General features: G+C 42.6%; 4 protein-coding genes and 1 non-coding gene across 7 annotated transcripts; 4 read left to right on the top strand and 1 right to left on the bottom strand.

Annotated features, from left to right (window-relative positions):
* Positions 1-863: 863 nt before the first annotated feature.
* Positions 864-4,528, bottom strand: IFI6 (interferon alpha inducible protein 6). 2 transcript variants are annotated; one of them, XM_027519091.1, is made up of 6 exons: positions 4,418-4,454; positions 4,058-4,145; positions 2,909-3,012; positions 2,473-2,547; positions 2,237-2,386; positions 864-1,115 (listed from the first exon to the last, which is right to left on the bottom strand). In XM_027519091.1, exons 3-6 carry the CDS (start codon positions 2,979-2,981, stop codon positions 1,009-1,011), a joined length of 405 nt encoding a protein of 134 aa, XP_027374892.1. In that variant the 5' UTR covers positions 2,982-3,012; positions 4,058-4,145; positions 4,418-4,454; the 3' UTR covers positions 864-1,008. The 2 variants fall into 2 exon arrangements, with proteins under 2 accessions (XP_027374892.1, XP_027374883.1); XM_027519082.1 differs by lacking the exon at positions 4,058-4,145 and having other exon boundaries at positions 4,418-4,528.
* A 26,770-nt stretch (positions 4,529-31,298) lies between these two features.
* Positions 31,299-64,001, top strand: FAM76A (family with sequence similarity 76 member A). Of its 2 annotated transcripts, XM_027519060.1 has the most exons (9): positions 31,299-31,617; positions 32,900-32,964; positions 36,170-36,224; positions 36,954-37,106; positions 43,765-43,922; positions 49,881-49,967; positions 57,522-57,657; positions 60,478-60,579; positions 61,725-64,001. In XM_027519060.1, exons 1-9 carry the CDS (start codon positions 31,537-31,539, stop codon positions 61,809-61,811), a joined length of 924 nt encoding a protein of 307 aa, XP_027374861.1. In that variant the 5' UTR covers positions 31,299-31,536; the 3' UTR covers positions 61,812-64,001. The 2 variants fall into 2 exon arrangements, with proteins under 2 accessions (XP_027374861.1, XP_027374871.1); XM_027519070.1 differs by lacking the exon at positions 49,881-49,967 and having other exon boundaries at positions 31,331-31,617.
* Positions 64,002-80,750: 16,749 nt separating this feature from the next.
* STX12 (syntaxin 12) lies at positions 80,751-116,645 on the top strand. The gene is made up of 9 exons (XM_027519052.1): positions 80,751-80,989; positions 95,645-95,714; positions 97,402-97,501; positions 104,596-104,733; positions 106,857-106,900; positions 108,511-108,616; positions 112,955-113,027; positions 113,719-113,801; positions 115,116-116,645. The coding sequence occupies exons 1-9, from the start codon at positions 80,872-80,874 to the stop codon at positions 115,206-115,208; spliced, it is 825 nt and encodes a 274-aa protein (XP_027374853.1). The 5' UTR covers positions 80,751-80,871; the 3' UTR covers positions 115,209-116,645.
* Positions 116,646-121,460: 4,815 nt separating this feature from the next.
* Positions 121,461-139,531, top strand: PPP1R8 (protein phosphatase 1 regulatory subunit 8). Its single transcript, XM_027519042.1, has 7 exons — positions 121,461-121,567; positions 123,496-123,556; positions 128,612-128,765; positions 130,155-130,375; positions 131,910-132,054; positions 136,791-136,855; positions 138,086-139,531. Exons 1-7 carry the CDS (start codon positions 121,512-121,514, stop codon positions 138,437-138,439), a joined length of 1,056 nt encoding a protein of 351 aa, XP_027374843.1. The 5' UTR covers positions 121,461-121,511; the 3' UTR covers positions 138,440-139,531.
* On the top strand, positions 125,084-125,249 carry LOC113881740. The gene has a single exon (XR_003508137.1).
* Positions 139,532-143,615: the final 4,084 nt, after the last annotated feature.

Below are 143,615 nucleotides of genomic sequence, written 5' to 3'. Positions count from 1 at the left end.
GAAGTGGGGTGGGGTGGGGGAGGCCTGAGAACAGCTGGCTGGGCCCTTTAGTGACCGGCGTTTGTGGTTCACACATGGCCACTTCCCCGGGGGTGCGGATCTCTCTAGAAGGCTGGTCTGGAATCGCGGCTGGCACGCCCACTCAGGCCGGAACCAGAGCTCGAGTCTGTCTCTCTCTCCATTAGTGCCAGAACCACCCCGAGCTTTACTGAAGAGTGGTTTCCGGGGCCTCTTTGCCCTTCTCCCCTCAGCCGAGGTCCTGGCACTCTGGTTCCCTGGACAGGCCTCCCGAACCTCAGATCTTCCCAAGGGCTGGGCCTCCCCTTCCCCCTCAGAAGGCGTGTGGGCTCCAGCTGCAAACTCCCCACCCTGTCCCCAGAGCTCTCTAAAGGAAGGGAGGCCTCGCTGACCACCCCCACCCCCCAAAAGCTGCTCTTAAACCGTTTCCCCATGACAAAGGGAGACCCGTCTAGCGCTTCTTTGGGGACTAGAGATCTGGCTTCTCCATCTCTACCTGATCAGGGACATAGCTGGAAGCTTCGCTCACTGAGAACAGATCTGCGTCCCCAGGCACCCTGTGAAATGGAGCCTGGGCGCCCAGGCTGTGACAGGGGTAGCAGGAAGGCTCTGCCAGGAAGGAGTCCCGGAGGACGAGGTATGTCTGAGGTGGGTTGTGAGCTTCAGAAGCACGTCCTAGGCCGAGAGACCAGAACACACCAAGGCTCAGAGGCAAAACCAGCTGGTTGTGCTCCAGGAGCTGTGATGGGCTCTGGGGAGGGAAATGGGGGTGGGGTGTGTGGATGAGGCAGACCAGAGCCAGATCTTGTTGGGCTTCTCATAGCAACCACGACTCACAGCAGGACTGAGTGTTTTCTGAGAGACGTTTATTCTGTGTGTGTGTGTGTGTTTTTTTTACCTCGGTCATTGCCAAGTGTGACAGAGGAAGCTCTGGACTGCAGCTGGAAAAGGAAGACAAGGAGGAAGGCGGGGCTTCCAGGCAGCTGCCGGCTACTTCTTCTCCTTGCTCTCTTTCTGTCTGCTTTCGACTTGCTTGTGGACAGTATAGCCCAGAAAGGCCCCGATCTTGGCCATGAGGGCACTGCCACCGCTAGCGCCTGTAATGCAAATGACAGCCCGGTCCCTTGGAGCCCAGGCACCAGGCCCGGGAATCCAAATGTCGGGAAGCAGCGGGTCAAGTGTACCCTTTTTATTTCCAGCTAGAGGAACAGAGGCCCAGAGGGGACAGGACTTCTGCAAAGGGACTCCCATCGCCACCCTCCCAACTTGCCATCTCAAATCCGAGATGAAAATGACAAAAATAAGAGCGCATTCTCTTCATGTCTGCAGTGGACACACTGTACTATTAGTAACGCTAACCGCCTCCTTGGTGGAGGCCTCAGTGGGTGCTGGTGGTTTGCAAGTGAGATATGTCAAGCTTCCCCCGCCATGTGTGACAGGACAACCTGTCACAATCCTGTGACATGTGAGAGGACGGCCATCTCACAGCACAGCACTGCTGCTCGGCTTGCCCACACCCTTCCTCTCCCACCGCTGGGGGTATGGCTCAGGCTGTCTTCCCGCTGCCCCTGCCGAGAAGGGCCCTGTCTTCTTGAGCCGCTTCTTTGGGCTTTTGTCATCCAGAACTTAGGGAAGATGGAGGGGAAGGCAGAGGGGCAGTCTGTCAGGGGTGGTTTTTCTGAAGGATGTGGGAGGCCTCAGAGAGAGGGAGAGAGGGAAAAAGAAAAGACAGGGCTGGGCAGGGAGACAGAGAGAGAAGTGAAAGCATGTTTTCCAGAAGCACCACTCTGTGCTCTGTATCTGTCCCCGTAATGATGCTCAAGAAATGCAAGACCAGGCTGAGCATGAGATTGAATTGGGTCACTTCTCCCCGGTTCGTTGCCACTCTGATTTTCCGGGATGGATGAGATTCATAAAGTGTTAAACTGAGGATGCTTATCCTGGTTAACGGGGAAACTGAGACTTGTGACTTGGCCAGAGCATCAGTGAGGCCTCTGGCTTTACAGGCTGAAAGCAAGAAGGCCTACTGACTGGGCTTGAATACTGGCGGTGGTACTAACTATATGGGAGAATTTGAGTCAATTCCTTAATCCCCAGGTGGGTGCCTCAGTTTTCCCACGGTGTGTAGAGCCGAGTTAGGCTGTGGAAAGGGCTCAGGACAGTAAAGGAGGCCCCTGGCCTGGGTGTTCCCTCCTCCAGGAACCCCGCCAGGACTCACCCAGGCTCTGCAGCGTGGCCACCAGCCCCCCGGCCGGCACTCCGCCTCCGTTCGCCACGGCCGACCAGCTCATCAGTGAGGAGGCCAACGAGTTGGCGGCGATGCCGGTGCTCGCGAAGCCCAGCATGGGCAGTGCCGCGGCCATGAGTCCTGGAGGAAGAGGAGGGAGGTGGGTGAGGGACGCCGGCTGCAGGGCCCGCCCGCGTCTTCCCGCGCTCCCCACCCTGCAGACCTACCGCCTCCGACGGCCATGTAGGTCACCATGCCCCAGAAGCTCGAGTCGCTGTTTTCCTCTGAGTATCTTTTTTCGTCTGGAAGGAGAATGGACAAAGCCCAGTGGGGAGCAAGGTCCCTTATTCTGTGCCAGAAGCTCCAGACCACCCGGACAGGTAGGACCACCATCCTCCCATTTTGGAGCTCCTCAGTGAAGGATAGCGGCTTTTCCCAGGTCACTGGGCCTGGCACAGAACTGGCTTGAATACATTTCGAGAGAATGGACCAACGGACAGAGAAGGGATTAGAACCTGGGACTCTGGCTACAGGGAGCCCCCGACCCCCACCCCGCGCTGTCCATTGGAATAGCTCCTCTCATTCAGAGGCATGCCTGAGTCTCTAAACGAGGGATCCTGAAACTCTCCGCTTCTTTATCCTTAGATGCCCCAAGATCCTTACCTTCCTCCTCGCAGCAGCCGCAGGTGTAGAGTAGCAGGTAGCATAGGAAGAGCGATACCGCCTTCTGCCGCATGGTGGCGCAGCTCAAGGCTTTGTCACCGTATCTGGGTTAGGGGCAGAGGAAAGAGACGGTCCCCTTATTGGAACCACGCCCGTTCGGTGGTAATTCCCTTTCGATTCGAGGATGAGTCCACAAAAAGCAGCAAGATGCTCTGAATCGAGCCCAGGACCCCCTCTAAGGAGCCGCAGGCTTTTCGTTTCCTCGCTGCACCAGCGGCGCTGATGTTTCTGCCACTCTATTGGTCGTGAGAATTACAGGAGAGAATCCCCTTCTGGTACTATGCCTGGCATGTACTTCACCAGAAGTCAGCTAGTATCCTTACTGTGGTTTTTGTACTTGGCTTTTTTCTGGATGTGTGACCTTAAGCAGGATGCCTGGGACTTCTTTGAGCCTCAGTTTCTTTAACCCTAAAGTGGGGATGTTAATAGAGCCTCTTTTAGGGGGCGGCTGTGGGTTTTTGCAACTGTGCACCCCTGGATCCCTAGCATTTAGAACAGTACCTGTCACATAGGATTTTCTAAACAATGGTTGTTGATAGATTTATTCTTCCAATGCATTGAATATGTACAGGCACCAAATACTGCCTCAGATTAACTTCATTTTTCAGAAAGCAGAAAGGGGTAAAGGAACTTGCCCAAGGTCACACCCAAATCCTGCAGCCTAGACACACACTCAAGACCGTCAGAATCCAAAACCTATGCTCTTTCCATTATACCACAAAATAGAAACACAGTTCCCTGCCCCCACCACAGTTTACCTTTAATGTGATCTTTGTCTATTCAATGCGTTTTCCTTGAAATAAAAACAAACAAGCAGAAATCCCCCAAAACTTCCCCTGGACTGAGCACTTACTCAGCACTTTATGGCACAAGGTTAATTATACCTATAACAACCTCATGAGGTAGGTGCCATTGTTCTCAACCACATGTTATAAATAAGGAAACTGAAGCTCAGAAAAGGGATACTTCTGAACCTACCCAGCTAGGAAGAAGCAGAGTCAAGATTTAAAGCCACAGATAACTGATGCCACACCCACACTTTGAACATCTGCTTCCAATCACTACATCTATCCTCAAAGATAAACTCACCATCACTTTAGAGCCTATAATAAAGGGGTTTCAGAAATCATCCAGTCCTTTGGGCAGGTGGAGTAGCTTGATCCTCATGTTTACAGAACTGAAGCCCAGAGAAATGAAGTGACAGGGTTAAGGCCATAGACCGCTGACATGGCACCTATAAGCTAAATCTCACGACTCTTTGGGTTTTGCAACCCAAGCCCCTAAAAGCCCACCAACCCATCCCTTCAGACCAGTCTTAGTCCAAGGCAGTCAGGAATGTAGCCTCCCTGAGGAATGGGCATTCTAGCTCTTATGGAATGAGGCTCCCAGGCAGGCAGCCTGGCAGAGGTTGGCAGCTTGACACCCACACCTTATAGCTTCTGGGTTTACCTTGGAGGAGAGCAGAGAAAGAATCTTCCTGCCTGGATGGAGCCTGCTGCTGGAAGGGAGCAGCAGTGAAGTAACAGTCCTCAGGCTGGTTTTTTATAGCCCTTTCAGATTGCCTCTAAGTGGCCAATCAGCATCAGAGTTTCTAGTTTCAGTTTCCTGTTTCAGTTTCTCGCGCCCTGCAGCATCTTTTCTCCTCCCTTCCAGTTCTGCTCAGGGACAGCATCTCTGCTGAGCTGCTGCTGCTGCCAAGTCGCTTCAGTCGTGTCCGACTCTGTGCGACCCCATGGACTGCAGCCTACCAGGCTTCTCCGTCCATGGGATTCTCCAGGCAAGAACACTAGAGTGGGTTGCCATTTCCTTCTCCAATGCATGAAAGTGGAAAGTGAAAGTGAAGTCACTCAGTCGTGTCTGACTCTTAGCGACCCCATGGACTGCAGCCTACCAGGCTCCTCCATCCATGGGATTTTCCAGGCAACAGTACTGGAGTGGGGTGCCATTGTCTTCTCCCTTTGCTGAGCTGCCTAGTAGCTAAAAGATGTAATTCAAGCTGGAGACTTTCTGAACAGCTCAAAGTATTCAAAGCAGGTCAAACTAGACTGGGATCCACAGTCCTACTGGGCTTAGTGAAGCCAGACCACCAGTTCCTCCTAAGGCAGAAAGTCTCTCACAATTTAATTGAATTAATAATAATGCCTACCATTTATTGAAGAGCTTCCCTGGTGGCTCAGAGGTAAAGAATCCACCTGCAATGCAGGAGACTTGGGTTTGATCCCTGGGTCGGGAAGATTGCCTGGAGAAGGAAATCACAACCCACTCCAGTATTCTGGGAATACTGGGAAATCCCATGGACAGAGGAGACTGGTGAGCTACAGTCCATGGGATCACAAAGGAGTCAAGTATGACTTGCATGCGTGTGTGCTCAGTCGCTTCAGTTGTTTCCGATTCTTTGAGACCCCACGGACAGTAGTCCACCAGGTTCCTCAGTCTATGGAATTCTCCAGACAAGGATACTGGAGTGGGTTACCATGCCCTCCTCCAGGGGATCTTCTGACCCAGGGATTGAACTTGCATATCCTGCATCTGCTGGATTGCAAGCAGATTCTTTACTACTGAGTCACTGGGGAAGACCCAGACACGACTTAGTGACTAAACAAGTCATATATTGAGCACTTGCTGCACACAAGGTCCAGGAAAGATATCCAATCTCACAACAGTCTTGAGAAGTACTGTCACTATTTATAATCGTGTTTTGCAGATGAGATTAAAGCTTGTGGAAATGAAATCATTCCATTGTTCTCTCAACCTGGCTGCTTCTGGCTGATGGGTATGTAGTAACACCAGTGAAGCCCATGTTCATGAGGCCATTGTCTCAGATCCTTTGCCATAAAGTGGGTCTTCCGGCCCTAGGTATTGGATTGAGCATTCTTTCAACCTTTGGATGGTGATGATTGAAGAACTAGAACGCAACCCATATTTGGAGTAAATAATTCCAGGTTTTTTTCCAGTATATTTTTGGGCTCCAAAATCACTGCAAATGAAATTAAATCACTGCAGCCATGAAATTAAAAGACGCTTGCTCCTTGGAAGAAAAGCTATGACCAACCCAGACAGCATATTAAAAAGCAGAGACATTACTTTGCCAACAAAGGTCTGTCTAGTCAAAGCTATGGTTTTTCCAGTAGTCACGTATGGATGTGAGAGTTGGACTATAAAGAAAGCTGAGTGCGGAAGAGTTGATGCTTTTGAACTGTGGTGTTGGAGAAGACTCTTGAGAGTCCCTTGAGCTACAAGGAGATCCAACCAGTCCATCCTAAATGAAATCAGTCCTGAATATTCGTTGGAAGGACTGATGCTGCAGCTGAAACTCCAATACTTTGGCCACCTGATGTGAAGAACTGACTCATTGGAAAAGACCCTGATGTTGGGAAAGATTGAAGGTGGGAGGAGAAGGGGACGACAGAGGATGAGATGGTTGGATGGCATCACCGACTCAATAAACATGAATTTGAGTAAACTCATGAGTTGGTGATGGACAGGGAGGCCTGGTGTGCTGCAGTCCATGGGGTCACAGAGAGTCGGACACGACTGAGCGACTGAACTGAACTGAACAATTCCAGTAAGGATGAATCATTGCCTCTCCAAGCTGGAAGGGGGTTGATGTAACTGACCTGTGCCCAGGTGACTGGCTGCTCTCCCTAACCAACTTTTCTGTGCAGCTGCCTGCTGCTGCCTGGTTGGCTAGTTGTTGGCTGTTGTTAGGCCAGCCTTGATGAAAGGGAGCCCAAGTTGTCAGGTGTATTCATAGCCTCCATCCTTGCCACTGGGGCTATCCTTTTATGGGTCTTTTGCAAAACAGCAGGGTGGCTAAGTTTAGAGGATGGCTGACATCCACAGATGGGACATCTGACCCTCTGGCTGGAGAGCCTTGATGGTCTTTGGTGAGTGTTAGTGCGAGACAGAGATCTGCATGCCTTGCACCCACTCCCATAAGTCCATCTAATATGCCCCTTATCCCCACCTGCTTATCTCTGAAATCCCACCCTTTCTCTTCTGTGCTCTTGACCAACTAGCCAAGCCATTTGCTAGTCAGTAGGAGTTAGTGTCACTCTTGCCTGGAAAATCCTATGGATGGAGGGGCCTGGTGGGCTGAAGTCCATGGGGTCACTAGGAGTCGGACACGACTGAGCGACTTCACTTTATTTTTTCACTTTCATGCATTGGAGAAGGAAATGGCAACCCACTCCAGTGTTCTTGCCTGGAGAATCCCAGGGACGCGGGAGCTTGGTGGGCTGCCGTCTATGGAGTCGCACAGAGTCGGACACGACTGAAGTGACTTAGCAGCAGCAGCAGCAGGAGTTAGTGTATCTGTGCTTCAGCCCATCGCTTCCTTCACACAAAGGGAATGACAAAGTATACTGCTTGGAATTTTGCTCCCAGGGGGGATTGACTGCTGTCCTTGGGGGCTGCCCCTACCTGGGGTTGTAATAGAGTGGTCCATTTCCAGCTGGTGCCTATTCTGTCGCTGTTGTTCAGTCACTAAGTCATGTCCAACTCTTTTTGACCCTCATGGACTGCAGCACTCCAGGCTTTCCTGTCCTTCACTATCTCCCAGAGTTTGTTCAAGTTCATGTCCATTGAGTTGGTGATGCTATCTAACCATCTCATTCTCTGTCACCCTCTTCTCCTTTGGCCTTCAATCTTTCCCAGCATCGGGGTCTTTTCCAATGAGACTGCTGTTCACGTCGGGTGGCCTAAGTACTGGAGCTTCAGCTTTAGCTTCAGTCCTTCCAGTGAATATTCAGGGTTGATTTCCTTTAGGATTAACTGGTTTGATTTCCTTGCCGTCCAGGGACTCTCATGAGTCTTCTCCAGCACCACAATTCAAAAACCTCAATTCTTCGGCCCTTAGCCTTCTTTATGGTCCAACTCTCACATCTGTACATGACTACTGGAAAAACCATAGCTTTGACTAGGCAGACCTTTGTCAGCAAAGTGATGTCTTTGCTTTTTAATACCCTGACTAGGTTTGTCATAGCTTTCCTTCCAAGGAGCAAGCATCTTCTGCCTACGATGATCTATCTGTAAAATGTATTCTACTCTCTTCCTCCTTCATCAGTTGGTTATAGGGAATCCTCCATGAGGCCATAGGTATGAGTTAAAGAAGTGTCAGATCCATAGAGGTAGATGTCATGGGAGTCTGAGATGTCTGTTCATTTGATTTACTCATGCCTCTGGATCCTTTGAGCATAGCCCTGAATGTACCACTTCCATCATGTTGGATTGCTGCTGTGCCCAACTGATAACATCTAGCTTTAGATATATAGCCACCTGACCTCTGGTGGTCACATGCTCAGTCACTACTGGGACCCAGAGACACAGAAGAACCTTTTTGTTCAAATGGACCATGGTAATTATGGCCTTGCTCCAGAATCCTAGGGGTCCTCACTGTAGCCCTTCTATCTGAGCTTTCAGAGACTCCCCACAGAAACTATATCCACCACAGATTCCTCCAGCAACATTGTCTCTGCAGGATCATATAATCCAAAGTGGCATTGGCTGTTTTATGATCTGAACCTGCTATAAACCCCTCTCTTGGTCTGGGTGCCACTCAAAATTGGCAGCTTTCCAGGTCACCTAATAAAGGGTTGGAGAAGTACTTCTAAGGGTATATATTCTGACTCCAAAATCCAAAGAGCTCTCTACTGCTCTGGCCAAAAACTGCATTTTTCTAAGAGATGTGTGGGGTTAGATAACTGGCCCTGACATGCCTCAAAAAATACTGAACCCCTAAAAATATTCCCAGTTGTAGCAAGACCGTGAATCTTCGTGCAATTTATCTTCCACTCTCTGGCGAACATGCTGCTTTCCATTTCCTGTTCATATCCAGTGAGTGAGCGTGATGTCATCCATATAGTGGACTAATATGATGTTCTGTGGGATCTCAAGGTGATCAAAGTTCCTGAAGACTATAGATAACAGAGAGCTGGTAAGCTAACAAAGCCCTTAGGGGAGAGAGTAAAGGTGCTCATTGTACTATCTGATGTAAAGGCAAACTAACTGCCTTTGATCATTTCTTCTCATGGGTTTTGAAATGAAAGCTTTTGCTAAATCAACAACCACACACACACGTGCTGGAGTTGTGCTGATATGCTCCAGTAAAGGTACCACATCCTGAAGAGCAGCTCTGATGGGGGCTCTCACAAGATTAAATTCACAGCAGTCTGTTCATCATCTACCAGGATCCATCTGTTTTCCTGGAGGCCAGACAGGTGAATTGAATGGGGATATGATGGGGAATCCAAACTCAGCCAAAGTATTAGATCAGAAATAATACTGCACAAATCATCTGTAGGGCAGAGTGTGGTTAATTTTATGTGTCAACTTGGCTAGGCCACAGTACCCAGATATTTGGTCAAACGCTGCTCTAGGTGTTGCTGTGAAGGTAGTTTTTACATGAGATTTACATTTAATCAGTACACTTTGAGTAAAGCAGATTGTCTTCTATAATGTGGGTGAGCCTCATTCAATCAGTTAAAAGCCTTAGGAGGAACAAAAAGACTGACTCCTCCTTGGAAGAGGGAATTCTGCCAGCAGTCTGCCTTTGGGCCCAGCTGTAACATCAATTCTTTCCTGGCTCTCCGGGTGGCTAGTCTATCCTGCAGCTTGTGGACGTGCCAGCCTCCACAATTGCATGAGCTAATTCCTTAAAATAAATCACTCCCTTTCTATATATGTACACTCCCTATTGGTTCTGTTTCTTTGGAGAACTCTGACTAAAGCAGGGAGTTTCAGGAGCTTCTGCTTGACTCTTCCTGTCATAATAGCCATTACTCCGTAGATCATGGAACCAACGACAGGATTCTGTCAGCTTCTACGGGACCCACTGGACTTAGACCAAACTCCATCTGTATCACTTGGCCTCCTTTACTCCCCACTGTAGCCAGAGAACTGTGATGGTGTTTTGTGTCAACTTAGACTCCATTTCTTTAACAATCTTTTAAAATTCTGAATATTGTCCTTTTTCCAACACACAGTTATCCTGGAAAATGGCACCAGATTCCTTTGGGGAGGGAGTGGAGGAATATTTACTATATATAATTATGGCCTCATTGTAGAGTTGTTTCTGAAGGGAAATGGCCTCTCCTGTAGCCAAGGGGTTCTGGCTCTGTGAATTTAGATCTAGAATCTAGATGATGGACTGTGTGGTGGTTTTCTATTGTAGCAGCTGATGTCACTCTTCTGCTTACCAGCTCTTGCTAAAAAAAAAAGCAAAAAAGCAAAAATAGAGGATCATCCATTGAGCTATCCACCCATCCCATCCCCATAATCAACTTGCCATAGATTCCTGCAGATTGAGGCATCCTTACTGTCACTCTGGTCTCATTGCCCTTGACAGCAGTTATATTCACCTGATCTTGGATGCCACCTCTGCCATTCTGGAATCCCAACATTACTATTGACGTTAGTGATCCCAATTCTACAGCAGCATCTCTTACTCTTGATCCTAGGGTACCCAAAACAGTCACCACTGAGCTACTCAGAATGCTGGTGTCCCCTTTATCATGAACCCCTTCCTGACTTAGTGAAGAGTGTCCTGTGGGCCCTCCTAGAGAATGTTGGTGCTGAGTTCTTAGATCTTACATTCCCACCTCCCTAAACTTTCTGACCTCTTCCTACATATTCTACCAAGGACGTTCTAGCATCTTGACCTCATTTATTGTAGGTCATCACCCTGTTTTAACCAAGCATACTTGCAACCTATTAAGATCAGATTTCAATCATCTATTGCTGAATAACAAACCACCCAAAACTTAAAGGCTTAAAACAACAACAATTTATTATTTCTGACAATTCTGCAGTCTGGGTTAGGCTCAGGTGAGTGTTCAGATGCTTCATCTGTTGTTTGCAGGTGTCGCAGGAGGTAAAATGTTCAGGATGCCCTTTTCATTCACATAAATGGCAGCCCAGCTGGAATGGATGGAACATCTTGGCTGGTTAGGCATCTCTCTTTCTCAGTATGGTGTCTCCGCATGGCTAGCTCATACTCAGTGTGACTGTCTCCGTGTGGTTGGATTTCTTACATGGCAGCTGGCATTCAAGAGGGAGGACATGAAAGCTGCCCGTCTTCTCAAAGGCCAGGTCTGAAGCTGGATCAGTGCCACTTCTGCCATATTCTGTGGGTTATGGCAGGTCATAAGGCCAGTCCAAATTCAAGGAGGCAGAGAAATAAATGCCATTTTCTCATGTGAGGGGTGGCGTGTACATAAAGGGAGGGAAGGAATTGATGATGACTGCCTTTGTTGGATTTTTAAAACATTTATTTATTGATTGATTTGGCTGGGCCAGGTCTTAGTTGTGGCATATGGAATCTAGTTCCCTGACCAAGAATCCAATCCCAGCCTCCCTCACTGGAAGTATGGAGTCTTATCCACTGGACCACCAGGGAAGTCCCAATGGTTACCAGCTTTGGAAACTACCAGAGACCAGCTCAGGCATCCTTGCATGCATATTAAAGCCTGATTTACTTGAGACTGGTCCATGATGAGGGCTTCCCAGATGGCGCTAGTGGTAAAGAACCCACCTGCCAATATAGGAGATGTAAGAGATGGGGTTTGATCTCTGGATCGGGAAGATTCGCTGAAGGAGAGCATGGCAACCCACTCCAGTATTCTTGCTTGGAGAATCCCCATGGACAGAGGAGCCTGGTGGGCTGCAGTCCATGGGGTCGCACAGAGTCAGACACACTGAAGCGACTTAGCAGTGTGCATAGTGCTACAGTCCATGGGGTCACAAAGAGTCAGACGTGACTGGGCGAGTGAACAACATGGTCCGTGATGATGGATTCCCCATTAGCCAGTCTGATATTCTGCTATGCCTGCCTCCTACTGCCATGTCTAAAACTTCCAAGGCCACTCCCATATGTTTTTGCTAGACCTTTCGATTCCTTTGATTTGTAGCTTATTTTTCCTGGGTCAGCACTTAAATCTCCCCACTTAGGAGTTGCTAGGAACTGACCCCAGTTATTTGAGTGTGTGATGGGAATGACGTTTGTATTGAAGAGAACAAATATCTTATGAGGGAGCTGCTTCATGTGAGATTATTGTATAGTCTCAAGATAAGGAGAAGCTGTTATTCCTTAGCAAGAGAGCAGGAGCTGCTTCTGCCACCCAGGAGAACTTATGAGGCAAAGCGTTTTAGGTTTGCCTACCCTGATGTTCCTAACCCAGGTCTCAGGGCCTTACTTTTTCCCTATCAGGACTGTGACACTGATATAGGACATCTACTGACACTGTACTGTAGAGACCTTTGCAACTCTGCCACTTAAAACGTGATTGGGTGTGCTTTTTCCCCATGTAGCTTTCCTTTCACCACAAGTGAAAGCTTTACTAATTGTGATGCCAACTGAAGGGCAAAGTTATTATCACTCCACTTGCTACCAGCAATGAGATCCCTCTTGCTTTCACATGTGTGAGAAATTCAACTACAAAATCACACCCAAAGGTCTGTTTTCTAGAACCTCTTCTGGCACTAAATATCAGCCTGCATTCCTTAGAAAATGGAGCCTGAATCAAAGATTGTATGTTAATACTTCCTTGGGGTTTGTAATCCCAAGGAAACAAAAGCGAGGGGGGAAAAGAGAACTAAAACAGAGAAGGAAGGAAAGAAATACAAGCTAAGTGCTTTACTTAGCTAGCCAGAGCTCCACAAAAATCAAGGTCAGTTGCTCAGTCACATGGAATCTCTTCAGTGAGGTCACATGAAACCAGTATGTCTTGGAATAGTCCATAGTAAGGAAGAAGTGTGAGGAATTTATATGTCAGCAATTTTTCATTGTCTAGTCTCATGCTTGCCAACAGGGTCTTAACAGTCTGCACTTTGGAATTGTGTTAACTCCTTCCACTGGCCCATTGCTGGGAAAACCAGAGCCTTCATAAGTCCAGCTGGGTCAGTCGTGAGTGCCAAAGCTTCTGGTGTTCCTACTGTAGCAGGCTCAACTGAGTTCATGCCAAAGGCTAGCGCTTGCCTCCTGATGATGCTGAGGCAGCCCATCAAGTTTGGAGATGAGGCAAGGATACAGACGGCTGGAACACATCTAAACTGAATCTGTGCTGCTACAGGAAAGACTTTGGTGTTTACTTAGAGATGGGGAGCTATTGGAGGGATTTGAGCAGAGAAGAGACACGTCTGAAAAGTTTTAATAGGATCCCTCTGGCTGCCCAGGAGGGCAGGGACAGACTCGAGGGGACCAGTTAGGAGTCAGTTGCAATAATCCAGATGTATCCATCAGAGTTCCATCAGAGAAGCAGAACAATTAGGAATGATAAGAAGAAGGCATTTGTTAGAGGTATTTGACCAATTATGCAATTATGGGTGCTGGTTACACAGTTGACATACAGCTGTTGCTTGCGTATCTGATCGTGGGCTAGGAGTTAGCAGATAAGTCCTAAATGATGGGTGTTCTGAAAAGTGGACATAAAATGGTGGAGGGCAAGGTCAAACTGGCACCATGAAGATGAATGGAATCTGTAGACCCTCCCCCATTTCTCTCTCCTCACCTCTACATCTCCAATTTTGATGATGACTAGCGAGAGAAGCTAGTGCCCTTCATCAACACATCCTGGAGTTGGAGAAGCTGAAGGCAGAGACTGGGGCAGGAAGAGGGTGCTGGAGGAGCTGTGGCCCGGCTGCAGCCTCACACGGATGGGGAGGTGGGCAGTAGATCAGTGAAAACATGCATGAGTTGCACAGCACTTGACTCTGTACTAGCCGTCCAAACATAAGCATGGCCGCAGCTTCATTTCACCTTCTAGAGCCGCCTACATCTCCCTCTGGGGCTAATTGTCACCCAACACTATACAAGGAAAGGAACTCTGGGAAACATAGTTGCAGCTTAGCTGAGTTGACATAATACAATACAAACCCACCACACCAGAGGAGAAATTGAAATGAATGGGGCCAGAGTCGGTGGGATAGCATCACTGACTCTATAGACATGAGTTAGAGCAAGCTCTGGGAGTTGGTGATGGACAGGGAAGCCTGGTGTGCTGCAGTCCATGGGGTCATAAAGAGTCAGACAGGACTGAGCAACTGAACTGAGTCTAACTAGGCCAGAGTTTTGATAACAGGGGTGTGAGAAGTGCTCGAATTCTGAAAGTATCCTGACTATCCCTCACTGTCTGAATCTATTTGGTTTTTGAGCTTGGATGGTAAGTTCTGATGTGACAGTAGTCATGTCACCTTGAGTCTGATGAAGGAAAAACAAAAAGGTCCACCACCCACTTCTACAGGGCCTGGGACAATGCTGTAAATGGAAGCTCACCTACCTGATGTCTAAATATTTAAAAACTCTAACTCAAGACAAAAGTCTATTATTTAAGACATCTTCTATCTTCATACTTTAACAAACATAGTTTCATAATGACAAAATGAAAAATATGTATGGAAAACTATGGTTTTTATATGACCGATAGCTTATTAAAATGACTAAATTATCATAGTACATATCTGGGTGTGGAAATACTTAGATGAGAAATAAAAAATATATATATACACAATTAATAAGTTATTATGTATTTATTCCAAATGAGAAAGGCTTCCCTGGTAGATCAGCTGGTAAAGAATCTGCCTGCAATGTGGGAGACCTGGGTTCAATCCCTGGGTTAGGAAGATACCCTGGGGGAGGGCATGGCAACCCACTCCAGTATTCTTGCCTGGAGAATCCACATGGACAGAGGAGCCTGGTGGGTTAGAGTCCATTTGGTCGCAAAGAGTCAGACACAACTGAGCGACTAAGTGCATAGCACATATAAGAAAGAAAAAAAAAAGAGGAGGCTGGCTTAGCCCTCACAGCTAGGTCATGGTATTGAACATAAGTGACCACACTGAATACCAGTCTCAGACGAAGTTACTCTGAGACCATGATTAAATGAGACAAAACAAGGCCATTTTATATTTTGTCTAAGCATAGCCAATGAAGTCACTGTGCCATCCATAAAATATCAAAGCCCCCTTAGCTACAATGAGTGACTGCTGCTGCTGCTTGGCTGCTTCAGTCGAGTCTGACTCTGTGAGACCCTGTGGACAATAGCCCACCATACTCCTCTGTCCATGCAAAGAGTTGACTCATTGGAAAAGACTGATGCTGGGAGGGATTGGGGGCAGGAGGAAAAGGGGATGACAGAGGATGAGATGGCTGGATGGCATCACCGACTCGATGGACATGAGTCTGAGTGTGAACTCCGGGAGTTGGTGATGGACAGGGAGGCCTGGCGTGCTGCGATTCATGGGGTCGCAAAGAGTCAGATACGACTGAGCCACTGAACTGAACTGAACTGAATCACAGAATTGCCTTTGCTATCTGACATCTAATCTGGAGCAATCCCTCACTTTCTCAGACCTTCCCCCAAGTAATTCAACCCGGGATCCTATAACAGGACCCTAACACTGTCTGAAACATTCCGTGATTTCCAGTGGTGTGTGTTCTCCCTCACTGCTGGGAGTTATAAATCCAACTTGTTTAACTACAGGTCTGTTTCTGGGGGACTGAAGGGTACCAGCGCACCTAGAATGTGTTTTTCTTGATTTTGTTTCAGCAAAATTACTAACAATTTTTCACAGTCAAAATTTTCACATAGGGCTTCCCTGGTGGTCTAGCGGTTAAGAATCTACCTGCCAGTGCAGAGGACATGGGTTTGATCCCTGGTCCAGGAAGATCCCAAATGTTGAGGAGCAACTAAGCCCATACAGCACAACTACTGAGCCCACCTGAGGCAGCTACTGAAGCTTGCAAGCCTCAAGGCCGTGGTCCAAAGCAGGAGAGGTCACTGCACCACAGTGACGAGCAACCTCTGCTCGCTGTAACTAGAAAAAGCTGGAGCACAGCGATGAAGACCCAGTTCAGCCAAAAAGAACTAAATAAATCTTTCAAACTCTTTTCCACATAATCTGTGTTTTCCTGACAGCATTTGGAAACTATAACCTGCGGGCCAAATCAAACTTGTTGCCTGTTTTTGTAAATGAAGTTTTATCAGATCACAGCCACATTAATTCATTCACATATTGTCTATGGGGGCTTTTCATGCACAGTGCAGAGTAGTTATGACAAAGACTGTAACGGCCAACGAGGCCTAAGATATGTACTCTCTGTCCCTATATAGGAAAGTTTACCAACTTCTGAGCTAAAGAATTAAAGTTAAAATGTAATTGTTTTCACATAAATGCTGGAAAGGGCATGGAGAAAAGGCAACCCTCTTGCACTGTCGGTGGGAATATAAATTGATATAGCTACTATGGAGAAGAGCCACTATTTTCAAATGTAATCGAAAAAGACACAGGTATACCAGTGTTCATTGCAGCACTATTTACAATAGCTAGGACATAGAAGCAACCTAAATGTCCGTTGACAGATGAATGGGTAAAAAAGTTGTGGCATATATATATAATGGAATATTACTCAGCTATAAAAAGGAATCCACTTAAGTCACTTCCACTGAGGTAGATGAAGCTAGAGCCTATTATACAGAGTGAAGTATATCAGAAAGAGAAAAACAAATACTATATATTAATGCATATATATGGAATCTACAAGGATGGTACCGACGAACCTATGTGCAGGGCGGCAGAGGAGACACAGACATAAAGAACAGGCCTGTGGACACAGCCGGGGAAGGAGATGGTGGGACAAATTGAGAATAGCATTGAAACATACACATTACTACATATTAAATGGCCAGTGGGAATTTGCTGTATGGCCCACAGAGCTCAAATCTGATGCTCTGTAACAATCTGGAAGAGTGGGATGAGGTCGGAGGTTTAAGAAAGAGGGGGCATATATGTACCTATGGCTGATCCATATTGATGTATGACAGAAACCAATGCAATATTGTAAAGTAACTATCCTCCAATTAAAAATAAATAAATTTAAAAAAGAAAATATAAAACAATTAAATTAAAATGTAATTATTTTCAGAATACACAAACTTTCATATATTTTCATTAAAAATAACTAAAATAAATATGAAAAATTTAAATTAAATTTTTCTTATATATGTAAGTTTTAAAAAATTATTCCAAAAGATTTAAATCATAAATACAAATAAAAAAGCAAGCTATACCTATTAATATAACATTTTAAACCAAAATTGAAAGCTGATACCTTTTGTTTTGGAAGATTTTATCAAATCTTTTTTTTTTTGGAAGAAAATTTTCTACCATTTTACTGTGCAGTATCTGAGAAAATGCTAATAGAAAGAACTGGTACTATGCTTCACACATTTTCTAGATCTATATATATATGCTGCTGCTGCTGCTGCTGCTGCTGCTTAGTCGCTTCAGTCGTGTCCGACTCTGTGCGACCCCATAGATGGCAGCCCACCAGGCTCCCCCATCCCTGGGATTCTCCAGGCAAGAACACTGGAGTGGGTTGCCATTTCTTTCTCCAATGCATGAAAGTGAAAAGTGAAAGTGAAGTCACTCAGTCATGTCCGACTCTTAGTGACCCCACGGACTGCAGCTCACCAGGCTCCTCGGTCCATGGGATTTTCCAGGCAAGGGTACTGGAGTGGGGTGCCATTGCCTTCTCCACTATATATATATACCGATGAATAACAAAGCGAAAGTCATGTCTGACTCTTTGCCACCCTGTGGACTATACAGACCATGGAATTCTCCAGGCCAGAATACTGGAGTGGGTAGCCTTTCCCTTCTTCAGGGGATCTTCCCAAACCAGAACTGAACCCAGGTCTCCCTCATTGCAGGTGGATTCTTTACCAGCTGAGCTATGAGGGAAGCCCAGACGAGTAATATGACTTGTTTAGTTGGAAAACTTCCCTTGGCTGCCACGCGAAGCTGTTGTGCTTGCCAAGGTTATTTATGAGGACCTCTCGTTTGAAATTGAAACTGGAAGAGAAGCAAGAAAATGGACACTTGGGCACTACTGGTAAATAATGTTTTGTCATGCAAGGATTTATGACTACATTCATGCTATCAGAGAGAAAGGATTTGGCAAGTCAACCTATTTGGTGTTTCTCTTGCATAAGTTCTTCTAACTCTCAATCTTCCCCAGACTCTGAAGCAGTGTCTGTCTCTGATGTTGGCAGTGACACAAGTTGTAAACCTTACAGCAATCAACACAGTCAACTTTTATTTTGGGGACATAGGGCAAGAGATTTTAGAAGCATTCCCTGGGGACTGAATGGTGCTAGTCCTAGAGCAGGTATTTATGATTATAAGTTGTTCTGTGCCAGCGCTGAACTTCAGAACCTGACAATCAGAGGCACTTGTATGTTCTCTATTTGATGTGTGTGTGTGATATATGCATGCATGCATGCTAAGTCGCTTCAGTTGCATCTGACTCTTTGTGACCCTATGGACTGTAGCCCACCAGGCTCCTCTGTCCATGGGATTCTCCAGTCAAGAATACTGGAGTGGGTTGCCATGCCCTCCTCCAAAGTATCGTCCCAACCCAGGGATCGAACCTGTGTATCCTGTAACTCCTGCATTGCAGGTGGACTCTTTACCACTGAGCCACTGAGGAAACCTGGTATATAAGTAGGGCCTCCTAAAATAGACCTACATCTAAGGATGGTTGTAGTTGTAAAGGCTCAGATACTGAAGGACACTTCTAAATATTTATCTGTGTCTTTTTGGTTTCTGAGTTTGGAGAATAGGAATTCAACTAGTGAGGGATACCTAGCATTTACTGACAGATCAACTGTGAGATATGAGAAAAAGAGGAGTCAAGGATGACATTTTTGACCCAAACAACTGGGAAATGGAACTCTTGTTAACTGAAAGGGGGAGGACTCTATCCTTTTTCTGCTGGTTGAACCCCACGTGAACCAGCCTTAATCACACAGACAGGGGAAGGAACCTGGGTGCCTGAGTGACAACAGGGAGCACGGCCACCAGATGACCTGGAGTGTGAGTCCGTAGACTACAACTGTCTTAGTTAGTCCAGGCTGCCATAGCAGAAGACCATAACCTGGGTGGCTAGTCAACAAGAGAGATTTATTTCTCCCAGTTCTGTAGGCTGGGGAGTCCAAAACAAGGTGCTGGCAGATTCAGTGCCTGATGAGGACATGTGCTTTCTGGTTCCTCTCTTCTGGGTCCTCACATGGTGAAGGGAGCCAGGGAACTCTCAAGGGCCTCTCTTATAAGGACACTAATCCCTTTGGTGATGGGGTAGCCTCTTGAGCTAACCACCTGTCAAAGCATCCACTTGCAAATAACTATCATATTCCAGATCAGGTTTCAACATATGAATTTTGGGAGGACATATTCAGTCCATTACAATTATATAAGAAAAAAAAGAACTGCCATCTTGTTCAAGCTGCTGAGTGATTGTTCATTCTCCTTGTAACAGCAGCCCAGGCTTACCCTAGGTCCCCACACCCAACCCAATCCGGGAGCAGTAGAAAAGGAATAGCTGATGGATGTGACTCCCTGTGCTTGAGGGTGGCACAGGGAACAGTGGCACATTTTCTGTGGTAGCCTTGAGCAGAGTAGGCGTGGCAATGTTGTTGGCAGACATGAAGAGGAGGACATGGCAGCAAGCCACGTGGACGATGACACTGGATGGGAAGGGCCAGGTTAGGAAGCGAAAGTCAAAGTGTTAGTCGCTCAGCTGTGACTGACTCTTTGCAACCCCATGGGCTGTAGCCCACCAGGCTCCTCTGTCCATGGAATTCTCCAGGCAAGAATACTGGAGTGGGTAGCCATTCCCTTCTCCAGGGGATCTTCCCGACCCAAGGATCAAACCTGAGTCTCCCTCATTGCAGGCAGATTCTTTACCATCTGAGCCACCAGGGAAGACTAGATATTCCTTACCTGGCTCCATTTCACCTGTGTTTGTGATTCAAAAGACTTCTAGAACTTTGATGCAGGCCCTGAGGAATGTGTGGAGAGCACTCTAAATTATTTTTCCTGCTACGCCCATGGGCAACTTTCAATTTACACACTGGATCCCATCCCCACTCACCCACAAAGACTTTGTTCCTGCACGTTTCTCTTCCTTCTCTTGTAGCATTAAATTTCCCTTTAATAAACACCATTTGAGAAAAAAGGCACAGCTTCCCTTGACCCCCAGGCTTCCCTTCAATTATTATTCTATTTTTGTTTCCCACTTTCTCTAGATGCTTCTCTATAATTCCCCGACTCTACTGCCTCACCTCCCATTCTCTCTCTCTCTCTCTTCTTTTCTTCCTCTGTTCTGTCTTCAACCCATCCCAAGAACTCTTTTCTTCCTGCCAACCCAGTGAAACCAGTCATGGCAGGGTCACCAAACCCCCTTTACCAGGTGGTCACTTCTTTTTTGAAGCCCTTTCTTCACTTGGCTTCTGAGACACCAAACTCTCCTGGGTTTCTTCCTGCCTCATTGGCTGAACCTTCGCAGTCTCATTTGCTTATTACTCTTCTCTGCCTCCTCCATCCCACCCTCAGTTTCCAACCTCACAATATTTGGAGCTCCAGGCTTGTCTGTGGAATTCTTCCTTAACTCTTCCCAGATGATTTCATGGCTTTTGAAACTATCTACATGTTCATGATTTTCAAATTATACTTGCAGCCCTCGCTAATACTCTGCACCCCAGATTTGTATCTCTAACTGCCTATTCATCTTACAATCATCTCAAAATTATCATGGCCAATAATGGAAGCTTTGCTGTGCCCTTCCAAATTAGCACCTCCACTACTCTTTCCATCTCAGTGAACGCCATCACTTTAACACAGTTGCTCAAGCCCCAAACAGGACACACACCCTTCATTCCTCTCTATTGCTCACACCAGTATCCAATCTCTTGGCCGGCCATTTAAGTTCTAGTCTCGAAACTTATCCCATCTTCATGATCATGAATTTGGTAACAGATAGTTTCCTAAGCATCACAACAAAGACATGGGCAACAAAAGAAAAAATAAATAAATTGGATCGCACCAAAATTAAAAGCTTTTATGCATCAAAAGACATTATCCTATTACTCAGTCCTCAAAAAGAAAGCATGCCATTTGCAGCAACATGGATGGACCCAGGGATTATCATACTAAGTGGAGGAAGTCAAAGACAGATCATATGATATTACTTATATATGGACTCTTTAGAAATTATATAAGTGAACTGATTTACAAAACAGAAATAGATTCACAGACATAGAAACAAATTATGGTTTCCAAAGGAGATAGTAAGAGATGGGGAAATAAATTAAAAATTTGGGACTAAAATAGACACACTATTATATATGAAATAGGGACTTCCCTGGTGGTCCAGTGGCAAGACTGCAAGCTGCCAATGTAGGGGGCTTGCATTTGATCCCTGATTGGAATCTATCCCTGTGGCATAGATTCTCCACGCTACAACTAGGAGTTTGCATGCCACAACTAAAAAGATTCCATATGCCACAACTAAAGAACCCATATTATGCAACAAAGATTGAAGATCCCACATGCTGCAAGGAGGACTCAGAGGAGACAAATAAAAAATATTAAAACAAAATAAAATAGATAAACAACAATGACCTACCATATACCTGGTGACTATACTCCATATCTTATAATAAATTATAATGGAAAAGAATCTGAAAAAGAATATATATGTATACATATATATTACATATATATAACTAAATAGAGGAACTAAAGAGCCTTTTAGAAAAAGTGAAAGAGGAGAGTGAAAAAAACTGGCTAAAACTCAACATTCAAAAAACGAAGATCATGGCATCTGGTCCCATCACTTCATGGCAAATAGATGGGGAAACAATGGAAACAGTGACAGACTTTATTTTCTTGGGCTCCAAAATCATTGCAGATGGTGACTGCAGCCATGAAATTAAAAGACGCTCACTCCTTGGAAGAAAAGCTATGACCAACCTAGACAACATATTAAAAAACAGAGACATTACTTTGACGACAAAAGCCTATATAGTCAAAGCTATGGTTTTTTCAATAGTCATGTATGGATGTGAGAGCTGGACAATAAAGAAAGCTGAGCGCCGAAGAACTGATGCTTTTGAACTATGGTGTAGGAGAAGACTCTTGAGAGTTCCTTGGACTGCATAGAGATCAAACCAGTCAATCCTAAAGGAAATTCAGTTCAGCTCAGTCACTCAGTTGTGTCCGACTCTTTGCGACCCCATGAATTGCAGCACGCCAGGCCTCCCTGTCCATCACCAACTCCCAGAGTTCACTCAGACTCACGTCCATCGAGTCAGTGATGCCATCCAGCCATCTCATCCTCTGTCATCCCCTTCTTCTCCTGCCCCCAATCCCTCCCAGCCTCAGAGTCTTTTCCAATGAGTCAACTCTTCGCATGAGGTGGCCAAAGTACTGGAGTTTCAGCTTTAGCATCATTCCTTCCAAAGAACACCCAGGGCTGATCTCCTTTAGGATGGACTGGTTGGATCTCCTTGCAGTCCAAGGGACTCTCAAGAGTCTTCTCCAATACCACAGTTCAAAAGCATCAATTCTTCCACACTCAGCCTTCTTCACAATCCAACTCTCACATCCATACATGACCACAGGAAAAACCATAGCCTTGACTAGATGGAACTTTGTGGCAAAGTAATGTCTCTGCTTTTGAATATGCTATCTAGGTTGGTCATAACTTTCCTTCCAAGGAGTAAGTGTCTTTTAATTTCATGGCTGCAGTCACCATCTGCAGTGATTTTGTCCTGAATATTCACTGGAAGAACTGATGCTGAAGTTGAAGCTCCTGTACTTTGGCCACATGATGTGAAGAACCGACTCATTAGACAAGACCCTGATGCTGGGAAAGATGGAAGACAGGAGGAGAAAGGGACGACAGAGGATGAGATGGTTGGATGGCATCACCAACTCAATGGATATGAATTTGAAACAAGCTCCAGGAGTTGGTGATGGACAGGGAAGCCTGGCGTGCTACAGTCAATGGGGTCACAAAGAATCAGACGTGACTCAGCAACTAACCTGAACTGATACACTAGAAACTAACACAATATTGTAAAACAACTATACTTCAATTTTAAACTTTTTTTTAAAAAAAGACATTATCCAGAGAGTGAAAAGACACCACAGAATGGGAGAAAATATTTGCAAATTATATATCTGATAAGGGATTAATATCCAGAACATACAAAGAACCCCCACAACTCAACAGCAAAAAACAATCCAATTAAACAGTGGGCAAAAGATTTCAACAGACATTTCTCCAAAGAAGATGTACAAATGACCAATAAACACATAAAAAGACACCCATCATTAATCATGAGAAAAATACAAATCAAAACCACAATGAGAAGATCTCTTCAGACCTCTTAGAATGACTATTATAAAGAAAAATAATGCAAAATAAGTGTTGGCAAGGATGTGGAGAAGTTTGAACCCTTATTCATTGTTAGTGGTACTGTACATTACAGCCATTGTGAAAAACAGTTTGGAGGTTCCTCAAAAAGTTAAACATGGAATTACCAAATGATCTAGCAATTCCACTCCTAGGTATATACCCCCAAGTAATTGAAAACGAGGACTCAAACAGATACTTGACCATCAATGTTCATAGCAGCATTATTCAGTAGCCAAAAGGTGGGCAAAACCCAAGTGTCCAACAATAGAGGAAAGGATAAACACAATATGATATATACATACAATGGAATATTATGCAGCCATAAAAAGGAATGAGATTCTACAACACGGATGAACCTTGAAAATAAGCCAGATACAAAGGGACAAATTTGTCTGATTCCATTTATATGCGATATCTTGAATAGGCAAGTTCATGAAGACAAGGAGTAGAATAAAGGTTACCAGAGGCTTGAGGGAGGGAGGAGCTTAATGGGTACACAGTTTCTGTTTGGGATGAAGAAAGTGTTCTGGATATGAATATATAGGTGGGTGGCTACAGATAGTCACGAGTGCTGCAGAACTGTGAATGCATTTAATGCCACTGAGTTCTAGCTCTAACGCTGGTTGAACAGGCAGATTATATGCACTTGACAATGATGTGTTTGTGTCCACGCTCAGCCGGTCCCATTCTTTGTGACCCCACACACTCTAGCCCTCTTGGTACCTCTGTCGCCCTCCAGGCCCCTCTGTTCTGGATTTCCCAGGCAAGAATACTGGAGTAGCTTGCCATCTCCTTCTCCAGGGGATCTTCCCAACTCAGAGATGGAACCCTCATATCTTGCATTTCCTGCACTGGCAGGCAGATTCTTTGTCACTGCGCCACCTGGGAAGCCCCTTTTACCACATTAAAAAAAGAAAACAAAACCAAATGTATTCCAAATCTGACCACCTTTCTCCATCTCTACCTTTTCCTCCTAGTCATCATCACCTTTGGCCATCTAACTGGTCTCCCTGCTGCCATTCTCATCTCAGGTTAGCCAGAGGGATCTTTTAAAATGTACATCGGATCCCACACTCTGCAGCTCAAAACCTTCCAATGACTTCCCACAACCCTTGGACAACATCCGGGCTCCTTACCATGGCTCATAAACCCTAGAGGATTTGGCTGCTGGCTGCCTCCCTAACCTCTTACCAGTCTCCCTTTCACTCCTCTAGGCAAGCCACACTGGTCTTGTTGTTACTCATACCTGCCCAGCGTTCCTAGCCTCAGGACCTTTGCACTTACTGTTCCCTCCATCTGGAATTCTTTCCCCCAGATCTTCAAGTGGTTGATACTTTCACTTCATTTATATGCCTGGTCTTGTGTCACCTCCTCTGGAAAGCCTTCCTGACCATTCTATCTGAAATAGAGCCTCTCCCATCATTCCCTGTCCATTTCCCCTGCTTTATTTATTTATTTAAGTTTTTGACCGCACTGGATCTTTGTTGGGGCTTCCCTGGTGGCTCAGATGGTTAAGAATCTGTCTTCAATGCAGAAGACTCAGGTTCAATTCCTGGGTCGGAAATATCCCCTGGAGAAGGCAATGGGTCTTTGTCGCTGAGAGTGGGTTTTCCCTACTTGTGGTGAGTGGGTGCTACTCTCTTATCGTGGTGTGCAGGCCCTAGAGTGCAGGCCCCGAGGCATATGGAATCTTCCCTGACCAGGGATCCAACTCATGTTCCCTGCATTAGCAAGTGAATTCCTATCCTCTGTACCACCAGGAAAGTCCTCCTTGCTTTATTTTTTATCTGAGCACTTAGCGTCACTTGAAATTACATTATACACTTGCTGACTTATGTATCATGTCTCTCATCTCTGGAATGTAAGCTTCATGAGAGCAGGGACTTGGTCATATTCATTGATGTGCTTCCAAAGCCTAGCACTAGATACTAGATGTACAATGCATGTTTATTTGATAAATATGGAAGGAAAGTTATGACCAAACTAGACAGCATATTAAAAAGTAGAGACATTACTTTGGCAACAAAGGTCCATCTAGTCAAGGCTATGGTTTTTCCAGTGGTCATGTATGGATGTGAGAGTTGGACTATAAATAAAGCTGAGCGTGGAAGAATTGATGCTTTTGAACTGTGGTGCTGGAGAAGACTCTTGAGAGTCCCTTGGACTGCAAGGAGATCCACCTAGTCCATCCTAAAGGAGATCAGTCCTGGGTGTTCATTGGAAGGACTGATGTTGAAGCTGAAACTCCAGTACTTTGGCCACCTGATGGGAAGAGCTGACTCACTGGAAAAACCCTGATGCTGGGAAAGATTGAGGGCAGGAGGAGAAGGGGATGACAGAGGATGAGATGGCTGGATGGCATCACCAACTCAATGGACATGGGTTTGGGTGGACTCCGGGAGTTGGTGATGAACAGGGAGGCCTGGTGTGCTGTGGTTCATGGGGTCACAAAGAGTTGGACACGACTGGGCGACTGAACTGAACTGAATATGGAAATTAAATTCTGTTACATGTCAATTATATCTCAATAAATCTTTAAAATTAGCTTTAAAAAAAGAAATTAAAATTCAGTTTTTAGAAAAGTTTTATTTCTGAGTTTGTGGATCAAGAATTTACACCTGATAATAGAAGCCACTTTCACCTTTTATCAACTCCTCCTCTTTCCCCCTGGACCTACACCACCTCCTTAGCATGAAGATTTTCAGGAGACTGTGACTAGGAGGCAAGCAGTGACATTCTAGGAGAGCTGACGTCATTGAAGCTAAGTGTCCCCTCTCATGTACTTCCATAATACCCTAAGCACAGCACAATTCAGACATCCATTATTCTGTTTATGGTTATTCCCCCCGCCCTTTTCTTCTGTTAGTGTGAACAATCCTGCTAGAAATATTCTCTTTTCTGACTGCTCCCACAGGGACAAATCCAAAGACACAGGGAGGGAGACTCGATAAAGGAAAGAAGGGATAAGGTTTGACCAGCTAGACATTCAGCAAACACAGGTGTGTGTTCAGATTAGTTCAGGAAGCATCAGTCACTGCCCTCATTTCCCTGGTGGCTCAGGTGGTAAAGAATCCACCTGCAACGGGGGACACCTGGGTTCAATCCCTGGGTTGGGAAGATCCCCTGGAGAAGAGCATGGCAACCCACCCCAGTATTCCTGCCTGGAGAATCCCCACGGACCGAAGTGCCTGGAGGGTTACAGTCCACGGGGTTGCAAAGAGTCAGACACAACTGAGTGTCTAAGCACAACAACAGCTCATGACACTGTTGAGTGAGGTCTCCCTGCTTTCCTCTGGGCTTTGGTGAAACCACTCTCCTCTCTGAACTCTCTTGCTCATGGCTCCTTTGCAGACATCTCCTGACCAGAGCTCTGCTGGATGAACTTCCTCCTGACTCAGGAAGGAGCACTGCTATCTTCTCTCTCTAGGCTTCTAACGTAATACCATCCAGTCTCCAGGCATTCAATACCACATATATGTGGATCATTTTCCCCCGAGCTGTGGTCATCCCAGGCCTCTCCTCTAGAGATATACAGACTAGAGCCATTGCCTACACAATGTCTCCCTCTGGATGTCCTATTGACATTTAGAACTTACTATGTCAAAAACATAACATTCAACATTCAGAAAACTAAGATCATGGCATCTGGTCCCATCACTTCATGGGAAATAGATGGGGAAACAGTGTCAGACTATTTTTTTGGGGCTCCAAAATCACTGCAGATGGTGGCTGCAGCCATGAAATTAAAAGATGCTTATTCCTTGGAAGGAAAGTTATGACCAACCTAGATGGCATATTCAAAAGCAGAGAGGTTACTTTGCCAACAAAGGTCCGTCTAGTCAAGGCTATGGTTTTTCCAGTAGTCATGTATAGATGTGAGAGTTGGACTGTGAAGAAGGCTGAGCGCCGAAGAATTGATGCTGTTGAACTGTGGTGTTGGAAAAGACTCTTGAGAGTCCCTTGGACTGAAGGAGATCCAACCAGTCCATTCTGAAGGAGATCAGTCCTGGGTGTTCTTTGGAAGGAATGATGCTAAAGCTGAAACTCTAGGACTTTGGCCACCTCATGAGAAGAGTTGACTCATTGGAAAAGACTCTGATGCTGGGAGGGATTGGGGGCAGGAGGAGAAGGGGACGACAGAGGATGAGATGGCTGGATGGCATCACTCATTTGATGGACGTGAGTTTGAGTGAACTCCGGGAGTTGGTGATGGACAGGGAGGCCTGGCATGCTGCAATTCATGGGGTCGCAAAGAGTCGGACTGAACTGAACTGAACTGAACTGAATGTCAAAAATAAAACTCCTGCGAATTCCCTGGTGGTCCAGTGGTTAGGACTTCTAGCTCCCACAGCCAGGTGCCCAAATTTGATCTGTGGTTGGTGAACTAAGATCCCACAAGAGGCAAATTGTGTTCAAAGAAATATAATAATAGGGGACTCAAACTGGGACTCTGTAACCACCTAGAGGGGTGGGATGGGGAGGGAGGTGGGAGGTAGTTTCAAGAGGGAGGGGACATAGATATACCTATGGCTGATTCATGTTAATGTTTGGCAGAGACAAACACAACACTGTAAAGCAATTATCCTTCAATTAAAAATAAATAAATTTAATTATTTCTATATAAAACCCTTGGCTTTGTCTCTGAAACCTGTTCTTCTGGTCTTTCCTTTTGCTGGAAATGATTCTATCATCCACACACAGCCAGGCACATAGATTATAATCTCTCCCCTTCTCTCACCACCTCCTAAATCCGGTCCATCTCTAAGTCCTGTTGACTCTATCTTCAAAATGTATCTTGACTCTTTTCACTCATCTCCACTTCAAACCTGTCATCATCACCTCTTACCTGGATGACTGCCATAGCCTCCTCAGTGATCTCTGTGCATTTACGCTGGCCCCCACAGTCTAGTCTCTGCATAGAGGCCAGGCAAATCTTCAAAAAAGAGATTTCTGTCACTTTTCTGCTTAAAAACTGCCTATGACTTCTTTCCCATTATACTTCATAGGCTGCGCTTTGAGAAAAAAATCATATCCGTATCAAGGTCTACAGGCTTTACACATCTGGCCCCTGCTGACTCCTGCTGACCTCTCTACTTGCCTTCTGTCCTACTAAGCTCCAGCTATACTGGCCTCTCCTCCATTTCTTGGAAATGCCAAGCAATATTCTACCTCAAGATCATAACCTTTCCCTCTGACCAGAACATTCTTGGCCAAGTCATATGTCTAAGTCCTCAAACTTCAGACCTTGGCATCTCTTCAGAAAAAATTTCCCTGACCTCTTCTCTACCCCTGTGACTCCTCCTTCCTTTTCCCCTCAATTTTGTTCTTTATCCCTGTAGTGTTTCTTTCTTTCTTTTTTTTTTTTTCATTCACAGTCCTTGCCATTTAGCTGTCTTTGCCTCTAGACTGTTGGCTTCACAAGTGCAGGGATCACATTAGTTTTATATGCCAGTGTATCTCCAGTGCCTAAGCCAGAGCCTGGCATATAGTAAATACTTAAATATTTGTTGAGTGAATTGATTATCCTTGCACTGGGTGAAAAGGATACAGGACCCAGGTATAGTGTTTCTGTTCCAGATGCGATAGTCTAATGGATGGATAACAAGTAAATAGGTAGTTGCAAAACTTGTAAAGAATACAGTGGAGATCAGAACTGGAGGCGATAGAAACACAGCGAGGCCCATACCCCAGTGTGAAGTATGCGTGTGAGCAGTGAAGAATTCAGTGGCAATTAATACATTCACAATGTTGTGCATTGTGATGTACAACATCTCTATCTGAAAATGTTTGGTGAGCTCCATTTGGTGGACATTTGGTGGTGTTTCAGGGGCCCTCTGGAACCACAGTCCTTTAAGTCTTGGTACAGAAAAGAATTCAGCAAGAGCAAAGTGATAGATAAGAAGTGATTTATTAGAATAGGAAACTTGCAAGGCTTACAAGTGGGTAGCCTTACCAATACTGCGCCCTGAGAACTTACTGGGCTACAGTTTTATAATCAAAGGAAAAATGGGGAGGGGAGAGCTTTTTTTTTTCCTTGAGTACACGTCATATTTTCATCATCAGCTCCTCCTCCAGGTTGAATATGGAAGTTTTCTTGTCCCTACATGGTCAAGCTAGGTCCACAAACTTGCTTTGTTTTGTTTTAATGTCTGCAAAGAGCATGTCTTAGAGATCATTAACTTACTGAGCTCCCTGGGAAGTACGTGGGTCTAATGCCGTGATTGTCTTATTGCTTAGGGCAGGTCTTGTGCTTCTGCTGCATGGTTCTCTTGTTAAGCAAATCTGCTCTCTTGAGTAATCATTAACTTACAGGGGTTGCCCATATTTTTTCTACTTAATATCCCCTAGTGGGATTAACTATTTAATCACCTGCTCTGTCCCTGTCCTATCTAGTTCCAAAGCATTTCCCTCATTCCAAAGGAAAACCACTTACCCATGAAGCAGCTTCCCCTCTTCCCCTCCAGCTGCAATTTTTGATCCCCACAATGACCTGATTCTACAACTGAGAAAAGTGAGGCTCTGAGCAATTAAGCCATGGTGAGAAGTTTAGGTTAAGGTTACAGAGCCAGTAGACATGGAGCACTGATTTTGTACCTTAGTTTTCTGACTCCAGAGTTCAAATCGCTGATTAATACACATATTTGGGACTTCCCTCATAGTACAATGCCTAAGAATTCACCTGCCAATGCAGGGGACATGAGTTCGATCCCTGGTCCAAGAAGATTCCATATGCTGAGGAGCAACTAAAAGTCCCTACACCACAACTATTGAGCCATACTCTAGAGTTTACTGGTTGCAACTACTGAACCCATGTGCCGAAACTACTGACGCCCGTGTGCCCCAGAGCCAGTGCCCTGGAACAGGAGAAGCCACCGTAATGAGAACTCGACAGTAGGCTCCATCAGTGCAACTAGACAAAGCCTGGCAGAGGAACCAAGACCCAGCACAACCAAAAATAAATATAGTTTTAAAAAATACACAACTTTCGGCAAAATCACAAGTAGGGGGCTGCATTTGGGTATCAAAGAGAGAAAATTTGGTGGAGGCGGTATTTATAAGCTATAAATGTGCCCTCGGTTGTTTAAAACTAAAAAACAAAACCGTACACTGAGGTAAAACTGCAATTAGTATGGCTCAGGTGGTTGGCAGAGTCAAAAGTAATAGCCCCAGAGCAGCTATGAAGCAGAGACTTGGAAAGGTCAGCACTGCAGGAAGCTTTGCCAAAGTCTCAAGAAAAAAACTTTGTACTTCCTTGGACAGCCCCTAGACGCACCAGGCTGGGAACTGGAAGTGGCGACTGGAAAGAGGCAGAGTAGCCGGGAGGACGTGGCTTGCTTTCCGGTGGCCAGATCTAACTAGGAAATGCCAAGTGGTTGTTCGAGAGATATAAACTGAGGGTGCAACTGGATAAGACACAATAGAGAGCAGGCCTTAGGCCAATTGCATCCCTTGGAGGGGTCCTCGAGGGTCCAAGAACTCTCAGCAGTGGAGAGCCTCACTTTAGTATCTGTCTTCTCCTTTCTGCGGGGCCAGCACCCCTCTTCCACAAAATAGGGGTGTTTTCTCTGGGGCTTCTCTTTCTCTCTGGAGGTCAGAGACCCTAGACTAGGTCCCTCTTTTTTAGGAGTTTCAGACAGAGGGCATCCGTCTAAGTTGTTTCTCCTGCTTCCGCTACTTTTTCGAGTTAGAGGGCTGTGCAGGGCCCTCTGGCTCTGAGGTTGGAGTTGTTTTCCCACAAGCGCCGCCCCCGCCCGCTCCCCCCACCCCCAATCTTCTTCAGGCTCGCAGTGGCGACCGTGTTCTAGTTCAACAATGCACCGCACTCGGCACAACACGCCACCAAAGGGCAGCTCCATGGAGACTGAAACATCACAACTCTGAGAAGGTATCGCGAGAGGCGCGCGGTTGCGCCTGCGGCTGAGAGAGGAGGAGCGAAGGCGGGAGCCGAGAGAGAAGTGGGAGGAGCCTAGGCGCTTCCTAGGTCCCGGGCGGGAGACCGTCCCTCCCAGCGGCGCCCCCGCGTGACTGCGCTTTACATAATCGAGGCCGCGCGCGTCATAAGTGGCGTACTCCAGTCCAGACCGAATCAGAGTCCCAAGAAGCTCTGTGTTCCGTCCCTTTCCCCTTGATAGACGTCGAAATGAACCAGTGAACGGGCACCTAGCGCTGCCGCGCCCCCCCGGTCCGCTCGCACCCGAGGGCCCGCCTGCCTGCCGCAGCCCGCAGCCTGCCACCGCCAGGTTGTGCCTCAGACTGTCAGATAAAGCGGCGGGCCGGGCCGGCGGGGCGGTGAGCACGGCCCGGGCCGGACATGGCGGCGCTCTACGCCTGCACCAAGTGCCACCAGCGCTTCCCCTTCGAGGCGCTGTCTCAGGGGCAGCAGCTGTGCAAGGTGCGCGGGCTGGGGCGGCGGCCGGGAACTGGGACGCTCGAGGCGCGGCCCGGACCTCCCGGTTCTGCGGGGACGCCCGGCGGGGTCCCCTGGGCAGGGCGTGGCAGGCCCGCCTAGCTGAGGAGCCGCACCCGCCCCGCCGGGAGCCGGCGGGGCACGTGGGGGAGACCCAGGCCCCGTCCAGGTCCCTGCGGCCGGCGTGTCCGGGTGCTTAGCAACCGTGAGGGATTGTTCTTGGACCCCGTGAGGTCGGGGGAGGGGACACCTGGTCCCCGGCTCGCTCTGGACCAGCGGCGCCGGAGATTCCTCTTGGGCTGGCTTCTCCCAACCCCCGCCGAGATCTGATGGGCTTCAGACTTAGGACCTCCTACCCTACCTGGTACTAAACTCCAGAGTCGGGTGTTGCCTGGGAGGATTGCCTCGAACTCGGGCGCCTCACGGGCACTTTTCAGTCAGTTTCAGAGTCAGAGGTATACAGGCTTCATAATAAAGCCCCGCAATAAGCGCATAAAGCAAAAGGATGATTTTTTCAGCGTCTAGTTAGTGACCTTCGGTCCTCCCCCTAACCAGCTGCTGTTCAGTTTTTACCCTTGAAGGTCCAAGTTCTCTTTTTCGTTTAAGTTGATTCATCTTTCTTTGCCTATTTAAATGAATAGAGGTGCTGTGAGGTGACAGTTAAAAGTCACTAAGCCGACTGTAGAGTGATGTCGAGTTATCTCCAGATTAATCCAGAGTTTGTGTCTCTATTATGGATAACTCATAATTGTGTTGAGGCAATCGTTATGGCCTCAAATGGCCATAAAGTTGACACTTTGTTAACTAGGTATGAGAGATCTCAAAAATCAAATAGTTGAGTGCCTTTTTGGCCTTAAATATATATTTGTGTGTACGTGTGTATTTGATTTTAAGGGAGATTTATGTATGTAAGCAATAATTTTTATCCAGTACTTTGATTTCACAAATGAACCTTCTGAAAAATCACTCAGTGGCAGAGGCAGAACCGGACTAGAATTCAGGGCTTTTTATTCCTTATGTCTGAGGCTTATTCATACCTTTGTTTTACAATTTATGACTAGTTCCATATAAATTCTTACTTAACTCCCACATCAATGCAGGGTGGTGATGCCAGTATTACAGACGAAAAAAATTAGTCCCAGAAAGTTAAAGTGACTCAGTCAAGCACAGTGCTTGTGCTTGGAATAGTACTCCCGTCTCTGCCTCCTACTGAAGACTGTTTCCATTTCTGACTGCCTGTTAAAGTTATATCCTCGTTTCATTTCAGGAATGTCGGATTGCACACCCTGTTGTGAAGTGCACCTACTGTAGGACTGAATACCAGCAAGAGAGGTAATCAGTTGCGTTATACGCAGGCGCTGCCATTTCCGGTCACAACACAATGGATGTAAAATACGCATTGTTCTCTAGTTATTCATTAATTGCTTACAAATTAGTTACTTATTTTTCACGCCTTGATAATTTTATATTGTGGTTTTGATATTTTTGACACTAAGAAAGCAACCCCACAACAGAAAACATGAGTCTTGTGTTCTAGTACGTTTATACATAGAGTTTGAAGAAATTATAAGCTGAAAGAAGATACTTTTGGAAATGTGACAATCCTGATAAAGGCTTTGTTAGCCCTAGTCACATTTGAAAAAACTCACTTGCCTTTACACTTACCTCGTGTGAATCTCATTTTGAGACGTGTGAAAAATACCTGGGTGTGAATGAAGCACACATCTATGGGGGACTTTTTAATGGCAGCAGAGTGGTTTAGTGGTATAGCAAGTTCACCTTTTTTGTGGCGCTGTGGCTGTAGGTAATATTACCTTAAGCAGGATGGGGTCTTATTTGCTAGCTCATACACGGACCTGCTGCTGCTGCTAAGTCGCTTCAGTCGTGTCCGACTCTGTGCGACCCCATAGACGGCAGCCCACCAGGCCCCGCCGTCCCTGGGATTCTCCATTTAAGAGCACTGGAGTGGGTTGCCGTTTCCTTCTCCAATGCATAAAAGTGAAAAGTGAAAGTGAAGTCGCTCAGTCCTGTCTGATTCTTCTCGACCCCATGGACTGCAGCCTACCAGGCTCCTCCATCCATGGGATTTTCCAGGCAAGAGTACTGGAGTGGGGTGCCATCGCCTTCTCCGATACACGGACCTAGAAGCCTGATTTTAGTCAGCATCATTTCAATTTTGGGACTGTTTCCCCTGACATTTTGTTAGGTGTATTTTCAAACAAAAACAAACCAAAAAAAGACTAGACTGTAAACACTCACCTACACACTACTTAAATTCTACAATTTACGTTTCAGTTCAGCTCAGTCGCTCAGTCGTGTCCAACTCTTTGTGACCCCATGAATCGCAGCACGCCAGGCCTCCCTGTCCATCACCAACACCTGGAGTTCACTCAAACCCACGTCCATCGAGTCGGTGATGCCATCCAGCCATCCCATCCTCTGTTTTCCCCTTTTCCTCCTGCCCCCAATCCCTCTTAGCATCAGAGTCTTTTCCAATGAGTCAACTCTTCGCATGAGGTGGCCAAAGTACTGGAGTTTCAGCTTTAGCATCATTCCTTCCAAAGAACACCCAGGGCTGATCTCCTTTAGGATGGACTGGTTGGATCTCCTTACAGTCCAAGGGACTCTCAAGAGTCTTCTCCAACACCACAGTTCAAAAGCATCAATTCTTCGGTGCTCAGCTTTCTTCACAGTCCAACTCTCACATCCATACATGACTACTGGAAAAACCATAGCCTTGACTAGACGGACTTTTGTTGGCAAAGTAATGTCTCTGCTTTACGTTTAGTTTACTATATTTGCATCTGTCCATCTCTCTGTCCATCAGTATATTGATCCATCTTATTTGTGATGCAGTTTAAAGTTGTGAACATTAGTGTACTTGACCCTAAACACTTCAGCATGCATATCATTAACTAGAGTTCAATATTTGTTTATGGTTTTAAAATGTTTTTAGAGGTAAAATCTGCACACAGTGAAATGCTCACATCTTATTTGCATCATTCGATGAGTTTTAAAAACAGTATACATCTGTTTTACCCCAAACCCCATCAAAATATAAAACATTACTGTCACCCCAGAGATTATAACTCCAACCTAGTCAGTCCCCACCCTCCTTGCTTTTTTCCAAACAACTACTGTACTGATTTTCCTTTCTACTGTAGATTAGTTTTACCTGTTCAAGAACTTCATATAAATGGAAACATAGAATATGCTCTAGAAGCTTTATATTTTGGCTCTTACATTAGGCCTGTGATTCCCTTTTGAATTAGTTTTTGTGTGTAGGGTGAGATACGAAGTTTAACCCTTAATTCATACCATACATAAAAATTAATTCAAGATGGATTATAGTAATAGGTTTTTTTTGCATTTTTTTGAGGGGTCAAGAACATTTATATATATTGATATATATGTCCCATTCCTTGAGTAATAAATCTAAGATAAACCCAAATGTTCAACATCACAGCATCACTGATGCTAATCCTCTTTGTAGAGGTCTTTTTCAATATACTTCACTTCCTGAACTGGCTTTTTTTTTTTTTTTTTAAACCCACTGGACCATCAGGGAAGTCCCTGAACTGCCTTTTTTAAATGGCAGAAAATTGCCCTGGGAAATACTTTGTTTGAATATCTCATTTTAATTTAATGTTTTCTACTTTAAGGTATTTCTTCTGGTTTTTAACTTTGTAGTCACTTTGATAGGAATTGTAGGGGGAAAAAAAGGCAAAGTAGTGAATATACTGGATTTTTATGTGATTTTGTTTTTGGCCCTCAAATATTGTTTAAACTGTCCTTAAACATCAGGTATTTGTTTGTGCCTTACTGTGGGAAGGGTTAGACTTTATTTGAAGGTGATTTCTTTTCCCAGGGCAGTTCATCAGTTTAGGCAAGTTGGAAATGCTGTGACCTGGATCTTCACTGAGCTACAAGGGAAGACCCCTCACAAGGGAAAGGGTGTGTTTATTTTTGTCAGTGCTTAGCTCCTAGAGTACTTGAAATATTGAAAAAATGTTTAATGTTTGCATCTATTTCCCCACATCTGGGATTTTCATATACTTTTGCTTACAAAGGAGAATGTAGACAGAGTAAGGTCAACATGAATAGAATTTCTGAGTTTATACTCCAAACACAAATACTTTATTCCTCATCTCAAATTTCTCACCTGGTCATCTGAATTAAGGAGGATTAATTTCTTTTCTGAGTACATTTTTCGTCTTGACATAATATTTCTTTGGATTGTCCTCTCCATATCTGATACATTTACTTGGTCATACTTGGAAATTTCATAATCAGAAACAGCTCACTCTCCACTTAAACCAAAGTCTTGTTTTATTTGAGCTAAAACTATGAAATAATTAAAAGAGTTCATGGCCAGATAACTCAACCTTCAGTTAATCTAATATCCAAACCGTTTTTCACCTTGGCACTTAGTAATGAAAAAAATTCGTTGGAGTTAAGGAAGAATCTCTTTTGAGGTGTTCTATGTAAAATGACTTTTTTTCCTTACAAAGCCTTGTGTCTCTTTCTTCCTTAACAGTAAAACTAATACTATATGCAAGAAATGTGCTCAGAATGTGCAGTTGTATGGAACGGTAAGTAGGGTTTCTCCTTACCTAACAGTGAGTAGTCTGGTCTCTTGGGACCTTACCTTCTGCGAACTGTTAATATAATTACAGTTTTTTAAATTAGAAGACCTAGTTATGTAAAAATGTTCTCAGAAAAATGTATCTAGTATTTATCTTTCAAAGTTAGCTAATACTTAGTATTAATAAGTTCTGTGTTTGTAGTCACTATGACAGGTTTGTGATATAATTTTCCTGGAGAAGCTTCAGTAACCAGTATGTAAAGAGAAGGGGAAAGATGTATCCTGTGGTGTGAGCTCTTGGCTTGGTAATAGTTGACTTTTCATTTTGATGAATAATTTTTTTTTTTTCAGTGTTAGGGTTCAGCATACTGTGTTCTTGCAGGCATTCTCCCAACATGTTTATACACTGATAATGGCAAAGAGGCCTTTTCAGAAATTTGGAAGCGCTTGCTGGTTTCTCCAAAGAGCTAGATCTGTTGAATTTGTTAGAGAAGTCCCAGCATATATGCTAATGGGATTTTGTTATTTATTTAAAAATCAATAGGTCCTGTGCATAAAAACACTTTACATGGTATGAGGAATTGGGCTTTCTTTGATCAATGTAAAAGGAAATTTATAAAGTTGGGAATGCATTTTTGCATTGATTAGTTAATGTGTATAATAGAAATCATTGGGTTAAAAAAAGCACTGGTATTTTATAATATACTTACTTGACACCTTTTTTTTTCTGTTAAAGCCCAAACCTTGTCAGTATTGCAACATAATTGCAGCTTTTATTGGCAACAAGTGTCAGCGTTGCACAAATTCAGAGAAGAAGTACGGACCACCGTATTCTTGTGAACAGTGCAAACAGCAGTGTGCATTTGACAGGAAAGATGATAGAAAGAAGGTAAGTCTCTGTGTTTTTCGTTTTTCTTGCAGAGATATTAAGATGGGCCAACTGTGTTAAAAAGACATGTGACAGAGACTGATTTCTCAGTTCCTCTCCAAATTGTTATTGACCTTGAAGAAGCTTTTCAGCCTTTGTTTTCTTCACTTATAAAATGTGGACCTTTATATTCTAACATTTAGCTAGTGTTTCATGAGAATCTCAATAACAGTGATCAATATCCCTTATAAGTGAAATGGTGATTGGTGAAATTCTACAAAACTCTGTAGAGATTAGGACTTAAGCAAGGTAAGTGTATTACCAACTTTACAATCTGGCTCTTCAAATGTTTCTCTCTGTTGAAGTTAAAGATCACAAGAAGATGATACAGATAAAGGTCTATGTGGAATGGTGGTACCTTGGTGGAATTAAAATGGTATTGATTTAGTTTGTTTAAAACCCTCCAGTGGCTTCCAGTTGCACTTAGGATAAACCCCAAACTCCTTCCATTGCCTGCAAGGCCCATACCTGACTCTGTCTCGTCATCCATTACTCTCCCCCCTTTCCCTTTGGACCAGCTGCACTGTCCACCTGAGTCCTTCAGACATCCTAGTCTCATTCGTGCTGGCTGGGTATGCTGGATACACAGCCTTCTCCAGAGTGTCATGACTGGTTCCTCATGTCAGGTCTCAGCTCAGTTGCCGCCTTCTCACAGAGACCTTTACTAACTCTCACTCTACCATATACTCTGTTTGTTGTCTTCAATAGCATGTAACATTATGAGAAATTATCTTGTTTATTTGTGTACATGTTTGTCTACCCCCACCAGACTATGAGCTCTCAGTCCATCTTGTTTTCATGTAGTGTTCCCAGCAGTCTGACACATAGTAGTTCAGTTCGGTTCAGTCGCTCAGTCGTGTCCAACTCTTTGCAACCCCATGAATCGCAGCACGCCAGGCCTCCCTGTCAGTCACCAACTCCGGGGTTCACTCAAACGCACGTCCATCGAGTCGGTGATGCCATCCAGCCATCTCATCCTCTGTCATCCCCTTCTCCTCCTGCCCCCATTCCCTTCCAGCATCAGAGTCTTTTTCAATGAGTCAGCTCTTCGCATGAGGTGGCCAAAGTACTGGAGTTTCAGCTTTAGCATCATTCCTTCCAAAGAACACCCAGGGCTGATCTCCTTTAGAATGGACTGGTTGGATCTCCTTGCAGTCCAAGGGACTCACAAGAGTCTTTTCCAATACCACAGTTCAAAAGCATCAATTCTTCGGCGCTCAGCCTTCTTCACAGTCCAACTCCCAAATCCATACATGACCACAGGAAAAACCATAGCCTTGACTAGACGAACCTTTGTTGGCAAAGTAATGTCTCTGCTTTTGAATATGCTATCTAGGTTGGTCATAACTTTCCTTCCAAGGAGTAAGCGTCTTTTAATTTCATGGCTGTAATCACTATCTGCAGTGATTTTGGATCCCCCAAAAATAAAGTCTGACACTGTTTCCACTGTTTCCCCATCTATTTCCCATGAAGTGATGGGACCAGATGCCATGATCTTAGTTTTCTGAATGTTGAGCCTTAAAGCCAGCTTTTTCACACTCCTCTTTCACTTTCATCAAGAGGCTCTTTAGTTCTTCTTCACTTTCTGCCATAAGGGTGGTATCATCTGCATATCTGAGGTTATTGATAGTTCTCCTGGCAATCTTAATTCCAGCTGTGCTTCTTCTAGCCCAGCGTTTCTCATGATGTGCTCTGCATATAAGTTAAATAAGCAGGGTGACAATATACAGCCTTGACGTACTCCTTTTCCTATGTGGAACCAGTCTGTTGTTCCATGTCCAGTTCTAACTGTTGCTTCCTGACCTGCATACAGGTTTCTCAAGAGGCAAGTCAGGTGGTCTAGTATTCCCATCTCTTTCAGAATTTTCCACAGTTTATTGTGATGCACACAGTCAAAGGCTTTGGCATAGTCAATAAAGCAGAAATAGATGTTTTTCTGGAACTCTCTTGCTTTTTCCATGATCCAGCAGTTGTTGGCAATTTGACCTCTGGTTCCTCAGCCTTTTCTAAAACCAGCTTGAACATCAGGAAGTTCACAGTTCACGTATTGCTGAAGCCTGGCTTGGAGAATTTTAAGCATTACTTTACTAGCATGTGAGATGAGTGCAATTGGGTGGTAGTTTGAGCATTCTTTGGCATTGCCTTTCTTTGGGATTGGAATGAAAACTGACCTTTTCCAGTCCTGTGGCCACTGCTGAGTTTTCCAAATTTGCTGGCATATTGAGTGCAGCACTTTCACAGCATCATCTTTCAGGATTTGAAATAGCTCAACTGGAATTCCATCACCTCCACTAGCTTTGTTCATAGTGATGCTTTCTAAGGCCCACTTGACTTCACATTCCAGGATGTCTGGCTCTAGCTGAATGATCACACCATCGTGATTATCTGGGTCGTGAAGATCTTTTTTGTACAGTTCTTCTGTGTATTCTTGCCACCTCTTCTTAATATCTTCTGCTTCTGTTAGGTCCATACCATTTCTGTCCTTTATCGAGCCCATCTTTGCATGAAATGTTCCCTTGGTATCTCTAATTTTCTTAAAGAGATCTCTAGTCTTTCCCATTCTGTTGTTTTCCTTGATTTCTTTGCATTGATCGCTGAGGAAGGCTTTCTTATCTCTTCTTGCTATTCTTTGGAACTCTGCATTCAGATGCTTATATCTTTCCTTTTCTCCTTTGCTTTTCGCTTCTCTTCTTTTCACAGCTATTTGTAAGGCCTCCCCAGACAGCCATTTTGCTTTTTTGCATTTCTTTTCCATGGGGATGGTCTTGATCCCTGTCTCCTGTACAGTGTCACAAACCTCAGTCCATAGTTCATCAGGCACTCTATCTATCAGATCTAGTCCCTTAAATCTATTTCTCACTTCCACTGTATAATAATAAGGAATTTGATTTAGGTCATACCTGAATGGTCTATTGGTTTTCCCTACTTTCTTCAATTTAAGTCTGAATTTGGCAATAAGGAGTTCATGATCTGAGCCACAGTCAGCTCCTGGTCTTGTTTTTGTTGACTGTATAGAGCTTCTCCATCTTTGGCTGCAAAGAATATAATCCATCTGATTTCGGTGTTGACCATCTAGTGAAGTCCATGTGTAGAGGGTTCTCTTGTGTTGGAAGAGGGTGTTTGCTATGACCAGTGCGTTCTCTTGGCAAAACTCTATTAGCCTTTGCCCTGCTTCATTCCGTATTCCAAGGCCAAATTTGCCTGTTACTCCAGGTGTTTCTTGACTTCCTACTTTTGCATTCCAGTCCCCTATAATGAAAAGGACATCTTTTTTGGGTGTTAGTTCTAAAAGGTCTTGTAGGTCTTCATAGAACCGTTCAACTTCAGCTTCTTCAGTGTTACTGGTTGGGGCATAGACTTGAATTACCATGATATTGAGTGGTTTGCCTTGGAAACGAACAGAGATCATTCTTTTGTTTTTGAGATTGCATCCAAGTACTGCATTTCGGACTCTTTTGTTGACCATGATGGCTACTCCATTTCTTCTAAGGGATTCCTGCCCACAGTAGTAGATATAATGGTCATCTGAGTTAAATTCACCCATTCCTGTCCATTTTAGTTCACTGATTCCTAGAATGTTGACATTCACTCTCGCCATCTCCTGTTTGACCACTTCCAGTTTGCCTTGATTCATGGACCTAACATTCCAGGTTCCTATGCAGAGTTTGCATAATTATAGGTATCTTCAATCACTTATTTACAAATTTAAGGAAGACTAATCTTAGGGATTAAGGGTAGATAATCTAGACTCAGTGGGCTTCCCAAGTGGCTCAGTGGTAGAGGATCCACCTGCCAATTCTGGAGACATGGGTTTGCTCCCTGGGTTGGGAAGATCCCCTAGAGGAGGAAATGACAACCCACTCTAGTATTTTTTGCCTGGAGACTCCCATGGACAGAGGAACCTGTCAGGCTACAGTTCATAGGGTCTCAAAGAGTTGTACACGTCTGAATGACTGACTGTGCACGCATGCATCATCTGGACTCAGAGTGCCTGGGTTGAAATCTTTGTTCTCTCACTTATTTGTTGTGTGACTTTGGTCAAGTTAATCTATCAGTGCCTCAGTTTCCTCATCTGTAAATGAGGCTGATCAGATGTCATCATTGTTATGAAGGTTGAGTTATTGGGTGTAAACCCCTTCAAAAGGAATCAGGCACATGATAAGTACTCAGTGTTATCTCTGATGATTTCTTTATGATAGTTTAATTCTCAGAGGGTAATTTTCTATTTTTAAAGTTTATTTGTGAAGGGAAGATTGAAATAAGATGTCCTGTGGTTCAGTATTTGATTCTCATGTTTAATGCTCTCTTTCAGTGCAGTTGCTTTGTTTTCAAACCCTTCTTCAATGAAAGCTCTTTCCTGGGCAAGGTCTCCTAGAGTATTTTAAACTCAGGCCTTTAGGCCACATCCCATAACCATGAAATGGACCACATTGAAGTTTGCTTTCAAAATTCACTTATGCATTCATTAACAAATAATTACATGCTTGTCATATCCGACACTGTTCTGGGTATTGGAAATACACTAATGAACTAGGCAGAAGACACTTTATTCTCTCAGAGCTTTTATCTACATATGAAAGAGATGGATGAGAACAAACAAGTTGAGTGAACACAGGTTTTAGATGTAAGTGCTGTAAGGAAACAGGGTCTCTGGTAGAGAGTGCCCCAGTTTCAATGGGGCGTTCAGGAGGACCTGCAGGGAGATCACATCTGACCCGAAACTGAACTTGACGAGAAGGAAGCTGCAGTGAGAATCTCTGGAGGGCAAAGATCCTGGGAGGAGAGACCAGCTATGAAAAGACCCTGAGGCAAGAGTGATGAGCCTGGGGGACTTCGCTGATGTTCCAGTGGCTAAGACTCTGAGCTCCCAAGGCCGGGGCGGGAGTCAGGGCTCAATCCCTGGTGAGGGAACTAGATCACATGTGCCGCAAAGAAAATCAAAGATCCTGCATGCAGCAGTGAAGGTCAAAGATCCCACATGCCACAACTAAGACCCAATGCAGCCAAATAAATAAAAGAAGGAGGCAGAGTGAGCAAGGGAATGAGATTATAAAGGCAAATAAGGGCTACATTTAAGTCAACATAGGCCATGGTAAAAAATTTTCAATTTTTATATATGATAATCTATGATTTTAAGGTGAGAGTTATATAAGATTTACATTTAAGAAGTCCTCTGGCATCTATGTAGAAATGGTTGATAGGGAGAAGAACAGAGAGATCATTTGGGTGAGTCATTTTAAAAAATACTTATTTATTTGGTTACACCCAGTCTTAGTTACAGCACGTCTTTAGTTGAGACGTACAAATTGTTAGTCATGGCATGTGGGATCTAATTCCCTGACCAGGGATCAAACCTGGGCCCCTTGCATTGGGAGTGTGGAGTCTGTCACTGAACCACCAGCGAAGTCCCTGGGTGAGTCTTGTAGTTGTGAGAGATAAGAATGGCTTTGCTTGGGTGGAAGCAGTGGAGTTGGAAAGAAGTGGATAGGTCAGACCTATGAGTTGCTAATGTAATAGGTTAGGAGAGTGAGGGGCAAAGAGGCTTTTGCTAACAAGATTGAAAAATACTTCAGATAAATAATGGTGTGGCTTACCCACCCATGTTCAAAATAGGGCAGAAGGTCCAATTTAGAGGTAAGACAAAACTAAAAACTAAACTGCCAAAACTAAAACTAAAATGCCCCAAACTGAAATTGCGTAAAATATCAGCACGTTCCCTCCCAAGTGTGAGCTAATGGCTCTGCTGCCCTGCCACTTGTACTAGTCCACTTCACAAACTCAGTTTTGCAATCTGAGTGTGGTACAGAGGTGCCCCAGCTTCAGAGGATTGTGGAAGCCCCATTTTGCTTTCCTAGCCCTGTGCTCTGCACCTAGGTGTAGAGATGCTTCTGCCCAAAGTGATCGACTTTTTCTGATCCAAACAAAGTGCCATAGTAGTCACCACCAGGGCCTGGGGCCCTGGAAGCTACTTGCCCATCAGTCTTTTTCTGGAAACCTTTCCATCTGAGAAAAGATACCCAGCATACCACTTTATGAGTCATCTATAAGGTATGAAAGCTAAAGTGCAAATTTTATGTTTTATCTTCTCCCTGCTGTATTTTCCTTGGTGAGAACTATGGAGATATCTGTGTCTTTTGAAATTCTTGTGGGAACTTTGCTCTGGTATGTGTTAAGTTGAGGAAAAACAAAATAAAAAAATAAATATAATTAGCATGTTAAAAAAAAATTTGGCCATGCCCCATGGCATGCAGGGTCTTTGTTCCCCAACAGTGGATTGAGTTCGTGCCCCCTGCAGTGGAAGCACAGAGTCTTCACCACTGGACCACCAGGGAAGTCCCCAGGTCATATTTTGTTAAGCAGTTTTTGTGTACCTTGCACCATGCTTTACCTCCATTATGTCACTGAATCCTTGCACCAGCCCTCTGAGGTACATATTATTGTCCTTCATTTTATAGATGAAGAGATTGATCCCAGTAGTGCCCAGGTGACTTACACGTAAGGTCACACAGCTTGTGAGTGGCAGATCCAGACTTAACCAGAGGTTCTAGCTCCTAATACCCATGTTCTTAGCCTCCGCACTAGCACATTCCTTCTTTATCTTTGTCTCCTCATCTTTCAGGTAGATGGGAAATTGCTATGCTGGCTATGCACACTTTCATACAAACGGGTCCTTCAGAAGACCAAAGAGCAGAGGAAGCACCTGAGCAGCTCTTCCCGTGCCAGCCACCAGGAGAAGGAGCAGTATAGTCGACTGAGTGGCGGCAGCCATTACAACAGGTAACCCCAAGATGCTTGAGATAGAACAAGAGGTTCTGGGAGGTCAGATGTAATACACAAGTAGTCATGGAAGATACTATTTTGTCTAAATTTTTGTATTTTCTCTCTAGTTACTAATCTACAGAGGGAATCTCCTTTGATGTATTTTATAATTCATATATCATCCAAGGGCCAGAGAGACATCCATAAGGCATTAGGGTTTTCTGACTTGGTTTGTGTTGTATTTTAAAAGTTTGTATTCTCCCCACCGTTAAGAGTGGATTATCTCCCTAGAAGACCAGACATTCCACAGTCTGAGGAAATGCAACTTTTCTTATGCATATTTGGCTAGGAGATAGATATTCTAGGTTTGTCCTTATAAGATCCAGTCAAAATGATGCCCCTTCATTGTTGTCTTAAGCTTCCTTTCAGAGTATCTGTTGTGTTGTTAAGAGTTCTGGCTTTGGATTGAATCCTGGGTCTGCCAAGTTCTCTGTATGGGATCTTGGGCAAGTTTTTTCATCTGTAAAATGAGGGAAATATTAACTCATGGAGTTGCTGTGAAAATAAATTATATGGTATGTACATAGTGATTAGTTTTATAACTGGCATATAGGAAGCTTCAGTACATGATGGTTATGCGTTGTTATCATTACCTTTATGATTTTGTTTGTTCATTGTTAGTTACTTTCATGGGCCAGATTCTCTGCAAGGAATGCAGAGATGAGTAAAAAGAATCACTCTGTTTTCTAAGAGGTATGCAGCCTGGTAGGGAAGACAGACCTGTAATCAAAGTATTGCAGGATAATCTGAGGGTGTCACAGTGAAAGCATGCCAAGATACAGGCATAAGAGGCCATGGTAATTAACTGCCTGGGGAGGTCAAGCAATGAAAGATCAGAGAAGAGCTGACATTGGAGCTAGATCTTAGGATAAATCAGAATCGTCAGATAAGGAATGGGTGGAGGGAATAGCAACTGCAAAGACATGGAGGGCATAAGACCACATGGAACTTAGGAACAGCAGATCCTTTTATTTTGCTGGAGCTTATGATTGGGAGCAGAAAATGGGATGGAAAGGAATCCAGCAGACCTGGTAAGTAACATGATCTTGATGTTAGTAATTTTAATAGGGAGCCACTGAAAGGACCTGTGTTGGGGAGGGACGAAATCTACCTTAAAAAAAAAAGATTAACCCAGACTATTGTGAAGAATGCACTGGAGGAAAAGAGGCTGGGGGCTAGTTAAGAAGCTTTTTTGGTAAGAGTCCAGAAAGAGATGTTAATAGAGAACCTCAGGTAGTGGCACTAAAGATCGAAGAGGTAGATTCAGGAAGACATTTCAGAAGGAGAATTATGTGTAAATTAGATAATCTGATGAACAGGTAGATGGGCAGGAGCTGGGTGAATAAAGGATAATTCTCAGGTTTCTTACTGGGATGAGTGAGTGAATCCTTATCTGAGAGACTGTCAGAAGGGGAAAAAAGTTCAGTTTTGGAAAGTTGAGTTTGAAGTGTCAAGAACTATTTAGCTCTTTTTTGTGGCACCTTTGAGGCTATCGGCTGCTCCAAGGTGAAGCAGAACATCTCTTTCGCAGCCACTGGCTGCCAGAAACTCACTGCAGTGGACAGTGAACGCAGACTTTGTACCGTCTGTGAGAAGTTCGTGGCTGTGGAAGTTGCTGCTGATGCTCCAGGTAAAGAATGGAGGATTATGTGTTCGAATCAGTGGTGGGAATGACAGGCAAAGGACCATGAAGCAGGCCATGAAGCAGGGTGGTGACCCATGGCAGTGTCCACCTACTACTGAATTAAAGAGTATTCCTGTTACAGGCCAAGGAAAACTGGAGAAGGAAAGAGCAAATCTGTATAGGTTGCATTGTGAATGCCAATCTGAGTGTCCTCAATTTGGTCATTGTCAAAAAGGGAGAGGAGGATATTTCTAGATTTACTGGTACTACTGGGACTCCACCTGGGGCCCAAGAGCTGGAGTCTGCAAACTTTATAATCTCTGAAGTAAAGATCTTGATTACTGCCTCCTGTACAATGTCACAAACCTCTGTCCATAGTTCTTCAGGCACTCTTATCAGATCTAATCCTTTGAATCTATTTGTCACTTCTACTGTATAATCGTAAGGGATTTGATTTAGGTCATACCTGAATGGTATAGTGTTTTTCCCTAGTTTCTTCAATATAAGTCTGAAGTTTGCAGTAAGGAGTTCATGATCTAAGCCACAGTCAGTTCCTGGTCTTATTTTTGTTGACTGCATAGAGTTTCTCCATCTTCAGCTGCAAAGAATATAATCAATCTGATTTCGGTATTGACCATCTGGTGACATCTATGTGTAGAGTCATCTCTTGTGTTGTTGGAAGAGGGTGTTTGCTATGACCAGTGCATTCACACTAGCAAAGTAATGCTCAGAATTCTCTAAGTGAGGCTTCAACAGTATGTGAACTGAGAATTTCCAGATGTTCAAGCTGGATTTAGAAAAGGCAGAGGAACCAGAGATCAAATTGCCAACATCTGTTGGATTATCTGTTGAAAAAGCAAGAGAGTTCCAGAAAAACATCTACTTCTGCTTCATTAACTATGCCAAAACCTTTGTGTGCATCACAACAAGCTGGAAAATTCTTAGGGAGATGGGAATACCAGACCACCCTACCTGCCTCCTGAAAAATCTGTATGCAGATCAAGAAGCAACAGTTAAAACCATATGGACATGGAACAACGGACTGGTTCCAAATTGGGAAAGGAGTACATCAAGGCCGTATATTGTCACCCTGCTTATATTTATCTTATATGCAGTGTACATCGTGCGAAATGCTGGGCTGGATGAAGCACAAGCTGCAATCTAGACTGCTGGGAGAAATATCAATAACCTCAGATATGCAAATGACACCACCTTATGGCAGAAAGTGAAGAGGAACTGAGGAGCCTCTTGATGAAAGTGAAAGAGGAGAGTAAAAAAGCTGGCTTAAAACTCAACATTCAAAAAACAAAGATCATGGCATCCAGTCCCATCATTTCATGGCAAATAGATGGGGAAACAGTGACAGACTTTATTTTCTTGGGCTCCAAAATCATTGCAGATGGTGACTGAAGCCATGAAATTAAAAGATGCTTCCTCCTTGGAAGAAAAGCTATGACCAACCTAGACAGCATATTAAAAAGCAGAGACATTACTTTGCCAACAAAGGTCCGTCTAGTCAAAGCTATGGTTTTTTTAGTAGTCACGTATAGATGTGAGAGTTGGACCATAAAGAAAGCTGAGTGCCAAAGAATTGATGCTTTTGAACTGTGGTGTTGGAGAAGACTTTTGAGAGTCCCTTGGACTGCAAGGAGATCAAACCAGTCAATCCGAAAGGAAATCAGTCCTGAATATTCATTGGAAGGACTAATGCTGAAGCTGAAACTCCAATACTGTGGCCCCTGATGCAAAGAACTGACTCACTGGAAAAGACCCTGATGCTCAGCAAGATTGAAGACAGAAGAAGGGGATGACAGAGGATGAGATGGTTGGATGGCATCACCAACTCGATGGACATGAGTTTGAGCAGGCTCCGGGAGTTGGTGATGGACAGGGAAGCCTGCAGTCCATGGGATCACAAAGAGTCGGACACGACTGAGCGACTGAACTGACTGAAGCAAAGACAATGTCCACCAGTATGTTGTGAGAAAGCCCTGAAGCAGAGATGATGAGAAAACTAGGACCAAAGCACCCAAAGTCCAGCATCTTTTTCCTCCACGTGTTCTGCAGCTCAAATGTCAGCATATTGCTCTGAAGAAACAGTGTACTAAGGAAATAAGGAAGAGGTGCAGAATATGCTAAACTTTTGGCCAAGAGAACGAAGGAGGCCAAAGAAAAATGCAAGGAACAGACTGTCAAGAAACAGAAGCTATCCTCTGAGAGCTTCGACCTCTGTGTCTGTGCCCAGTCAAAAATAAGATGTTCTGGAAGTAGCAAGAAACTAAGATCTGATATTAAAAAAGATTATTATTTAGTGCTTAGGCTATTATTTAGGAGCTTAGGCTATAATTCAGAAGAGGTTTGAACATGAGCCACTGGTAGCATATAAGAGTCGGTGGTAGCAGAGCTAATTTTAAAATGTGGATTTCTGTGGCCCTACCCCAGAGTTTAATTCGGTAGGATCTAGGATGGAATCCAGGAATCTGCTTTGTTTTATAAACCTCTCAGATGATTCTCATGCAGATGATCAGGGGAACATCATTTCCACCCACTATAATAGTTGTTAAAACCATACTCTTGACTGATACAACTTAGGCTGGAAACTGAAAACAGAATATAGAAGCACTCAAGGATGGAGTGAGTATTTGAAAACCAAATCTCTAATCAGGGTTAATATGCAAAATATATAAAGAACTCAACAGTATGGTGTTTGCTGAAAAAATTAAAAATAAAACTATCATAGGTCCCAGCAATCACTTTAGTATGTATCTGAAGGAACTGAAATTAGCATTTCTATTCATTTATTCACAATACCTAATATATGGTAGCAACCTGAATGTCCTTGGAGAGATGAATGGTTGAAGAAAATATGGAATATACATTCAATGGAATATCTAGCCATAAAAAAGAAGGGAATACTGCTATTTGCTACAACACAGATAAGCCTGGAAGGCATGTGCTAAGTGAAATGAGGCAGAGAGAAAGACACACACCATGTGGTATCATTTTTATGTGCAATCTTAAAAACTGATTTCATAGATATAGAGAATAGAATGGTGGTTGCCAGGTGCAAAAAGGAGAGGGAAATGGGGAGGGTTAGGTTAGAGGGTACAAACTTTGTTAGAAGTAGTTCTCAGTTCTCATGTACAGCTCAGTGACTGTATGCTTCCAAGTTGCTGAGAGGAGATCCTAAGCATGTTGTTGTTCAGTCACTAAGTCATATCTGACTCTTTGCGATCCCATGAACTGCAGCACGCCAGGCCTTCCTGGCTCTCACTGTCTCCCGGAGTTTGCCCAAGTTTATGTCCATTGAGTTGGTGATGCTATCTCAAGCATGCTCACCATTAAAATAAAATGGCAGTCCAGTGGTCAGGACACTGCGCTTCCACTGCAGGGGGGACAGGTTCAGTCCCTGGTTGGGTAACTAAGATCCCACAAGCCACGTGGCACAGCCGAAAAATAAAATCAGGTATGCAAGATGATGGGTGCATTAATTATCTTGATCTTGGTAGTAATCGTTCTATAATATATATATATATAAAATTGTCGCCTCGTACATTTTAATTAATGTACAATTATATTTGTCAGTTATAAAGTTGGATGTGATGGGGAGAAGGCATGATCAGTGGTATCAAATATTGAAAAGAGGCCAATAAGAAAAGGTCTGAAAAATCCTTTGGGCTTGGCAATTTTACATCCATCAAAGTAAAAGGGTTGCAGATTAGTTTCAGAGACTAAAACTGATCTTTAGGGTTGTCATGAGACTCTCAGATACTAGAAGATTTACAGAAACAGAGTGAAGAAGAACTGGACTTAGTGTTCAGATACGTAAAGCTTCACTACTAACTAGCTCTATATCCCTGGGTAGGTAAGTTAGCCTTGATGAGCCTCAGTTTCTGCAAAATAGAAATAATCCCTTGTATATGCCTCACAGTATTATAAGATGCATGGGGAAAAATGAATATGAAAGTACTTTTTAAATTGTAAGATGGATTGTGCTTCTGACTAAGGTTTTATTGACTTGTTCTCATTGTTATTAATAAAGCAGATAGTATTTAATCACAGGTAAAAATTTGGGGAAGGACTATAGAAATGAGCTGTCCATGCATCTATGGAATTAAGACTTGGGTGGATTTTGATGATCAAGAATAATTAGCTCTTGCATAGAATAGGTACAGTATTATGTTGGTCCCATTTGACAGGACTTTCATTGTGATGTTTTATTAATCTTTGATTTCTAAAGTGTGTGTATCTCTCTTTCTCTCTCTCTCTTTTTTCTTTTTTGCCATTAAAAGTCAGAAAACCCTTTCTACGTCTTCAATTCAAAATGAAATCCCAAAGAAAAAATCCAAGTTTGAGTCGATCACAACCAATGGAGATAGGTAAGCCAGTTCAAGTGTGTGTGCATGTTTCTGTTTGAAATGCATACACAGTTCCTGAAACAGGAATACGTTTTAGGGTGTGTCATGGAGCTAGTTTATGGTTGTCAGCGAACTTCTCAGGGATACTACACTAGACACTTATCTTATAAACAAACAATACTGCTATTAGTTTATAAATATAATCTTGTCTAGAACATATAACTGGATTTAATAGCAGTTGAATTTTCTGTAGTCCACAAATAACTTCTCACAAGAATTCAAAGACATGCTTTTTATTGTGATCTGTGCCTATAGCCTTCTCCAGGCAGGGCAGGAGTTGGTCTGCAGAGGCAAAACAGAGACAAATTGGAAATTTTTCTTTTTTGGGCACACTGCACAGCTTTCGGAACATTAGTTCCCCGACCAGGGATTGAACCCTGGCTGTGGCAGTGAAAGTGCTCAGTCTTAACCACTGGACCACCAGGGAATTCCTGACAATTTATAATTAAAGCAGTACTGCTCAGTCTGTGAGGGATAATCCATGCTTCCTTAGCATTAAGAGAGATAACCCAAAGCAGATGCTGAATCAGGAGGGAAGGAGATGCATTTGAATATTTTTGTTTCATTTTAAGCCTTTCTGAATGCATTTTTATTCCTCACTTTCCCCTTTCCTTCTTAGTGATGCTTCTGCTTACGAGCTATTTTCTCCTCATATCCAGGATGCCCTGTCCATGTTGGTGTAGTGGGCTGCTTCTCAACAGAGTCTTGGGGCCTGTTCCTCCAGGCTGGGCATTCTGAAGTGAGACCACCTGGCACACTCATCCCTAAAATCCTTGGAATCATCTCCATTCTGAAAACTCCCATTCTCCATTCTCTCTCCCAGACGGTGGTAGATATGGGAGCAGACCAGCATATAGGCTTACTGGGGTTGAGTTTTGTTTATTTAGGGGTATACATAGCATCTCTGAAGTTGGCTTTTTCATTAACTTGATTTGAGACTCTGCAGACTCTCTTTGTATTTCTGGTATCATTGACTTCAAACTTCTTGAATTGATCCTTCTAGAAATGCTTGGTTTAGATATTCTAATTATATAGGGAAAGGAACCATAAAGACCATCTTTCTGGTTAGCTTTACTGTTACTGTTTGTTCTCTGAGCAGCTAGTTTGACCATTCTGAAGAAAATGGATGTGGCACTGATTGTCTTATCACATCTGCCAGGATGCATGATCCTGTAAAAAGTTCTTCAGGGAATGAACCATTCTGAATGCCCTGCTTTATGAAGGCCTGAGCCAAGACCCACAGCCTTTAGATTCATCATTTCTGTTTTGTGCTGTTTATGATGTGGGCTGTGTTTGAATGACCCGGAAAAAGCTCATTCATAGCCTTTAGTTTAACCAACAGGCCTTAAAGTTTGCCTTCTGTTGGGTCATTTGGTTTTTGAGATACTGCCACTGTTCTTGCTGACTATTGCTATGGCTTCACCAAGCCAAAGACTTTAAACTTTCTGTTCAGTGTTTTATTGCATCTGGTTAGCAGCAGTGAATGTTTTCCTCAATTAGGATGCTGATCCTTAACTTAGACGCATGATCTTTCATAATGTCCTCTGGGAAAGATCTTTAAAAATAAATTTTTCTTTAAATATACATGGTAATTAAAAAAGCAACCTAATAACTTGAAAATTTATAAAAAAATTTTCTGCAGCCACGTATTATTTTCATACATATGCAAGTTCCATTCGACTGTTCCTGCATTCAATTCAGTTCAGTTGCTCAGTTGTGTCTGACTCTTTGCGACCCCATGAATTGCAGGCCTCCTGTCCATCACCAACTCCCGGAGTTCACCCAAACTCATGTACATCAAGTCGGTGATGCCATCCAGCCATCTCATCCTCTGTCGCCCCCTCCTCCTCCTGCCCCCAATCCCTCCCAGCATCAGGGTCTTTTTCAGTGGGTCACCTCTTCACATGAGGTGGCCAAAGTATTGGAGTTTCAGCCTCAGCATCAGTCCTTCCAATGAACACCCAGGACTGATCTCCTTTAGAGTGGACTGGTTGGATCTCCTTGCAGTCCAAGGGACTCTCAAGAGTCTTCTCCAACACCGCAGTTCAAAAGCATCAATTCTTCAGCGCTCAGCTTTCTTCACAGTCCAACTCTCACACCCATACATGACCACTGGAAAACCATAGCCTTGACTAGACGGACCTTTGTTGGCAAAGTAATGTCTCTGCTTTTGAATATGCTATCTAGGTTGGTCCTAACTTTCCTTCCAAGGAGTAAGTGTCTTTTAATTTCATGGCTGCAGTCACCATCTGCAGTGATTTTGGAGCCCAAAAAGATAAAGTCTGACACTGTTTCCACTGTTTCCCCATCTATTTCCCATGAAGTGATGGGACTAGATGCCATGATCTTCGTTTTCTGAATGTTGAGTTTTAAGCCAACTTTTTCACTCTCCTCTTTCACTTTCATCAAGAGGCTTTTTGTTCCTGCATTAGTAATCTTAATCTATCACTTGTTTGCATTTCTTTTAAAAGTTTATATACAAGGTAAATTACATTTTTTCTTCCCTTTTTACTTTTTTTTCTTGCTTTTCCTTCACTTGGAGAACATTCTGACAAGACTTTAAAAACATTTTTTTAATTATTTTTTTTTCTCTTTTGGCTGACCAGGGATCAAACTCACACTCCTGCAATGGAAGCATGGAATCTTAACCATAGGACCACTGAGGAGGTCCAAGACGTTTTTTGAACTGTCCTTTATATTTTTTGGTTCTACCAGTTTATTGCTACCAACCCATCTCCCTCCACCCTCATGCACGCATGCTCAGTCATGTAATCCCATGGACTGCAGCCTGCCAAGCTCCTCTGTCCATGGACTTTTCCAGGCAAGAATACTGGAGTAGGTTGCCATTTCCTTCTCCATGAACAGTCCTTTTTTTAATGTCATGGAAACCAAAAAATTTTTTTGCTGAATATCTATTTTGAATTCAGTTCTGGAGTAAATATTACCAGTTTTGTTTCTTTACTATCTATTGTGACTCCCTCTCAGTTTTTAATCACAATCCACTTTTAAATTTATGCTTCTCTTCTTTCATTTTATCCTCTCATGTCTTCAAAAGATTGTTCTCTAACAGTTTTCATTGACCATATACTATCATATTCCTTTGTTTTTTTTTTTTTGGCCACACACATGACATGTGGGATCTTAGTTCCCTATTCAGGGATCAGACCCGAGAGCCCTGCAGTAGAAGTGCAGAATCTTAACCACTGGACTTCCAGGGAAGTCCTCTTATTTATTTTTTAAATATTGAGGCATATTTGATTTATTTTTCTCTTTTTCTTTATTAGCCTTCCGTATCATACAGAGAGAACCCATTACTTTATAGAATTAAAAAAACAACAACACATTTTTCTCATGGTTTTATACTTAGAAAATGCCTTAGTCTTTTTTAGTGTCCTATAAAATTCACAGCTTCCATCTCAATATTTTATAGTTTGTCAAAATTATAACAAAAATCCTTCAATTTGAAGAAAATACAAGTTCATTCCTAGCTTTCCTTCCCTGAGAAATGCACTTTTTGATCATATTTGCTTATTGTTTGATGGGCAATGAACAGTGAGTGACCTCCAGGCACACCTTGTGGTTTATTGTTTCCAAAAGACATTCTTTTCTTTTCCTTATCGTTTTATTGTGTTCTCCCTCTAAAATATACTTGAAAGAATAGACTTAACTCTCTGTGGCCTTTGAGGACAGATCCAGGACCAATGGATGAGACTGACAGGCAGATTTTGGCTCAACCTGAGAAAAGATGTTTTTGGAAACATTCCAAAAGCTATTAAGTTTTTGGAAAAGATGAGCTTCCTGGATAAATAGCAAGTTCCCTGTCTTTGGCGGTGTTTAGAAAGAGATTAGATCTGATTTTCTGCCTTAGTAACCTAGCCATCTTTTTTCATTTTGATTCCCAGCAATTCTTATTCATCAGGAGTTACAGAGTTAGACAGTACAGTCCCTAACACAGGAAGGACACAATGAGATTTGTCAGCAATTTATTGGTATGGGAAGAATCTTCCCTCAAGAAGCAGGTAGACTCAAAGCAATCTTGAGAATGAACAAAGCTGAAAGTGTCATGCTTTTTGATTGCAAACTGTACTACAAAGCTGCAGTAGTCAACAGTATGGTGTTAGGGACTTCCCTGGTGGAGCAGTATTTAAAAATCTGCCTTCCAATGCAGGGGACATGAATTCAATCCCTGGTTGAGGAATTAAGATCCCACATGCTGCTGGGCTACTGAGCCCACACACTGCAACTAGAGAACCCTGTGTGCCATAACGAGGAGCCTGCACACCGCAGTGAAAGATCCCATGTGCCGCAGTAAGACCTGACTCAGCCAAAAACAAAAGAAGAAGACAGAAACAGACACAGAGACTGATGGAACAGAATAAACAGCCCAGAAGCAAATCCACATTTATATGGGCAATTACTCTGCAGCAGAGGAGGCAAGAGTATACAGTGGGGAAAAGATAGCCCCTTCACTGAATGGTGTTGGGAAACTAGACAGCTACATGCAAAAGAATCAAACTGGACTACTTTCTCACACTGCTTACAAAAATAACTCCAAGTAGACTAAAGACATAAATTTAAGACCTGAAAGCATTAAATTCCTAGAAGAAAACATAGGCTCTTTGACATTGGTCTTAGCAATTTTTTTTGGATATGTATCCTCAGGCCGTGTAGTCCTATTTACTTTTGCTTTTACAAAGGACTATATCAAACTCAAAAGCCTTTGCACAATGAAGGAAACTATCCATAAGATGAAAAGGCAACCCACTGAATGGGAGAAGATATTTGCAAATAATATATCCAATAACAGGTTAATATCCAAAATATACAAAAAGCTCAGATATTTTAACAACAACAAAAAAAGAAACAGTTCTATTTAAAAATGGGCAGAGGACCTGAATAGACATTTTTTTCAAAGAAAACATATAGATGCTCAATATCACTAATTATCGGGGAAATGCAAATCAAAATGGCAATGAGCTACTGCCTCACACGTATCAGAATGGCTATCGGATAAGTGTTGGCGAGGATGTGGAGACGATAGCACCCTTGTGCTCTCTTGGTAGGATTGTAAGTTGGTGAAGCAACTAGTATGGAGGCACCTTAAAAAATTAAAAATAGAATTGCCATATAATCCAGCAATTTCACTTCTAGTTATTTATCCAAAGAAAATAGAAACACTATTTCAAAAAGATACATACATCCCAGTGTTCACTGTAGCATTAGTTACAAGAGCCAGGGTAATGAAAGCAACCTAAGTGACTGTTGATAGACAAATACCTAAAAAAGCTATGGCATGTGTGGGGGTGTGTGTGTGTGTACACAAACAGTGAAATATTACTCAGTCATAAAAAACAAAATCTTGTTGTTTGCAACAACCTGGATGAACCTAGAGGATATTATGCTAAGTGAAATAAGTTGGAGAAAGACCAATACTGTGTGATCTCACATATATGTGAGTCTAAAATACAAAGCAAAATGCAACATAGGTGCAGAGAACAAACAGGTAGTTGCCAGAAGGCTGGGGTGGGGGGATAGGCAAAACAGGTGAAGGAGATTAAGAGCTATAGCCCTCCAGTTATATAATCAATAAGTCATGGGGATGTGACATACAACATAAAGAATGTAGTCAATAATAATTTCATATGGGCGGACGTTTACTAGACTTAGAGTGATTACGATATATGCAAATACCAAATTATGTATGAAACTAACATAATATTGTATGTCAATTATATTTCAGTTAAAAAGCAGGTAGAGCACATTAGCCCATTACTCCATTTCATTTGTCACTCTGGTTATGGGTTTAAATAGATTCTGTTGGGTTGAGGGAAGACAGTCCCTTGGCAAGGTTGGAAACTGGTGGAGACTATGATGGATCCTTTTAATATTTTCTCCTACATGCCTTGTTTTATTATTTTACATGTTGTTTTTGTTACCCAGTAATTCTGCATATTTATCAGTTAGCAAAGCAGTGATCCATTGTTCCTCTGACATCCTTCTCATATGCTTCGTGTAGACTGAGGGCAGAATATTTCTATCAATGGACTGTCTTCCCATTCTAGCCATAGAAACACTTAACTTGGTAACTATGAGGAGGTTTGTCCAGCAGTTCACCATGTTATTTGGAGTTTCTACCTGTGTAGAAAATTGATGGTTATTAGATGTTGTTTAAGGTGTAGGAAAGATCCAACAGCAAGGGGCATCTGGTAGTTGCTATATTGATATAGGGTGTTGGGAATCAGTATTGCAGTTTTCTAGGAAAAACTGGTTTGTGTTTTACTTTACAGGTTGCCCTGTGAAAAGTAGCGAGTTTCTTTTGGGTAGGTCTCTAGAGAAGGGTAGGATTTAACTCTCTTGGCAGTGATTTCTTAATTTGTATGGGTCTAAGACACTTCTGAACAGACGAAGGAGAGCCTCAGATCCCCATCCTAGAAACCACCCCATTGTATGTATACATAAAATTGCATATACAATCTCAGGGGCTTACAAATTCCCTGAAACTTTCCTGGTTAAGACACTCGACTAAAAGGACAGAGTTCACCTGGCACTTGCACAAAATGTAGTGCTCAGAGACCATCATAGGGAGGACTCTGTTGAAGAGCCAGGTTGTGATATTACTTTGCAGTTTGCCACCTTTTTGTTCCTTTCCTAACTAAATATCACAGAATTCTTGATACTGGAAGTGACAGGGCACAGGCCAATTGTAGTAGGGGAAGTTGGCTTCTTTCCTGTTAATTTCATCTTCTTTTTTTTAAATCACTTTTTAAAAAGATTGTACCTGAGGTGGAAAGCAGCAGCTTCTCAGCAGATGTACCACAGCATGGGCTTTGGAGCAGAAAACAAAGAGTCAAAATCTCTTTGGGGATCTTTAAAGAAAAATGCATGAAATTACAATTTATCCAGATTCTAGGGAAATTATCTAATCACAAAAAATTATGACTCTCACCCACAATAACTAGGGATCCTCAGTGAACCTGAAACAAAATATCTTTGGCTCTTATGAGGTGACATTTATTTTAGTCCCGAATGTGAACAAAGATGGGCTTTCTAGGTGGCGCTAGTGGTAAACAGCCCACCTGCCAGTGCAGGGGACATAGGAGACATGGGTTCGATCCCTGGGTTGGGAAGATCCCCTGGAGGAGGGCATGGCCACACACTCTGATAGTCTTGCCTGGAGAATCCCCATGGATGGGAACTTGACAGTCTGCAGTCCATAGGGTTGCAGAGTTGGACACGACTGAAGTGACTTAGCACGCATGCACAGCATGCATGTGAGCAGAGATGCTGCAGGAATGCTGCAGGTTGTGGCTTTGGTTGGTATAGTTATCTGATGGCCACCTTGCTTGTGCAGTTTAGCAAATGCCCTCAAGTTGAACGTGTATTGTGCTTGATGGCTGGGATTCAACTAGTTGCTTCTGCTCCTGAAGTTGCAGTCAAGTGGCCTGTAATGTGACCTCAGGTAGAAAAAAGTTTGTGCATCCAACTGATATTTTCCCCCTCCATTTTTCCCCTCAGCTTTTCCCCAGATCTGGCTCTGGACTCACCAGGCACTGACCACTTTGTCATCATTGCCCAACTGAAGGAAGAAGTAGCCACTCTGAAGAAGATGCTGCATCAAAAGGATCAAATGATTTTAGAGAAAGAGAAGAAGGTACTGCTTAGTTAGTGCTTCTCAGGTCAGAATGAGGCAAGTGGGTGAGATATGTGGTATAGGGCACGATGCTAACTGTTTAATGGATGTTTGTTGGATACATACCACTGAAGCTCTGAGAGAGAGAATCCACTGGCAAGGTTGGGATGTCCTAGGGAGCAGCTTGCTGTCTGCCAGGATCGTGGCATGGCATTACTGTTGTCAATCCCCTTCCATCAAGTAGTTTAGAGGGTTGATTTTTCTTTCTTTTGTTTGGAAGAAGCTTCCACTTCTAAGGGAGGACTGAAGTTCACTAAGCTTGCAGAGATGATGTGTAAAACCACGGTATCTACCTCTTATTTCATAGTGGGGCATATAGCAGAGTACTACTCTTCTCAGCATAAGCTGTTCAGGGAGCTTGTAATCAGAGGGTGCTGAGTGAGCATGGAGTTGGGACAAGAGGAAGTAGTTACATAATTGGAATTTTTAATGCTCTCAGGCTAGGGGAACCTGATGCCTCCACCTCTATTATTGGGATGGCTGTGTCCAGGGAACAGTAGTACTCAAAATATGTAGATCAAGTCTGCCTCGTCCCCAGACAATATTCCAGTAGGCCTTCCTGTAGTCCCTACATCACTTTGTTTCCATTGGTGACAACTCCCTTACTGAGTGACCTATCCTCTAAGCTCGTTATTATCTTCAGTGAAGTCTTAGTAGAGTCATATTCCCCTCTTTAGGGGAATTTTTTTATGTCCTTTTTCTGATTCATTCTATTATTTCTTACTTTCAGATTCTTAGAGAATGTCTCGTTTCTGCCTTATTATTCTAATAACTAATAATAATAGTTAACTTTTATTGGATGCTTTGGCCTGCTATGCAGGAAACTGGGGTTCGGTTCCTGTGTCGGGAAGATCCCCTGGAGAAGGGAATGGCAACTCACTTCAGTATTCTTGCCTAGAGAATCCCATGGACAGAAGAGTCCATGGGGTCGTAAAGAGTCAGACACGACGGAGCGACTAACACGCCTCTATCTGCCTATCCCTATTCTAAGTGCTTTATATGTATTAACTCATTTATCCCCATATCACTTTGAGGTAGGAATTATTATCATCATTCATAGATAACAGTGCCTTCAGTGTTTTTCCCCATAGGGTTCCTTCCGCTAGCTCTGTTTTCTCCCTGAGGCTGTATGTTGTTTTGCACTATGTTCAGAATCCTATGATGAGTGCTAACAAAGACATTTACGTTAAAACATTTTTTTAACTTTATTTTTGGTTGCAGTGGGTCTTTGTTGTGGTGCGTGGGCTTTTTGTCATTCTGGTGGCTTCTCGTTGTAGAGCACGTCTGTAGGTGCTAGGCTTCAGTAGTTGCGGCACACAGGCTCAGAAGTTACGGCTCGTGGGCTCAGAAGCTGTGGTGGAAGGGCTTAGTTGCTCCACGACATGTGTAATCTTCCCAGACCAGGGATTGAATCGGTGTCCCCTCCATTGGCAGACAGATTCCCATCTACTGGGCCACCAAGGAAGTCCTGCAGTGTTAAAATCTTTATGTGCATTCTTTGTATCTGATTCCTACCTCATCTTACGGATGAGGAAATGGACCGAAAGAGAGTAGACGACCCATCCAAATCACACAGCTGGTGAAAGGCAGAACAAAGGAATGAACCCAGATCTTTCTGACCCTCCCATTCTTTCTACTGAGCTGTGTTTCTACTCTTCCAGTAAGGTGGAAGTTCGTGGGAAGAGACCAGTATTCTTTTCACTTTACTACATGACTGTCAGATGAAAGCAGACCCAAGTATATTTTCTTTATGAACTAGATCAGAATGGCACATTAAAGACAGGATTTTTGCAAAATAGAGACAAAATGAATACTCATCTCTAGTGCTTTGCAGTCGCAAGATCTTAATTCCCTTACCTACAGTAGTGACAGCACCGAGTTCTAACCACTGGATCTCCAGGGAATTCCTGCAAAGTTAGGGTCTGAAAGGAGCAAAAACAAACAGTAGGTTGTTTCCCATAACTTTCAGGATCAAGATCACATTCCTTGGCTGGAACACAGGCTCTTCCGCATCATGCCTTCCTATCTGTGGCCTCATCTCCCGACACTCATCAGTCATCTGAATAAGTTCTCCATTATCTGGCACTCTGCTTGTGCCCATACTGTTCCCTTTGCTTGGATGCCCTTTTCCGTACCTCATGTACCAGTTGCTACTTGTATCTCAAAACTTAGCTCACACCTCATTTCTCTGATTTAGTACCTCTTCTCTGTGCTCCTTGAATAGCATAGTCAATAGAAGAAGGCCTGGAGTTTGAATTCTGACTCTGCTACTTGCTAACCACTTTACTTAATCCTTCCTAAGCCTTGATGTTCCCATCTATAAAATGGGAAGAATAATGCTACTATCCCACAGGGTTATCATAGGATTGGATAAAATAATATAATCAAACAGTTTGCCTGGAACAGGGCAAAAATTCAGTAAATGACAGCAGCTGTTATTTTCATGGCTTCTCTCAAACTGTCAGTCATATTTGTTATAATCATTGATTTACTTGGAGTTGAGAATTCGAAAGATTATTGCCTATATTGAGTACATGAAATATCTAAAACCTTCTAGCAAGTGGTCAGTAGCAGACATGCTAATGCAGAATTTTGTGTAATTTTCAGGAAATCACTAGAAAAAAATAGGATACACAGTTCCCTGGCTTTGATTTAGGTATGGCTCTTTAGGAGAGCCCTGGGTTTCATTAATTTAGGGGACTATTTAGCTCTGTGGTACCAAAACATTTTTCATTGCACAGAAATTTCTTCTGGTCACTCTGCCTTTTTTTCCCCCCTCAGATCACAGAGTTGAAGGCTGATTTTCAATACCAAGAATCTCAGATGAGAGCCAAAATGAACCAGATGGAGAAAACCCACAAAGAAGTCACAGAACAATTGCAGGTAATTCTGCTTATTTAATATGGTAACTCTGGTGTATTTCAGTTCAGTTCAGTTGCTCAGTCATGTCAGACTTTTTGCGACCCCATGAATTGCAGCACGCCAGGCCTCCCTGTCCATCACCAACTCCCGGAGTTCACTCAAACTTACGTCCATCAAGTCGGTGATGCCATCCAGCCATCTCATCCTCTGTCATCCCCTTCTCCTGCCCCCAATCCCTCCCAGCATCAGGATCTTTTCCAGTGAGTCAACTCTTCGCATGAGGTGGCCAAAGTCCTAGAGTTTCAGCTTTAGCATCATTCCTTTCAAAGAACACCCAGGACTGATCTCCTTTAGTATGACTGGTTGGATCTCCTTGCAGTCCAAGGGACTCTGAAGAGTCTTCTCCAACACCACAGTTCAAAAGCATCAATTCTTCGGCGCTCAGCTTTCTTCACAGTCCAACTCTCACATCCATACATGACTACTGGAAAAACCATAGCTTTGACTAGACGGACCTTTGTTGGCAAAGTAATGTTTCTGCTTTTGAATATGCTATCTAGGTTGGTCATAACTTTCCTTCCAAGGAGTAAGCGTCTTTTAATTTCATGGCTGCAGTCACCATCTGCAGTGATTTTAGAGCCCCAAAAAATAAAGTCAGACACTATTTCCACTGTTTCCCCATCTTGGTATTTTAAGTGATCTCTTAGATTTCTTTTTTCCTCAGAGATTTGACATGTCGATTGACATATTAAATCACCTTATAGATGACTTTTATTATTTTCTCTTGGATATGTTCTAATCTTTTTACCTCAAAAAACAGTGGAATTAATAAATGTGTTCTTTGATTTTTGGATAAACCAGATGTGATTCCAGATGTCTAAATTGTAAATTCTGTTTATCCAGCACACTAAGGCACTCCATGGTTTGTTTGTGTTGCATAGAGCATCCGTTTGTAATAGTGGATCCCAGGAGATGCAAGTACACTGATTAACTTCCAGCAAATACTTTTCTTCCCTCCCAACCAAACCCTAGAGCTTTTCTGTTGTTTTCTGCCTCTAGACTTTGTTCACCTCTTCCTGACCTCTACATTGTCTCCCTTAGCATCTGCATGAAAAACATCCTGTCCTGCGAAAACTTCCTTCGCTCACTGACTTTTTTTTTTTAAGGCCAAAAACCGAGAGCTCCTGAAGCAGGCAGCTGCCTTATCCAAGAGCAAGAAGTCAGAGAAGTCAGGAGCTATAACCTCTCCATGAAAGACCACAAGAACGCTCCCGGCAACAGCAAATGGATTCCTCGGTTAGGGTGGCAACCTGGCTGTTCTCTGGGAATTGCAATCTTCCTTAAGAAATCTCTATATTATTACAGTTATCCTTCTTTGTGTGACTGCGTTGGGCTGAATGGAAACACCTGGTTTGTGCTGTGTTATGACTGCATGCTTGAATGTTTGGGGTTTCAAGCTCCCATCTCCTCTTATTCTCTCACTCCCCTCTCTACCCCGCAGCCCTTCTCTCAGTACTATTGTCTCTCTTTTGCTACTTTTTTTTCCCCCTTTTTGTGGTGGTCACTGCTCAGTGTTATGTGCAGAATGATTTTTTTTTTTGTCCATCATTGCATCCTGCCATACCCATGAGCAAGCAGTTTGGCATTAATTACATATCACTGCCACCCTCTGAACTTTGAAAACTGCCACCTTAAGACTTGGTACAATGGAAGAGACTTTTTCTCTCCAATAAACCTTTTGCTTCAGGGTATACCCTTGGGTTTTTTTCCAGGTATATTATGTATGAACTTTGTACTATGTATAGCCAGAGTTTTATTTATTTTTTAAAAAAAGAAACTTTTTCTTGATAAAGGAATAATGGTAGCCTAGCTTGTTCTTCTTGTAAAAGTGATGCTTCTTTTTTAAAAAAAAGTACTACTCTCTAGCTTTTAGTGAAAGAATCAGATCTTTTCTTTCTTGTTACCTTGGAGTCTTAAAACTGATTGCTAAGGTGAAACAATTCAATATATAAGTATGGAGTTAAGTGCCTTTTGGAGGGTTTCTTGGAAGAGCATGTAAGAAGATACTTAAGGGAGATAGCAAAGATTCGGAGAGTCTGTCTTTCTAAGTAAGGACAGAAAGAAAGGTTGTCCAGGTTGTACTGGACACTTCCCTCTCCCTCCCCTTTCTTGATTGTTTTATGTGACTGATTTTAAATTCTCACACTGCCACCTCTTTTTAAAAAAAAAAACACGCTCTTATATCAGTTGTCATACTGGGCCATTGTCAGATAGCTTTTTTTAAAATGATTCAAAATGGGATAAGATTTGGACTACAAAGCATTTTGGAAGTTAGTATGAGCTGCTCAAGAATGGACTCTGAGTGTGACTGGAAGAATGATATCCCTGTGTGTACTGTCTCCCCACTCTTCCTCACCCACTGCCGCCTATACACTCCCTGCTTTTAATGGAAATGTGTTGAAAACAGGTGCTTCTCAAAAGCAGCTTGGCCCCAACCTGAATTGTGTCCTGTTTTCCCTTCTTGACCCAGTAGGCACATGGATTTACTTTTCATGTCAGAGGATAGATTTGCATTTCTAGCCATACTCTCAGGTCCTCTGTGATGTTTGTGAAAGAAATTAGAGATGTGTGGTGTGCCATGAAACAGTAAAACCAGCTACTTTGGAATCCTTTAACGCAGGGGGCGATACTGGAGTTAGAGGTAATCATAAGGGCAGATGACATTTGTACCTCAGACTACCAGAAGTGCAGCAGTAAGTTTAACTTACTAGGCATTTTCCAGGAGCAAAGGCTTCTAATTGGTGAACATTCTCACGAGTGGAGCCATGCACTTAATTGGACAGAGACATGGAAATGAGTGGCTTCCTTCAGATACGAGGAACAATGGACCATGTTGCTTATCACTCTGGTAGGGGATGTAATTTTCTCTTCTAAGCAAGGGAAATGGCAGTGCTAAATAGTTTTGTAACTTTTTGAATGAGAAAATTTTAGGTAAAGACAACCTGTCAGATAATATTTTTCAGATGCATTTACATTGACTATGGGGAAAAGATTGTGAAAAAAGTTGCAGTCATGGGTTTTTTTTTTTTTTTTTTTAAATTTTAAAGACTTGAGAAATTCTGTTACCTGAAGTGACAATGTAAAAACATATTTAGTTTTATACTAAATCTTTTTTTAAGGTCTTGGCATTTAATATAAAGCAAATCCATACATTTTCTAACTTTCCACGAGTTCCAAAAAGAGAAGGAAGAAACCTCTGTCTTGAAATTTTGGTTTTTAAAAATCATGATACTGTTTTACCATAAAATTGAGTAGCTAACTTTTGGTAACACCTTTTGTTTATTTGTATGTTTGTAATGACATTTTAAAACACAGGAATGTTTTGGTTTGTACAGACTTTGAAAAATGTGTGTTAATAAAAATTCATATGGACTCAAGTATAATTATTGCTTTGTTTGTTTTTTTTCATTTATTTCTTGCTGGTTCACCAATAGACATATCCCATAATCCCCTTCAACCTAGAAAAGAGTCAGTTTGTCTTGCTTGTAGACTTTAAACAATTAAAAGCCTAATGGCGCTAATAGGGAGTTTTATGTCCATCAGAGAATAAACGAATTTCTTTCTTCTGTGATTGTATTTATTCAGTTCAGTTGCTTGCTTATAAGTACTGGTGGGCACTGAGTATACAGCAGGGAAGACAATTGACGAACTTACTCTCCTCATGAGGCTCCCATTTAATAGAATATTGAATGAATATAGAATATATGAATATAGAAATTAATAGAACAATAGAATGCCATTGTTCCTTGATTTTATATTTACCATTATTATTCACAATACAGGATGAATCTTCATACGGTATGAATGAAAGGTTTTTGATATGCCATCTCAAGGACAGGAATGTGTTGGTTTGAAACCCTGGCGCTAGTAGGTTTCTAAATCAGTAAGTGCCTTTCAAACATCATTGTCACATCCTGATCATTCTCTTCTGTAGGCTCAATGACAGCATATTTTCTCTAAATAGAGATAGCTTTATAGGTGCTATGGTCTGAATGTTTATTCCTGCTCTCCCTCCTTGCCAGGGGCTTCCTCGGTGGCTCAGCTGGTAAAGAATCTGCTTGCAGTGCAGGAGCCCCGTGTTTGATCCCTGGGTGGGTAAGATCCTCTGGGGAAGGGAATGGCTACCCACTCCAGTATTCTTGCCTGGAGAATTCCATGGACAGAGGAGCCTGGCGGGCTACAGTCCATGGGGTCGCAAAGACTCAGGACTGAGTGACTAACACATGCACCCTGCCAAATTCATGTGTTGAGATCTTAATGCCTAGAGATGGTAGAAGGTGGGACCTTTGAGAGATACTTTGGTTCTGCCCTCATGAATGGGCTTAGTGTCCTTATAATGGAGGTGTCAAAGATATCCCTTACCCCTTCTACCATTTGAGGACAGAGCCAGAAGGTGCCCGCTATGCATCTGGAAGAGGGCCCTCAGTAGAGTGCAGCCAAGCTGGCCTCTTGATCTGGGACTTCCTAGCCACTAGAAATGTGAAAAATAAATTTCTGTTGTTTAATAAGCTACCCAGTCTGTGATATTTTGTTATAGAAGTCCAAACAGGCTAAGACAGTAGACTGACCATCTTTATTGTGTGAATTCTCTTAATTTACCCATTTGTTGTTTAGATGCTAAGTTGCTAAGTGACATCACCCTTATGGCAGAAAGTGAAGAGGAACTAAAAAGCCTCTTGATGAAAGTGAAAGAGGAGAGTGAAAAAGTTGGCTTAAAGCAATTAAAATTAAAAAAAAAAAAAAAAAAGATCTTTAGCCATGCTTCCAACCTGGCCTAGAATGAGAGAATTCACGTTGCAGAAAAGTCCTACAATTGTAATGACTGTAGAAAGTCCTTTAGACAGAGCTGAAACATCGATCAACATTTCAGAATTCCCATGTAACGCTGGCAATTCATGCATCAAGCAACCCCTATAAATGCAAAAAAAAAAAAAATAGATGCTAAGTTGCGTCTGACTCTTTGTGACCCCACGGAATGCAGCACACTAGGCTTCCCTGTCCTTCACTATCTCCTGGAGTTGGCTCAAACTCTTGTTTAATGAATTGGTGATGCCAACCAACCGTCTCATCCTCTGTCACCCCCTTCTCTTGGCCCTCAGTCTTTACCAGCATCAGGGTCTTTTCCAATGCGTTGGCTCTTCATGTCAGTGGTCAAAGTATTGGAGCCTCAGCTTCATCATCAGTCCTTCCAATGAATATTCAGGGTTGATTTCCTTTAGGATGGACTGGGTTGATCTCCTTGCTGTCCAAGGGACTCTCAAGAATCTTCTCCAGCACCATGGTTCAAAAGCATCAATTCTTTGGTGCTCAGCCTTCTTCATGGTCCAACTCTCACATCCATACCTGACTACTGGAAAAACCATAGCTTTGACTATACATGCCTTTGTCGGCAAAGTGGTGTCTCTGCTTTTTAATTTACTCATTTACTCAGCCTTAAAAACCACTAGAGGCGAAGAATATAAAGAGAGAAAGACATCATCTAGTTTTTCAGGAAAGTGAAAGTGAAGCTCTTCAACAAAAGACCTTAAAGTAACTTAGCAGAATTTTGGTCCCATCCTTTGCAGTTTAAGACCATATGTTACTGGCAGTATAACTATCCTCAGCTAACAGTCATCCAGATTCTTGGAGGAGGGGGCATTTTTGGGAAAGCCCAAACTGTCAGGAGCTGTAGAGTGTTGCAGTTATTATTCCTACACAACAAATTACCCCAAAATTTAGTGGGTCTTTTTTTTTCTGACCAGGGATTGAACCTGGGCCATGGCAATGAGAGCAGTGAGTCCTAACCACTGGACCACCAGAGAACTTCCCAAAATTTAGTTTTTTAAAACACCCATTTTAATATGCCCACAGACCCAGTTGATCAAGAATTTGGACAGGGCACTGTGGGGATGACTTGTCTTTGTTGCTTAAGTTCTGGGTCCTCAGCTGGGCAGACTGAAGAGACGAAGGACACTTATTGGAGCTGGAATCATCTCTCTGAAGGCTCTGTTTATGTATCTAGTGCTGGGACTGAGATGATAAAGTCTAGTAATGCTGACTGAAGCACCTATGTAATGGGTCCCTCCATATATAGCTTGGCCTTCCCCAGCCTTTAGGTAATCAGACTTCTTCCATGGTGGCTCAAGACTCCATCGCACAAGCGATCCCATGAACAGATCTGAAGCTGTGTTTCATCTTCTGACTGTCCTCTGAGGTCACAGTACCTCACTTCTGCAGCTTTTATTAGTCAAAGCAGAAGTCCACCCAGACTCAAGGGGAAGGGACATAGATCCCTTCTCTTGATGAGAGGGTGACAAAGTAGAAGAGCATGTGGGATGGAAACCACTGTGGTAGCAATTTTTAAAAATATAAACTCCCACATAGGGAATGGATTTTAGAACCAAACCAAATTCAAGAGAGCAAGGCAGAAGCTGCAATGGCTCTCATAGCCTATCTCTGAGTGTCACACTTCAATGTTTCCACAATACCCTATTGGTTACAGAGGACAAATCACTGACATTATTCAGTGTGGAATGAGACTACCCAGGTGCGTTCACATCAGCAGGCAGACCACTGGGTTCCACCTGGGAGGCTGGCTACTACATTGACCTTTGATCTATGAGACGGAGTAACAGCTATGTGAATCTCTGGGTTTTGAAGGCAGGAATAAAAGTTGCCTTTTGGGGGGAAAGGGTTCATATTTCTTACTTATGACTGAAACCAATAACTACTTAGCCTGGTAGTGCTTGTCAGACTGGAATTGAAGAAGATTATCGACTCTACTTGAAAAGTGAGATTGTGTCAGGCTGTGGTTAGCTCTGAAGTTGGACTGCCTGTGTTTGAGTTCTATGTCTACTTACCTTAGGGTTGCTGTGAGGATTAAACAATGTATACGGAAGTCTCCTTCTACACAATGTATGTATGATCCTACATACATTAAATAGTGTATGTACAACCATAAAGAAAGCCAAGTGCTGAAGAATTGATACTTTTGAACTGTGGTGTTGGAGAAGACTCTTCAGAGTCCCTTGCATTGCAAGGAAATCCAACCAGTCAATCCCAAAAGAAATCAGTCCTGAATATTCATTGGAAGGACTGATGCTGAAGCTGAAACTCCAATATTTTGGCCACCTGATGCGAAGAACTGACTCATTGGAAAAAACCCCGATGCTGGGGAAGATTAAAGGCAGGAGGAAAAGGAGACACCAGAGGATGAGATGGTTGGATGGCACCATCAACTCATGAACATGAGTTTGAGCAAGCTCTGGGAGTTGGAGATGGACAGGGAAGCCTGGTGGGCTGCAGTCCATGGGGTCGCAAAGAGTTGGACACAACTGAGCAACTGAACTGAACTGAGAAGTCTCTAGAACAGTGCTTGACACATAGTATGCACTAGATTTGGTAAGTTATTATTATGCAAGACTCCCACAGAATCTATATTTTCTGTTTCTTGAGAGGGAAAACAACAGTGACAAAATAGAATGAACATGTATGCTCACTTGTTTTTTGTTTCCAAAGTTACTTGGTTCCAAGATCACTTTTAGGTCACCAGAATGTTCACCAAAACCACAATTAATATGTCTTTTTTTTTTCAACTCCATATTACTCACCTCATGTGTGCAACTTCATTTCACTGATCTTTAGAGTGCTATTTTTAACTTTAATAAGATATAATTTATATGTAGTAAAATTTATCCTTCTTAGTATATATATCAAAGGATTTTATGGATGTACGAAGCTGTGAGGGCTTCCCAGGTGACTCAGTGGGTAAAGAATCCACCTGCAATGCAGGAGATCCAGGTTCAATCTCTGGGTCGGGAAGATCCCCTGGAGGAGGGCATGGCAACCCATTCCAGTATTCTTGCCTGGAGAATCCCATGCACAGAGGAGCCTGGTGGGTTATAGTCCATAGGGTCACGAAGAGTTGAATATGACTGAAACAGCTTAGCGTATACACACCTGAATTTGTGTGATCAAATTGCCAACATTTGTTGGATCATGTAGAAAGCAACAGAGTTTCAGAAAAACATCTGGTTTATTTACCGTGTTAAAGCCTTTGACTGTGTGGATCACAACAAATGGTGGAAAATTATTAGAGATAGGAGTAACAGATCACCTTCCCTGACTCTTGAGAAACCTGTAGGCAGATCAAGAAGCAACTGTTAGAACAGGACATGGAACAACTGACTGGTTCAAATTGGGAAAGGAGTACGATAAGGCTGTATATTGTCATCCCGCTTATTTAACTTATATGCAGAGTACATCATGCAAAATGTTGCACTGGAAGAATCACAAACTGGAATCAAGGTTGCTGGGAGAAATATCATCAACCTCAGAAATGCAGATGATACCACTTTAATGGCAGAAAGTAAAGAGGAACTAAAGATCCTCTTGATGAGGGTGAAAGAGGAGAGCGAGAAAGCTGGCTTTAAACGCAACAAAAAACTAAGATCGTGGCATCTGGTCCCAGAACTTCAAGGCAAATAGAAAGGGAAAAAATGGAAGCAATGACAGATGTTATTTTCTTGGGCTCCAAAATCACTGCAGATGGTGACTACAGCCACAAAATTAAGACACTTGGTCCTTGGGAGGAAAGCTATGACAAACCTAAATAGCATATTAGAAAGCAGAGACATTACTTTGCTGACAAATGTCCATATAGTCAAAGTTATGGTTTTTCTAGTAGTCATGTATGGATGTGAGAGTTGGGCCATAAAGAAGGCTGTTGTTGTTCAGTCGCTAAGTTGTATGCGACTATTTGTGACCCCATGAGTTGGAGCACACCAGGTTTCCCTGTCCTTCACTATTTCTTATAGTCCAGTAAAAGAAGGCTAAGAACAGGTGCTTTTGAACTGTGGTGCTGGAGAAGACTATTGACAGTCCCTTGGATTTCAAGGACATCAAATCAGTCAATCCTTAAGGAAATCAACCCTGAATATTCACTGGAAGGACTGATGCTGAAGCTGAAGCTCCAATACTTTGGCCACCTGATACAAAGAACTAACTCACTGGAAAAGACCTTGATGCTGGGAAAGATTGAAGGCAAAACAAGTAGGGGACAGCAGAGGATGATAATACAGAATGTACTCACTTTTGTCTGCTTCTTTTGCCAGACATGATGTTTGGACAAAATCACCCATGTTGTTCACATAGTAATAGGCCATTAATTTTCATGCTCTGTGATACTACAATTTATCCATCCGACTGCTGATGGACATTTAGGTTGTCTCCAGTTCGGGACCTGTAGAAATAAATGCTGCTCTGCAACAGAAAACAATAGAATTCTACATCATTAACACTACCATTTAATAGAAAAACCTGTAATTACTTTTTAAAATCCAGATGCATGTCAGAATTATCTTGCAATTATTTGAAAAATACAAATGCCCAGGTATTGCTTTTTTTCTCCAAAGCTCCAGAAGTGTTTCTAATGAGCAACCACGTTTAAAAACAACTGGACTATATAATGATCTTTTGCTTTTATCTGGTTGCTTCACTTTTCCTATTTCATATTCAGTGCTCCCACTTCATTTAGTTTATGTTTTCCAATTTCTCCACCTCTTTTTTGGTTTAGTTCAGTTCAGTTCAGTCGCTCAGTTGTGTCTGACTCTTTGCGACCCCATGAATTGCAGCACGCCAGGCCTCCCTGTCCATCACCAACTCCTGGAGTTTACTCAAACTTATGTCCATCGAGTCGGTGATGCCATCCAGCCATTTCTGTCATCCCCTTCTCCCCCTGCCCCCAATCCCTCCCAGCATTAGGGTCTTTTCCAAGGGGTCAACTCTTCACATGAGACGGGCCAAAGTACTGAAGTTTCAGCTTTAGTATCAGTCCATCCAGTGAACACCCAGGACTGATCTCCTTTAGAATGGACTGGTTGGATCTCCTTGCAGTCCAAGGGACTCTCAAGAGTCTTCTCCAACACCACAGTTCAAAAGCATCAATTCTTTGGCGCTCAGCTTTCTTCATAGTCCAACTCTCACATCCATACATGACTAATGGAAAAACCATAGCCTTGACTAGACGGACCTTTGTAGGCAAAGTAATGTTTCTGCTTTTGAATATGCTATCTAGGTTGGTCATAACTTTCCTTCCAAGGAGTAAGCATCTTTTAATTTCATGGCTGCAATCACCATCTGCAGTGATTATGGAGCCCCCCAAAATAAAGTCTGACACTGTTTCCACTGTTTCCCCATCTATTTCCCATGAAGTGATGGGGCCAGATGCCATGATCTTATTAGTTTTCTGAATGTTGAGCTTTAAGCCAACTTTTTCACTCTCCACTTTCACTTTCATCAAGAGGCTTTTTAGTTCCTCTTTACTTTCTGCCATAAGGGTGGTGTCATCTGCATGTCTGAAGTTATTGATATTTCTCCTGGCAATCTTGATTCCAGCTTGTGCTTCTTCCAGCCCAGCATTTCTCATGATGTACTCTGCATATAAGTTAAATAAGCAGGGTGACAATATACAGCCTTGACGTACTCCTTTTCCTATTTGGAACCAGTCTGTTGTTCCAGGTCCAGTTCTAACTGTTGCTTCCTGACCCTCTTTTTTGGTTACCATTGTTCTTTCTCAAGATTTTATTAAGCATAGTAGAAAAACTTCTGTATGCATATGTATAATATACACATAACTAGTACGTATAATATGTATACATATATAAATAGTCATGTGTAATATATATATTTTAGAAAACTTATGAATTTTTGCCATTTGATTCCACTTGTTTGACTTACTATGAATAGAAATACTACATTTCTAATTTATATTCACTCAAAACTTTGATATAGTTTCATGTATTTTGGTATCTAGTATTACTGCTAAAAGTCTAGAAAATTTATTATCTTAGTGATTTATAAAAAATTTTTTTGAATGAGGCTTGAAACTTGAAACTTCTAATCCAGTTCTCAGAATATAAAGAAATACTATGTTGTTTAAAAAAATAGGAAATGAACATATAATACAGTATTATTTGCAGGTCAGGAAGCAACAGTTAGAACTGGACATTGAACAACAGACTGGTTCCAGCCTCTTGATGAAAGTGAAAGAGGAGAGTGAAAAAGTTGGCTTAAAGCTCAACATTCAGAAAACGAAGATCATGGCATCTGGTCCCATCACTTCATGGCAAATAGATGGGGAAACAGTGGCTGACTTTATTTTTTGGGGGCTCCAAAATCACTGCAGATGGTGATTGCAGCCATGAAATTAAAAACACTTACTCCTTGGAAGGAAAGTTATGACCAACCTAGATAGCATATTGAAAAGCAGAGACATTACTTTGCCAACAAAGGTCCATCTAGTCAAGGCTATGGTTTTTCCAGTGGTCATGTATGGATATGAGAGTTGGACTATAAAGAAAGCTGAGCACTGAAGAATTAATGCTTTTGAACTGTGATGTTGGAGAAGACTCTTGAGAGTCCTTTGGACTGCAAGGAGATCCAACCAGTCCATCCTGAAGGAAATCAGTCTTGAATATTCATTGGAAGGACTGATGTTGAAGCTGAAACTCCAATACTTTGGCCACCTAATGCGAAGAGCTGACTCATTTGAAAAGACCCTGATGCTGGGAAAGATTGAAGGCAGGAGGAGAAGGGGATGACGGAGGATGAGATGGTTGGATGGCATCACCGACACAATGGACATGGGTTTGGGTGGACTCCGGGAGTTGGTGATGGACAGGGAGGCCTGGCATGTTGCGGTTCATGGGGTTGCAAAGAGTCAGACATGACTGAGCAACTGAACTGAACAGTATTATTAACTAAAGTATTGATTTTGTTCAAATTTCATAAAATTTTATGCTAGTGTCCATTATTTGTTTTCATATCTTATTCAAGAGTCCACATTGTATTTAATTGTATTGAGCAGCTTCAGCTCCATACAACAAACTGATAAATTCTCCCTTCATTTTAATCCTTTGCACATATTTTCTAATTTTCCTTGTTATGACTTATATACACCCATCATTTAAAAATGGACATTTAATTTCCAAATATGTGAAATTTTAAAAGTATCTTTGATATTAATTTCTCCTTTAAATGCTCTCTTCTCTGCAATCACCCTCTACATTTTTTCAGTCTTCTAACTTTAGTGAGGCTTTCAAAGGCTAAGTCAAAGATCTCTCTTGGTAAATGTCACATTGCACTTGAAAATTATTTTCAAATGTCTTTTGATATTGATTTCTAACATAATTCCACAGTGATAAGAGAACAGAATCTATATGATTTCAATACCTTTTGACCATGAAATTTTTGTACCTTGTTTTATGTCCCTAGATATGTTTCAGGGTCTCCTAGTTTATAGAACTTGAATAAAATTTGTATCCTATCATTGCATGAAAATTGTATAAATCTTAATTATGTTGAATTGGTTCATAGTACTTTTCAGGTCTATTATATCCTTCAACTTCTCTGTATATTCATTCTATTAATTTTTGAGAGTTTGATATTGAAGCTCCAACCAAAAATCTTATCTACTTAAAAAATAACTAATATATAATAGAACTATATGTAACCTTGTTATGTATTTTCCAAGTCGTCTGTAAATGTGTTATCATATTTTCATAATTTAAAAAATAAAAAAGAAATAGATCTAAAAAAATAAAAGCTTCTCTGGCCTTCTTCATAATAGCTTTGAACTGGAAACAACTCCAATGCCCATCAATAAGGGAATGGTTAATCAAATTGTAGTAAAATTATGTGATAAAATACTACTCAGCAGTAATAAGATTAACCCACTGACACATGCAACATCATGGAAATATCTCAAAAGCATATTAATTGAAATAAGCCAACACTAAAAAATATGTTTAGGAGAAAGTGGGGGCTTTGGATGTCGGAATCCCGCAGCTAGGTGGATGGAGGGGTCAGCAGCTGGGCTGTGACAACTGGCGAGGGGCTCAGGGTGTGCATTTGTGAGGGGAGAGAGGGAGAGAGAAGGGTGCCTCAGAGGTGACATTCTCTCAGCCTGCTAGTCTTCTTCCAGGGGCACTACAAATGCCCCCAGTTTCCCAGCTGCTAAAGGAAAAGGAGGAAGGCCTACGAGTTTGAAATTTCTTTGACCACATCCCTGAAACTGCCTGATAAATCAGCCTCTATTGGAGTTACCCCTCGTCCAAGGTAAGGAGCAGCGGCTGCGCTTCGCTGGAGCAGCCATGAAGTGATACCCCACGCCCAAGGTAAGAGAAACCCAAGTAAGATGGTAGGTGTTGCCAGAGGGCATCAGAGGGCAGACACTGAAATCATACTCACAGAAAACTAGTCAATCTAATCACACTAGGACCACAGATCAGTCGCTCAGTCGTGTCCGACTCTTTGTGACCCCATGAATCACAGCACGCCAGGCCTCCCTGTCCATCACCAACTCCCAGAGTTCACTCAGACACACGTCCATCGAGTCAGTGATGCCATCCAGCCATCTCATCCTCTGTTGTCCCCTTCTCCTCCTGCCCCCAATCCCTCCCAGCATCAGAGTCTTTTCCAATGAGTCAACTCTTCGCATGAGGTGGCCAAAGTACTGGAGTTTCAGCTTTAGCATCATTCCTTCCAAAGAACACCCAGGGCTGATCTCCTTCAGAATGGACTGGTCGGATCTCCTTGCAGTCCAAGGGACGCTCAAGAGTCTTCTCCAACACCACAGTTCAAAAGCATCAATTCTTCGGCGCTCAGCCTTCTTCACAGTCCAACTCTCACATCCATATATGACCACTAGAAAAACCATAGCCTTGACTAGACGGACCTTTGTTGGGAAACTAATGTCTCTGCTTTTGAATATGCTATCTAGGTTGGTCATAACTTTCCTTCCAAGGAGTAAGCGTCTTTTAATTTCATGGCTGCAGTCACTATCTGCAGTGATTTTGGAGCCCAAAAAAATAAAGTCTGACACTGTTTCCACTGTTTCCCCGTCTATTTCCCAGACTGGAAAAGGTCAGTTTTCATTCCAATCCCAAAGAAAGGCAATGCCAAAGAATGCTCAAACTACCACACAATTGCACTCGTCTCACACACTAGTAAAGTAATGCTCAAAATTCTCCAAGCCAGGCTTCAGCAATATGTGAACCGTGAACTTCCTGATGTTCAAGCTGGTTTTAGAAAAGTCAGAGGAACCAGAGATCAAATTGCCAACATCCGCTGGAGCGTGGAAAAAGCAAGAGAGTTCCAGAAAAACATCTATTTCTGCTTTATTGACTATGCTAAAGCCTTTGACTGTGTGAATCACAATAAACTGTGGAAAATTCTGAAAGAGATGGGAATACCAGACCACCTGACCTGCCTCTTGAGAAATCTGTATGCAGGTCAGGAAGCAATAGTTAGAACTGGACATGGAACAACAGACTGGTTCCAAATAGGAAAAGGAGTACGTCAAGGCTGTATATTGTCACCCTGCTTATTTAACTTATATGCAGAGTACATCATGAGAAATGCTGGACTGGAAGAAACACAAGCTGGAATCAAGATTGCCAGGAGAAATATCAATAATCTCAGATATGCAGATGACACCACCCTTATGGCAGAAAGTGAAGAGGAACTCAAAAGCCTCTTGATGAAAGTGAAAGTGGAGAGTGAAAAAGTTGGCTTAAAGCTCAACATTCAGAAAACCAAGATCATGGCATCCGGTCCCATCACTTCCTGGGAAATAGATGGGGAAACAGTGTCAGACTATTTTTCTGGGCTCCAAAATCACTGCAGATGGTGACTGCAGCCATAAAATTAAAAGACGCTTACTCCTTGGAAGGAAAGTTATGACCAACTTAGATAGCATATTCAAAAGCAGAGACATTACTTTCCCAACAAAGTTTCGTCTAGTCAAGGCTATGGTTTTTCCTGTGGTCATGTATGGATGTGAGAGTTGGACTGTGAAGAAGGCTGAGCACCGAAGAATTGATGCTTTTGAACTGTGGCATTGGAGAAGACTCTTAAGAGTCCCTTGGACTGCAAGGAGATGTAACCAGTCCATTCTGAAGGAGATCAGCCCTGGGATTTCTTTGGAGGGAATGATGCTGAAGCTGAAACTCCAGTACTTTGGCCACCTCATGAGAAGTGTTGACTCATTGGAAAAGACTCTGATGCTGGGAGGGATTGGGGGCAGGAGGAGAAGGGGATGACAGAGGATGAGATGGCTGGATGGCATCACTGACTCAATGGACATGAGTCTGAGTGAACTTCGGGAGCTGGTGATGGACAGGGAGGCCTGGCGTGCTGCGATTCATGGGGTCCCGAAGAGTCCGACATGACTGAGTGACTGAACTGAACTGATAGAATATTTAAAGTATGATCAGAAGACAAAAGGATAAAGTACGATCCCTTCTTGATGAAGTCTGAGAATAGACAAAACCAACCTGTAATGATAAAAATCAGAAAATGATTTTTGGGGATGAGGGGAATTGACTAGAATGGAGCACAGCTGGGATTTCCCTGGTGGTCCAGTGTTTAAGAATCCACCTGGCAATACAGGGGACACAGGTTCAGTCCCTTGTCTCCTGGTCCGGAAACTAAAATCCCACATGCTCGGGGGCAAACCCGTGTACCAAAACTACTGAGTCCCCAACCCTAACTAATGACCGAAGTCCATGTGCCCTAGAGCCCATGTTGTGCAACAAGAGAAACCACCACATTGAGAAGCCCAAGCATCTCAACTAGAGACAGCTCCTGCTCACAACTAGAGAAAGCCCAAGTGCAGCAACGAAGACCCAGTGTAGCCCCTCCCACAAAAAAAGGACCACAGTTTGAAGAAACTTTCTTTGATGACAATGAAAATGTTGTGTTTCTCAGTTTGGGTGGTGGTTATGTGGGTGTATGGGCTTCCCTGGTGGCTGGTGGCTCAGATGAAAAAGAATCTGCCTGCAGTGCAAGAGACACTGGTTCGATCCCTGGGTTGGGAAGATTCCCTGGAGAAGGAAATGGCAACCCACTCATTATTCTTGCCTGGAGAATTCCATGAACAGAGGAGCCTGGCGGGTTACAGTCCACTGGGTCACAAAGAGTTGGACATGACTGAGCAACTAACACAGTATGTGAGTATATACAAATGTCAAAATTCATTGAAATGAACATGTAATATCTGTATATTGTATGTTAATCATAACACACAAAAAATTAATACAGATTAAATCTGCTTAGTCATAAAAAATGCTGGTATGAACTTCCTAATACTTGGTTTTTGGAACACATATTGATGCACACCTGTTGAGTATATAGTTAGTAGAATTACTGGGTCATAGAATATGCATGAATCATAGCTCTGCAATTTAATAGCTGCATGATGGTGGGCAAGCATCCAGACTTCTAGAGAACACCAGTTTCTTCATCTGTTACCAAGGAGTTAATCTCACCTTGATGGGTTCAAACCATGAAAAACTGTTTTTGACAATTAGCAAAAAAGACATAATGCTGAGAAATCTCATTTTCTAAAAGCAGTGCTTTTCAGAAAATCTGCTATTTGAAATATCAGTGAGACCAGAGCATTCCACACTTGCCTGGAGCATCTGAGTGACTTTGACACAGAGAAGCAGCCTCAATTTCCAACCCAGGTGCAGAGCTTCAGATAAGGGGTTTCTAGATACAGCATTCCACATTTATCTTCACGTTGTTAGTTTCCAAGGAAACAGGATTCTGAGTCCTCTTGTTAGCTCAGGCCCGATGATAATCCCTTTACACATAGCCTGGCTGGTATGCTTTGAGGCTATCAAAAACACTGCTTCTTTTAAATTTTACCTACAGTCCATCCTTAAAAATTCTAGAATAATTCTCTCTCTCCCTGTGCTTGGTAAGACGCCCCATAACTGTCCCTTTTGCAGCATTAAGTTAATAAATCTGTCAGACCATAGGTGGTCTCTATCAGATGGGTTTCATCTTAGGAATTACCAGTAACTTTGTAAAATGTGTTCACATTGCCTGGATGGGCATTTAAGAAATGATACTTATTATTTATTATTCATGTATAAATTCAATATATACTCATTTGACATTTAGTATTTGCAAGGCACAAATGTATTGCTACAAGTGACAGCACAAGATAGCCATGGCACAGATGGAAAACCACTTTTTATTTTAGTTGGAGAAAAACCAACAATAACAACCACCACTTCAAACCAGGATGAAAACCTTTACTGAACTTCACTTCATTGAACAGAGTCAAATGTAAATGAAAACATTCCCAAGGCTATTTTCTAAGTAAAAAGTACAATGTACATTATTTACTATGGTGGTGGTGGTGCTGCTGCTGCTAAGTTGCTTCAGTCGTGTCTGACTCTGTGTGACCCCAGAGACGGCAGCCCACCAGGCTCCTCTGTCTCTGGGATTCTCCAGGCAAGAACACTGGAGTGGGTTGCCATTTCCTTCTCCAATGCATGAAAGTGAAAAGTGAAAGTGAAGTTGCTCAGTTGTGTCCAACTCTCGTGACCCCATGGACTGTAGCATACCAGGCTCCTCCGTCCATGCGATTTCCAAGGCAAGAGTACTGGAGTGGATTGCCATTTCCTTCTCCAACTATGGTGGTGCTTTAGTTGCTAAGTCGTGTACAACTCTTGTCATGGGCTGTAGCCAGCCAGGCTCCTCTGTCTATGGAATTTCCCAGACAAGAATACTGATTTACTCTACTATGTATGCTGTGTGCTAAGTCGCTTCAGTCATGTCCAACTTCTTGTGACCCTATGGACTGTAGCTTGCCAGGCTCCTCTGTCCATGGGATTCTCCAGGCAAGAATACTGGAGTGGGTTGCCATGCCATCCTCCAGGGGATCTTCCCCGCCCAGGGATTGAACCGGCATCTCTTAGGTCTCCTGCATTGGCAGGGGGATTCTTTACCACTAGTGTCACCTGGGAAGTCCATACAATACTACCATTGTTGTTTAGGTGCTAAGTTGTGTCCAACTCTGTGATCCCATGGACCGCAGCACACTAGGCTTCCTTGTCTTTCACTATCTCCTGGGGTTTGCTCAAACTCATGTTCATTGAGTAGGTGATGCCATCCAACCATCTCATCCTCTGTCACCCCCTTCTCCTCCTGTCCTTAATCTTTCCCAGCATCAGGGTCTTTTCCAATGAGTTGGCTCTCATGTCAGGTGGCCAAAGTATTGGAGCTTCAGCTTCAGCATCAGTCCTTCCAATGAATATTCAGGGGTGATTTCCTTTAGGAGTTACTGGTTTGGTCTCCTTGCCGTCCAAGGGACTCTGAAGAGTCTTCTCCAGCACCACAACTCAAAACCATCAATTCTTCAGCTCAGCCTTCTTTATGGTCCAACTTTCACATCCATACCTGACTACTGGAAAAACCATAGCTTTGACTATATGGACCTTTGCTGGCAAGATATATAAAACTATGGACTTCCCAGTTGGCACTAGTGGTAAAGAACCCATTTGCCAATGCAGGAGACAGAAGAGACGTGGGGTTGCAAAGAGTCAGACACAACTGAAGCGACTTAGCCGGCAAACATATAAAACTACGGATTCTAAAAAAATATATATATGGTTTTAAAAACCAGAATGAGAGCCCCCAAATGTCATCTGTCCTTTTCTAAAGAGAGAGAGAGAAAAATAAAAGCTCTTATAAATGCTCCAACAACAACAAAAAAAATAGAGACAGATTTGCTTATAAAAGCTCTAAGGCTGCACATAGGCTCATTCACCCATTAAGGGCCCCCTCCCACACAGACAAGCAGCTTCCTCTCTTGGTCATTCCCCAGAGATTGCAAAGCAGACTGGGGTGAAGTGGGGTGGAGAAAACGGAAAACAAACACTGCCAGTTTCCCCTCACTTCTGTCTATCTTGATCTCCCCCCAAAGCAAAATCTACCCTTGTCTTTCCATTTACCATAAGCTCACAAAATGCAGTCTTCTATGGAAACACTGAGGTCATACATTACAAGTTACTTAAGGGAATGATTTTAAAAAATTGAGAATCTAGTTCTCCAAGAAATCCTGGTTTGGGATATAGATGAAGAAGCTATTTGGAGGGATTTAGATGGAGAATGAATTTGGTAATATGAGAATGCATTTTAAGGACATAGCAAGATGACAATACAATTAGCTTAGTGCTTGGGTTTTGCAGTCAAATCTCAGAAAAGCAAATTAACCTCTGTGGCATTAACTTTCTCACCTGAAATAGGGGAAATGATCATGCTTGTTTTGTTGTTACTTTACTTCAACATTTAAAAATCGATTGTCCGTTATCCATGACTTCCTTGGTGGCTCAGATGGTAAAGCATCTGCCTACGATGCGGGAGAGCCGGGTTGGGAAGATCCTCTGGAGAAGGAAATGGCAACCCACTCCAGTACTCTTGCCTGGAGAATCCCACGGATGGAGGGGCGTGGTAGTCTACAGTCCATGGGGTCTGTTATCTAGTCTGAAGGTAAGAATAGTTAGGACATCATCCCTTGGCGTGAAACAGCTTATGAATAACTGAACTGCAGTGGGGCGGGGGGGGGGGTGGTCACACATAATACGTGCTTTAAAAATCTTTTCATTATTATTTTATTGTTAGGCTTCCCAGGTGGCGCACTGATCAAGTATCCGTCTGCCAATCCAGGAGACACAAGAGACGCTGGTTCGATCCCTAGGTGGGGAAAGATCCTCTGGAGAAGGAAATGACAACCCACTCCCATACTCCTGCCTGGAAACTTCCATAGACAGAGGAACCTGGCGGGCTACAGCCCATAAGGTTGCAAAGAGTCGAACACGATTGAGCGACTAAGCACGCAGACTAGAAGAGGGGTGGAGAGAGAAATGAAAGTGATTTGTAAACCATAAAAGTGCTTCAAAAATCCTCCCAAAGCCCTAGGGGATGAAAACAGTGAGGAATCTCAGGAGTTTGGTTACGGATCTGGGTTTCAAGGTTGTCGAATTCTCCATATTTGGGCCTGAGTTCTCAGAATAGAACAGGATAGGATGTTAGGGCTGAGATCATCTGGTACAATTTTATGCTAATTGAAAAATTCTTGCCTTCTGTCGCTGTGCCCTGACAATAAACAACATCGCCACCCCAGACTCTCCCATCCGAGTCCCAACGGCATGACGTCATCGCTCCGCCCCTCAAACTCCAGGGCGTCGCGTCTCTAAGCTACCTTTCAGCCGCCAGGTCCGGCAGCGCCTGCGCAAATGTGGGGCGGGTCGAGCCGGGGCGGTCGCGAGCGCGCCGCGAGGGGGCGGGGCTAGTGCGCACGCAGCTTCATCCCGTCCCCGCCCTTTCTCTTCCCGGTTTCCCTGTCAGCCTGCGGGTCGGGTCTGGCGGCTGTTTCCGGTAGGAGCGCGGTGCAGGGCTAGTCGCTGTCTGCTCCTCGTCATGTCCTACGGTCCCTTAGACATGTACCGGAACCCGGGGGGCTCGGGGCCCCCGCTCCGGGACTTCAACAGCATCATCCAGACATGCAGCGGCAACATCCAGCGGATCAGCCAAGCCAGTGAGCCGGGGTACCGCGGCGGCTGGGGGGGCGGGGGCCGTCCTGACGAGGCTGCCGGGACGGCGGAGCCCAAAGCCACACCTGAGGCCGTCTCGGGCGCTCCGCTCTGGATACGGTGGCCTGCCATCCGCGAATCTGCCAGGCCCAGGCACCCTGAGGGTCCGGCGCCTCAACTGAAGCTCGAGTTTCTTCTCAGGAGTTCTGCCCTTAAGGTGTTTTGGGGCTAAGACAGCAGTCCTGACAGCCCCAGGGTGGGAGGGTGTGTTTGTCTGCTCCAGAGCAGTGAGTGAGTCAACCTGATGCAGCGGTCAGCCGAGTTTTTCCTGTCATCTGCTTCCCTCCACCCACTTCTCTTTGACCAGTTTGGATCGGGAGTTGTTTACTGGTTTAGACTTTACATTCTGCTCAGCTTCTGGCTTCTTGAAAGTCAGCTGCTTTCAATTAAGCAGAGTGGAGAATGCATGTGTTTTGGTGACTTTAATACAGTTCTTCCTGTAAAGTTTCAAAGTCAGTTACAATGACTTGTATTCAAGGGGTCAGATGACTTCTACTTTAATAAAGAGAATTCACCAAAGACACTTCAGTTTACAGTATTTTGTCTTTTGTAGCAGAAGATTTGCGTGTTTTTGGATTTCAAGCTGATAAGTCTTTTGTTTTCCTTCCCGATCTAGTTACTCTTTTGAACAAGCATGATACACAGAGAAGCTCAGGGACATGGCCACAATCACATAGCAAGTAAGACATGGTAGAATTGGTGGTGGATTTCAGAATGTCATTGCTTGTCTTAAAACTGCCTCCCCACTGTTAGGGTCTAAATGAGACTGTAGATGAATGAGTTAAATCTTGTGCCTGAAGATCATCTCAGAGCCTTATAAACAGGAGGTCAGCAGCAGCAGCAACTACTTGGAAGGAATGGTATCATCATCCTTGTTGTTTATTATTGTGTTTTTGTGAGCTTGGCTGTGCCTTGTTAATAGGTAGAACTAGTTGGTCCTGAATCACAATTATGTTCTATATTTTAAAGAAAAATACCACTTAGCTTTTAAATTTAATATGTAATGTAGAATTTGAGAGAGGGAAAGTTTCTGATGGAAATCATTTGAGTCTTGGCGCCTTGGGAGTGGAAAGAAGACTATGTGATCTGTGAAATCCGAAACAAAAATTTATATGACCACTGGTGGGATTTTCCTGGTGGTCCAGGGAAGTTAAGACTTCATGCTTCCACTGCATGGGGCGCAGGTTCAAACCGTGGTTGGGAAACTAAGATCCCATATGCTGCATGGTGCAGCCAAAAAATATTTTAAAAATATATGACCATTGGTTCAGAAGTATAGTACTTTGTGTTCCAGTTTCCTTTTGTGAGGGAGCTGTAACACAGGCTAGATCAGAAAATTCTGATTCAAAGCCAAAAATTTATTGTTGAGACCAATTCTAATTTTAATGTCTATGTGTGAAATGTTCATTTTGTATGCATTTGAGTATCATGCATGTACTGTGTATAAGAACTGGCAGGGAGCCTTTGGCGTACATAGCAACTGAAAGGATTTGGTGCTATAGAAGAGATATAATAAAATTATAGGTAGTCAGGAGAGACATCTTTTTCACTTGGGAGGGACCAGGGAAGGCATTATGGCATTTGAGTTGGGTCTGGCTGGAAAGATGGTGGAAAGGATTTGAACTTTTTACAGTAAATAAGAGAAGGGCATTTAAGGAGGGAATTAAATGAACAAGGCATGGTAGGGGGAAAGCATGTGCTGTGTATAAAAAAGTAGAGTGGTTTAATTTGGCTAGTGTGGTGGATTCTAGAATGGAGTGCAAAGTAGGCTTGGAAAGGTTAAGTTGGGACCTAGATATGAAGAGCTTTAATTGCTAACCTAATGGGTTTGGATTTAATTCTGTAGAAATGTGTAAATCGAGTTGGAATGGAGAGACTGGAATCAGAGATACCAGTTAGGAACTGAAAATGAAAGAAAGGATAGGAGAGGTGTCTTTGGCGATAGAATTCATAAGATTTAGCTCTTGGTTAGGCATCAGGCTCAAGTAATAGTTGGATTCAGCCATTAATAACATTAATAGCTAACATTTTTGGTGCTTACTGTGTGCCAGGCGATGTACGTGCTTTACAGCGATGTAAGTGTTGATTTTGTAACAACCCTTTGAAGTAATTACCAGTATTATTTCTTTTTATGGGTTAGGAAACAGGATAAGAAACTTGAAACCAGATCTGTCTCTTATGACCAACATTTAGCCTTTTTATAATTTTTAATTAATATTAGTTTTGTAGCAGCTAACACTTCAGCAGGTTAGAAGTGACTTTTTTTTTTACTCTTCATAGGAAGCTATGGGGAATGCCTGAGCTGTGGAACTTTCTCCTCTTGTGGTTGGTCTACCTCTCCTGCTAGATTGTTAGTTCCTTCGAAGAAATGAGACATGACTTATTCATCTTTATATTTCTAGTACTTACCTAAGATCTACCCATATGATAGATTCACTTATTCGCTGTTCAACAAATATTCTTTGAGCACCTGCTATGCACAGGGGATGGAGTGATGAGCAAGATAGACAAAACCCTGCCCTGATAGTGTGTGTGTGTGTATATATGTGTGTGTATGAATGTGTGTATATACATACATAGGCATACATACACATATATAACTAATGTTGAGAAATAGTAAGTGCTATGAAGGAAAAATAAAGCAGGATAAGGAGACACAAAGTAACCAGAGAAAGAAGTGCTATTTATTCTTACATCAGATGGTCAAGGAGGACCTCTCTGAGTAGACCCCTGAATGAAATGAGGGAGCCATGTGAGTAGCTGAGGGAAGGCATTCTAGGCAGAGGAAACTGCAAGAGCAAAGACCTCAGTGCCTCCAAGAATGGCAGGGAGACTAATGTGTCTGGACTGCAGTTAGAGAAGGAAGCATAGTAGGAAAAGAGGCCGTGGAGATAGCCAGGGATCATACTATTTAGGGTCTTGAGGCTCAGTAAATTGTATTTAGTAGATTTGAATGAATGAGATTTTTTCCACCATCTTGAAACTCTCCCTGCCTCATTTATCTTGTGCTATGTGGTTCCTACCACATCTTATGACCCTAGGCAGTGTGAGTTGGAATTTTCCCTTTGGGATTGTTTAGTGAGGCTCTGGGAGTTGGAAATGGGTAGGGTGACATTGTCTCTACCCATTTACCAGGCTGGCACCCATTCCCCAAACTTGGCCAGTGTACCTAAGTATACAGTATGGATGTGACACCCACCCCCCTCCACCCCCTGCTTCAGACATATGCCCACGTCCATATAGTCCTGCAAGGACCTGTATTTATTGAAAATATGAGAGAATAGCTTATTCTTTTTTCTCAACTTTTCAGCTGCATTTGTGGGTTTGGAATTGCTGAGCCTTTCAGGCTGAAATACGGCAGGCCATTGTGTGGGTTGTTATAGGTACAGCTAAGGTTGACTGCCTGGCACAAACGGTTGTTATCAGTCTGTGTGGGCAACAGAAGAAAAATGTTTGACTCCGCCTGTTGTGAAATGAAGGGTCTGGGCAGATAGAGGGCAATAACCTAACAGGCTCCAAGTTATCTCTGAAGAGATTAAAGAACAGCATGTCTGTTCTTTAATGTTGCTAATTTATTGATATGATTTTGTTTACAAAAAACTTAAAAGCAGCTAAACTTTTAAAATTGACTGTTGTGTGAAATCCTGTGGGCTGTTCTTTTAAAATTGTTTGCCTTTGCTGTTTATTTCGTTGCCCACTTTGTGAAGTCTTCATGATCTCAACATCTGTATCCAGCAGCATAGTCTCAGTGTTTCTGTTTCCTTTCTAGTTCACCCCAATAATGCTATCAGCAGTATGTCTAAAATCCCTCTTACCTCCTCAAGAGCCTACAGTGGCTGGCTGTTGTTGCTGCATCAGGTCTTAGCATTCCGCTTTGCTTCCATTGTCTTTGTCATCTTAATCCAAATTAGCCATATTTTCTCCTATTCGTCACCCTTTGCTCCAGGCGGGCTATTTTTCTTAACATCCCTAAACACTGATTTCTGCAGCAAGTTTTTGCTCATTCTATTCCTCTTTTCTTCAATCGTTCCCTGCCTCGCAAACCACCTAAATTATACAAATCCTTTGAGTTGTGCTTAAATCCTGCCCCTTGTAACTAAGCTTTCCCTTGCTTTTCAAAGAATGAAGTCAACAGGAGCCCGGGAGTTAGGCTCAGCAGATCTGTGACAGAGTTCTTGCTCCTCTATGTTGTACCGTTAGCCTGGAGCAGTTCCCCTTTCTGTCTGTTACCCCATCTGTAAAATGAATGCTATGGGTAAAATGCGTTCTTTGAAAGTGCCTAGTATAGTGCCCGGCCGGAATAGCATTGGTTGAGTCCCCTGCTCCACCATAGTTTAGTAGTTAAGTGAGCGGGCTCAGGAGTCAGACGGTCTGGGTTTGAGTCCTAGATCTGCTCTGACTAGCTGTGTAAGCATATTGCTGTACTTCTCCGTTTCAGTTTCCTCATCTGTAAGATGGAGTTAATAACAGTCTTTACTTCATAGGATCATGAGAATTAAATGAGGAAATTTATGTAAAGTGCTTGAAGCAGGACTGCAGCATTGTTTAAGAAATGTTAACTGTCATTTTGTTTTTCTTTCTGAATTCGCAAGCTTAGCACTTACTTTATTGTGTATTCTGTAATTAATGCATGCTTTTTGACCTTGTTATTCCAACTGAGAGATCACTGTTAGTGTTGTGGGGATAGCAACCGCGCATTGTACAGCTCTCTCTTAACTACAGGGCCTGGCACTGCAGTGGATATGTGTTAATAGTTGGCATTCAGTATGTACTTAATTGATTTTTATCATCGCTAAGTACATTTTTCTTGGTCTCGAGTTTGATAATAATAGCTATGCTTGATTGAGTTCTTTTAAGTGCCAGACACTGTTCTGAATTTAGCTTCATATTGTCTTAATGTCAGCCTCACAGCAGCCACACGAGGATTCTCTTGTTATTCCCATTTTGTAGGTGAGGAAACTGAGGCGCAAAGGAGTGGAGCCTTTTACTAGGAATTGTGAAACTGGGAATAACACACAGGCAGTCTCAATTCAGAGTCTATGTTCTTAACCCGTTGTGTGTTCTGTCATGGGTGTGGTAAATAGAAGATTATACCTTCGATATTCAGTGTTTGTGTTCAGTTTAGTTTAGAGCTTTCCTATCATAGTGGCTAAAAAGTCAGGTCATTTTCATGATAGCTTTGCAAAAACGATGCAAACCTAATTTTCAGAGTAAGACGCTGAGATGACTTCATTGTCATGACTTATGTCGTAACGTAAGCTATCATGTTCTCATTTTATGTAAATACGATTCTTTCCTTGAATATATGTTTGCTTGTTTACCTTTATGGTAGTTGCTTTCAGTGTGTCTAGACTTTGATATGAACTAAGGTTCATTTGGAGATTCAGATTCTGCTAAAAGCTGATCTCAGCTAAAAGTCCACGAAGAGTGTTCAGTTTAGAGCAGTTCCTAGTGTGGATGTTAGCTGTAATGTGCAATAAATTGGTTTGCTTTGTAGTCTTATAAAAGTTTTAGCCAGGACATGCTTTTAAACATGAGAGGTCAGTGATAGGAGAAATTGAGGCCTAGTTTTAAAAATAACAAAATTGCTTACACAGAACTGAAGAACTTGTCTTTACATTTGGCCTAGTCATCTGGTTTCCAGATTATGTAGCATTTCATAGAGGATAGATACCCAGTGATTTTCATCCAAAATGTAACAAATCAGTCTAAAAGTAAAACTTTCATTTACTAGAATGCTTAGAAAAGGAGTTTTCTCATTAACTAAGCTGACCAGAAAACTCTTCTAGATTTAACCCATTTTGATAAAAATTATTCCAAAAAATATCACTTTACTTTTTAACATCTTAAGTGCATTCAAGGGAAAAATAAGTGTGTATGTAACTGTTTCTTTTTGTGCTTTAGGTTTAAGGGATACAGTTCTTTTCTTTTTTTATTTATTTATTTTTTTTTTCTTTTTTTAAAAAGAGTTATTAGTTTACTTTTGTAGCTGGGCTCCATCTTCCTTGCTGCCCTGAGCTTTCTCTAGTTGTAGGGAGTGGGGGCTATTCTCTGGTTGTGGTGTGTGGGCTTCTCTCTTGCTGTAGAGCACAGGTTCTAGGCTCTCAGGCTCAATAGTTGTGGCACACAGGCTGAGTTGTTCCCCACCATGTGGGATCTTCCTGGACTAGGGATCAAACCCATGTCCCCTGCAATGGCAGGTGGTTTTAACCACTCGACCATCAGGGAAGTCTCAAAGTGATACAGTTCTTGGTTGTGAAACAGATGGGTCATTGAGTCACTATTTTCAAATAAACTCTGATGTTGGTGGTTATGGAGGGCATTATACAAAGAATTCTACTTCCAGTAAACAAAGACATTACTGTCCTTATCATTTGAGTTTTGGGGCATCTTGCTGGAAACTTTTAGGAAAATATCAATATTCAGGAATTTGAATAGAATTAATGAAAGCTTGGATTCATTCTGGTGTTTAGCTAACAAGTGACGCTATAAAGTCCTCCTCCCTCCACCCAATCCCCCCATCCCAATTTATGTATCTCAGCAAACAAAAGAAGTCAGAAAAGACTAGGTAAAAAAAGTTCTCAGCTGAGTTTAAACCAAGAACAGCTGATTTTAAATTGACTTTTCCCCCGTAGTCTGTAAAATCCCCTTTGCTGTCTAGGGCACTTAATACATTTTGATTGGTGATTAACAACTTGAAATTTTAAAATCTCTAGAGTTTCTAAAGAGAATGCTCTATGTAAAGACAGTCAATAAGATGAGATCTGTTTCCTTGAACTGCCATACTAGTAACATTTACCTCTATGTGTCACCCTGTAACCAATTATTTTCTGGAGGAGTGTGTATGCATGTGTGGTTATGCAAATACAAAAATGAGTAGAATGTGGTCCCTCCTCTCCAGAGGTGTATAGTCAGTCCAGTCCCATTTGTACAGAGAGGCAGAGTCTCTCTCAGCCAAACTCAGTCTTGCAAAAAAACTGCTTGGTTACACAGCATCATTCTGGGACTAGAGCTTCTTCATTATTGTTGACTTTTATCATTGAGCAGTGGTGGGAGTACTTAAGGGTCATTTAGTCCTTATGTAGTCATAGTAATTGAATGAGGAAAAAAGCCCCACCCACACAAATAGTAAGTACTGTGACAGACAAAAAGTACTCAATATGTGTTAGTTAAACCTGAATATCATATACAATTGGTGAAAGAGACCCAGCAACATGAAATGATTTATCTGGTGCCGTACATGTAGTTAGTGGTCCTGTTTGGCTTAGAATTTAGGTCTCATTATTCCTAGCTCATGTTCGTTCATATCTGCTGCCTTGAAAGTGGCATGACATAAAACTGAGGAAGTAAAGTCGTTCAGTTGTGTCCGACTCTTTGCGACCCCATGGACTGTAGCCTACCAGGCTCCTCCCATGGGATTTTCCAGGCAAGAGTACTGGAGTGAGTTGCCATTTCCTTTTTCAGAGGATCTTCCCCACCCAGGGATCGAACCTGGGTCTCCTGCATTGTAGGTAGATGCTTTACCGTCTGAGCCACCAGGGAAGTCTCAAAACTGAGGCTAACTGAATTAATCAGCAATTGCTTCCTGCTCCCTGGGTGCTGGCACTCTGCTGGACTCCGGTAAATATGCAGGAACCTTCCCAAAGGTGGCAGGGCCTTAGGGAAGGGAGCGGGTTGGAGCAAGGGCATCAGCCTATCTGGAGGACAGAGCTGTTAAGTTAGGGAGCTGTCAGATAAGCAGGGTGGGGCAAAGTGCAACACTGGCAAATGGAAGCCTGCCCTAAGTCACTACATTCTGTGTATTTCCTCTAAAGGAGGAAATGTAGTCTGCCTGTGAGAGAGTCTCAGTTCAGTTCAGTTCGGTTGCTCAGTTGTGTCTGACTCTTTGCGACCCCATGAATCGCAGCACGCCAGGCCTCCCTGTCCATCACAAACTCCCGGAGTTCACTCAGACTCAAGTCCATTGAGTCAGTGATGCCATCCAGCCATTTCATCCTCTGGCGTCCCCTTTTCCTCCTGCCCTCAATCTCTCCCAGCATCAGAGTCTTTTCCAATGAGTCAGCTCTTCGCATGAGGTGGCCAAAGTACTGGAGTTTCAGCTTCAGCATCATTCCCTCCAAAGAAATCCCAGGGCTGATCTCCTTCAGAATGGACTGGTTGCATCTCCTTGCAGTCCAAGGGACTCTCAAGAGTCTTCTCCAACACCACAGTTCAAAAGCATCAATTCTTCGGCGCTCAGCCTTCTTCACAGTCCAACTCTCACATCCATACATGACCACAGGAAAAACCATAGCCTTGACTAGATGGACCTTTGTTGGCAAAGTAATGTCTCTGCTTTTGAATATGCTATCTAAGTTGGTCATAACTTTCCTTCCAAGGAGTAAGCGTCTTTTAATTTCATGGCTGCAGTCACCATCTGCAGTGATTTTGGAGCCCCCCAAAAATAAAGTCTGACACTGTTTCCACTGTTTCCCCATCTATTTCCCAGGAAGTGATGGGACCAGATGCCATGATCTTCGTTTTCTGAATGTTGAGCTTTAAGCCAACTTTTTCACTCTCCACTTCCACTTTCATCAAGAGGCTTTTTAGTTCCTCTTTACTTTCTGCCATAAGGGTGGTGTCATCTGCATAGCTGAGGTTATTGATATCTCTCCTGGCAATCTTGATTCCAGCTTATGTTTCTTCCAGTCCAGCGTTTCTCATGATGTACTCTGCATATAAGTTAAATAAGCAGGGTGACAATATACAGCCTTGACGTACTCCTTTTCCTATTTGGAACCAGTCTGTTGTTCCATGTCCAGTTCTAACTGTTGCTTCCTAACCTGCATAGAGGTTTCTCAAGAGGCAGGTCAGGTGGTCTGGTATTCCCATCTCTTTCAGAGTTTTCCACAGTTTATTGTGATCCACACAGTCAAAGGCTTTGGCATAGTCAATAAAGCAGAAATAGATGTTTTTCTGGAACTCTCTTGCTTTTTCCATGATCCAGCGGATGTTGGCAATTTGATCTCTGGTTCCTCTGCCCTTTCTAAAACCAGCTTGAACATCAGGAAGTTCACGGTTCACATATTGCTGAAGCCTGGCTTGGAGAATTTTGAGCATTACTTTACTAGCGTGTGAGATGAGTGCAATTGTGTGGTAGTTTGAGCATTCTTTGGCATTGCCTTTCTTTGGGATTGGAATGAAAACTGAGAGAGTCTAATGTGACATAAAAAAATATAGTTATTGGAATTAGCCCTGGATTTGAATTCTGGTTTTTATGGACTTCCCTGGTGGCTCAGGCAGTAAAGCGTCTGTCTACAACTCGGGAGACCTGGGTTCGATCCCTGGGTTGGGAAGATTCCCTTGGAGAAGGAAATAGCAATCCACTCCAGTACTATTGCCAGGAAAATCCCATGGACAGAGGAGCCTGGTAGGCTACAGTCCACGGGGTCACAAAGACACGACTGAGGGACTTCGCTTTCACTTTTATGACACTGCTTAAAACCATTGGTGGCTTCCCATTTCATTCAAATTGGAAGGCCTTGCTCCAGTTTACAGGGTCCTATGTATTCTGGCTCCCCTCCTCTCTCATCTCTCTAGTCACATTGGCCCCCTGTTTCTCCATCACAGCAAGTGCTCTTGCCTTGGGGACTTTGTGCTTCATGCTCTCTGCTGGAAAGCTTCTCCCCCAGATATTTTCATGGTTTGATCTTTCACTTCCTTTAGGTCTCTCCTCTGTGTCACCTTATCAGACAGGTCATCTTTGACTACCTCCTGTAAACTACTATCTTCTCCCTACCCTGTTATTCTGGCCCTTACCTGATTTTGTTTTTCTTCTATATACCACTACCTGATACATGCTTATTATCTCTTCTCCTAAAAAGGAAAGCTTCTTGAGAACAATATCTTCTAGAGCACATATCTGTAGAATAGGTATTCTAAATGAAGGAATGAGTTTTGCAACAGCGTGAGCCTCAGTGTACCCACCTGTAATAATGCTTATCTAAGTAGATACGGGGCTTCCCTGGTGGGACAGAAGGTAAAGAATCTGCCTGCAGTGCGGGAGACCGGGATTCAATCCCTGGGTTGGGAAGATCCCCTGGAGAGGGGAATGGTAACCCCCTCCAGTATTCTTGCCTGGAGAATCCCATGGACAGAGGAACCTAGCAGGCTATGGTCCATGGGGTCGCAAAGAGTTGGACACGACTGAGCAACTAGCACAACAACAGTAAGATAATGCTTATCAGGAGTGAAGGAAAAGCACTCTTCTGCTGTTTCCTCCACTCTCAATACTTCTGACACCAGGTGTGTGGGTTTACCACACACCAGTGGTCAGTTTCTGTGGACTTAAGTGGGGTGTCCTACAATTTAATTCAATTCTGACACTACCTGGAGTTAGCATCAGATTCCACAAATTAAGGGCTTAGTCCCACAAGGCTCCCCTGACCCCACCCCCTTCAGATGCCAATTGTAAATGTAGGTTCTTACCTGTCTTTCTGACCAGTGAGCTGTATTGGAGGTGTTCCCATGAGCCCCTCTTCAGGTTCAGCTCGTTTGCTAGTCCAGCTCACATAACTCAGGAAAACATTCACTTACTGGTTTATTATAGTGAAAGAAAGTGAAGTCGTTCAGTCGTGTCTGACTTTTTGCGACCCCGTGGACTGTAGCCTGCCAGGCTCCTCTGTCCATGGGATTCTCCAGGCAAGAATACTGGAGTGGGTTGCCATTGCCTTCTCCAGGGGATCTTCCCGACCCAGGGATTGAACCCGGGTCTCCCGCATTGCAGGCAGACGCTTTACCCTCTGACCCACCAGGGACTGGTTTATTATAAAAGGACATAATTCAGGACCAGCCAGATAGAAGAGATTGCTAGAACAAGGTATGTAGGAAGAGCTTAAAATATCTGTACTCTCTATGGGCACTGACACCCTCCCTGCATCTGTGTGTGGTCACTCAGTCGTGTCTGATTCTTTGCGACCCCATGGACTGTGCCAGGCTCCTCTGTCCATGGGATTTCTCAGGCAAGAATACTGGAGTGGGTTGACATGCCCTCCTCCAGGGGATCTTCCTGACCCAGGGATCGGACCCGTGTCTCCTGAGTCTCCTGCATTGGCAGGTGAGTTCTTTACCACTGAACCACCTGGGGAGTCCACCAATCTGGAAGCTCATCAAATCTAGTTCAAGAATTTATAGAGTTTAATCTGTACTTCTTCTCTCTACCCCCAGTTTCCCTTCTCAGAGGTTGGTGGGTAGAACTGAAATTTCCAACCTGCTAATTACTTGGTCTTTCCGGTGACAAACCCTGCCCACCCTAAGGCCATCAGGGCTTAGGTCACCTCAATAGGTAAACTCTGTATGCTCCAAAGGAGCCCTTTATGAATAACAAAAGACACTCCTATCACTCAGGAAATTCTAAGGCTTTTAGGAACTCTTTGCCAGGACCTGAGGAAAAAGACTAAATATACTTTTTATTATACCACATCAACGGAGAAGGCCCTGGCACCCCACTCTAGTACTCTTGCCTGGAAACTCCCATGGATGGAGGAGCCTGGAAGGCTGCAGTCCATGCGGTCACTAAGAGTCGAACACGACTGAGCAACTTCACATTGACTTTTCACTTTCATGCATTGGAGAAGGAAATGGCAACCCACTCCAGTGTTCTTGCCTGGAGAATCCCAGGGACGGGGGAGCCTGGTGGGCTGCCGTCTATGGGGTCGCACAGAGTCGGACACGACTGAAGTGACTTAGCAGCAGCATACCACATCAAGTACATAGCCCAGTGTCTGGCACATGGTGAACGCTCTGTAGATGCTAATGTCTGTCCTCTTTCTTAAATTATTTGTTTGGCCAATCAGTTGATAGCTTTGATTCTGATTCCCATTAGACTTAGGTAAGAAGGACATTATACATCTTAGTGATGAAAAATGGTTATTTATATCTTACATAATGCTTTTTTAGCAGAATGCCATCTTCTGTAGTGCTTTACATTTTCCTGTGGAACCATTAAGCTAAAAAACCCTCATTTAATAGAATAGTTATATTTTAGGAAAGTTTGTCAAAAGGCAACTTTTTAATCATGTGAAATCTATATTTCTGTTATAAAATTGGAGTTATATTTTGCTTAAAAGATGGTCTTAAAATAAGATAAAATCATAATTTGAAGTGTTACACACATATATATTCTTGACTGTGGAAACTTTTGCTTTGTAACACCTATTATGGCACAGTGATCTGGGCTAAGGATGTTGACCTAAAACAGAAACTGCCAGATATTTCTCCAGCAAAGACAGGTTTATTCAGAGTTACCAGAGAGTTGCAGTTTGGGGTCTGCAATCAGGGCAGGCCAAGTGCAAGCCCCCTCCTAGCAAGGGAAGGGTAAAGAAAGTTGGGAAGAATACAGCAACCCCAGAGTCCAGGGCTTCTCACTGGCTTAGAGGTGTCTTCCTGCTGGGTTCTGCTGTCTGGTAGGTGTGAGAGCTCCCCCTTGGGATCTCCCAACTCTATTTAATTGAGGTTTCCGTTTGTTAATTTTTTGCTGGAGAAATAACTCCTAGACACTGTTAAGGGCTAGGTTGTTCAGTTTCCCTTAGGTGTAGAGTCACTCAGCAACCACCTAGAAGATTTTGGCTAATTATTATTTCTTAACAGACTTAGAAGCTATTAACACATCTGTGTTTCTGTAAGGTAACTGGTCCTTACTAAGCTTGCCTTTTTACTACTCTTGGTGACCAAATTAAGGTCAGTATTATGACTGTGACCCCCAAATTTTTTATTTAAGAAGCACCCTATCATAAGGAACAATCAATTTTTAAAATTTAAAATTCTAATAAGTAAAGTTTCATTTTTATTGGACATTGAAGCCTTGTATATAATCTGTTCCTATAATAGATACAAATTGTTACAGTAAGCATTGGTTTCCTCATCTTCCCCTAAGCCAGTCATTTAGCAGTCTGGTGTTTCACAAGTGGAACTGGATTAAACCTGAGAGGGTAGGAGAGCCCTCACAAAGGAACTGTCTTTTGGCCAGAGGAGCCCTGTACCTATTGTGGTATATTATCTCTTGAAGTCCTGGTGAAACTTGGAGATAATTATGTTCCACTGGACACAAAGTACTTTGTTATTGTGTTCTGTATTCCAGTTTCTTGCAATAGAAGACAGTTGTGAAGTTTCTCAGTCATGTGCAACTCTTTGCGATCCCATGGACTATAGCCTACCAGGCTCTTCTGTCCGTGGAATTTTCCAGGCAAGAGTACTGGAGTGGGTTGCCATTTCCTTCTCCAGGGGATCTTCCTGACCTGGGGATCGAACCCAGGCCTTCTGGATTGTGGGCAGACGCTTTACCCTCTGAGCCACCAGGGAAGCCCTATAGAAGACAGTGAATGCTTTTAAAATGCAAGCATAAAAACAAACAAAAAACAAACATACAATAAAATTTCAAGCTCAATAAATGAATGAAGCTCCCCCATCTCTGCCAACAGAAAAAGAAAATAGAAAGTAGGACGTAGGAAATCAGGGGCTCTATTCCTGTTGTAGAAGTCAGTGAGCGACAAGGGTGTTCAGATTCCCAGCCAGACTATTTCTGACTATCAGTTCCTCCGGAACTCTGCTTTCCTAGTTCAGGACTAGGGTCTTAAACACCTAGGATTCAAATATGACCATTCCTGATCTTAGCACAATATCTTGGTAGAGTAATCTGAACAAAGCGATGTACTATTTGTCTACAGACAGCATAATTAAAAGAACATAGGCATTGGAGTATGATGTCCCTGGGGTTGAATTTTTTGCCCTACTTCTTTTTGTGTGTGTGCTTACATAAGATATTTAACTTCTCTAAATCTGTTTCCTCATCTGCAAAATGAACATACATCTACTTCAGACTGTTGCTATGAAAATGAATAAGATTATGTATACAAAGCTCCTAATATAGTACTTGGCACATAGAAGTGCTCAATTAGTGGTAACTTATTATCAATAATAAATGTACATTGTCTTTCCAAAAATGTTTGCTGTAGAAAATTATTTTGTATTCATGAATTTAAATGTTTATTGTTGTGAATTGATACTTGGTATCAAGGCCATTCCAAAAGAGACAAACATTTTAACCAGTGCCACTGGAAATCTGGTAGAATGTGGAAGTTCTTTGGGAGTGAGGAAAACCACCACCTTCTGCTTAGTGGCATAGTTACTCTCTAGGAGAAAGGTAGATCTCACAGGTAGATTTAGAAGAGAATAGTTTAGAAGATCAAGACCAGGGTCTTGATCATAGCATGCTTTCTATTAGTTGTACATTCTTATTCAGGATATGGGGAGAGACTAGTGATCTGAGAATTAGGATGCTTGTTTTTTTTTTAAATTTTTATTGGAGTATAACTGATTTACAGTGTTGTGTTAGTTTTAGGTGTACAGCACAGTGAATCAGATTTTCCCTTATAGACCATTGCAGGGTATTGAGTAGAGTTCCCTGTGCTCTACAATAGGTCCTTATTAGGTATCTACTTTATATATAGTAGTATGTATATATCAATCTCAAGTCTCCCAATTTATCCCTTTCCCTCTCCCCACGGTGCTTGTGATGAATGTATTTTTCTTTTTAATAAATTTTTATTTCCTCCTCTCCCCAGCCGCTCAGATAAAGAACTTGATGAGCCAACTAGGAACTAAGCAGGATTCAAGCAAGCTACAGGAAAATCTGTGAGTAGCTTCCTAACAAGTTTGGGATTTGTGAGGGCCTTCTGGGGACACACTTAATGCTCTTGCTGCTTGGCGGCTTAGGTTTCAGGCCTGTGAGGTCAGCACAAGAGGCAGTGGGACATGAGGTCATAGCTGGATCTAGAAGAGGAGCAACAAAATACATTAATGGGTTGTGATCTCCCTTGCCTCTCTGAGTCCTTGGACTCTGCTTTTCTTCCTCCCTTGGACAGCTTAGCAGAACAATTTAGGGAAGTAGAGGGGGAATCCCTACGACTCTTAAACTGCATTCTCCCTACAGGAGCTTCCTTGTTGGCACAGGCCTCCTGATGATCTACATTGCTTGTCTAATCTGTTGGATTTCCAACTGTATATAATATTAAAGAAGTGTATTCGGAATAGCCCGAGGAGAGAAGAGTGGAATAGATTCTTTTTATTATGTCCTTCTTGACTCTATCTCTGCTGTTAGAAGTTCTAGTTTCCATCTTTACACTATTTTTGTTTCCTGTCCTAGACATTGGGAAGTGAGAGAATGACTTACTGTTAGTACTTTGAGCTTTTTTGATGGAGACGTGAGGTAGCTGTTGGTATGTTAGTACTGTCCATGATGCTCAAGCTTTGGATTGACTCTTTTTGGGGGCTTTTGATTTTTATTTTGTTATTGTTATTTTTTTTGCTGTACCATATGGCTGGTTGGATCTTAGTTCACCAAGCAGGGATTGAACCAGTGCCCTCTTCGGTGGAAGAGGGGACCACTGAACCACCAGGAAATTCCCATTTTTGTTTTTTGGTTTTTTGATTCCCTCTTGGTTTTGACTCTCATGGTTTTTTAAATTTTTTTGGTTTTGCTTTTTTTTTTCCCTTCTATCTTGGAGACCCCTTTGCAGTGAAAAAATATTAGTAATCAGTAGTGTGGTTTCTCTGTCCTGCCTTAAAACCGTTGCAGAAATGGCCAGATAGTAGAAGAAACCATGACTGAAAGGAATCTTTTTTGTATTTCCAGTACCTTTCAATCCCACACATTTTTCCCTCTTTAATTTCCTTTCCCCTCTGCTCCTTACTTTTTTTTTTTTTTTAAACACAGTATAGGGCTTCTTTGTTTTGGAGAAAAGAGCCAGAAAGTCAAGCATAAAGCATAGGTAGGGAGCCAAGGGTAAAGCTGAAAAAGCACCAGCTTTAAGCACAAACGTGGGAGTTGATCTTTGGAGGTTGTTCCCTAGGGTAGAAGCTCTGCTTCTAATGCACATTTCATCCAACCCCCAGGGCGTGGATTCTGTCACTAGTCAGTGGCCTGTGACAGACAGTAACCATGCGGAACTCTTGGGCGAATGAGCGTGAGAATTTTCAGAGAGAGTTCAGCGTGTTAAAACTATTAGATTGAGGTGTGGGGGCAGCTGCTTTTGTATTTCTATCAGAACTGCTGAGAATGCTTTTCTTTTCTCCCCAAAGAATTAAAATACCTAATCAGCAGTTTTCATTGAGGTAGGTTCTTTCTACTCGGTAATGTGAAGACAACTTGAAGTGAGTTTGACTAGGTGGTACTTCTGGAATTCTGTTGTGAACCTGAGCATCTGGGAGCATCCTTCAGGTGCCCTTTCATTCCCTGCATCATGAGACACTCTGAGAACAGACTGATGCTAACAGCTCTCAAGAAGTGAGAATATCCTAAAACACGTCTTTTCTCTCTTAGGCAACAGTTACAACACTCTACAAATCAGCTTGCCAAGGAAACAAATGAATTACTGAAGGAACTGGGGTCCTTGCCCCTTCCTTTATCTACTTCAGAACAGGTTGGTATTTTCTGGGGTTTTTATTTATTTTGAATAAGAAAAATATTGGTTTTTTTGGAGAGGCGGTATGTGAAACAAACTTGGCCTTCAAACTGAACCTCAGTTTCCTTATCCATAAAATAGATAAGTGTCTACTGTGACAATAGAAAGAATGCAGCTACCAGATCTTGGAAGGTATTAGTAGCTGCTGCGATAATTAGCAATAATATATTAGTAAAATGGGTTTAACTGAAGAAGAATCTCGGTGTTTGCATCTTGTTGGGATTTGATTAGCAGCTTTATGCTTTCTGGCTTGATTCTAGTTTGCTTGTATCCAGTGTCTATAAATTTCAAGCAAATGTCTTTTTTTACTTTGCAGTCACTTTCATGTCACATTTTTGTAGGTTTCCAGTTAAGGAAATGCTCTGAGAAATAGATTTCTCTGCTCAAGTTGTTTTCTTCAGTGGCCATTTAAATCCTTTAGAGACACAGTTTCTATTGGAATTCATTGTTCCCTTGATATGCCATGCCTTTCCTTCACTTGTTCTTGAAGTCAAGTGTGTTCCCTCTGTTGTAGTTTGACTTTTTAACCTACCGTTCGTGGTCTGCCTCACATCCTATCTCTTCCAGGACAAAAATCTTCTCTATCTTAGACTGTTGTGATTTTATTTTGCTTTAGTTTCTATGCCGTTCATGGGAGCACTTAACTTACGTTGTTTTTTATTAGTGAATTCTTTAAATGATGATATTTCGTCTCTGATGGCTGTAAAGATGAAACCTACCACTTCCCCTTCCTGGGTTGTCTGTGAATTGTAATTGTTGGAACATAATATAATTTTAGTGTATTGTGATCGCCATTTAAAAGAAATGAAAGAATAGAAATATCAGAGTGTGTAACCATGTAATTAAGGGAAGTACTGTTACATGAAACTTTTTTGTTTCACACATATGTGTATATACGATGCTAGATCAAGATGTCACATTTTTATTCTGGATCTCCATTAAAAAAGCTTGAAAATCGTCAGTTTAACTCATTCCTGACAAGGCGTTTAATGAAGTATGTGTTCAGTCTTTGGATTCTTGGCATCCCCTCGCACAAAAGACCAGAACCCAAACTAGGTGCTTTGTCATCGTGCTGCAAAGTAGTAACTTTAGCATAGCCGCCCTTTGACTCTGCCTGTGTGCTGTTTGTGTTGGTTGTTTCTCATACTGGACCAGTTCCCCTTGCCATTCATTCTTTCAAATTGTTCCCAAATCAACCCCTTTCCTCTCCCAGCTGTACACATAGGGAATACACTCTTGTAGATAGTTTTAGCAGTAAAAAAAGGGAATCTAAGAGTCTGATGTCAACAGAATGTGCTGCAGTTCACAGGGTCTCAAAGAGTCAGACATGACTGAGCAACTGAACAATAGCAAAGTGTTAAATAGTAGCCTAAGCAACATAGAAAGTTCAATCTCCTTTAAAAAAAAAATCTAATGTATTCCAAAATCAAATAGAAATTATTTTTGGATTATGCATCTTCTTGTTTCCTTCCATTATCTTGGATCATTCAGTTCGGTTCAGTTGCTCAGTCGTGTCCAGCTCTTTGTGACCCCATGGACTGCAGCTTGCCAGGCCTCCCTGTCCATCATCAACATCCAGAGTTTACTGAAACTCATGTCCATTGAGTCAGTAATGCCATCCAACCATCTCATCCTCTGTGGTCCCCTTCTCCCGCCTTCAGTCTCTCCCAGCCTCAGGGTCTTTCCCAGTGAGTCAGCTGTTCGCATCAGGTGGCCAAAGTATGGGAGTTGCAGCTTCAGCATCAGTCCTTCCAATGAATATTCAGGACTGATTTCCTTTAGGATGGACTGGTTGGATCTCCTTGCAGTCCAAGGGACTCTAAAGAGTCTTCTCCAACACCATAGAGCAAAAGAATCAATTCTTCGGCGCTCAGCTTTCTTTATAGTCCAACTCTCACATCCATACATGACCACTGGAAAAACCATAGCCTTGACCAGATGGACCTTTGTTGGCAAAGTTTGGATCATTAAGAACCTAAATCCACAGAGGTATTATTTCTGGTGAAATATGAATCCTGGATTCCCTTCCTCCTATTGTGCTGAATATTCTTTTCCTTTTCAGTTGTTTCTTTATCTAATTAATCTTAGCCCTGTCACTCATCTTTTTGCTACTGCACTATCAAAACATACATCGTACTTTCACATTTCTTTCATACTTATGCACTATTATCAGTGATCTTCTAATTGCCAAATCCAGTGGGGTTTTTCTGCGTTTTTATTCATCTCTCTTTGTTTTATTTGATCCTCCTGTTCATCCTGTCTTTACTGAAACTTCCTTTTTCTTCCCATGATTTCCATAGTAAAGACGACAAAGTAGTTTTCATGTCTCCCGACTCTGGTGACCCCTTTCTGGCCTTTTGTCTCTCTTACCCCAGGTTGAGTCTCAGCTTCTCTGACTCTGTGTCTTCCTAGAAGTGGGTGTGCCCCAAGGCACAACCAGTGATCCTCTAATTTTGTTATTTTATGCTTTCTCCCCCAGGAGTCTTTTCTACTTTTATGAGCTTCCTGTGACTTTTATGACTGTGGTCCCCAAATCTTTTTCCGTCCCTCGCCCCTGCACCTCTGAGTACTTGGCCCATATCGCTAATTCCTGCTCTGACATCTCCTCTTTGATACGCTAATAAATCCCTTCTGTTTCACCCAAACCCCTCACTAATCTGACTGACAGTACTTACTGTCATAAAAAAAAGTTTGTGCCTTTTGACCTAATATTTCCACTCATGCAAATGTTCCAAGTTCTAAGGGAAAAAAAACCAGCTATGCACTCTGGAGCCAGGTTTCCTGGATTTAAATTCTACCCCTGCCATTTACTATATGATCCTAGGCAAATTGCTTAACCTCTGTGTGCCTCATTTTCCAGATCTGTCAAATAGGTACTTTAATAGTATAGGTTGATATATGGATTAAATGAGTTATTATATAAAGTAGTTATAACAATATGATATGTGATAAGCACTGTATAAATATTAGCTGTTACAATAGGCCTTACTTTAGCTTTATTTATTTGTAATAGTTAAAAATAGAACAATCTAGAAGGAATGCTTACATAAAATTTACTAGATCAACTTAATGGAGTATTATGTAGCAAAGCCTTCCTCAGTAATCAATGCAAAGAAATAGAGGAAAACAACAGAATGGGAAAGACTAGAGATCTCTTCAAGAAAATTAGAGATACCAAGGGAACATTTCATGCAAAGATGGGTTCAATAAAGGACAGAAATGGTATGGACCTAACAGAAGCAGAAGATATTAAGAAAAGGTGGCAAGAATACACAGAAGAACTGTACAAAAAAGATCTTCACGACCAAGATAATCACAATGGTGTGATCACTCATCTAGAGCCAGACATCCTGGAATGTGAAGTCAAGTGGGCCTTAGAAAGCATCACTATGAACAAAACTAGTGGAGGTGATGGAATTCCAGTTGAGCTATTCCAAATCCTGGAAGATGATGCTGTGAAAGTGCTGCATTCAATATGCCAGCAAATTTGGAAAACTCAGCAGTGGCCACAGGACTGGAAAAGGTCAGTTTTCATTCCAATCCCAAAGAAAGGCAATGCCAAAGAATGCTCAAACTACCACACAATTGCACTCATCTCACATGCTAGTGAAGTAATGCTCAAAATTCTCCAAGCCAGGCTTCAGCAATATGTGAAGCGTGAACTTCCTGATGTTCAAGCTGGTTTTAGAAAAGGAAGAGGAACTAGAGATCAAATTGCCAACATCCGCTGGATCATGGAAAAAGCAAGAGAGTTCCAGAAAAACATCTATTTCTGCTTTATTGACTATGCCAAAGCCTTTGACTGTGTGGATCACAATAAACTGTGGAAAACTCTGAAAGAGATGGGAATACCAGACCACCTGACCTGCTTCTTGAGAAATCTGTATGCAGGTCAGGAAGCAATAGTTAGAACTGGACATGGAACAACAGACTGGTTCCAAATAGGAAAAGGAGTACGTCAAGGCTGTATATTATCACCCTGCTTATTTAACTTCTATGCAGACTACATCATGAGAAACGCTGGAGTGGAAGAAACACAAGCTGGAATCAAGATTGCCAGGGTGTATATTATCACCCTGCTTATTTAACTTCTATGCAGACTACATCATGAGAAATGCTGGACTGGAAGAAACACAAGCTGGAATCAAGATTGCCAGGAGAGATATCAATAACCTCAGATATGCAGATGACACCACCCTTATGGCAGAAAGTAAAGAGGAACTCAAAAGCCTCTTGATGAAAGTGCAAGTGGAGAGTGAAAAAGTTGGCTTAAAGCTCAACATTCAGAAAACGAAGATCATGGCATCCGGTCCCATCACTTCCTGGGAAATAGATGGGGAAACAGTGGAAACAGTGTCAGACTTTATTTTTTTGGGCTCCAAAATCACTGCAGATGGTGATTGCAGCCATGAAATTAAAAGATGCTTACTCCTTGGAAGGAAAGTTATGACCAACCTAGATAGCATATTCAAAAGCAGAGACATTACTTTGCCAACAAAGGTTTGTCTAGTCAAGGCTATGGTTTTTCCTGTGGTCATGTATGGATGTGAGAGTTGGACTGTGAAGAAGCCTGAGCACCGAAGAATTGATGCTTTTGAACTGTGGTGTTGGAGAAGACTCTTGAGAGTCCCTTGGACTGCAAGGAGATGCAACTAGTCCATTCTGAAGGAGATCAGCCCTGGGATTTCTTTGGAGGGAATGATGCTGAAGCTGAAACTCCAGTACTTTGGGCACCTCATGTGAAGAGTTGACTCATTGGAGAAGACTCTGATGCTGGGAGGGATTGGGGGCAGGAGGAGAAGGGGACGACAGAGGATGAGATGGCTGGATGGCATCACTCACTCGATGGACGTGAGTCTGAGTGATCTCCGGGAGTTGGTGATGGAGAGGGAGGCCTGGCATGCTGCGATTCATGGGGTCGCAAAGAGTCGGACACGACTGAGTGACTGAACTGAACTGATGTAGCAAAGACCAAACTGTGAAGAGTATGTTAACATGGAAAATGTTTATGATATACTTAAAAGATAATATTTTTGGATAGTGAGAGGGAATGACGTTTTTTCCCCTCTCTTATTTAATGTTTATGTAAAAATTAAAATCTCAGGAATGGGATAAAAAGTCCCTCATCTAAATTTGCTTTCAGTTTTACCATCTCTCTCCCAGGTGTGAAATGTGAGTCATCCTTTGACTTTATTCTCCTTTCCCCACAGCCAGTCGCATGTTTTTTAGACTCATTTCTTTGTGTTCTCATTATTGATACCATGTCTTCCTAACCCTAAACCTTGATTATTGTGGTCATCTTTTTGACTTATTTCATTTTCCCATTCCATTGTGTTCACCATCGTGGACTCATCTTTCTAAGTTATCATTTTGTACACATCATGTTCCGCTCATAGAAATCTTCATTGCTCTTTGTTATTTAGAGGTTGAATCCCAAACTCATTAGCTTGGCATTTAAAACCTGCAGCGGCTGGGCTTCCTTGGTGGTCCAGTGTTTAAGAGTCTGCCTGCCAATGCAGAGGACACGGGTTCAGTCCCTCATCTGGGAAGATCCTGCATGCCACAGAGCAACTAAGTCTGTGAGCCACAAATACCGAGCCTGTGTTCTGCAATGAGAGAAGTCACTGCATTGAGAAGCCTTCGCACTGCAACAAAGAGTAACCCCCGCTCTAGAGAAGGCCTGTGTGAAGCAGCAAAGACTTGGACAGCCAAAAATAAATTTAAAAAATAAAATAAAACCTGCTGTGGGGACTTCCCTGGTGGTCCAGTGGCCAAGACTCCGCCCTCCCAATGCAGGGGGCCCAAGTTCGATCCTTAGGAAACTAGATCCTGCGTGCCACAACTAATAGTTCACATGCCACGACTAAAAACTCCACAGGCCACAACTAAAGAACCTGCATGCCTGAGTGCATGCGTGGTAAGTCGCTCCATCATATCTGACTCTTTGTGACCCTATGCACTGTAGACTGCCAGGCTTCTCTGTTCATGGGATTCTCCAGGCAAGAATATGGAGTGGATTGTTGTGCCCTACTCCAGGGGATCTTCCAGACTAGTAGTGGAACCCCATCTCTTAGTCTCCTGGGTTGGCACGCGAGTTCTTTATCACTAGTGCCACCTGGGAAGCCCTGCATGCCACAATGAAAATCAAAAATCCTGCGTGTGCCACTAAGACCCAGTATGGCCAAGTAAGCAAATCTTTAAAAGATAAAAATAAAACCTGCAGTGGCCAGCCCCTTCCCTATTTTTTCAGTTTTATCTTTTAGCTATTCTCATGAAAAAAACCTTTGGTTCCAGTCAAACTACCTTTTTATAAATCCTCTGCAAATTTCTGCCACCATACCTTTGCTCGCACAGTTACCTTGCATGGCTTTGCCTTTCCCCTTCTCTCTACCATTCATGCCTTACTCTTCCCTTAGTGTCCACCACCTCTTGAGGCCTTGACCACTTGGATTCTTACTGATTATACTTGCCTCTGTATAACCTGTAGTACCAATTGACTACAGCAGGTGCTCTCAGGATGTGCTTTTTGAGACATAGTATCAGTCAGCTAAGTAAACATAGCCTGTAACTCTGCAGAATAAGTTTTAGGTTCTCAAAGATTTTGAACCTCACTATAGTGTGAAGGCAAATGATTCTATGGTGTTCAGGTAAGCTGTGAACTAACTATAGATGAATACAGTTTTTAACATGTTGGCAAGGAAACAGTCTCTATTTGAGTCCAGTCTAAATCCATAGGTGTTTATTCTGCTTTTAGATTCTCCTGGGAACCAAAATTCTGAACTGTGGTTCCCTCTGAGATTCCCTTACAAGGTAAAAGACACCTAGTTCACAGGTTTGTCAGAATGAAAGAAGGAAAACTCTGACTTGGCCTTTAGTATTAACTAGAGATTTGAGTTAGAAAAGAGCAAGTTCATTCATTTAAGGAAGAGCCTATTTCATAGTTCTTTTCCTAGTTGGGAATTTTTAGGGGGTGTACTTTTGCTTTTAAAGGGAATTAAAAGCAAATGATTCTGGGTTAATATGAAATTTTAAGTTCTTGTTTAATTTCCCAGCGCCAGCAGAAACTTCAGAAGGAACGTCTCATGAATGACTTCTCTGCAGCCTTAAACAGTTTCCAGGCTGTGCAGAGAAGGGTGTCTGAAAAGGAGAAGGAGAGCATTGCCCGAGCAAGAGCTGGATCTCGTCTTTCTGTGAGTTTATTTCCAAAAGAAGACCTCTGTAAATTTCAGGATGTTCTTTCCTAAGTTTAAAAAAAAAATTTTGACCATTTGTCTTTACTTTCTATCCCTCCAAATAATAAACATGGACATTAGCTGCTATGAAAATGTCAGATTGGTATAACCTTTGTTAAAAAAGTGTACATACGGTCAAAGACTGGAAAGGAGTATGCACAAAGATTTACAAAAATGACAGGTAGAATTATGTGTAATTTTCTTTTTCCTTTCTCATTGTCATATTGATCTTATGTTAAAAGCTTTTTAAAAAGAAAGGATAAATCCGTTTCCTAGAATGTAGCAGGCTAGGTTATTTGGACTAGCCTTCTCTTTGAAAAGAATTAACAGATACTAGATTTTAACAACCCAACGTCTCAAAAATATTGAAGAGCCATGAAAATATTAAGATCAAAGCCTAAGAGAAGGTGTGAACCCATAGAGATAAGCAGAGCACTGAAAAAAACTACTTTTCCACTGAGTACATTTACTGAGGGCAAACGTGAATTCAGTTTTGATGTCCTTATGGCATGAAGTCAAAGTAATGGGTCCATGCAAGGTGGATATTGTAAAAGAAGGTGCTGCTCAAATTAAACTGGGCCCTAAAAGAAATGAAAAGTAAGCCTTCCTTTCCCCTAGCAGACTGCTAAAAAGATTGCGTTAGCACTGAGGACAGCGAGAGGGAGGGGAAATCCAGACAGTAAATTGTACCACAGAGTAACCTTCAGGCAGATTTGCTGTCCAAATTCATACCACCTGAATGGTCCAAAGGCCTGAAGCTTCCAGTAGTCGTGGTCTGGTCGAGTACCTTCGTGCCAGACAAAATCATCTCTGTTCAGACACCTTTATTCTAGCCCCCAAAGAATACCGGCAAATAATTTCTGCAGTGTAGTGCACAGCCCAGGGTACACAAAGGATGAAATGTAACAGGGACTTTCCTTCCACCAGTGGTAGTGAGTTGAAACAACCACTGGAAAACATTTGACTGTAACTTCAGAACTCCTTATGACCCAGCCGTTCTACCCCAGAGAACTCTGTATGTTTGTACCAGGATATAAGTACAGGAGTGTTCATAGCAACATTATTTGTAGTAGTCAAAAATCAGAAACACTCCAATGTCAATTAACAATAGAAGAGATAAATATGTGGTGGTACTATAATATATTACAACAGGGAAAATGAACCATAGTTATATTTACATCAGGGATGGATCTGGCGTGATCTAATGTGATCCAATCAAAGCATGAAAGAATACAAACAGTATAATTCCATTCATGTAAAATTCAAAATCAGATACAATATTAAATATTGATATGTATCAGTATTTTAAAAATACAAGAAAATGGTGGCCAAAAAGCCAGGATAATGGTGACTATGGAGGAGAGGGAGGTGGTGGTTATTGGAGAAGGGCACAGAGGTAGGCTTTAGGACACTAGCAGTGTTTCGTTTCTTGATCTGGGGAGAGAGGGAAAACTAATAATAATTTTAAAAACCCCACTGTATTCCTCTGGGTGGGTATAATTTTGAAATTTTCTTTATTTTGCTTTTTGATTACTGTTATCATAAAAAAAGGGAAGGTTTTTTTTAAAAATCGATTGCTCTTTTAACTTTTTTTCTTGGTTGTTAAATTACAAAAATAATGTATCATTAGACTGATTTTTGAAGTCACTTTGTCACTTTAGAACCTGATATGCTTTAAAGGTCTATTTTTTTAAAAAAATCTTTACAAGTTCTGAAAATTTGTTTGCTTGCATGTTTTCAATTCTTCCTCTTAATCCACCTATCTCCAAATTTTAAAATAAGTTATCACTGTTATTAATTTTTATTCCTTTCTCTTACCATGTTCTCTCCATCCTACTTAGTATAGTTTTGATTCTGAACCCAAAGTGGAGTGCAGATTGGCTTTTGACTACTTCACACCTATTTCTCAGTCAAGACAGATTGCCAGAGCCCTGTGTCATCTTATAGATCCTATCAGAGCCAAAGGATGTTGCTTCTTCATACTGTAGCTAAAGGAGGCCATTGTGTGTATGTGAGTGTGTGTGTCTGTGTCTGTGACATGTTTGTGAATAACAGCAGCAATGATGCCATCTACTTTCTAGGCGGAGGAGAGGCAGAGAGAGGAACAGCTCGTCTCCTTTGACAGGTAAAGGAATTATTCTAAGGTAGATAGTTGAGATGGGATTTTATACTTTATACTTACTTTCAATTTTAAAAATGAGTGAGAAAAAAGGAGGAAAAATAAAGGGACCCCGGGGTCAGTTCAGTTCAGTCGCTCAGTCGTGTCTGACTCTTTTGCGACCCGATGGACTGCAGCACACCTGGCTTCCCTGTCCATTACCAACTCCCGGAGCTTGCTCAGACTCATGTCCATCGAGTTGATGATGCCATCCAACCATCTCATCCTCTGTCGTCCCCTTCTCCTCCTGCCTTCAATCTTTCCCAGCATCAGGGTCTTTTCCAGTGAGTCAGTTCTTCGCATCAGATGGCCAAAGTATTGGAGCTTCAGCTTCAGCATCAGTCCTTCCAATGAATATTCAGGACTGATTTCCTTTAAGATTGACTGGTTTGATCTCCTTGCAGTTCAAGGGACTCTCAAGAGCCCTGGGGTAGGTAATTTATAATCCATCAAATTAAAAAAGTCAAAACAGTGGGCTTTTCCATGATCTTTGAATTATGAAAGGGATAATTTCAAAGTGAATAAAAAATTTTCAAGAAATCTCTGATGTCTGTGTGTTGAGGAGAGGGTTTGGCTCAAGAGGAATAATTAGAGACCCCCAAAACCTACAATTTAGGAGGGCTGAGATTTTACCTGTAATTCAGATATAAGTTCTTCAAAGTTCCTGGGTTTCTGTTTACTCATCGCTAAAATGGAGGCAACCCTGGAAAAAGCAAATGATTTTTTATCTACAAGACATCTCCTTTCTCCTCCAAACTGAATTAATTAATTCCATAGAAATGTATTGATGGTATTAGTTCAGAACATAAAGTATTTTGTCACAGGTATGCATCTGTCTTGCTGTCACTATACTGTGAGCACCTCAGAGGCCTGGAGTGCTCTCTCACTCAGTTTTGTATCTCCAGCACATGGAGAAAATTCTCTAAGTATTGTGGAGATGGCATGTGATTTATGTGTACTACTGGAAAGGTGCTTAATACTGAATTTTCAAAGTGCATGTCTCGTAAGTCATATGCCTTTCTTCTAAATATGGTACCAGAAAAGAAGAGTTGTAACATTTCATTAGCTTTTTCACTTTGGTTTTCTGTTATGAGACATTTAACAGCCTCAAAGAAATCCTTGAAAACCAGGAGATATGATTCTGTCAGACTAATTGGTGAGGCACTGACAGGTCACTTAACCTGCTCTTCTCTACCCATTTAGTACCTGAGATGGCAACACATTTTGCACTTTGAGAGTGCCCTGGGAGAGAATGGGCCAGAGATTTCAAATCTCTGCCCGCTTCTTGTCTAGCAAGATTATAGAGTATATCCCTGAATGGAAACAGCAAGGAGTCCCATCCCTTGTAATTCTGCCTCCTCTTAGTTTTGCCCATGAAAGTTGAGACTTGGTTTTCTTGGTGTTACCAGTTCTTTCCCTCTGGATGTGAAGAATGTAACCCCCAGGGACTTGTATTGTTACCAGAGGACTTGGAGGCCTGGTACTGTCTTTGGACAGGCTCTGCTGACTCTAGAGATGATATGTCTTAGGTCCACCTTTGCGGGGAGGAATCAGCCCATGTGCTTGTCTCCCTGCAGCCATGAGGAGTGGAACCAGATGCAGAGACAGGAGGATGAGGTGGCCATCACCGAACAGGACCTGGAGCTTATTAAGGAGAGGGAGACGGCAATTCGGCAGCTGGAGGTGAGGGCCAGGTCATGTTTTTTGTTTGACTCAGTGTATCTGCAATCTGGTTTTTCTCTCAGTGATTATGAGAAAGGATGAAATGAGTTGTACAGTTTGCATATTATGTCTCAGTGTAATCATGGTGAATTTGAACTACTCTTATGATCGTGTCAGGATTCCCTGGTACCTCAGCTGGTAAAGAATCCACCTGCAATGTAGGAGACCCTGGTTTGATTCCTGGGTCGGGAAGATCCACTGGAGAAGGGATAGGCTACCCATTCCAGTACTCTTGGGCTTCGCTGGTAGCTCAGCTGGTAAAGAATCCGTCTGCAATGCGGGAGACCTAGGTTCAATCCCTGGGTTGGGAAGATCCCCTTGGAGAAGAAGGGAACGGCTACCCATTCTAGTATTCTGCCCTGGAGAATTCAGGCCACAAAGAGGATTCAGGGTCATAAAGAGTCGGACATGACTGAGCAACTTTCACACTTCACTAGGATGGTATTGGTCATGGTGCCTGAGGATACCTGGACCCCCTCCTCAGTCACCATATTTTATATGGTCTCCATGGGAATACCCATAGAGAACAGAGCAAGGCCAACAAATATTTTATTAAGACATCGTCCCCAAACCTCAATGCCAATCTCTAGGTTCGGTGGGCCTCTACAAAGAGCCCTTTGCTTAGTCTGAATAACCCAGAATAAAGACAGGCCAACAAATTTCCTCCATTTTTGTGCATCCGAAAGTCCAATCCCAAATTGTGGGTATCCCATCAGTGCGTCAGAGAAACGGAACAATTTTTGAGGTGAGGGTTGAGAGAGAGGTCTCAAGGCCTTTCTTAGCTGAGTTTCCAACTTTAATTTTTTGCATGATGACCAGTAAAATATCCTTAAACATGAGTACTTTTCTCCATGGAGATGGAAGACTGCCATCTTGGGGGCAGTGTGGGGAGGAGGATTGTAGAGAGGAGAAACTTTGATCTCCTCCTTGACCTTCGTCTGTGGCAGTGGTTCTGAACCTGACTGCACTTTTAGAATCACTTGGAGATTTTTTTTTTTAATGCCCCAGCTCTTCTCATCCACCCACCAATTACTAGTTTGAACTGCGTGTGATTTTCTAATTTTTTTGTAGGTTAAAAATAGACAAACATCCACAGGAAGCCCTGGGTGAGGCCATTTTTTATCTTACAAACTTCCCAGGTGATTACAAAGTGCAGTCAAGGTTGAGACACACTGCCCTAGAGCCCTCTGTTTTTTTATTCTTGATACTTCTTTTTTTTTTTTTAGTTTATTTTTTTAATTGAAGAAAGTGAAAGTAAAGTCACTCAGTCGTGTCCGACTCTTTGCGACCCCGTGGACTATAGCCCACCAGGCTCCTCCGTCCATGGGATTCTCCAGGCATGAATACTGGAGTGGGTTGCCATTTCCTACTCCAGGGGATCTTCCCAACCTAGGGATCGAACACATATCTCCTTTGTCTCATGCATTACGGGTGGATTCTTTACCGGCTGAGCCATCAGGGAAAGCCTGAAGTTTGACTTCAAAGATGTCATGTATTTTCTTTTTCATCTATTGCTACTAATCATCTAATTGATTCTTTAACATGAGAAATCCCGTCCAGCCGAGAGTAGAATGAGATGCGTGGAGCTGAGGAGAGGAGTGTCATGGGCACTTCACATTCAACAGAATCAAGGTCTAATTCCTTAGCCGTTGCACTTTCGTATCCAGTCATTTCCTGCATCTAACATGCAAACCCTGCTCTAACAGTGCAGCAACACACTCTGGTGTGTTTCTCTTCTGCTCCCACTCTATCCTTCCCACACTCTGGTCACCAAATATGTGTTTTTTTCCCCACATCAGGCAATTCTGCCACATTATCACGATGTGCTACAGTGCAACTTAGTTCTAATACTGTCTTCCTGGAGTTAGCCTCAGATCCCACAGATTGAAAGTTCAGTCCCACAAGACTGACCCCCTTTCCGAGACTTCAGGTGCCAGTCGCAAATCCAGGTTGTCACCTGTGCTTCTGACCAGCAGGTTGGAAATTGGAAGTTCTCACGACCCCTTCCTTGGGTTTGATTATTAGCTGGAGCAGCTCACAGAACTCAAGAAAACAGTTTACTCATTAGGTTACTGGTTTATTATAAAAGGATACAGCTCAGGAAGAGCCAGACGGAAGAGATACATAGGGCAAAGTATGTGGCCAGGGGTACATGGCTTCCATGGGGCTTCCCCAGTGGCTCAGTGGCGAAGAATCCGCCTGCAGTGCAGGAGATTCAGGAGACTCGGGTTCGATCCCTGGGTCAGGAAGATCCCCTGGAGGAGGACATGGCAACCCACTCCAGTATTCTTGCCTGGAGAATCCCATGGACAGAGGAGCCTGGTGGGCTATAGTCCATGGCGTCACAAAGAATCAGACACGACTGAAGTGACTGAGCACACACGTGTGCATGGCTTCCATGCCCTCTCCAGGCCCACTACACTCCCCATATCTCCATGTGTTCACTAACCAAGACGCTCTCTGAACTTCTGGTTACATGAGCATGATTGACTAAATAATTGGCCTTTGGTGATTGATCTAACCTTGAGCCCTCCTCCCCTCCCCAGAGGTTGGAATTGGGGCTGAAAGTTCCAACCAACTAAACACCAGGTTGGTTCCCAGGCAAATAGCCCCCATCCTTAGGGGTTTTCCAAAAGCCAAGCTATTAACATAAACTCAGGAGTGGTTGAAAGGGTTTGTTTTGAATAAAAAAGGACATCTTTATCTCTTTTATCAGTTAGAAAAAAATTTTAGGAGCTCAGTGCTGGGATTGGGACAAAGATCAAATATATATTTCTTATATCATAATATCACACCCATGTTATAGCCAAACTGGGCTGTTTGTTCTTTAACCAAGTTACCTTTCTATGTATGTGGCTTCTTAAGTCCTGCCTCTTCTGCTGTAGTCTTCCTTCTCTGCTTGAGGTAAATGCTATACCATTTATTAGTCATTTACCATATAATACCCTTTCTTCTTATCTTATTATATACTGATCCCTCCACCCACCTCCACCCGCAGATAACTATTATTAAGCCCTTTTATACTGACAGCAACTAGCCAACTGTCCTAACTATAGTAGACTCTTAACAAGTAACTGAGGTGCTGGCTAGAACTGTTCTTGCCAAGTTGTGATCAGGAAGTCATTGCTTTGAAGGTATCTTTTTTTTAATTGTAGCATCTGAGAGGCAGCGAATTGCTTATTGAAAGAGTGTGGGCTTTAGGAATATCATCCTGGCTGCAGTGCTTAGTTTCCTCACTGATGAGTTGTATGACTAGACAAGTTACATAACCTCTCTGAGCCTCATTATCCTCAAAGAAGACACGAACTTCATAGAGTTACTGAATGATTAATTCAAACATCGTGAACTTTTAAAAAGATTATTTATTTATTTACTTGTGACTGTGCTGGGTCTTTATTGCTACCCGAGGGCTTTCTCTAGGTGCAGAGAGCTGGGGCTGTTCTTTGTTGTGGTGCGCAGGCTTCTCATTGTGGTGGCTTCTCTTGTTGCAGAGCACAGGCTCTAGAGTGCAGGCCAAGGATCAGACGTGTGTCCCCTGCCTTGGCAGATGGAGTCTTTGTCACTGGACCACCAGGGAAGCCCATCACGAACTTTTAATTCTCAGTTTTGCCACATGCTAGCTGTGAGACCTTAGGACAAGTCATTAAACCTCTTTGAGCCTTCACTTTCCTCTTCTATAGAATGGAGATAATACATGTCTTATTGGTTGTCATGAGGACCAGTTACGCACACACGCTAAGTCACTTCAGTTGTGTCCGACTCTGTGCGACTCCATGGACAGCAGCCCACCAGGCTCCTCTGTCCACAGGATTCTCCAGGCAAGAATCCTGGAGTGGGTTGCCATTTCCTTCTCCAAAAGACCAGTTAAGTAATAGTTACTAATAGCTAACACTTACGAAGTGGTTATTGCATAGTTCTAAGAATTTTTTATTTAGTACTTCTGAAAATCCTATGAGATGGGTACTGTAATTGTCCACATTTTAGTAGGGAGGTCCAAAGAAGTTCTTAATTTAAGGTTGAACAAGACTGTGGAGGGTTAACAGTCCTCTGTAACTGATAGGCTCCAAGAGACTGTACTTCTAATTACCTACCTGGCATAGTACTCTGCATACAGAAGTCACTTAGTAAGTGTTAATAATTAACTTTATTTTCATTTTCTGTTTATAGAGAAAGCATGATTTATAAGCTTTAAAAACACACGTGTTATGTTAATAGCCAGAACTTTAGGTAAGTAGAGGAAATGAATCTTCCAACATGTTACTTAATGTTGGTTAATTTTTTTGTGTGTGTGTTCCTTAGGCTGATATTTTGGATGTCAATCAGATATTTAAAGATTTGGCCATGATGATCCACGACCAAGGTGATCTCATTGGTATGTATTATTGATACCTTTAACATAAAGGTGAGTGGATAGTTTTTGTATGCAAAGAAGTCAGTAAGCTGTGTCTTAGAAATCTAGGAATACCATTCAAAAAATCACTAAATTCATTTTCTTAGAAATTTTCTTACATTGTCAAATGTGGAAGTTAAAATGAAGCTTCCATGAATAGTCCATTCACTTGCCATAGCCTCATGGTAAGTCTTTGGCTGTTTAGGGAAATAGCTGTCAGCTTCTCAGTTTTTATCTGCAGAAACTTGCACAACTATGGGATTCGAAACCCTTTTTTAAAAAAACTTTTTATTTGGAAATAATTTCAAGTTCACAGAAAGTTGCAAAAATGAAAATAACAAGGAACTCCTTTATAAGCTTTACTTAGATTTACGTCTTATTAACATTCTACCCCATTTGCTTTTTATTTGCACTCTATATATTTACCTGATTTTTTTCTGAACTGTTTGTGGATGATTTGCATACTTCATAACCCTCTACCTCTAAATAATTCTTCAGTGTTTATTTCCAAAGAAGAGGGCTGTTCTCTTATGGGGCTGGTAACTTTTGATCTCATGGCTGGATAGTTGGAGTGATGGTGGTGAACAGGACCCTTAGCATCAGAATTCTCTTCAGTTTGCAGTCTTGAAACATCCGACTGTGCTAAAACATCCACTGCCCTTCTTTTTTGCAGACAGCATAGAAGCCAACGTGGAAAGCTCAGAGGTGCATGTAGAAAGAGCCACTGACCAGCTACAGCGAGCTGCTTACTATCAGGTAAAAGCAGGTACAAAAGAAAATCCCTCTGTGCTGTAGTCTCTAGGGGCCGTCAGAGTCACCGACACTGAGCAGCTGCAGCCGTTTGTTCAGTCTTAAGCTGGAGGCAGGTAGTCATAATTGCCATCCCAGCTCCATTTTTAGTATTTTCCTTTGCAGAGATCTACAAAAAAGGCATCAAACTTTGAATAAACTGACATAGAAGCCTCTTAGCTACAAAGGTATCCCCATAAGCTAGCATGATACCTAGTTTGGGGTAAGGCTAATTTTCTAACCTACACAGCTGAAATTTGTTTCAGTTAGGATAGTAATAGTTACAAAGTAGGACTTTGCAGATAATGTATGTTGACTGTTGCCACAGAAAATGGACAGAGACTCAACTTGGACTGCTGTTTATGTATGACTTAATTGGGGCTTATCATATGGGGGTTATTTTGCTGTGAACACCTAGGGGTTAATTGTTCTACTTTCTGTAAAGTGGTATTTTTCTACATATTATTTGAAACTCTGGTTTTACAAACTTTATCCGGGTCTTCACCTCAGTTTACACATGTTGTGAATGAGGTCCTTCTCATTTCTCCTCAATCTGGTGTTGCATGGCTTTTTAGAAACAAATAGCATTTAGTCATTTACCATGTTCCTAAGACAATTTTATTTCCCCGGGACTGTTCTTAAAGAAATTGTATTTAACAATAGTTTCCTTTTAAAAAGTGAGTGATGACTTTAATATCCAACAGTAAAGAACAGTCAAGTAAATTATATACATCCACTTCATGTTATTTTATGTGGGAAGTAAAAGAGATGTTTATGAAGAGTTTATAATATCACAAATTTTATTCTAAAATATTGAGTGAGAAAACCATCAGACATGATACAGTATGGTCCCAATTATTTCAGATAAATGTGCCTGGATAAAAGATCAGAAGGATATACAATTAAAATGTCAGCTGTTTTATCTGTGGGTAATTATTTTCTCTTCTCCTTGTCTGTTTTTTACAGTGAACATAAAATTTTATAATAGGTATAAAACCTTTATTCAAATACACATGTACAAATAACTTATTTTATGGCAAATAACATCTTGCAACATAGATATAAACAGTGCCTTTGCAAATTGTATTTGGGAGCATTGAATGAGGACTTGCACTGCTGTCTAGCACTGGTACCTTGAGATTTTTGAGAAGGTGTCTGCATAATCATACACAGAGTTTAATTTTGCATTACCAGGAGGCCGATTGATGAAGCACTCTTGGAGTCTTATAAACATTTTTTACTTGTTTCATGAGTGTCTTCTTTACATATTTCTCTCCTCAGAAAAAATCTCGCAAGAAGATCTGTATCCTGGTGCTTGTCCTGTCAGTGATTATTGTAATCTTTGGATTTATTTTGTGGCTAGTTAATAAATGAAGTGATTGCCTCCAGCCTTCTCCCGCTGAGCTGTTTCAAGGGCAAGTGCTTGTTGGAGTCTTGCCAGAACAAACTGATCATAAGAAAAGAGAATACACCAGAATGTCTTGTAATAATTTAGTTAGAAACTAACTACTAACTAGTCCTTGGAATTAGTGACCTATGGAGACAGTATTTATCAATTTGTGTATACATTTTATTGATTTCTCAAATTAAGAATTAATTTATGTGGATTTTCTTTTCTCTTGTATTCTGATTGCTCATCATCCCAAGTGTTTACTTAAAATTCCATTCTAGATATTCTTGTTTTGGTAGGATAACACTACAGTCTTGTAATATTGTCTTTTTATGTATATACAAGATTTACCTTTTTACTAGCAACTGAGATAGAATTACTTTCGGTCACCCAGCACATTGGAGTTTGTCAGAAACTGTATAATAAGCCAGCAATTTTTATTATTTAACATTTTAATTTGAATTTCTAAGAAGCCTGTTCCCTATATGCTTTGAAAAATTTTGGCGATGTATTTAACTAGAGAGTAAAAAATTGCACATGTGATCCAGATTAAATGAGAAGTAATGATTTGAGCTGGCCAGCTATTGGGGATATGTGTTAATCTGGGTTTAAAGTTTATTACTTGTTAGTATCATTGACTGCAGTTCATCCATATATACGCTAAACCATCTTGTCCCCTTTTGAAGAGGTTAATTTAATTAACATTATGATGCTCTGTGGCGTTCCTCTCCCACCTGTCTGTATAGAATGGGAGAAGTAGACAAAGCATGCTTTTGGAAAGCAAATAGGAATTGTTTGGAATGATTTAATCTTTTGTTGTTGTTGCTCAGTTGTGGTTGTACATTCCTGGTAAATGATGACTGTTGCCATCAAAAGGCTGCCCCCTACCCTAATAAGGTTTGCTGGGCATTTGGTGGCAGGGAAATTTTAAAAGCTAGACTGAAGTTGGTTTAAAATTTAGTCCTGTGAACTGGCAAGAAAGCAAAGAAAAGGTTCTTTTTTTGTAAATAATATTGGTTTGGAATAGTGATGTTAGAATTACCCTAATTTATGAACAAGAGGTTAATCTCTCCATGCATAGTTTTAGACCAAAAAAAATGTTTCAATAAAAGATTGCTGTCTTGTAATATAAATGTTGTCCACTCCCCTTTTTCACAGGTCCAGGGAAGTTACAGGGGAAGTAATTTTTTTAGGTTCTCAATAAATGTGAATTGGGCCAACAATTTCAGTTCATCCTTTAGTGAATTAGAGGATTTGGCTGGGTATATTTATATTTACTTCTTCCATTCCTTTTAATGTTACTTAATCTTCTTTTCCTAAAATAATGTGAACAGCAGGGAAACAAGGGCTAAATACTTAAGTTTCTTTGCACTCTTGCATCATTTCACCCTTATAATACAAATAAACATTTTAAAAGCTTCTATTATAAGTTTCTATGCGTTAACATCCTAATGCAGTAGATATCGGATGATGTGCTGTCCAGAGAAAAACTGAGACCTGCAAGAAAACTGGAGATCAGGTGAGGATTGGTTTGGGGGTGGAAGAGGCCCTTTCCTTGAAGAACAGAATAGAGCTGTTGGGGTGTCACAGAGGCCTAGGCAGCAGCTTCGGAGCTAATTCATTGGTTCTACAATCACTGCCCCTTCAGCTCTAAATTATACTTGGACCTGAATACATCATTTATAACACTCTGGGCAAGAAAAAAAAAGGCTTGATTGTAAAAAACAAAACACTTTTCAGTTTGGGTTAAATGAAGCCACCATAGTTCTGTTCTATAATACTATGTAATCCCATGGTGGTGTGGTAATAGTAATCATGGGTCTCAAATATGACCTTGGCCTAGAATTGCAATGGCCTGGAACTTGCCACCAAGAGGTTCTGCTAAATGGGCCTAACAAACCTGTCCACAGAATCATCCTTATCTGTGCTTCATCCACCTTGAGGGCACCATGGTTTAGGGCAGTGATGTTCTTAACTATGTCTTCACATTAGAAACAAAAAAATACTGATATTTCAGTACCCCTGCCACAAGATTCTAATTTAGTTAGTGGGGGTTATAGCTTGGATATAGGGGCTTTTAAAGCTCCAGATAATTCTCAGATATAACCATGGTTGAAAACCATTGGTTTGGAGGTCAAAAACTAGACTGGGGTACAGAAGGCCTGGAGAATCTTAATTCTCTCGTTTACTCACTATAGATATTTGAACAAGTTACTTAACCCATAGGCCCCAAGTGTCCTCAGTTGCTCTTTTATAGCTTTAAATTCTCTGATTATAAGGATCACAAGGGTTTAGTCTGAACATACAAATTCTGTTTGTGTCTGTATTCCTTTCCTTTTCTCTTTCTCCCTTTCTCCTTTCTTTATGGAAAGTTTTCTCTTCAAGTGAATTAAAACTGTAGTGCTGTAGTATAGGGTAGAGTAGAAGTGTCATGCGGGCCACTTCCTCTGTGAATATTCGAGAACAAGAACTTGTTAGCTGCTAGATCTGTGCTCCCTGAACAGGTTTTGTTTTGTTAAGGAGTGGAGATACACTCCCTTGTACCACTAGCAAAAATATCAAAATGAAATTATGCTTCAGTCAGTGCAAATTAAAACACCTTGAGCCTTCTCCCTTCAGTTTTTTTTTTTTTTTCCCCCTTCTTCTGTTCAGAGGCAGTTCTCAGTCATGGAAATGAAACTTACTTTTGGTCACTAAATGCAGACCAGAACCCAACTCAGTGTTAGATAGAACTCAATTTCTAGGAGTAGGAATCACCTGCTTCCTCCCTGCTTTTCTAAGCATGTTTAGGGTATCCCAAGGTTTCAAAGAATTTTTCAGTATTGCTTTCCAGCACTATGAATTACAACTACTTCAGAATCTCCATCTTGCCAGGGAATAGCTTGAAAGATTTTGATTCTAACCCTTGATCTGCTTTTAGGTCAACTGAGGAGTTCATTTGAATCCTTATCCAAAATGAAATTTGATTGACAAAATAGTACTTAATTTTTAAAAGAGATAAAGTTGGATAGGACTCGGATAATGTGGGACTCTGATTGAGGACCAAATTTTTACAGTCCATGGAGAAATGAGAAAAATAATGTTAGTAGGCTTTTTAAAGTGCCATCTTTGAGCTAATGGCATCACTTTTTAAAAAGATTATGAAAATGAAAAGGTGGTGATGTTAGGTCACAGTCTTCATTTAAAAATCTCCTTAGTTGGCAAAATAAAAGTTGATGCTGCTGTAGTATTTTCTTTTTCTCCTAGTCCATGACGTCTCTAATGTCTGAATCACTCATCTAGACTAGCCCCATCGCTTTACAGCTGAAGAAGCTGAGGCCAAGGATGGTGGTCTGCTGTAGGAATTTAAAGGCTCGTGGAAGTGCTCTCCTTGGTCATTTGTGGGGTGATATTGAAGCCCTTACTACAGACAATTCACTATGCTAAACATTTTACATTTATCATCTTATAGCCACAAAACCATTGAAGAGATGTATTTTTCTTGTCCTATTTTTATGGATTAGGAAACTGAGGCGTAGTAAGTGGCCTGGCCAAGGGCACACAGTTTAGGAGCAGTGGCGCCAGGATCTGATCTCAAGCACACAGACTTCAAAACCAGACCTTTAGACCTATACACTGTCTCTGTTCATCATTAATACAAACTGTCCTTCCACCACCTCTTTCACAAAGCTTTAACAATCCGGAGTAATGGCAATTTCTATTCACTTTTCATGAACATCTTTTCTTTTCTTAGCACCTTGTAAATTTTTTGTTCACCATCCGGTTAAATGAAGTTTCCTGATGTACCATCTCTATACAAACAATTTTTTTTTCAGTGTCTCCATCTGATCATTCATATCAAAGATGTTCTAAGGAAGTTTTTTTTTTTATTTCAGTATATTCCTTATGTCTTTAGATTCTATTCTAAGGAAGTCTCAAAGTCTAAGAAACTAATCTTTTTTGAGATACCAAAACCCATTGGCAGCTAGTCTATCAGTCTTTACATTTCAAAAGGTTCACCTCCTAGACTGCTGTCCTCTAGTTTGCATCTGTACTGACATCATTGGTACCCAAAGAGCATTTTGCTTTATAAGGCCTAGGTAAGTGTGCCATTACATCACATCAGCGGTCAGTGTGAATATTAGCTGTGCTGAAGACAGGGGAAATGGCCAAGGAATAAAGAATTATAAGGGTAAGAATATAGTTTTAGTTTTCTTGGGTGTATATTCAGCATTATAAGGGATTAAATAATGGACCACCCATGGAAGCTGAGAAATTGAAAGAAAGCTGACATGTTATTAAGGTCACTGACAGCTAGAAATGCCTTCAGTACCACCTCATGCCTGAAAAGGGCATAGGACCTCAAAGGCCCACACAATCTCTCCAGATAAAAGTACCTTCTCTTTTCTGTTATACTCAAAACACTTGAGACAATTTAATTCTTTTTAAGAATCAAGTCCTTGTGCTCAAAGAAGGAAGCTATAGCCTGTTTCTCTGAAACCAAGTTTAGAACTATTGGCCTAGTCTATCTTTGGAATCACAGGGCTGGAAAAGGGGGTATATTAACCCGTTCATTAGATAAGTGATCTGAGGGAATTCCCTAGCAGTCCAGTGGTTAGGACTTGGTGCTTTCACTGCTGTGGCCCGGGGTTCAATCCCTGGTGAGGAAACTAAGATCCTGAAAGCCACACATGCAGCCCCTCCCCCCCCCAAAAAAGAAGTGATCTGACCAGTTAACATCCTTGCTGGATGAGTTTATTGTGCTTTTGAAGACCAGTGGAACATGTGATTCTCCTAACAGTTGATCATTTTAAATTCTAAGTTAATATGCTACAGTTAAATTTTGATGCCTGGAGATGTCACCCAGGGCAAAATCTTTTGAACAGGTTGATGTTAGATTTAAAATCTAGAGGACCAGTAGTAGGGAATCAGGACAAGAACTCCACCATAGAAAGAGATAATCTGCTGTGCAATGCCTCTTTATAGGTGAACAGTAATTTTGCATTTGGTTTCCTTAAAAGAAAAAAACAGGTTGGATAATCCTCTCATGTTTTCTACAAAACTGAAAAAGTGCTGGGCTTCAGTTGCATGCTAATAAAATAAATATGATCATATCAACATCAAAGTGTGAGAGAGAGTGATGATTCAAGAGCATGGGCTTTGGCCTCATACAGATTTAGGTTTGAATCCCACTCATTCTAGCGTGATTCTGGGCAATTCAGTCTCTCTGAGCCTCCCCTCAGGGATCATAATACCTATTTCAAAGAGAGTTTTAAGGATTAAATGAGATGATCCATATAGACTAAATTCTTGCCCAAATAAGCACTCAGTAGACATATGCCAGTACTCTTGCCTGGAAAATCCCATGGATGGAGGAGCCTGGTGGGCTACAGTCCATGGGGTCGCTAAGAGTTGGAAACGACTGAGCGACTTCACTTTCACTTTTCATTTTCATGCATTGGAGAAGGAAATGGCAACCCACTCCAGGGTTGTTGCCTGGAGAATCCCAGGGACGGGGGAGCCTGGTGGGCTGCTGTCTATGGGGTCACACAGAGTCGGACACGACTGAAGCGACTTAGCAGCAGCATTAGACATAAGCCATTACAACCAGAAGCCCTGCTGATGATCTTTCACCCAGCTGTTGGACAAAAGCAGACCTGTATCCTGTCTTCGTTATACAATCTAGTCACTATGACCAAAATTTTAAAATCCAAAGAGGCCTCCACTTGATTAAATAACCTTTTTCAGTCATGCGTTTTGATGATCTGGACGCCTGCCATCTGGTTGGATCCGTCCCTGGCTGTTTGTCTATAGAGTTTACACGACCCCGAAAGGTAGCTTCTCAGGACCATTAGAGGAGACACAGCAGACCGGTGTTTTTCCAATCCCTAAGCCCTATACCCTCTAGCTTCTCTCCATCTTGGGAGTCAAAAGGCTGACGGTGCGAGCCCAGGGCAAGGGTGGCATCACAAGACTTCAGAGCCTGGGAGCGTCTTTGCAAAAAGAACGTAGAGGGAAACCAAACCCCTCCCTACGAGCCCATTTTCTTCAGACAACTGCCGGCCGAGAGAAGCCCTGGCCTCCTGGGAAGGTCAACTCTCTCAAACCCTGAAAAACACCTCTAAACGGGATCCCAGTGTCCACCGCTACTACAGCGCCCCGTGCGTCGGTGCGTGCGTGCGTGCGTGGGTGTGTGTGTGCGCGCGCGCGCAGACGCACAGGTCGCTGGGAAGCCGCCTCTCCCCCCTCTGGGTCTTCCAGTTTCCCAGCGTGCTTCGGGCCCGCCAAATGGGAGGGGGAGACGCAAGATGGCGGCAGCCGCGAACTCCGGCTCCAGCCTCCCGCTGTTCGACTGCCCGACCTGGTGAGTGGCGGGGCGACCAGCGCTGGAGTGGCCAGGCCTGCGCTGGCCTGTGCCGGCCGGGCGGCTGATTTCTCGCAGCGAGCCGAACGGCCCAAACATCTTAGGACTGACAGAGGGAGAAGTGTCCGTCGGGCCGGGCGGCGTGTGGAGGAACCTGGAGCTTGGAGCCCGGGCCCAGAAACCGAGGAAACCCAGAGTTGGGGGCTCTGAGGCGCTGGCTTAGGCAGCCCCTCGGGAAGTCAGCCGGCTGCCGGGGCGCTTCGGGGCCTTGGTCTCGAACTTACCCCAACTCCTGACTGAGTGCCTGGTGCTCTTGTGGAGCCCGGTACCTGCCCCCCGCTTTCTGTCCCGAGCGCGCGCGAGCTAGCTTCCTGGCCCCGATCCCCTTTCAGAGCCTCGCATCCCGCGGTTGTTACTGCAGCCTGGTGCGGCCCTTGCCTGTCTCTCGCTGACTGGGAGCTCCCTGAGGGCAGGAACAGCTCTGACCTACTCCTGTGCTCTTAGCCACCAGCGCGAAGTCGGGCACCAGAGGGCATCCTTGCTTGTTAGGATGAACCCCTTTCCTCCCTTCTCAAGTTCTTGGGAATAATGGAATAATTTTAGTCTTTGAGTGGAGTACACGATTAATTATATAAATTGCCCGGTAAGGCGACCCATCGGAGTTAGAGCTGTGTCTGCTCGTCACAGTGTATTGTTTGTGTGTGTTACTCTCTGGCTCCGTTATATTGAATCCCTCAAGGGCTGCCTAATGTATCTGTAGAGTCACAGTTCCTAGGCCTGAGCCAGACACATAGTAGGAGTTCAGAAAGCATATTTTGGATGTAACTTGGCTTTCCCTGGTTTCCAGACAAAATGGGCTTTTGTCCAATGCACTGTCCTCCCAGCAACCACCATATAGGAGTTGGGTCAGGCTTGTGAGATGACTATGTTGTATCTTCAGCTAGATGTAAATGGATGCATTTGTGTTTGTGTGTGTGTGCACGCAACGCGTGCGTAGATGCTGGGACTCTGGTAAGATTGTTCTTCAAACTTCAGAGGAGCAAACACAGGAAACAAGTGAATGTGTAGCTATTTTCTGGGTCCCTCTGCACTTCTGTAACACAGAGTTGCTCCAGTCTGCAAATTGTGTCCATTTCGGTTCCTTGCCACATTGATTTCAGAATATTTACTTATGTCTTCTAACTATAAGTTTACTGGGCCAGGATAGTAAATTTATAGTTAGAAGAGACTGTATAAGATCACTTATCATTTCCTTAACGTCTGGTGTGCACCAGACATTGTGTTAGGTGCTTTGACATATATTTGTCTCCCTTGGATGGTATGATTATAGGAGTATAGAGAAAAGTTCCCTTATACATGCCACTGTAGAATGACCTGTTCAAAGTTAACAAATATCTCTTGTATTTATTGGTACCTGGTTTCATGGCATAGTTTTGGATTGCCCTAACTGCCTAAATTACATATCTGGTTTGACCTCAGTTCAGGACAATACCCTCTGTTTCTTCTGTGATGAGTCTACCTTGATCAGCCCCAGACACCAACTGATTTATTCTACCGTTGTATGGTAATTATTGGTAGTGGCAAATCTTAGGCTCAAACTCAAAGTGACCAGACAACTCCGACTATAGTACTTGAATTATCTGTGCTGCTTTCTCTCCAAGGTAGATAATTCAGTGTTAAAATACAGGTTTCTTTGGTGCTGCTCTAAATACAGATCCCCTGAAATATGTTTTAGAGCAGTTGAATCACTGGGGAGGTAAGTGTCAAATGCAGAAAGGAGCTATAATAACAGTAAAGTAGATGACATTTCTGCTTGAACATGAACTAATTATAGGCTGGTAAGAGAGCCCCAGTGTTGAATGGGATAATGATTGTAAATGGCATTTACAAACTCACCCTGAAAATATTTTTTCACTGTTACTTTTCAGGGCAGGTAAACCCCCTCCTGGTTTACATCTGGATGTAGTCAAAGGAGACAAGCTAATTGAGGTATGGAAATACACGTCTTCCCTTTTTTCCCCACCACACTAAAGATTCTTGCCAGTGACTCACTTTTCCACCCCCTCTCCTGTGCTTTGTTTTCCAGTAATGCTACTTTTGTTCATCCTGATTTTTTTTCTATTAAAAGCACATAGTGATAAAACACATGCCAATGTGTATCTCCACAGATACTCAGTTTTTTTGTGACTTCTCTTACCTTCCAAATGAAGGGTTTTAATAGATCATGGGCCTGTAGGCCTCAGTGAAACTGGATGCCCTATAACTTGGTGAATTCCTTCTCTCTGAGTATGTGGAATTGTGTGGAAGGTGCAAGATCTGCAATAATTAAAGAAAGTGAATTATATAGATTGAATTCAGCTTTTAAATTGCTTTTATGACATTCAAGCTAGAAGATAATAAACTAAGACACATGTTCAAAAAAGAGAATGGAAATGGTGATGAAATTCATTCATTCATTTAAACATTTACTGAGTGCTTATTATGTGCCAGTCTTTGTGCTCGGCATAGGGAATACAGCAGTGAACAAAATGAACATGGTTCCTGTTTTCAAAGAAATCATCTGGTGGGAAAGACAGAACCAAACAAAAATTTACATGATTATAATCGAAGTAAGTACTATAAAGAACAACTGTAGCAGAATTCTAGCTTTTCTCCAAGTTTCTAGAATGAAAACCACATAGAACTGCAAGAGAACACGAGTTTTGTTTAGCTATTAGGTTGTGTGGATTTTTTTTTTAATTCTTTTGTTGCCATTTATTTACCAAGAAATGGGGATTAAGCCCACTGTGGCCATCGAGTTGTGAGTCTCCATGTCTTCAACCAATTTTAGGTTTGCTTGCTCAGATAACATTTTAAGTTCAAGGCCCTATTGTTGAGTGCAGTTATTTTCTTTGGTGTATATAGTAAAAACATTGCACTCCGTAATGAAAACTGACTGTGAGATCTCCTGAAGGCTGTTGTATAAATACATTGTTTTCACCTTCAGGATGTTGTAGTGATACATGTATTTTGCAAAACATTAAGGCAGAAGTTGTGATGAATTCATCAAGCCCTTAGCCAGTCAGTTAGAACCACTTTGTCTTGGGTTCTTCTGTCTTAAAGGTTACAAAATATCAGGATTATTCAAGGGAATAATTTAGCTAAAATGTCTTCTTTTTTTTTTTTTAACTATAAACTGTTCCACACATATAAAATGTTGCTGAATAGACATACAGAAATCTATTTTTTTAACCAGAATATAATAAATCTTTAATTTGAAATAGGGAGAAACAGTAAGGAGCCTAGCTTTAAGGATAATATCATAATTCTTTTGAGAAATAATATATATTTTCAAAGCACTCTCAACTTGTCAAACATCCCTCTGATTACTGGTTTCCATTAACTGGTAATGTTGTCTTTCAGTGCTCTTAGGTATGCTGAGTTGCCACAAAGGTGTCATGTTACAATCCATAGGCATCACTGTGTTGTTTCTGAGAGAAATAGACTCCAAATCTGCTTATTATTTAAGGATTTAGGCAGCACTTGATACTAACCGAGCTATCTATGTCCAAGCCTTATGTCAGAGGCCTGTGATGTGTTGTGATAGCTGGGTTTAAGAAGTGCAATATTAAAACAAAAGCCATGAGTCTTTTAAGCCCAGGGTGTAAAGATACACTCTGAGTTATAACTCAGAGGCACAACTGGATAATGGTATTAGCCATAGCTAGTTAAGCAGTTGTGGTTTAGTGACTACTGAAGGGCCAGTGCATTATTTCATTCACCTGGACAGAAGAAGCAAATTGTCTTAGAATTCACTCATTTTCTTGCTTCTGAGGCATACTGTTTTTTTCCTCTACATTTTCACACTTCTGTAATTGAGATACCTTTAATTGTGAATGTGCATATTTAATTTGGAGGCTTTTTCTCTTTCTTCTCTAAACACCTAAATCTCTGGTATTGACACCTTGTTGTGGTGGTGTTTAGTTGCTAAGTTGTGTCCAACTCTTTTGTGACCCCATGGATTGTAGCCTACCAGGCTCCTGTGTCCTTGGCATTTCACAGGCAAGAATACTGAAGTGGATTGCCATTTCCTTCTCCAGCGATCTTCCCAACCCAGGGATCAAACTTGTGTCTCCTGCATTGGTATGTGGATTCTTTACCACTGAGCCACCAGGGAAGCTGGGAATCATAGAAAGGTGATCAATTTTGTATTAGAACCCAAGAGCTGGTGGTCTTATGACTGTTTAAGTCCAGCTTGTGAGTTCTGTGGTTAGCAAATTTAAGTTTGTGAAGACATCATGTATGTGCATATAGATACGAATGGGAAATGCATCTATGAGATTCAACTTGCATAGATATTACCTAGAGAAAATAACATGTTGACATTTTAGGGCTCTCACAATTCTAAAGCAATATCTTATTTTTAACCCAAGTCTTAATATTTGGGTCTAAGCAGGCATGGGATGATTGTGGGATTGAGCTGTCAGACTGTTGTTAAATCTTGATGCCCCCTAGCACTAGGGGCCTGGAACAAGCTCTCCCAGCAGCAAGTGGGCTCTGCTGGACAGAGTTTCCCAAAGGTGACCCCCATCCCTTTGAGCCTTAACGTATAAGCTGGCAAGTAACTGGGTAAGTGTTTAAAAAAAAATTAAGATTATGACCTATACTACTTGTTCACTCCTTAAATGTTTTTTGCCATATGGTAGATTTTTTGATGCAGGAAGAGTGAAGAAAATATATAGTGGTTATAAAAGCTTAGACTGTGTGAAATCAGACCTGAATTTCTAATCCAGTTTATAAATATCTAGCAGTGTGAACTTGCATATATTAATTAATTTCTTTATGCCTCACTGTTCCTATCTATAAATATAGGAATAATAGTACCTCCTTACCTCACAGAGTGGCTGTAAAGATGAAATGACATAGCATAAAACTCACAGCACAATGTGTGCACTTAAGTACTCAGCAGTTGTTAACTGTTACCAGCATGTGAGGTGCATTTCTGGTTTTGTAAGAACACTGAAGCACAGGGGAGAATAGCAGCCCACCGTGAGTTCAGTGACATAGCCAGGAACGAAAAATAAGCCTCTTGATTCCTAGCCTGGTACCATCCTAATTTGACTGTACTTCCTTGCTCAGCTTTGTGCTGTCTTCTCTCAGGGATTTTAGAAGGAGCATAGTGTGAAATGTGAACTAGAGCTTAGTGAGACATTCTGTTTAAAGAAAAAAAAAACAGGGAATTCCCTGGCATTCCTGGTTAGGGATCGGCGCTTTTACTGCCAAGGGCACGGGTTCAGTCACTGGTCTGGGAACTAAGATCCTACAAGCCACGTGGTGCAGATAAAAATAAAAACTGTAAAGGAACAACATAATATATATGAATGAGGGTTATTTTTCAAAGGCTCAAATTGTAGACCTTAAGAACTGAATGAAGTGTTAGCAAAAATTTAACCTACGGTCCTTCATCTGTGACAGCCCAGTCCACAACCAGTATGTTGGAAAAGCTTTACTGATCTAGGATTAAAAGAAAAAGACAGTGTAGTGAGTTTTTCATAAAGCTAAATTCAACTCAAAGAGTGACCCTTTATCCTTTTCCTCCCTGCTTTTTTGTTAAAATGACCTTTCTTTTATAAAATGATTGGTGACAATTTTAAAAGAAAGTTCTTTTTTGGCAAAATAAAAGTTAACAGTGCTACGTCAGCCCCTGCAATTTTTAAAATAACAGTTTGCTGCTCTGCAAGATCCTCTTTTCTGCTATTATATTGAGACATTATATAGTTCTATTTTTTCCAGTTCCACAGGAGTGGTTAGAAACATTTTGGAGTTCTTCTCAGAATTATTTCAGACCCATGGCACTGTTGTTTAGAATATTAGCGTTGCAAGTTATTCATACCTGAATTTAAATCCCACATCTGCTAGTTAACCAGCCTGACTGCCTTGAATGACTAGATTCATCTCTCTGAATTTATTTTCTTATGTTTAATAATAAAGGTGATAAGCTTCCCTGGTGGCTCAGACGGTAAAGAATCTGCCTGCAATGCAGGAGACCCCAGTTCGATCCCTGGGTCGGGAAGATTCCCTGGAGCAGGTAATGGCAACCCACTCCAGTATTCTTGCCTGGAGAATTCCATGGACAGAGGAGCCTGACGGGTTACAGTCCATGGGGTTGCAAAGAGTCGGACACAACTGAGCAACTAACATTTTGACTTTCTCTAATAAATGTGATACTTAGTTCACAGACTTGTTTTGAGGATTAGATGAGATAATGCTTAAAATGCCTAGCAAAAAATAGCCCTTCAATAAATGTAAATCTGTACAATCCAGTTTCCGTAGTGTTGTGGTTATCACGTTCGCCTCACAATAAATGTAAATCTGTACGTTCTCTTCCCTCAAACCTGGAAAATCTTTGCCCTATGAAGTCATACCATATTTGGACAAAGCAAGTACTCATTTAGAGTTAACTCTGAGTAATGCTTTTTTGTGCCAAAATGAAATGGGACCATAAAGGTAGATCTAGAGGCTCATACAGTGATGTCTAATGTAATTCTGATTTCAAGGGGGTTCCAAAAATATTTTGGGGCTCTGGCAGCATGATTAGAATATAGGTAAGTGTTTATACCTCCCTTCCTTTGCGAACCAGTTGATAATCTTCATTTGAATATGTATTTTTCTGAAAAGAGGTCTTATTCCTTTATAGGCATGCCTTAGGTTTTTATTTCCTGCTCAACCTAAAGTTAAGTGAAATCTTAAATTTACAATGAAAAGAAGACAACCTCTCTTGCAGGCCATTTACATCTAATAGGATTAGGGAAAGTTCTTTTCATATCGGCACTCAACATTTGACCACTATATTTGGGGATAATCATTGCCAACCCCCAAAAATGTTAGTAAATTTTTCTGAGCTCTTTATCTTGAAGAATAATAGGAAATATATATACATATACATACATATATATATATTTTTACTTTGACAAGGAATTTTATGTTAATATGCTCTACTTTTATTGGAAGACTTTGCTAAACCCTGTTGAAACCAGCTTTAAGTAGTATTTTATATTTATTTAGAAACTGATTATCGATGAGAAGAAGTATTACTTATTTGGGCGAAACCCTGATTTGTGCGACTTCACAATTGACCACCAGTCTTGCTCTCGGGTCCATGCTGCCTTGGTCTACCACAAGCATCTGAAGAGAGTTTTCCTTATAGATCTCAACAGTAGTAAGTAACTCATATCCCATCCCATTTTACACATTCCCTTTTGGGCAGTGTGGAGATGCTCTTTGGGTTCTTCAGATTTGAAATTGTGTTTTATTGTTCATCAAAGAAGTTTATGTTTGGTGTTTGAATAAGTCCTTCTCCATTCCTGTGGTATTTCCTATTTTACTGAAGTAATTGATGAGTGGAGAGAGAAGAAGATTTTAGGGAGTACTTTCCTGAAGAGACTAATAGGTATAGAGAGAACAAAAAAACACCTAGGAACTAGGGAATGTGTTTATAGGCCCCTGTGAGATTGTGATCCAGTTTAAGCAGAAGCTGTGGTTAGCTCCATTAATGTAGCAGAGTTGTGGGTACAGGACATTAAAAAAAATCCTTATTTTGAGCAAGTTCATTTTTTATAATAGGTTCTTTATCTCAGCTACATTTTGCTTTGACTATTACTACTAATATCAATTTTAATTCTCTGAGCACACCCTAACTATAAGATTTTCAAGTTTGTCAGAGATAATCTCAGAAATGCAATTGAAACTTGATTACATGAGGCCTTGAAGTTTGTTCATTTTCACCTGTGTATAATTAATTGCAGCATGGAACGTAAAGGATCTCCTTCCTGGGTTGATTGTGTTTTACTCCTTTTCCCCCTCCCCATACACATGCACACATTACCCCAGTATGGTTATGATGGTTTTTGGAGAGCCTTGTCTCATAAGTTCAGTTCAGTTCAGTCGCTCAGTCGTGTCCAACTCTTTGTGACCCCATGAATCGCAGCACGCCAGGCCTCCCTGTCCATCATCAACTCCCGGAGTTCACTCAGACTCACTTACTTGAAAATTTATGTCATCTTTTTTCTCCATTTCATAATATGCAGAACGTAGACATGGAAAAATATCCAGACTCTCCAGTAGGATTTTTGGCCTACCTTGCCATTGGTATTGCACGTGTTTCAGCCAGCCTCATTTCTTATCCTGGGGAATCCCCAAGTATGACTGCTACCAGTCCAGCAGTTCCTGTATTCCTTAGGCTGGGGGCTGGAGAGGTCAGACTGCAGTAGTTCCTGTCCTCCTCCTTGCGGGGAATGGCTTTTGCTGGGTTGGAGCCTTTCCTGCTGGACCCAGAATGGAGTCAGTCTGGCAGCAGAGAAACTTGTTATGTGGGGTAACAGCAGCTCTGTAGATGTGTAAGAAATCCACTGTAGTGATAAAGGATTCAGTGAAGGAGTTTCCTTTTCAGTGTGACTCATGACAAGGGATGCAAAGTGGACCCACTGCCATTTCTGTTTTAAAAAGCAAAACTGATGTGCTGGCAGAAGCTTCTCTTCTGCAACTCAGGTTTGTTTTTTGTTTGTTTTTTTCTTTTCCTCTCTTACGTTTCTGATTTGGTTATTCCCAGCACACGGCACTTTCTTGGGTCACATTCGGTTGGAGCCTCACAAGCCTCAGCAAATTCCCATCGACTCCACGGTCTCATTTGGTGCATCCACACGGGCATACACTCTCCGTGAGAAGCCTCAGACATTGCCATCAGCTGTGAAAGGAGATGAGAAGATGGGTGGAGAGGATGATGAACTCAAGGGCTTACTGGGGCTTCCCGAGGAGGAGACAGAACTTGATGTAATTCTATTGTCTGTGTCATTGTTACGTCTTGGAGACTCTGGTTTTTGCAGTATGTAGCTGTTCTGTGTAGCTTGAAATCCAGTGACTTAGCAGCTGGAGGTTTTCTTGAACAGAGTGATAAGCCTTTGCCACTTTGCCAGTGTGGTGTGGCCCTTGGAAATCTGCATTGTGTGGGTTTGGTTAAATATATCCAGGGCTGACTAACCAGTAGACCCTTATGGTTGTCTTGGGCACCTTTGCTGCATGTTAGAAGCCAGGCTGGGAGTTACATTTCTTAAGAGCTATACTATCCAATGCAGTAGCCACTAACCACATTCCAAGTACTCAAGAGTCACATGTAGCTAGTGACTAACCATACTAAATAGCTCTGATAGAAAACATTTCTATCATCCAGAAAGTTTGTTTGAACAGCACTGGCTTACAGAGATTGAAGCTTTCATTCATTTATGTAGCTTTTTTGGATACCATCCAGTCAGCCCAAGAATCTTCTGAGTAGAACTAGACTGCTTTTGCTCTGGACCTGGCTGCCCTGAATTGTACAAGATTTGACTTTGATGTGTTAAGGTTTTCCTTGTCTAGAGTTGACCCCAGTAGTTGGTGGTGTAGCTTTTGTCTTCACATGCCTGTCACTGGATTGGTGTGACTGGTCTATCCAGGTAGATCAAATGCCTGCCTGTCCGTAACCACCCACACACATTTACTCTTCTTGTATACAGAGGCAGTTTCCCAAATCTTAGGAAGAAAAAAGCACAGTAGAAATCTTACAACTCAGAAGTTACTTGGTTGTAAATAAGTAGTCTTATGGCCAGGGGCCTGGCTGGCAGTCCCTCTTGCCCATTCTTTTCCAGGCTGCTTCCATGCCTCCTCCTGTATCTCTAGGTCTTGTTCTCAAGACATTTGGGATGTCTCAAACTGCAGCGCAGATTGAAATAAGTCCAAGGGATTGAAAAGAGGCAGGCAGCAGTGCTGAGGCCAGGTTAATCACTGAGATGGATGGATAGTTATGAATAGAAATGGGGCCAGACAGGGATGGGGAGTGACAAAATATTAATGCCAAATATTCAGTGCACTGGCAGCATCCTAGCTAGTTTTAAAGGAGAGAGCTACTGGGAAAGAAACTGTCAGTTTTTCTTTCTCATCTGTTTTGTTACTTAAAACAGTTCTTGAATTTCTTCCCAGTCGCATTCTTTTAATTCTCAGCATGAAGACACGAAAACCTTCTTCAAAAAACCCCTAAACCTCAATTCAAGGGTTTTTGCACAGATGACTTGTTTTCAGCTCAAGGTCCTTTATCCCCTTTTGAATATCACTGCCTCACTGGTCACTGAAGATGTTCCACATTCTGTCAAATGAGTCTTGCTGGTATTAGCTATTTAGGGACAGTAATCTTTTCTGGATGCAAAAGAGAATTTCATCTATGTGAAGAGGTCAAGGTTAGCTCCTAATCCCTTCCTGCTCTTTGTTTGTTAATATTCTCCTTCAAATTCCTTGTGTACTCATTCCTGTCTTTCCTGTGTGAACTCTGGCCCAGAACCTGACAGAATTCAACACTGCCCACAACAAGCGGATTTCCACTCTCACCATTGAGGAGGGGAATCTGGACATTCAGAGACCAAAGAGGAAGAGGAAGAACTCACGGGTGACCTTTAGTGAGGATGATGAGATCATCAACCCAGGTGAGATGTCTTCCTGGTTTTTTCTGATGAAAAGGCTGTGATCCTAGAGAGTAGTTTACACAACCTGTAGGTCAGTTGTTTCTCAACAGGGTTTAGAATAACAGGTGCTGTATTCAGGGGAGATATTTTTGTACAGTACAGGCATACTTTGGAGATATTGTGGGTTTGGTTCAAGAATTTCAGTAAAGCAAGTCACACACAGTTTCTGATTTCCCAGTACATGTGAAAGTTATGTTTACACTACGCTGTAGTCTGTTAAGTGTGTGGTAGCATCATGTCTAAAAAGACAATGTACATACCTTAATTTAAAAAAATACTTTGTTATTAAAAAACACCAGCCATCATCTGAACCTTCAGCAAGTTGTAATCTTTTTACAATAGTGACAAGGATCACTGGTCATAGATCACTGTAGGGAAGTCGCTCAGTCGTGTCCGACTCTTCGCAACCCCGTGGACTGCAGCCTACCAGGCTCCTCCATCCATGGGATTTTCCAGGCAAGAGTACTGGAGTGGGGTGCCATCGCCTTCTCCGACTATAACAACTGTAATAATAATGGAAAAGTTTGAAACATGTGAGAATTACCAAAATGTAACACAGAGCTAGGAAGTGAGTGAATGCTGTTGGGAAAATTGCACTGAAATACTTACTCGATGCAGGATTCCTTCAAATTTATCGATATAAAAAACTCAGTGTCTGTGAAGTACAATAAAACAAACTATGCTTTTTCATTGATGGAGTGCCCTGAACACTCAAGCATTATCCAGTTGCAGTGTGAAAGAAGTAGCTAGAGCAAGGCCCCATACAATTCAGTATATAGAGCATGGCTGTAGTTCTCCTTTGCTGATGCAGTATCATAGCAGAGTTTAAGTATAGGTTAGAGCAGACACTGTTGTCTTCCTGGGGATCTGTGTATGACTGGTAACTCTTAAAATTGGACAACTTACTGCCACTATTAACTGCACGGAAGACTTGCCTCTTTAAGGCCATAACTTCTACTAAAATACTAAATGTGTTTTGTAGTCTTAAGGGAGAAGGAGACTCCCAGCTATAGACAGTGGTCCCTGAATGCTGGGAAATGTGCATGAAGGAGAGCATATTGGGGGGAGGCACCCTGAGGGTGGGTGTTTGCAAGGCTGACCTTCAGGAGGAAGGAGTGGGTGAAACCAGAGCCTGTGAGTAGCAAATATTTGGCTTGGCATTAAAAGCAACAACAAATCCTTATATTTAGAAGAAGAATTAAAAGAATTCCTGTGAAAGATTGGAGCATTCATTCTAGTGACTTTTGTTCACTTTCTGATGATGTGTGAAGTGGAATGAATAACTTGTCAAAGTAGTGAATGCCCAAGGGAAATGGCCAGTCAGGAGCTGAATGACTGATCTAGAAAGTTTATTTCTGGATGCCAGATAAGAGTTTCTAGGGGTTGGTCTTAGAAATCTGTAGTTTTAATAAGCTCTTATTTGTACTGATAAACAGCCTACAGTATGGGAATGACTGAACTAGATAATTCATTAAGTCTTGAAGACCTGGGGTCTGATATGTTCTGTTTTTTCTCTTGAAAATTATTGTGGAACTTCTCTGGTGGTCCAGTGGTTAAGACTCTCTGCTCCTAATGCAGGGGGCATGGGTTCAGTATCTGGTCAGGAAACTAAGATCTCACATGCCACATGGTGCAGCTAAAAAGAAAAAGAAGAAAGTTATTGTCCTGGAACTTTATGAAGGCAGTATGTTCAGGGAGAGTGTGGCAGAGTGTTTAAGAGCGTGGGCTCAGATCAGAGGGCCTGGGTATGAAATTCACATCTCTGCTTGGTAGCTCTGTGACCCTCTGGCCAGGTGACATATCAGAGTTCTGGCCCCACAGGATTGATGGGGAGATTAAATGATTAAGTGAAAATACCTCAGATATGTGCTCGGCACTCAGTTCAGGTCAGTCACTCAGTCGTGTCTGACTCTTTGCGATCCCATGGACTGCAGCACACCAGGCTTTCCTGTCCGTTACCAACTCCCAGAGATTGCTCAGACTTAGGTCCATCGAGTTGATGATGCCATGCAACCATCTCATCCTCTGGCATCCCCTTCTCCTCCTGCCTTCAATCTTTCCCAGCATCAGGATCTTTTCCAATGAGTCAGTTCTTCACATCAGGTGGCTGAAGTATTGGAGCTTCGGCTTCAGCATCAGTCCTTCCAGTGAATATTCAGGACTGATTTCCTTTAGGATGGACTGGTTTGATCTTGCACTCCAAGGGACTCTCAAGAGTCTTCTCCAACACCACAGTTCAAAAGCATCAATTCTTTGGCGCTCAGCTTTCTTTATAGTCCAACTCTCACATCCATACATGACTACTGGAAAAACCATAGCTTTGTCTTTTGTTGGTAAAGTAAATGTCTCTCCTTTTTAATATGCTCTCTAGGTTTGTCATAGCTTTTCTTCCAAGGAGCAAGTGTCTTTTAATTTCATGGCTGCAGTCACCATCTGCAGTGATTTTTGGAGCCCAGGAAAATAAAGTCTGTCACTGTTTCCATTGTTTCCCCATCTATTTGCCATAAAGTTATGGGACTGGATGCCATGATCTTCCTTTTTTGAATGTAGAGTTTTAAATCCAGCTTTTTCACTCTCCTCTTTCACTCTCATCAAGAGGCTGTTCCTCTTTGCTTTCTTCCATAAGGTGGTGTCATCTGCACATCTGAGGTTATTGATATTTCTCTCAGCAATCTTGATTCCAGCTTGTGCTTCATCCAGGCACTCAGTAGCTCTTGATAAATGTTAGCCATTATCCCAGTCATCATCTGCCAGCCCTTTTGCATTTACCTGTGCAGACTTTCCTATACCAGAAGTAGACCTGGCAAGGAACTTCTTGGTAGATCTTCCAGGAGCAGAGATTTCCTGCAGTGGATAGACTCCCTCTTCAGGAGTCGAATAGCTCGAGAATGAGGAAAGGGTGAGAGGACCGAACACTGTTCAGCCAGCACAGGACAGGGTCTCCTCGATGGCCTCGTCCTCACTTCCACAGGCCTGTTGTGTTCGTGGGGCACATACCCTGTTAGCCATGCCTCTTGGGCTCCAGTTGCTCTTGCATTTCATTTAGCTTTCCTGAAGGGCTGATTGGAACAGGGCTCCTATGGTAATGAGAGAAAATAAGGGTGCCTTTTTTTTAGAGACCTTGTCTCCTTCCTGATGAGCCTGGGTACCTTTTCCTCTTTCTTTTTCCGTATAGAAGCTGTTCATTCGTTTGTTCATTGAACAACAATTGTTTGTGTACGTAATTCCAGGATATATTCTTTAGAGGCATCCTAATATGTGAAAAGCCAAACTTAAATAAACCAGGGGCTCTTCAGTTAAATAAGGAATACTTTATATCCCAAAGGGACTCACAGGAGTGTTTCTTTAAATAGCAAACACCTTCAATGCATTAAAATAAGGTGTACAATGTCTGCTAGAGAAACAACTCCTTTCCTACCACTGTATTAAGATAAAAGGGCCAGGGAGTTGTTTTTTCTAGTAATGATAGTAAGTCTGTGCTTGCCTGTTTCCCCACACTTCGTCTTAAGTGAGGAAGCTGTTCATTCTAGGTCATCCAACCCAGTGTCCCGTCTGTGCTCCAAGATCACTACTTTCATACTTCTCTTGAAGCACCTCCATTGTATTGTGACCCATCTGGCTTTACAGCTGTGAGCTCCTTAAAGACAGGACCGTGTTTTGCTCTTTATTTCCCTGCCTTCTGTCTAATAAATGAGAGACTGATTGCAAGCATGTTACCTGACCTTAGTGCTTTCTTCTGGCAGAGCGAATGAATGAAGCTAGAAGCTTTGTAGGGTGCAGTAGTGTGTGTGTAAGCTGCCGGGGCAGGGGCTTCAGATCTTTTAGTGAGTCTTCCTTGTACAGACATGCATTGGAGATATTATGGGTTCCGTTCCAGACCACTTCAAAAAAGCAAATGTCAAAGCAAGTCACGCAGATTTGTTTGGTTTGCCAGTGCATATGTAAGTTACATTTACAAGTGTACAATAGCATTATGTCTAAAAAGTAGCATTATATCTAAAAAAAAAAAACCATGTCCTTGTTTCTTTACAATGCTTTAAATACTTTATTGCTAAAAAATGCAAACTATCATCTGACAATGCAGGGTTGCCACCAACCTTCAATTTAAAAAAAAAAAACCCTGCAATATCTGCAAAGCACAGTAAAGTGAGACACAGTACAGCGAGGTATGCCTGTGTACAGGTGTTCAGCTCGAAAGGCAAAGTTAAGTTGGAAGCCCTGGGTGTGAATCCTTATTTTGTTTTTCGCTTATGAGCAGGTGTTAGCAAAGTACGTGGTGTGTGACCTCTTCAGGTGTCCCTCTTTTATTACTAACATGAGATTGATGATGTCTGCTTTTTTTTTTAATCTCCCCTCAGAAGAGGGAAGTATGTGGAATGGGAAAGTGGTCTAGAGCACAGGCCTGTTTCTGGCTGCTGAGATTTATATCCTGGCTCCTCTCCGGCGAGGTGACTGGGCCTGTCATTTTCCTCCTCCAAGCCTGAGATTGTTTTCTCATCTGTTATATGCTTACTCTAGTGGTACTTAGCTCATAGGGTTGTTGTGAGGATTGAACACATACCCAGCAAACACTTGAAGTGTTGGCTGTATTTTACTGTTTTAATATGAGTTATTGTGATGACTGTTGACACTGAGCCGTGTGACGTTAATCCTCCCGGTTGATTACTGAATTAACCTGCCCTCATGTCTTTTTGCAGAGGATGTGGATCCCTCGGTTGGTCGCTTTCGGAACATGGTGCAGACTGCAGTGGTCCCAGTCAAGGTAGGAAGCATGTTTGAAATGTTTTATTGTCTGGGTTAAAAACCCACTCTTCCATGTGTAGGCTTAATTTTAAAACACGTTCTTTGCTCCTTTCTTGTTTTTCATACTGTGGGAATACTTTTACCCCATCTGTGTGTCGGGATCCTGGAGTGCCATAGAGAAACTACAGGTGACGAGCCAGCTTAATGCTGCATGTAAATTATGATGTGATGCAAGTCTGTAAATTTACCTCTCAGTGGGGTAGGGTGCAGAGAGACCCACCTTTCTTTAGCCTTCCCTTCTTAACTCAGAGTACGCTGTTAGGCAAAGAGGAGGCATAGTTGCCTTCTGCATGGCATCTCTGGCTTTTGCCATGGCTTTATTTTGTGAACAAGAATGACACAGATAGGAAAGCCAGCTCACGTTGGGTTAGGTTTAAAGATAGCTCTATTGAAGAACCAAGAAGTGGAAGCTACAGAGATGTTCTGAGTGCTCAACACACGGAGAACTACCTGACAGCCAGGGCTCCAAAAGGGAACAATGGCCCCTGGAAGCAGATCCCTGTTGGCAGAGGTGTTCAAATGGTGATTGGAAGATGCTGGTCAGAGCTGCTAGAGAGAGTTGGTTTTTTTTCTAATCTTCAGAATATATTAGATCAAGAAATGAGTCAAGTTTCTGGTTAGTCTTTGTTTCAGGAAGATCTTTCGTTGAACTTTAGTGCAATGTGAAAAACTACAAGATGAAATTTTTTCATACAACTCCATACAATTTGTGCCACATTTCCCCTTGAGCACCTTTCTCTTCTTTCTTCTTCCTTTGGAATTTTCTGCTGTCTGTTTCCCCCCAGAAAATAAAAATTAGAATACTTGCAACCATCTGTTAATCACCTTTGTTTCCTAAAAGGGCATTTTAACATCAAAAACAGAGAGAGAGAGAGGCATGACCTTAGGGTAAAAAATAGTCACTTAAACTGGATAAGTCTTACTTTATGAAAAGTTCACACACTGGCCTCATTTTTCTTGGTTTGACATAGGATGGTGAACAGTTTGTGTGGAGCAGTGTTTGGGAGCCACATGTTAGATGACCACTGTAAGGTCTCCTCAGGCCCTGAGATTTGAGGACAGTGAGATGGGTTGTTTGGGAAACAACCGAGTTAGAGGTTCAGGGGCCTGTCCCAGTTTTTCTAGGACTGCAGTAGAAGAACCTAACAGCACTCTTCTGTCTTACCTCTGTCTCCTCTGTAAACCACAGAAGAAGCGGGTGGAGGGCCCTGGCTCCCTGGGCCTGGAGGAATCCGGGAGCAGGCGCATGCAGAACTTTGCCTTCAGTGGAGGACTCTACGGGGGCCTGCCCCCCACGCACAGTGAAGCTGGCTCCCAGCCACACGGCATCCATGGGACAGCACTCATTGGTGGCTTGCCCATGCCATACCCGAACCTTGCTCCTGATGTGGACTTGACCCCTGTTGTGCCATCAGCAGTGAACATGAACCCTGCACCAAACCCTGCCGTCTATAACCCCGAAGCTGTCAACGAACCCAAGAAGAAGAAATACGCAAAAGAGGCGTGGCCGGGCAAGAAGCCCACACCTTCCTTACTGATTTGATATTTTTGGTCATGGAGGAGGGTGGGATTGGGTGGGAATGGGGTGGAAGGGTGATGGGGGGAGCTAATGAACTAGGGAGAAAAACTTTTCATGTGTGCAGTATCGTCTTTCAGAATGTCTCCTGGGGTCCTAACCATGTAATATTAAAACGGGGGGTGAGGTTGAAATATCCTAGAAAGACCTGTCTTCAGAACACTTTCATTGCAGAGAAATGTTTCATATATCCTTTTAAATAGATTGCCCTGGCTTTTCCCCAGGCTTTCCTTTTCTCCTTTTTTCTTTTCTCCCTCTTTCTAGGGTCATTTTTCTTTAAGGTCACGTACCCCAGGGAGAGACTCTAGGCCCTCAGGTTGAATCCAGAGCTGTGGGGGTGACAGAAGCCCCGCCAGCCTTGTGGGTCCAGTAGCCTAATTTATACCTACTATCCCTGCAAGTCCAGGTAGCAGAAGGGTTGCCACGGATTCCAGGTTGCTTAACAAGAGGGTTTAAAATTCTCCAGTTAAGCTAAGATTTAAACTCAAAAGTGTTTTCCTGGGTCAGTGGTTTTGAGGTCCAGCAGTTAGGCTTTTCTCTTTTGTCCTTTCTGTTCGAATGAGAACATTTTGATTTTTCATCTGACCAGTGCCATAGACACAGGTTGACCGTTTTAAACTTACAGTATTGTTTGAACTTTACCTGTTTTTCTTGTCAAATCTGAGTACTTGCAGAAGTTTCTCACTTGATTTCAGGGTACTGTCCTCTACTCTCTAAGGTATTACTTTCCTTTTTGAGTGTGTTATGAAGGCAATTTTTAAAGGATATGACCAGTTAGAGCAATTCTAATTAAAAAGGAAAAGATTTTTACTTTGAAGTAACGGATGTCTCTAAGAGGACATTTTTAGATGATGGTTCGGAGGCTCTTTCCCCCACTCGACCCAGAGCTCCAAGACTAGAAGACCTGGCTAACAAACATAGGAGACGAAGGTAGGACACATTGATAAGAGCTTTGTACAGAGATTTGTACATTTGTGTAATAGGCCTTTTCACGCTTTATGTGTAGCTTTTTACCTGTAACCTTTATTACATTGTAAATTAAATGTAACTTTTGTCATTCTGGTGCAGTTTGTGATTCAGTTGCCATCACCTACTTCCACTGCCATGAGGGAATATTTGTCAGAGGTACAGCTGTCAGGCTTGGGAGGTGACGCTGTGTCCCCGTTTTATTACCACAAATAAAGATGCCCCCTGATGAATTGGAAATTCTAATTAGAGATTCCAGTCCCCTGATGAAGCCTCACTGAGCAAAGTGGGTTAAGACAAAGACGGGTGTCCTTGTGCCAGTGTAACCACCACCCTCTGGCTGCAGCTGCGTGCATTTGTGCTACAGCTCAGGAAGCACAGGAGTGAAAGTAAGCGAAGTTGAGGGTGTTTAGAGGGGATTTCAGCTGGAGTTTGAACTGGATGGATGTGTCTTGCATACTAGAACACTGTGCAGCAAGTGGACTTTGTGTATGGTGAGACAAAGTATGTGACTTTGTGATGAAAACGCCAACAAGGTTCCAAATCCCTTAGGTTGAGAGTGTGGACTCACAGCAGGAGCAGCCTGGTAAAAGGAACAGAGATCTATAAAATCACAGCTAGGCAGAAGTTTAACTTCTCTGCCGGCTCCCGTAACGATGACTGTCCTCATCTTATGAGGACACCTTCCTGTCGTCATAGCAAAGGTTACTATTAGTGCTGGTTAAAAATCAGTCGTTGAGCACCTGCCTACTGTCAAGCAACCATCTGCAGCATTTATTTAATTTTAATAGCCCTGAGGAATACTGTTTTTATCCCTGTTTTACAGATGAGAAAACAGGCTTCTGATTTCATGTAGTGAAGTCAGGATTGGAACTGGATTCTGACTCCAGAGCCTGAGCACAGGTTAACACAGCCTCTGGGATGAGGTAAGGGAAGGGTGTATGAGCCATAGTTGGCTTGCCACCGGGCTCTATAGACTGGAGCTAGACGACTGAGCGACTTCACTTTCACTTTTCACTTTCACGCATTGGAGAAGGAAATGGCAACCCACTCCAGTGTTCTTGCCTGGAGAATCCCAGGAACGGGGGAGCCTGGTGGGCTGCCGTCTATGGGGTCGCACAGAGTCGGACACGACTGAAGCGACTTAGCAGCAGCAGCAGATGTTTGGAAATTGAAAAGTTTTTCCCAAACTGGACAACTTACTAGAAGGTATAATAAAAGATTTAGATGTATTTTAGGTAATAAAATCCTTCTGGTAAGAGATTATGCCATGTGTTATTTGGTTTCAGAATTTGAGTTGCAGAGTAAAACTTCAATTTGTGTCTCAAAGAAGGCTCAGTAGAGAATATCCAAGCCTGCAAAGCTCTGTCTTTCTTTTCCAAGGTCCGTTTGACTTTAGTGGAAGTAGGAATGGCTGAATTTGGTGGTTACACAGCAAATAGAGGCATGGTACGGAAACCTGGCTTCCCTGGCACCCAGATTTCTGATTTATTCCAATCCTGTTTTAGTGCCCCTCTAAGGGGAATACTGCAGGAAGGGGCTTAGCTGCCTCTCACCCCTAACACAGCTCTAGCCAATGACTGGGGAGGTAAACCTCTCCTGTTCACCACCAGGATCGGCAGATGGTCTCCACTGCTCCGGTGAGCACTGAGCTGGTGAGGGATGCAGAGATGAGAAGCAACTGACTGTTGGTTCCCCAGCGTCCTATGCCCCTAATGGGCCCTCTGCTGAGAAGGGTGGGGATGACTCCTGTTTACCTCCCCAGGATGGGAGAGGGTGGTGAACCCCATGGAGAAGGACCTTTTGGCAGAAAACAACAGGTTGATCACAGCTCAAGAGCAACTGCTTGGTAACTGCATGCCTAAGATATGCTTGTCATTATCAACTCAGAATTTTTAGTCAGAAGGGTTTGTGAGATCCTGGCTGGATCCCTCATTTTGCTTGTGAGCAAATGATGGCAGTGGGGACTTCAGCTAACATGGATCGAACACGTGTGAGTTGGGCGTATGGCAGGGCACTACCCCTGCCCGCTAGAGGCCTGCCTTCTAGAGGGAAACAGGCACACTTAACGGTGCTGCTGCTCAGATGCTGAGAGCTTCAACTGAGGGATAGATGGGATGAGGACAGCAGAGATGAGTGAGACTGGGGTGTCAGGGAGGCCTCTAGGGAGATGACATTTGCGCTGAGCATTGATGATCAAGTAGGGATTTGCTGCATGGAGGAGTGTGAGCTGTGGTTCTCCAGGGAGAGGAACCAGTGAGAGATGCATGGAAGATGGATGAGGGGAATGACTACTCAGCAGGAGGGAGGAATCAGGAAGACAGAGGCCAGGTCGCATGCTGTGAGCTTTGCTGGGGAATTTGAAGGTGTAAGGAAGCCAGTGAAGGACTTTTTTTCCCGTAAGAAAAAAAATGTGTGAAGACATAAATACGGGAAAAATCTAGAGACATCTCACACACAGACACGCACCCTCCCCACCCAGAGTGGGGAGACTTCCTTGGGGAGGTTTCAGGTAGGGCAGTGATTGATGGGATTCTGGTGTTAGAAAATAACAGATGAATGAGGCAGTTCCTGCCCTCAGGTGAGTCTCAAAGCAGGGGAGACAGGTGTTTCAGTTCTCTCCACACAGTTTAGCCAATCTAGAGGTTAAGTCCAAATGTGGAGAGAATGTGGGGAAAGTTCCCCAGTAGTTCTCTCTGTGAGAGTGAGGGGGCGCTAAGAGGTGAGGGTCGTGGAAAGCTTCGGACCTCTGACATTTCCAGATGGAGGTGGGGGCACTCCAGGCAGGGGCAGCTGCAGGAATAAAGGGGGTCAGGGTGGATTAAGGCCCCTGCCCCGTGATGGTGGAGGTGGTAAGAAGGCCTGAGTGCTCACCTACCGAATTTGCATGGTATCTGCTGCCATGGAAAGAGATTGCTGGAAGAATTGGATGTGCGGTCTTCTACCTCTGAACCGGGGCAGAGGAGCAGTTCCAGAGTCAGCCAGCAGGCGGGGCCCTGCTCCCATTCTCGGAGCTCCTGTAGGAACCGGTGTGAGGATGTAGGATGGTCCCTCAGGGTGGGAGATGAGCGGGGAGAAGGAAAACAAATCTGGCTCCTTGTTGGGCACCCTAATGGTACTCTTACGTGTTTTATAACCCCTAAATTCTCACAGAAGACCCAAGAGGAGGTTGGTGGTGTTCCCCCCTTTATAGCTGGGAACTTGAGGCTCGCAGAGTGCTCAGCTTGACAAGTGAATTTCTTAGCAGTTCAAACCTGGCCCTGATGCTTCGGGCTGTGAACAGCACAGGGTATTGCGGCCCCTGCCTGTGCCTGAAGTCTGTGGAAGACAGGGCTGAATTTTGATCCCTTTCTGGTTTTTCTCTTTCTCAATTTCCTTCCCTTCTGTCTCCCATCTCTGGTTCCCTTTGGGTTCTGTGGAGCTTCAAGTGCTGTCTCCACACCTGGGCCAGGCGGGGTGTCTAAAGGCTCCTGCAGACACTGTTAACTGCACTCGTGGCCTGGGGGCAAGGTTACTGACAGGAAGTGCCGCTGAGATGTGGAGGGAGGCTTTCCACAGAGAGCCTCTGCTGATGAAGTCTCCCAGCCGGCCGGCCTCAGCACCCGCAGCCCAGCCCTCTCCTCGTTACCATGGTCTTCCTCCACAGCCAGGCCACTGCCTGCACTCAGAGCCCGTCTTCCCTCCCCTCGGGTTATGCCCTCTCCAACTGACACCGTCAAGACGGTTTCTCCGCCAGACTTTTCCCAGCAGCGTTCAAATGCACCATCACTGCTTTCAAAGAGAAACAAAGCAAAAAACCTCTTGATTCCACTTTCTCACCAGCAACTTCCTGTTTCTCTGCTCCACTTTTCAGTACAACTTCTGGAAAGAATTGGTTTGTCTTGTGTCTTCACTCTCTTCCACTCGCACTCAAATCCACTTCAGTCAGGCTTTTGTCCTAACGCTCCATCAAAACCATGCCTGCTGATGACTGCAGTCCTGGTGTTGACTGGACTCCATCACTGCTCTGCTCAGAGCATTCCCGAGGCCCCTTATTTCCTGCAGTGTTAAGAGCCACTGTGCACACTGCTCTGCACCCCCTCCCGTTGCCTCTCTGTCCCCCTACGTTTCTCCCCCGTGCTCCCTCTGCCGCAGCCACCCCAGGGACTGGCTGGCCCTTCAAGGCACACTCCCATCC

This window comes from Bos indicus x Bos taurus, chromosome 2, assembly GCF_003369695.1.
Source record: "Bos indicus x Bos taurus breed Angus x Brahman F1 hybrid chromosome 2, Bos_hybrid_MaternalHap_v2.0, whole genome shotgun sequence".
NCBI classification, from domain to species: Eukaryota; Metazoa; Chordata; class Mammalia; order Artiodactyla; family Bovidae; genus Bos; species Bos indicus x Bos taurus.
The sequence above is the reverse complement of the archived record's forward strand: the minus strand, read 5'-3'. Positions and strand labels throughout refer to the sequence as shown.

Bases quoted from the DNA above. Each gene is read 5' to 3' on its own strand.
- IFI6 (XM_027519082.1), bottom strand. From the start codon at position 2,981: ATGCGGCAGAAGGCGGTATCGCTCTTCCTATGCTACCTGCTACTCTAC. The intron at 2,548-2,908 runs GTAAGGATCTTG...TTCTCCTTCCAG, and splicing joins CGGCTGCTGCGAGGAGGAAG to ACGAAAAAAGATACTCAGAG. The intron at 2,387-2,472 runs GTAGGTCTGCAG...CTCTTCCTCCAG, and splicing joins CTACATGGCCGTCGGAGGCG to GACTCATGGCCGCGGCACTG.
- FAM76A (XM_027519060.1), top strand. From the start codon at position 31,537: ATGGCGGCGCTCTACGCCTGCACCAAGTGCCACCAGCGCTTCCCCTTC. The intron at 36,225-36,953 runs GTAAGTAGGGTT...TTTCTGTTAAAG, and splicing joins ATGTGCAGTTGTATGGAACG to CCCAAACCTTGTCAGTATTG. The intron at 43,923-49,880 runs GTAACCCCAAGA...TGCCATTAAAAG, and splicing joins GGCGGCAGCCATTACAACAG to TCAGAAAACCCTTTCTACGT.
- STX12 (XM_027519052.1), top strand. From the start codon at position 80,872: ATGTCCTACGGTCCCTTAGACATGTACCGGAACCCGGGGGGCTCGGGG. The intron at 108,617-112,954 runs GTGAGGGCCAGG...TGTGTTCCTTAG, and splicing joins CGGCAATTCGGCAGCTGGAG to GCTGATATTTTGGATGTCAA. The intron at 113,028-113,718 runs GTATGTATTATT...TCTTTTTTGCAG, and splicing joins CGACCAAGGTGATCTCATTG to ACAGCATAGAAGCCAACGTG.
- PPP1R8 (XM_027519042.1), top strand. From the start codon at position 121,512: ATGGCGGCAGCCGCGAACTCCGGCTCCAGCCTCCCGCTGTTCGACTGC. The intron at 121,568-123,495 runs GTGAGTGGCGGG...GTTACTTTTCAG, and splicing joins CTGTTCGACTGCCCGACCTG to GGCAGGTAAACCCCCTCCTG. The intron at 130,376-131,909 runs GTAATTCTATTG...ACTCTGGCCCAG, and splicing joins AGGAGGAGACAGAACTTGAT to AACCTGACAGAATTCAACAC.